General features: G+C 41.1%; 3 protein-coding genes across 5 annotated transcripts; 1 reads left to right on the top strand and 2 right to left on the bottom strand.

Moving 5' to 3' along the window:
• Positions 1-33,304: 33,304 nt before the first annotated feature.
• Positions 33,305-42,045, bottom strand: C1H3orf38 (chromosome 1 C3orf38 homolog). Its single transcript, XM_074597648.1, has 3 exons — positions 41,842-42,045; positions 39,185-39,399; positions 33,305-35,350 (listed from the first exon to the last, which is right to left on the bottom strand). Exons 1-3 carry the CDS (start codon positions 41,972-41,974, stop codon positions 34,775-34,777), a joined length of 924 nt encoding a protein of 307 aa, XP_074453749.1. The 5' UTR covers positions 41,975-42,045; the 3' UTR covers positions 33,305-34,774.
• Positions 42,046-48,171: 6,126 nt separating this feature from the next.
• Positions 48,172-85,046, bottom strand: ZNF654 (zinc finger protein 654). 2 transcript variants are annotated; one of them, XM_074597630.1, is made up of 9 exons: positions 84,816-85,046; positions 72,968-73,113; positions 68,350-68,431; positions 66,257-66,392; positions 61,925-62,127; positions 61,012-61,151; positions 56,063-56,204; positions 51,991-54,304; positions 48,172-51,604 (listed from the first exon to the last, which is right to left on the bottom strand). In XM_074597630.1, the coding sequence occupies exons 1-9, from the start codon at positions 84,945-84,947 to the stop codon at positions 51,597-51,599; spliced, it is 3,303 nt and encodes a 1,100-aa protein (XP_074453731.1). In that variant the 5' UTR covers positions 84,948-85,046; the 3' UTR covers positions 48,172-51,596. The 2 variants fall into 2 exon arrangements, with proteins under 2 accessions (XP_074453731.1, XP_074453740.1); XM_074597639.1 differs by lacking the exons at positions 61,925-62,127; positions 66,257-66,392; positions 68,350-68,431; positions 72,968-73,113 and having other exon boundaries at positions 84,816-84,989.
• Positions 85,047-85,468: 422 nt separating this feature from the next.
• CGGBP1 (CGG triplet repeat binding protein 1) lies at positions 85,469-116,268 on the top strand. Of its 2 annotated transcripts, XM_074597607.1 has the most exons (9): positions 85,469-85,638; positions 88,135-89,116; positions 94,237-94,291; positions 98,633-98,981; positions 111,172-111,480; positions 112,569-112,604; positions 113,286-113,423; positions 114,335-114,381; positions 114,944-116,268. In XM_074597607.1, exons 4-9 carry the CDS (start codon positions 98,894-98,896, stop codon positions 115,283-115,285), a joined length of 960 nt encoding a protein of 319 aa, XP_074453708.1. In that variant the 5' UTR covers positions 85,469-85,638; positions 88,135-89,116; positions 94,237-94,291; positions 98,633-98,893; the 3' UTR covers positions 115,286-116,268. The 2 variants fall into 2 exon arrangements, with proteins under 2 accessions (XP_074453708.1, XP_074453718.1); XM_074597617.1 differs by lacking the exons at positions 94,237-94,291; positions 98,633-98,981; positions 111,172-111,480; ... (2 more) ...; positions 114,335-114,381; positions 114,944-116,268 and having other exon boundaries at positions 85,493-85,638; positions 88,135-92,862.
• The last annotated feature ends 27,911 nt before the right edge of the window (positions 116,269-144,179 follow it).

Raw genomic sequence — 144,179 nt, 5'->3', positions numbered from 1 at the left:
TGAGCCTCCTAATGAAAAATGCTCTATTTAACAAAGTGAACATCAACATCCTGAAGAGGTTCCTCTGCTATCTGTCTTCTACCTTTAATTTTAATTAAGAAAACAAATGGACAGTAAATTCGAAGCAAAGAATCAACATTAATCTCTAAATCAAAAGGATTTATATTGAGATTACAATTAATCACATGCATGAAATATCTTATTTAATAGGGTGATGCCCTCAGTTACTTTGTTTAATCACTAAAACAATTCAATTTCCAAAATTAGAATTTGGAACCATTCCAAACATATCCCATTAAGATTATCAATCCAGCGAGAACAGTGACACTAAGCCTCTGAAAAATAAACTCTTCATAACTTTTTTATTCCTGCACTGAAGAATGTAAAGTGTGCCCAGACAGAGCGACCCTCGATTAAAATAGGGAGGGATAATGCAACATCTAATCAAGGAGGCAACCCCAGGACATTTGCACTGAAACTTATTGGTGACATTACTCAGTCCCCATTTAAATAAAGGCCATTAGGCCAGATTTTAGCCTCGAGTAAGCAGATAAACTCCACCATATTCCTGCATTTTCCTCCAGTTACACTGGATGTGATTTTGGCTAATTATTATAGAAAGGATTTTGCCATCGTCCTTAACAAAGAGCAGAGAGGACACCATCTTAGATTTGCGCTCAGAACAACCAGCTGTCATGTGGGATACTGCAGAGAGATCAGGTCTTGGCTGTCATCAAAAGTAGGCCACTGGGTACGCCAGTGACAGCTTCCACAGCTGGGTAAGCCTTTTATTCGGGTTAACTTCAAACCTGTTTCCTCAGCCACCTTATTCAAACAGAATTGCCATAATCATTTTCCATGCCCTTCTGTTGTCAAAAAGGGACAATCAAATATCCCTAAGCAGCAGCTCCCATTGTCCTCAAAAACATGCGGAGGTGGGTGGTGGGATTTTAGAAGGCAAACCAATGCAGTCAGTATGGATTTAACCATAATGTTTTAACCAGCACATCAAAACATGGCTAGAACAATACACTGAAACATGAATTTGCACGCACATGTCTCACCTCAAGCCAAACGCCATAAGTCTTCAGACATTGCCTCAGCAAGATTAATGCAACACCGTTCGTTACATGATCAATAAGCCTGTTCTCTTACAGGCTCTTTTTCTCTCGCCCCACTTAGCTTCCACTCTGTGGCAGGGTGGATTTATCTAAAGGTATGGTATATATTAGCTGAAGACTGACCAATAGTTTCTGTTCTCCTCTTGTGCTTTAGCACTACGTCTCACCCCTTTAAAAGGCGCGAGGGGTGGGGCGGGGCTGAAATCGAGAAGAAACTGGGTTGTGGTGCTCTGGACACCCCAAATGGCATTCGTAGGATAATGCCTGTGTCGTATACTAATAGAGAGGAGCAGTCACATACTGCTTTCCTACTTAAATGACACTTCTCATCTAAAAAGTCATTTTTCAAGTGGATTTTCCTCGCTCTACGTGCTCAGAGTCACACTGCCAGCAGAGGAGAACAAGCCCTTCTGGCTCCCTGCCTTGTTCCATGTGCCAAACCTTCTTCAGTAGCACCTCAACCACCTTCTTTTCCTCTTTCACATGGCTTCAGTCACCTACCACGCTGCAAACCTACTGTCAGACCCAGAAGAGCAAAAAGCACCCCCAGTGAGGAGCTCCAAAACCAGACCTGCCACCAAGAGCACCCCCCCCGCCCCACCCCCAGAAAGTCCCGACCTTCAAACCTGGCTGCAGAGACCCCCACACACCTCTGCCAGGGGACAACCCCAACCACAAGCGACAACAAAATTTACTGTTACCCCTCAAACCATTGGCCTGTCTTGCTGCCCAGAATGGGTCAGCGACTTCGCTCCTTCCTCTCACCCTCTGGGAAATACAGGTTTACTCATTAAAGCACGGAGCCCAAAGGTGCTCTGGGACTAGCATCAGACAAAAGCAGACATCAGCATCGTGCAGCAACACTCCAGGCATTTTCCTCAAGCACACACTCAAATGCACAATAAAACCAATGGAGATGGCTACTCATGGAGACACAGTGACAAATTGAAGTCCAGACACACCACGGACCATGACAGGTCAGGATGTCCCCTGCACACCAGCAGAAAGGGAGGCGGGATTGCGCAGAACTCCCTGCACTCTCCTCCCGGGCCCTGCTGTGCCCAGCAGCTGCAGCTGGAGGTAGGGGTTAGAGCACAAATACTCCGAGCAGTTCAGCAGCCTTTTTAATACAAGCCCTACGGGGAAAGAGATAAGCCATGGTTACCCAGGGCAGGAGCTGAAGGGCTGTGCAGATTACAAGTCTGAGATCTCACTGTGTGCGTATTGGGTGAATATTAACAAAATGCAAATTGCACAAACTAGATAAACTTGCAGGACAGTAACCACAACCTAGTGAAAACCTAACAAAGACATGCTGGGTAGTTGCCACGCTCAACATTTTAGTGCTGCATTGTGTTACAGGATTTTTATGAAGCTTCACTTTATGCTTCTTCCTCCTAAAAGCTTCTTTAGGTAAAAAGTTACTTTTACACGACCGAATTCTCTTTGCCAGTTCTTTTTGAAAAGATGACACACGCCACATATAAGGGATCAGAGTTAGGACTGTTCCCTAACCAGGCTTCCCATCTGCTGAGAAACGTTGTCATTTTGTTACTTCCAGGGACACTATAGGCTTGAATTTCCCTGGGTTTCTGATGCACATGGAGGAAGTGCCAGCAGTCAATGCAAAAGTGGGACTAGGTACTGGAGGGGGCACTATTTTACAAAAAAGAAAAAAAAAATATCTCAGCTCTGCAGCTTGTCTTCTTGATGTGTCAGCTATCATGTCGCCTTTAGGCAAGAAATAAAGAATATTAACCAACAAATCATGTAAACACATCTTTTTCTGTGCTTTTGGATCACATAAGGATAATGGCTTCCTAAATAATTATTGATTTTGCTGGTGCAAAACTATTAGAAGAATATATGCAGAAGCAACCCACCTTACCTCTTCTGAGCACCCACAGCGATTTAAAGGGGGTGAAGAGCAAAGCACTGGGCTTCTCTGTTCCATAAAACCAACTGCAATAAATTCAGCAAGAAGATGTAAACACCTGAAACTAAAGGTGGTGACAAGGCGGCAATCCACCCCATGACCCTGGGCACCTACTCCAGCCGCACCACTTGTCCTTCCCACCTCAAAGCCCTGCCAGGTACAGGCTCCCGTGGGCAAGGACGAGGCACTGCCACCGGGCCCGTCTGGCTTCACAGCGGCCTTGCTCAGCTGGGGGAGACTCAGCCAGCCATTGCCACCCCGCACAGCTTCCTCGTGCCCGTAGAGCTGGGGAGGGTTGATTGATCGCATTAATGGGGGAAACGGGACACCTCACTTTGGGGAAACCGATCCTTCCCGGTGGCAGTAGAAGCCCTGCCTGGAGCAACACTGACGCTAAGGAAAGCGGAGTGATTAATGGAGAAGAATTGATCCACCCAGTCCTTGTCAGGCGGCCAACTACTGCCTTAAACAAAGACGCCTATGTGTAATGCTACCAGGCAGTCACTCAAATCATGCCACAGCTTATAATGCCTCCCCATACATTCCCCTGCTTAAGTCCGCCCTTCCTTTTTAACAGCTACTTATGCACTAAACAACCTCCCTTTCTACACACTTTGAAGACTGACACTGGAAAAACATCCCCAAGGTACAGCAGCCTTATCCACCCAAATCCCTCCAGGTCACGTCCACTTTCTCTCAGAAACAGAGCCATAAAGTGTTTTCAGAAAAATCAGGGGAGTCCAGGAGAAAGAAACCCCTCCAAAGAACAAGAGTAAGATGGAGGAAGGTCTTGTGAAGCTTCCCTGTCTGAGATAAAGTTAGTCAACAGGTAACAAAGGAGATAGGAGGGAGGATACACATAGCTTTCAAGGCTGAAGCATACTGTGCCAAAACCCAGCTTGGACTAGACACAACAAAGTATTATTGTTGCCTGTTGCCTTTTGGCAGTACATGTCACATCTACAATTTTTTATATTTTTTTTAACGTGATACATTTTCCTGAATTAACAAAACCTCTTTATTTAATTCTTTGGCATGGTTGGGCAAGAGACTCGCATCAATCCCTCCACCAAGGGCAGTAGCACACCTCTCCTTCAGATTTGACCCTCAAATCTCATTAATTGCAACACCATCCTTAGGGCCCAATGTTTGCACATGATGCCCCCGCACAGGGAAGGGAGGGAGAAGAGACGAGCGCATCCCCAAAGAACAGACGGCTGACTGCTCCATCCAGCTCCCCGCCACCCCCACCATAAAAGTCCCCAGGGCAGAGCTCTGCTAACAAAAAGGGGCTTTGCAAATACCACGCTAGATACGCACAGTTGCATATGCGGCTTTTGGCATCTGTTTATCATTAAAGATAACCTCACCTGAACGGCTGGGGAAACGGCCCACCTGTTTTTAAAAATAGGTTTCATCTCTTTCTCACAGCAATCTGCCAGTGCTGAGTGATGCTTTAAAAATATACCAAGACATAGTGCTAACACTGAAGCATTTCCTTACCCAGCCGGGCAGGGATAAGATCTGCATCTCACAAAAGGCCAACATATGGTGCTGATAGCTCCCTGATTATGTCAACATTTATTAGTTAAGTAAAAATCACCAGTCTTCTTTAAAGGAAGGAGCCCAGATGCCTGCAATTAATATTTCTCCACCCCACCGAAGAAACTGTAACGTAATTCCTAATGTCTCTACTTGAAAAGGCTCAAAACTCACAAATTATGTCATTAGAAACAGCAACGGGTAACAAGAGGTTCAGTATAATGTATTTTCATTAGCCGAGGCTAATTGGAGCCAAATGAGTAAAACAATGCTGTAAGGGCAAGCAGCAGAAATCCTTGGGTCTTTAGGAGCCGAAATAAATGAGGGTAATCAGCGGCGTATGCAGAATACGGCATGTTCAATTAATATAAATAGGATAGCAGTCAACTGCAGCACTCTGCCGGGGCGCAGATGAGTGCTGGTGGGCAGCAGATGTCTTATTATATCGTACAAACACAAGCGGTATGGCAGGCTAAACCAGCGAAAACACTCGGGGGGTTTGAGGGACACCCAAGAAAGAGGACTGGGGGGGTTTAAGAAACCCACAAATTGCCACAGGAGGAAACTCTGCTGCGCCGAGCGAGTGGGGGCGTTCGGAGAACCCAGCAGGGACCTGGGGAGGAGATGGAGGAAGGGGAGGAGGCAGCTGCCTGTCACGTTAGAGGAGAGACAGTCGTGGCAGCTCTAACCTTGGCAGCTCTCACACTTGCCACCTGCACACACAGATATTTTGTGGGGGTGGATTATCTGATCCATCCTCCTCCTCCTCCATCTTTTCATCACGTCAATTTAATTGTTACAGTAACGATAGTAAATTGATTTTGCAATTTCAGCTTTCAGACCCTTCTGAAGTGAGAACAACCAACCTTGTCTTTCACTTCAATCTTCTTCTCAATAAGATCAAGGCTGCTGTCCCTCAATTTTCTCTTCTTTTAGAAGAGAGAATAATGATGAGATCCCCCTTCAGTATTTGCCTCTGATCTAATCTGTGGCAGAGCATGGGGGGTTTTGTTTTGGGTTTTTTTTTTTTGTCCCCATTAGGCAAGCCCTCTTTTTTTAATATTATGTTTTAAGACTAAAAGCCTTAGAGAATATGTTGTTTTATAGCTCAAAAGTCACAAAACACATGTGCTTTTTCAAGTTACTGGCATTTTTATGCAATTCCTGATATATTTTTTTTGCAATACCTGAATAGGAATTGTCAGTAATTCTTTTATTGTTCTTCCAGTACAAAGCTCAGAGGTTCATATCCCTGTGCAGCCAACACTGAAGTCTACTGTACAAAACCTATCAAATATAACCAAATTATATGAAAGCTTAGTGAACTATCACTCACATCCACAGAAATCCTGCCTACTTTTCATATTCTGCAAAACAGTAATAACATTCTGCAACCATTTATAAAATTACAATATCATGATCAAGTCTGCGCTGACTAATCTTGGCTTTCATCATTTAGCATCACTGGATGATGCTCTGGTGACTTAAGCAGTATACGACACACATGTTTTCAGTCAAAGACTGATTTTACCTTTTACAATTCATTAATTTTTGTTTTATCGTTTGATACACGCAGATTTTTGCTGTATTTTTATTTATTTATTGTAATTCCAAGATCTCACTTCCCTCCTTATTCTCCCCTACAAGAAAATAGCTTTCACATGAAAGAAACCTGGGGAAAGAGACAGATGTTAAGTACTAGGAAGGTCAAAAAGTCATTTCATTATGAAACGGAAGGTGAGTTAGCTTTTTTCTTTTGTGCTGTATTGCATGGCTGCTGTCTGAAGACAGTAAATTACATAGGAGCTATCTATGCAACATGGCCACAAGGGGAAAAAAATAGTCAAACATACAAGATGGCATATCAGGAATGGTTTAGGAAAGAGTCACACACAGGAGCAAAGAGCTGGAAATAAATATGTGTATTAAGTCATGCAAAATTCCTGATGAGCAGCTGAACATTCATATCCATGAGCTGTTAAAATACGTTCCAAGTTCCTGAAGTTTGCCTAGACATTTGTCTCTTAGCTCTATTTGTTTGTCCCAGAAATCTATCTATATCGAATAAAAAAAAAATTTACTAGTACGAAATCAAAAAGCCTCAATCCTGCAACAACTTTTTGGAAAAGGCTTGAGGCTGTCACCCAAACATTATGCTTTAAAACACTGAGTAGAGGCCAACACATAGACCCTGCAACTGCTGAATAAGTACATGAAATCCAGAGCAAAAAGTTAAGCTGAAAGAATGAATCCAAGTAATCCGCTAAACGCTTCACAAGCGGCAATTGCTGGCGTGCTCGCTTGCTCTCTCCTCATGCTATTGTATTTGTTCTGCACCACTCAAACGGTGCAGAAGACATCAGCTGTGCTAAAAGACATTAACTTTTTTGCTGTCCTGTGTGGAGAAATAGAATGAGTCATATGCAGATCACCCGAAATAAGTGAAAGTGCATGTCTGAGCTGACCAAGGTTGTTGGCAGCACAGACAGACAAAAAAATCAGCTCCTTGGATCGCTTACATACACCACAGAAGAAGCTTGACTTAGGTTTAAATTATTTTTTCAGAGACAAATGTGTTCCAGGGGTAATTCCCAGTGAAATATTGGAGAAAAAGAAGCAGCTGACACTGACATTCATGAACTTTTTTTGGTCCTGAAATTGTTAGATTTCTAAAAACAAAAGAATTCTTCTCCCTTCTTCCCTCAGTGGCTTATGGCAAGGAGAAGCTTGAAGGAAGAATCCATACACCCAAGAGGAAATTCAATAACTTTTTTTTAAAGCTAGAGAAGAACCTGTGAAGATAGGAGGAAAGCCACGACACTTACTTAAGCTGAAATCCTGGTCCCAATTAAGACAGCGGTAAAACTCTCAAGAAGTCTATAGATTTGTCCCTTCTGCTTTCTTGTACTCCTTCCCCCATTTTTAATTAACTGAGCAGAAAAAGGGTCAAAAGGAAAAATATGAAGTATTTCTGTAAAACAAAAGCCACCTAAAACCAAAACCACAAACCCACACTCATTTTAAATGATACTTCCTCAAAAAGTGAAGCAATGGTTAAAAACATGCACATGCATACTTTCAGTGGACAAACTCTGGTGATATTTCCATTTTAGAAACTGATCAGGATGGGTATTTCTATTAATAAATGTATTTTTTGAGATAGAGATGAGAACAGTTTTCTAGAAGACTGCAGAAAAAACATAAGCCAAAAGCTGTTATTCCCGAGCACAGTTATCTCCAAACCACCTTCAAAGTCACATCTTGGAGATTTTGCTATTACCTTGGTATTTCACTTTTGTTTGAAACAGTGGGAGAAGAGGCAGGAGGATGGTCAGAGGGAATAAGTTGCGCATTTTTCGGCACATAGCTGACATCTTCCTTCGTAAACACAGTATCTTAAAACAACTCAGTTAAGTCCCTGCTAGGAGAGGCTTGAAGGAGCTGCTTAAGGTCAGAAGTCAGCCAGACTTCAGCTCCAGAAACTGATACAAGCACCCTGCAAGACCTCAGCACGTCCTGCCCTGAGACTTACAGCAAAGCTCTGCCTGGCACCGGTGTCCCCAGGAAGGAATATCAGCCAGAGCTTTGGAGGTAAGAGCTAGGAAGAGAGGAGAGAAGACGAAGTAAAAGGAATTGAAGCCTTATGAATAGGAACAGACTGCGTCTTGCTTAAATCTGATCTTATATCAGTCTGTTTACTGTAACAGGAAATGCAATCTGAACTCTTACTTTTTGGTTTCTAAGTCGCTCCTCTAAGAAAAGCAAGATCTTCTCCCTTCCCCAAAATAATCCCAAAATAATCTTAGTAAAACAGAGATACTTCAGGTTTTCCAGACAAACAGAACTTGTTGAAGAACCTGGTTTTCCACGTTACATTACAAGTGCGTATAATTACCTTGGCTTAGCTTTTACTATATAGGTCATATTATGTAGGGCAAGTAACTTGCGAGCCAGATCACCATGACACCAGAGGTACTACTAGGCGGTCTACCTGCAGCAATTTATTTTTCCAACAGCGAGCCCATCCCAAAGGTTTATCTGATAGATTGCCTAGGTTAAACTCCTGTACTCCACCGCACGTTGATGTACATGTTTGAGCATCAGTGTAGAAAGGCTCCCTATGTCCCTCCAGCCCTGCCTCCTTGGCTTCCTCAATGCCCTATATTGTCTTTGCTACGGAGGCAGAATAAAATAGTATATTTCAAATACAATAATAGTGATTTTCAATTAGTGGGCCCTCTTCCATCTTGGGCTTGGATAGCAGCCGTAGAAACTACAAGTGCCGACCTAGTGACCTTCAGCAGCCTTCCCATCAATACCACATAGAACAGGGACCTTGTAAAATTTTCTCCTAGAACTTAAAGCCCAAAATACTACTACTAAACCCACAGAGCCTTGTATCACCATATAATAGAAGAATAGTACAGGCACATTGTGTTTGCATTTTTTATCGCCACTTCAATGGGGAAAAGCCATCGGTGACCATTTCACTGTCATACCACAGTCAGAGAAATCCAAGCCACTGGACACTTACCAACTAAGTTTCATGGCCAAAGGAGATGAAGATACTTAGTTCAGCTGATGTTTATTCAACAGACTCACAGCTGAGGGTTCACCTCGGCAGTGCCTAACTAGACAGATTAGCAAAAGACCAGAATGTTTTTCCGCAGATGCTCCTTATTTGCTGAGCAGGAACGGCAGCAGGGTACGGCTTTCTGGCGTGACAGGCTGTCTCAGGCTTTCGCTTTGACTCCTCACATGCCCTTCTTTGCCAGCAAACACAGAGACCCGAGGAGGCTGTGGGAAGAGCTCTCTTCCCCAGCGAGGAGGCTCCAAGTGTCCTTGCTCTGGTTGTCATTCAGGAGTCCTGAGCCTGATATTTCCAAAGAGGAACATTTCATTCTCCATCTCCTCTCCCTGGAAATTACGTCAATCATCCACCTTTTCCCCCCAAAGGAAAAACAGCTCTGCCAGTTCCCTTCAGCACTGCAAGTCTGAAAACTATGTTATCCACAGTTCATTGCTTTGCTTTGACACATTTAGGATTTTCCCCCAGAGAAGTAAGTTTTCTTTAGGGGCAGGGGGAGAACCTCAGTCACCATGATATCCAAAACACGCAGCTTTCCTTTCACGGCTCCTTGGAAACATGCAAGGAAATGGTGCTGCTAGCATCACAGGCACTTACAAGCATGAAGAAAACCTTAATAGAAAGTTACAGACAGTAGCAAGGGTTGCTGTGCTTTGTTTTCTTTATCTCACCTCGTTACCGGTGAACCACTGATGAAGCTGTGTGTCATTACCACCTTCCTCTACACTGACTCAGCTACTGTAGTACCTCTTCAAACTCAGGTGTTCCAGTTGCACCCTTACAATAGAACCTGCGTAAATGGCTTTGTTTAAATAGGTGTTTGCTACAAACACAAGACAGTTTTCCTTTTACCACTTGTAAGCCACCCTTGTCCTGTTTTTTACCTTGCGCTACTAAATTCACCTTTCCAGGCTACTAACATGGTGTTAGATCAGTAAAGCCACCCAGAACCTGTCTAAGACAGAAGGCCCCAAAACTCTTATGACCAACTTTACTCTGAGGAACGTTTTACAGATTTCGGGCACGAATATAAAGAGTTATAGTTCATCCATTGTAAAGATATGTATGTTTCAGTCACTGTTTTCACAGATCGTTCTTTAAACACAAAAGCAATAGCTCAGGGTCAGCATGGTTTGTAACTATCCTGTTCACATGCAAGTTTCAACTCTGATTTCTCTCAGCTTTCTCTTACATCAAGAAGTAATCCTCAGTCCTTTTTCTGCTTAAAAAGGAGATTGTTTTGATCTTGGGCAACACCACTCATAATTAAAGTTACAAAGAGAGGAGAGAAGTTAAGGGATGGGAGCAGGAGAAGGAAAGAGTGTGCCAAGACCCTACAAAGGAACTTATCATAGATGGGACGTAAGAGGCATTAAGGTTTTTCAGAGAGGTCAGCAGCTGTGAAACGAACGAACACAAACAGAGTCTATATTCATTTCCAAACAAAGCACGTAATCAAAACCACCTCATACTCAGCAACACTATGACAATAGTGGAAAACTCAGCAGCCGCTAGCTAACAAACATGGAACTTTGTTGCATTCAAAAGCACCACAGCAGCCTTTACTGTCACGTTACTCCCAGACAGGTATTTCTCGCAGCATGTCCTCAGACCTCTCAAATTCAGAGCACTTTAAACACCATATTTTGTGTTTAGAATACACCAGAACTAAGACTTCAAGACTAAGTTTCATTTATGAATAATTTCAGAGTACCTCAGCTCAGTGCCGTTAGCCACTGTTGAGTTCCCCTTTTTCTGCAGATAGATGGAGAAAAAAAAGCTACCACAGCTGCTGATCATCAGGTCTCTTCCCTTCAGGAAGAACCTGAACTATGACAATGAAGACCAGGTCAGCAAGGAGTAAGTTCATCGCTACATCCAATACAGTCTCCAGCTTGTTGAGCTACGCTTACAAGTTTTATTCAGACACCTCACCACAAACAAGCTCTAATTGGACTTTCTTTCTACCTCTAAAAGTGACCAAACAGTCTCTCTCTAGCAATAATCTCTTTCCCTGGCCATTATTACTATCACTATGTCAATGCTGGTAACCAGACCCACCAGACACCTGAAAGACCAATGGTCAGGAAGATGCACAGGGTGGCAGCCAGCTCACACAGTCCATGCTGGTGGCTACACGGGGCACACAGAAATGTTCTTACCAACCCCTACTTTTTCTCCAGCCTATGTTCGCTTCATACAAACCACGCAAGGTGAGATTTTATACCATCTGAAATGAGACATGTGCCATGGGACAGGGTTGTTTGAAAGTTCAGGCAGTGGTGGTTCTTTATTCTATTTTCCTCTGTGCCATCAAACACTGCTACAGAACATTACAGGAATAACCCTTACACCACTCTTCATAAGTGGGTCTCATCCGCATTCACCAACCTTTTCTGTGCCGGGGCAGGGGACATGTCAGGGGGTTCTTCTGCTGGGAGAAGAGCTCACTCCACTCAAACAGGACATCTTCTAAAAAATTCAAAGTAAGCCTCAAGAGAATCCCCTTTTGCTCTGGAAAAGAGAAAGAGCTTGACCTTAATTGCTGCTTAATTTTTGTATTACACTCCCATCATTCATTGCTATTGACAAGTCAGCTGCAATTAATCATACATGATTGCATAAACCACAATACTCCACAAAATAGTAATTAGTAGATTAACATATACATATAACTTTGCACTCTCAGAAACACTTTACAAACATTAACTAATCAGCAATTCTTAAACTCCTTTCACCTGTCTCTCACCTAGCTCCCTCCTTTCCATTTCCCTCCTCGCTTGCTGAGCTCTTGCTTCCTTGCAGGGAAGCTCCTTGCTCTCCCAGCTGTAAGAAGTCTGTATTTTGCCCTTTCAAACCACACCTTTCTCCCCCACTCGCTCCCTCATCTTCTCTTTTCTTCTTTTCACCCTCAGGCATCCTTGTTCCAATTAAAAAACCCAGCTGGAGCAGCTGGAAGAAGCCTAAATACCCTAATGAACAGTGAGACGTAGCAAAAGAGATATTTACGGCTTTATGATGAGGTGAGCAACACAGAGGAAAGGAAATATGAATGACTGAAAATAAGGTAAGGCACGTTTGCCTAAAAGTGAGGACAGCAGAGATCTATTGAAAAGGAAGAATTAGGAGAAAAGAGGAAAAAGACTGTGCCCATTAACATTTGCCTTTTCTTATCAAGAAGGTTTCAGGTGTGGAGAGCTCTCTTGTTGCAAGCTGCCCGCGGAGACGCAGCACCATGCGAGCCCATAGCAAAGACCAGGAGCTGATGCTGACAGACATTTAAAATGCACACAAATTCAATAGCTCAGGTTTCATTCTCTACCAATTTCCAGACATCCACAGAATTGAAATGAGATGCGGATGAAATTCACTTTGTGTTCAAGAAGGAAGAAAAGGAAATTGTAAAATAAATACTGAAGATTCAAAATAAGTCGTCTTTTTTTTTTCTGTTCAGTATGACTTTTTTAAAAAATTATAAGAACAGAAATTTCTAGGAGAGATAAGAATCATTTAATTTGAAGGCATTATATGCACAAAATCAGATTGTTATAACTTATTCATGAATAAATTTTAAAGCAACCATTTTAAAGTTTCTAAGAATCAGAAAAACGAAGTTCTCAAAAGGTCTGTCAAGCAAGATGACAAGGAACCTCTGCTGCACCAGCTCAAGTTCGATAACTCAATGGAAGTGATTGCACAACAAAATAGAGGGATCCACAGAGAAAGAAAGTTCAGCTGGTGATACCAGACCCCCCACAATATCTCCAAGGAGGTTCAGAATAAGTGGATCACTCTTAGTTTCTGCCTTGTTTGGGCTGCAGTGGTTCCATACTTCCAGGTGCACTGTGGTCATACACAGGGTCCAGCACGTATTTCTTCCCTTGGTACATAAGCTGGCTTTTTCAAGAAAATTTCAGGGTTTCTGTGAGGTGTTGAAGACTGACCAGACACCTAAGGTGGGAATTTGCTTGTACTCATGTAACTTGCCTTTTATACTCAGTGCCAGATTGTCAGGTTTGAGGTAAGGAGCCTTCCCGAAGGTGAGACTGAGTGGGGCCGTTTTGTTTTTACCTTTCTTCCACAAGATACAGCATGATTTGGTTTCCTAGGACTACCTGGGAATTTGACATAGGAAACCTCCCTTTTTACCAGGGACCCACAATAACAGGTGGTGACATCCCCCTCCTCTGCTCTCATCCTGTGGCAACAGGCAGCTGTAGTCCTTGGTCCTTCCTATGAGGCTTTGCATGCACTACAGCATTGTGGAAAACACCTTGGAACTCGTGGAGAGGACGTTCTGCAGGCACAGACAGAACAGGAAAAAGAAAAAAAAAAAAAAGGAAAAAATAGAAGAGCTAATATTTATAAAGGGAAAAAAGAAACTTTGGAAATTCATTGCCATCCATTATCCATTCTTCCCAGGCAGCAGGGCGACATGCTTTGAGCTTCCAGCGTACTCAACTCTTCGTTCAAATCCCACTCACTTTTTGCCTTTTTGAAGAGCTCCACTGGTGCCACTGGAAATCCTCAGCTCACTACGCTGTTTCCCCTGCCCTCCCGGGTGTCTCCTGCGACAGCACTCGCAGCAGCTGGCTGGTTCTGCTGCCACCACGCAGCTCCCATCCAGCCACCCAGACGTCTACAGCCAGGGTTCAACAAGGAGGTAACCTGCTGCCTCCATAGCCAGGGTTCCACAAGGAGGTAATCTGCTGCTTCCTGGCATCAGGGCAGCGCACCCGAGACCTTCCTGCTCAGGTCTTCTGGCTGGGGAAAACCTCCAAAGACACCCATGGTGCAGGCAGGGACTGTACCACAGAGCAGTATCGGCCTTGTCTGCACAGTGTAACGCTGATTAAAAACCAACGGGTGGATGTTCACGCTAGGAACGACTTCTGTTTTGCTGGTGATGGGAAACAAAAAAAAAAAAAGTATTGCGGTGAAACTGGTTCAATAAATTACGTGCAGCAGAGTTAACACAGGTGTGCTTTCTTGGCTGGGGCTTTTGGCGGAGCAGGCAAGGGACTCAAGTAGTGACTCTGAGGCAGGGAAATTTGAGATTAGTGGTTCTGCCTTCAGCTGAAAACTGATTATTTGGAATTAATGTTAATAAATCTAGCTTTCTTTTCCTATATTTCCTCCCCTCTTCTCCCACCCCTTCCACAAAGACTCCCTGCACGCTGCTGGCTGATTACAGTAGCCAGCACAAAACAAACCTCTTTCCTTTTCTTTGTGTCACGTATATCCAATGATACAAAACCTTTGTGTCTCTTCCATGGCTGACATGCCAGCCAGAGCCAGCAATCTTCACTTGGCAGGAATTTCCATGTGAAAGGAATCTTTTGAAGAAAGTCTGTGGGCCGGAGCCAAGGTAAAAGCTCCTCACTCCCTCTAGCAAATGCTGCTTTTCCAGTGTGAAAGCATGAGCCGCTGCCCTCCAAACCGCTGTTCCCATGGATTTGGCCCAGGTTGGAGCCTGTCATCTTCACAGCAGGAGCAGGATGAGGGGTTTATAGCGGGATGGGGATCCCCAACAGCACGAACATTGTTTCTTCATGAAGGAAAACAAACTCGGGTCCGAGGTTTCAGCCAGCAACTTCTCTGTAATGCAAACAGTCCTCAGTCACTTTACTCTACAGTATATAAAGAGCCTTCAAGGGGCGGAAATGACAGGTAGCGAAGGGTGACTCGGCCTAGCAGGGAGAGATATAATCACAGGCAGTGGCTGGAAGCTAAATCCAGGTGATTTAAAATGAGAAGCAGGGTACACAATTGTAACAGTTACCTATTGAAATGAACTGCCAGGGGGTGAAGCTGGGTGTTTTTTGTTTTGCTTAAATTTCTGAGATCAAGACTAGATGCCCTTCCCTGCGTCATCAGAAGTTATGATGCTTGGAAGAAAAGCAGACTCAAGCGAGACTTGTTGAGCTGCAAATATCCTTGCATGGGGTGAGCACCGCAAAAGAATGAAGCTTTGTGGAGCCAGGGTTTTAGCAGCAATATTAGAAATGATCAGCGTTGGTACCGATACTCTTTTAACTTGAGCCATTAGTCAGATTTGGAGTCTTGCCAACAGTGTCCCGCTGGAGGGGAACCAGGTGATGGAGTCAGGAAAGTCTTCACACAGCTTGTCCCCGAGCGCAGGAGGAATTTCGCGAGAGCAGGCAGTGACTTTTACTGATGAGCCAAAGCTCGTCCCAGTCACCACAGCAATCAAAAAAAACCTCTCTTGGCTTTCGCTACGGCCATGCCACAAGCATCACCATCAGCTTTTCTGCCACCTCTTCAGTGCATCTGATACCTGTTGCTCAAATAATCACTCAGCTCTACCCCAGGCAACTCTCATCCCTACATTTGCCTCCAGACTCTAGGGCAAAACTGCCCGTGTTTTTTTGGTGAGTAATTCTTGCTGTTTCAGCCATCCATTCCTTGAAGGATCGCAGTGGCTTCCTACTTTCCCGTGGAGTGAGGAAGGGGAAGAGGGAATTGCACTCATCAGCTCCCGCAGGCTTCACCCACCGCAGCCAAGCTGTGCACACCGCGCTGATTGACAAGCTCAGGCGATGACAGGCAGCAGTAGGTGGACAGTTGCTAAAAAAGCCCAGCGCGTTGGCTGAACTATGTGGGCAGGAGCAAACGCCGCTGGGTACCACTTTGCCAAACAGCTCTCTGCTAACATCCCCAGAGCTGAGCCGTGCACACCTTGGCATCGACACACGGAAGATGCCCTGTCCTGTGGATGAGATCCCGTGACAGGATCCATGCTGGGCAGGAGGACGCCGGCATGCTGCTCCATGTACTGTTGCTGTCACTCCCTGGCACATGTTGTCTGGGAAACTTGTTCCCTCTTGCTGGAAGTTGTCTTGACACAGGTGGAAAAGCACGGGGGCTGGGGTGGGCTCCACCGATGGTGCTGCCGTGGGGGCAGGAGGAGATGCCGCCGCACACTCCTTCCAGCGCTTTCTGCCATAACTGGGTCAAGCAACACAGCCAGAAGAGGCTTTAAGAGCAACTGCCCGCACACGGGGATTTAAAACACACATTATCATTTCTTGCCCTTCTTATTTATGGCATCCAAGCTGGTTTCAATCAATAAGCATAGGTGGCAGATGCTGTTAATTGTACTGCAGGCGAGATTTATCGTTCCGTAGGCTAATTGCAATAAACGCCCCTTTTTTTTCCCCCCGCAGGACCCGGCGGGGGGTGACATCGCTGCCAGCCGCCCGCGTCCCTCCGCAGCTCCACCGCACCCCTTCCGCCTCCACCTCCGGGCTCGGCTCTGCCCGGTTCGTCGCTGCGGGGCTGCCAGGGTACCGGGGATCCGGGGCCACCTTCCCGCGGCAGGGAAGGGAAGCGCCGGGGCGCCCGCTGCCCGCCCGATGCCGCCACCGCGGGGCAACAGCGCCGCGCCGCGCCCGCCGCCCGCACTGCGCCGGCAAGCACGGACCGGGCAGCGGCGAGGGGGGGGACGGCTGGGGTACAGCCCTCTCCTCCTAAAAAAGCCATCCTCGCCCGGCCTTTGGGACACGGCTGCGGGCACTGAAGAGGGAGGGGAAGCCGGCTGAGAGGTCGCGGCGGGGTGCAGCGGCTTTGGGACGAGGCGGGGGAAACGCGAGCGGGGCTGGGGTGCGCCGGCTGCGGGTCCCGCTGGCCCTTCTCGGCCCCGCTCCTTTTTCTTCCCCACTTTCTCTAGTTCTCACTTCTTCGCTGGTTGTGGAAATGCCGAAGATCGGGTTTGTCAAGGGTTCGCAGCTCCGACTGCAGCTAAACTGCTGCAGCTGCCGGTTTTACACTAAACTTCAATAAATCTCGAATAGCGATCAGCAAGTAGGAGTGAACTTTCCTTTTTCTAACTCACACCCTGTTGGAAATGAGTCTCTGACTTACCCCTTGCCGCAATGGGCGTTTCTTTTCCTAAGTTTAATGTTTCCATTGTAGTTTTATAATCCCACTTGTTTTACTGCAAATTACAGGTGAAAGGTTCTTTTCTGGAAAAAAGATTCCTTCCTGTAAAGGCAATTTGGTTATTGCAAGCTTTCTGCGGGCCATTAACTTGGCCCATCCTCAAAGTGAACTTCTGCTGGGTGGGGTGACGTCGTTCTGTACTGCTGGTTATGAAGTAGGGATGTTAGTTCTCTGGCCCCAAAAGAGATTATAGATTACCTTTAGTATGTATAATCATTTGAATCAAGACTTTCAGGCTGTCTCCTACCACTTATGCTAAGGGACTCCTGCTTGTAGGGCTTTTTCTTACTTACAAGCTAGCACAGGTGAAACGTCCCATACAGAAAAACTGCTTGTACATCACACATATCGTGGTTTTTGTCTTCGTGAAAGTTGCCAGACAGAAGGCAACTGCGTACAAATATACACCCCTCACTGGGGTATAACACGTTACACATACGAAGGCAAATTTCCCCGCTGCAACCCCTAGAAGCCCATGCCCTGTGCCTATTTATGCCAGCATCCAGCCCAGCTCGGCATGGTACTACTTCCACGTTCCTCCCGCATTAGCAGATAATCATATACTCCTCTGGTTCCTCTGCACCCTGTTCCCTTCACCCTATCAGCCAGGTGTAATCACCAGAGGGCTCCTTATCTCTGCGATGACCTCTTGAATTGCCTTTTGTCTCCAACAGCTAATCGCCCTGCCCCTCACCTGCTGAGATCAGCTGCTCTCCTCTGGGGAAAAAGAATAAAAAATGAACTCTGGGAATAATAAAGAGTTCAGAAAGCTTTCAAGTTCAAAAATAAATAAATAAAGTGAAGGAGAATTGCATGCTTCTTTTGATTAATTCCCTTTCTTCCCACCCCCAAAGACCACGCGGTAAATAAAATGAAGTACAGCCCTGACAGACACAAACCTTGACTGTCTGTTTATAGACGGCATGAGTGCCAATATTCCAGCGGGACTGTGCAAAACGAATCTGTCAGTGAATCAGAGCACATGTTACAGAGTGTGAAGGTACATGCTTCACATTAAAAACAAATCCTTCAGAATGTGCAGAATACCCTAAATCTACATCTGCCACACTAGTTATTTCTATTACGTTCTTAAAATTCATCCTGAATTTTATTTTCCACATCTTGGAAGTGTTAGATCTGCAAAGCAGTATTATAACTGCAGCTGTTGTGAAGTTCAGCTCTGAATAAGTATGTAGCTGAATGTTGGCAGGAATTCTGATTTTTACCTCTGAATATTTTTCCAACCATCTTTTGGAAGCTGCCCAGTTTGAGAAAACCATCACTTCTGCCCACCACCCCCATGATCGCTGACACATACTGCATTTCGGGATGATTGGAAAATGCCATTTTTTCACACCTGACTCTCCCCAGCTCCATCATCATCTTTTCCTACTCTCTTCCTTCCAGTCCCTCAATACCACCCCCCTGTGCTGCTACTGCTTCTACACCTCCACTACTTTGGCCCAGAGAGCCACAGTCAGTGCCACTGACGCCACAGGCATTAAAATGAATTTCAAGGAGCAGAAAGAAGCCTAACATTGCCAGGCAAATGACTAAATTTTTTTTTTTTTTTTTTTTATATCCTTTGTCACCATTACCACCTCCTGACAAAGGAAGGAGACTTGAGGAGCCTTTATGCTGTACAGCAATTTACAGTGTAGATTTTGAGTAAGATCTTTGATCATACCAGAATGCAGTCATCTGCATTACCAGGCAAATACAACACAAATGTGCCCAATTATGAGATAGGGTTTAGTATCAGCTGATAACCCTATGGACTGATTTTTTTTTCAAAATTATTTACAGCTAGATTCTATACAGTCACTTGCACTGGATCGCAGTTTGATTTTCAAAGTGTCATTTTTCAGACATGTGAGATTTGTATAAAAGCTTTCCTCACAACAAAAGCCACAGATTTTCTACCGTCCTAATAGGATAGTGTCGCAAGTTTGTATCTACAATCCAACGACAAATTAAAACATTTTATTTTTTTTTTTATTTGCACAAACATAAACGCAGGTTGGAGCACAGCAAAAGCCAAACCCTTTTGCTGTTAAGAGCTACAGAACAAACCAGTTTTGTTCCTTCTGATCCCATTTTTACTTGGAGGTGGAGGAGAAGACAGCATTTCTTCTCTGCTCCTACACTTCAACAGAGCTGGTAGCTAGCACCTTCCTCTGGTTGGACTTTGCCAACTGAAATAGAACAAAACATTTTAGCTCAGCACTCCTACTCCAGCACAGCACTCCTAACTCACATCTCTTCCTACAGGACTTTGTCTGAAAAATATGTTTCCTCGGAGAACAGTTCAACCCTTTCCCACCTTCCAGCTGGAGCTAACGGAACCCACCAAAGGCATCAGCACAACTTCGCCAGGTTTGAGCTGTGTCTCTGTAGAGTGTTCAAAGTCCTGACATGAAACAAAGCCTAAATGAAGTGGGGCGGGGCAGGGGAGAAGGAAAAAAAAAAAACACCTTACCCATGCAACTTGTTGCTATGGATTCCAAATCTTGACTCACATATTAACTAGAAAGGATGAAAAAAGCCACACAGAAGGAAGTACTGGAAAATATTCTTTTCCCTGACTTCTCAAAATCAAGGTCCCTAGTGCTTACTGAAGTTTTATATATTATGTTTTTATATCATTGCATTTTCCCCTCAGGTGCGTGTCACAAGCAGACAGACCTCCCTGGCCCCTATTGCATCCCCAGAGCTCAGAGAAGCGGGGACCATCCCCTCACCCTCAGGCCCAGGGTGGGTCACGGTCCCCTCGCAATTACACTGCCACTCTGCTTCCTTCAAGACATTTAGAGTGAGCGACACCTTGACCAAGCAGCCTGCTTCCAGGCAAAGCCTTGCCTTCCTTTGTACGCCAGCATCACCGGGAAAGCACACATGGACTGCTCTTACGCACGTGCCTTCTCCTGCTACAGCAGCTGGGGAAGACAGACTCCCTGCAGCAGCTATCGGCAGCATTAGCGTGCTGTTGGATGTGTCAAAGCCTGTTGGCTATACTTTTGGGACAGCCATTAGCACTTCTCTGCCACACACCCACATCAGGGACTTGAAGGAAAGCCACCTAGTTCATGCAAAAAAGTTGCTTTCCTGACCTTGTCTCCCTGCATTAAGGCATTATCTGCACACACAGTAATAGCGTTAGATGAATATTACAATTACAGGCATATAAAACTTCTCCTGTGCTGCCCAGGTCACAAAGTCAGGTTCACTCCAGCATTCAAGCTGGTGTTTTGCAGATCAACAGACATCCTCCACAAAGCAGCTTCACCTTAGCGAGAAAGACCTTGCAGGATCGTTAGAAGCACTGCGAGAGTGTTTCCTGCCCTGGGTGCATGCAGAAGACATACCTAGTTCTCGTGCTGCTGAAGGACAGGAACGGAGGGGTTTGTTTGCTCTCAAACCCGCCCATCAAGGAAATGCAGAGGTAACAGTGCTGTCAGAGATGTATCACCAACCCTGAGAAAAAGGTCATGCAAGGAGTTGTGTGAATAACTCTTCAGGGATAGCACGAAATTAGAAAAAGAAAGTGACTTGATCAATGTGAAATGTTATTTCGGTTGAGAAGAAAAAGGGTCACTTCTGTCTGTATGTTAAATATGAGAACAAATGCATTCAGACACAACATTTGACTTAGCAGCCAAGACACCAATCCCCAGTGCCATTGCAAGAGACAACTTACTTTCCTTTCACCTCAGGTTTTGTGATACACCTCTGGATTTAAAAAGAAAAGAAGAAAAAAAATAATAAAAAAAACCCTAATGAGCTTGCAATATTCAATCTGGCACTGTTCCTTGAGGACACTGCCTGGTGTGCACTCAGCAGCTGAGATATTCCACAGAGAACCAAGGCCAGGGGTAAAAGAGTGGGCAATATGCAAGTCAATAAGAAAAACAGAGAGCAGGTCACATATCCATATACAAAGAAAAGAATGAATGCAAGAAAACGAGAATTTGAAAGTAAAACATAGTAAATATCACACATCCAGGAACACAAAGCTCATCTGGTAACTTCCACCTGCAGAGATCAAACTACGCCATGAAAAAGTAGTTACAAATAGAAGTCCAAGTTAGCAGCAGCCCTTTTGGCCTGGGATCCGAAGCTGTACTTTTCTGGCCCAATTTTACTTCTGTTCAAAACCTGTAATGCTGTAATGCTACAAAAAACACCTCTCTATAGACAGTAGGCATACAGTACTCACTTTTGTACCTGGCAAGTCTACCTAATCTAGTTAAGATTTGCCAGGTCAAAAATAGACATTGAAGATTTGAAGTGCGGCAGGTGACTCGAGCAACCACTGTCTCCCACACAAAAGAATATTCCCTTTAGGTGACAGATTTTTTTTTTTTTCAAATGAATCAGATATGCAAGCCATTTCCTTACTGGACTGAACTACAGTCTATAGTGCAGAGGACTCTCCATGTAAACGATGCTGCACTAAGCACCCTGTGCGTGGCAGGAGGAAGTGCAGAGCCATGTTCCCTCTTAAGGGAACAGAAAATTAGCTCAGAGAAGCAGAAACTTTCTTTAAACAACCACTGGGGCTGGGAAAAGGGGAACAACCCGTCCAGGACTACCATTTCCCTTTTGCACACGGAAAATGTGAGGGATTTGTCAATATGAAGTTACTAGCTTGTAGGGACAATGGGAGCAGAAGGAGTCTGTAAGTGACGCAAAGAGCTCAGAATTTCAAGGTGAAAGGGTTAATCTGTCCTCCTTTTGTAGTTAAATCTTTCTCTTGTGTTGAGGAGAAAAAAGAAAAAAAAACCAAAACACCCATAGTAATGGAAACAACCTGGAAATGTATCCCATATGCAAGTTAAAGGGGCGAGAACTAGACGATAATGGAAGTAAAAATAATTTTCTTTTAAGCCTGTCACCTAATTTTTAAAGCTTTAGTTATTGTAAACAGATAGGAAAATATAAGGCCGCTAATTTTCTCCGGCCCTCCATAGGGGGCCTGAGGCCAGGGGCAGCACATGGTGGGATACAACATGTTGGGCTTTCTGACACAAAGCCCAACACAACTGGGCACAACTGAATTAGACCCACGTAGCTGTCCCAAAACACCGCCTCGGTAACTGCACCACCTCCATGCAATTGCAACATGGCATAGTTACTAATTAAACTCCCAAATGTATAAAAAGCTTTCGCCTTCCAGGACATGAGAAATCACAGCTTATTTCTTTGTGCAGAAGGAACCGGTACATTACAAGTGAGCTGCAGGACACTTCTGCTTAGCAACTTTCTGCATATGGAGTCACACATCCAAGAAACACGTCTCAGGACAACCAGACACTCTTACCTCTCTCTGCCTGGGGCTGTTGGAGGACAGTGGTCTCTTCAAAGGAGCTGCAGAGGTGTCTCTTGGGTCCCGGGGCCACCTAAAGGAGTCACCTGCAGACCACTTTCTCCCTGTGAAGCCTTTGATTACTTGGAGCCCGCAGACAGATATTTTCCACGACACAGTTTACAAAAACATTATATACATGATACTTAGCAGTGTCAGATGGTTGCCAAAGTTTGTCAGTTATAGCTTGCGAGCATCCAGCTTTCTTTAGGCTTGAATCAAAGCCCTCTGTTATGTACGTAAAAGCATTAGGGCAAACATGGTGTTCGCACTCCCAGCGCAAAATTGCTTGTGGTAGGTTTTCCCTGTTGCAAAAACCTCTACTGTGTTTTAATTAGGATGCTTTAACACAATATTTTTATGATCTACTTGTTTTATTGTCACCGCTGAGAATACCAGTAACACCGCTTATGTGTACAGGTCCTCGTTTACCAGCCAGCTGTAAATGGGCAGCATGCTGGGCTGAAGCGAGTGCCGTCTTGTCAGTCATTTTCTCCTCACTTGTGCTGCAGCCCCCAGCGAGCTCCCAAGCCAGGCGTCCTGGGCTCCGACGATAAAACCTGACAGACTCGTAAGAAAATCCCAGTTTGGGCCAATAATATGGAAGACAGACTAGCACTGAAGTTCAGCTCACCTGGAGAAGAATTTGCCCTTCTGTTCCTTCAAAAGCTCTTGTCCTCACTATTAACCCTTCACTGACATCAAAGTAAATTGTATATTATTCTCCTGCTGCCAGCAGAGTCCTTTCCCTTTATGTCTGGGGAAAGCAGTTGTTGAAGACAGCTGGAAAGAGACTTTTATGATTATTATAGTAGCTGCAAAGTCATATGCCCCATGGTAGCACTCAGATATCTATCAGTTTCTTCACAGGCTCAGCAGCACCAACACCAGGTTTAATGCAGAAGTAGGTCCGCAGGCAGCCAGGGGAAGCCAGGGCACCCCAGCTCAGAGGGTGGCAGCTGCAAGGGGCTGGCAACACCCTGGAAGATGCAGGAGACCCATAGAAGCAGACATTGTTGGGGACACAGCTGGAGACACGCCTGGAAGGAGGTGCTCCATGACAAAGAGGGGCACAGCTGAGGGACCTTCGTTGGGGCAGGGACAACCCTGAGGAATCACAGCCAGCCCACACTGGGGTGGAGACATCCTTGAGGACCCCACACCAGGGCAGGGGTGGGGTCCCCTGCCCTCACCTTGCCTTACCTTAGAATACAAGGTAGTTTGCCCTTACCTTAGAAGGCTTCCAGCTTATTTTTTTCCTATTGTATACAAATCTTTTACAGAGGTGCAAGTCTAACACAAAGTACTAAACAACAACATCAGGCATCAAGAAGGCAGGTGTGTAAAGTATTTCAGCTTGACGTTCCTTTACATTACCTCAGTAGTCAGTGGCTAAGGTGCAACAGGTAAATCCAGTCCTTCTAACCCCTCTAGCTGAGGCATAAAGGGTCCATACATTTTGCGGTCTTTGCCAAAACCGTAGCTGATGAGGACACAATACACCACTATCTCCCTTTGCAACAGGCCAATACAGAGACCTCATAGTTTGGTCACTGTCAGTCTGTCCCAGATGTGATAGTGCATGCCACAGACAAAATTGAAAATGGAATTGTAAACTGAAAATATTGAGATCCTTTTAGCGCCATAACAACTATTCCTAATGGCGGTGTTTAAAGTGCTTGCATCTCATAAGCTGAAGTTTCTAATTTCAGAAAAAAATGGCTATTCATCTGAGCGTTTCAGATGCATGTCAGCTAGCAAGTAATTGAAGACAAAGTGTTTTTCTGTAATGAACCTCCATAATGAAAACACCACAGTAAAATCCTAAAGTTCAACTCAATACATCACACTAATCTTCAGAATGGGATTTTCTCGCCACTAATCTTGTTAGAGCTAGGGCACAGTGCAAATATATCTAAACCCATAATTACTGAAGAGATATTAAAAGGATCAATTTATTTCAATAAAAAATGCAAGCTTTGAGAAGAATTCATTAATACCCAAAATCCAGCCACGCAATAAATAATACTAATGAACTGAGAAAAAGGAATAGATGAACAAGTACTGACACGATGTCTTATGCTTACTGCTGTTAAAGAGGAACAATTACTCCATTTGAAATGTAATTCTAGTAAGAGAAGTGCTAGAAAGTGAGAGAAAGTCTCGCTAAAAATATGTATATACATATACACACACATTTAAAAAAAATGTATTATGATGAAAACTGATTTAATTTAGTCCTAAAGAGGCTATAACACCATTTTCAACACCCTTAAGCTGTGTTTACATTAGCAAACAGTGCTGTGCAACAGGAGCATGAAACAGCTGTTGCTGAGATGCTGCCAGCACACAAACTATACATATGTTTGCGGGGGGTGGTTACTGCCAGCCAGCTCCAGGCTGGTCCTGCGGACTGACTGCCCCGCAGTGAGCAGGGTACCTTAGATGCTGGGCTGGAGGATCTCTCTGGTTTGGTTTTGTCCGAAGGGCGCTCGAGAGTGCACGCTCCAAGGGTGCTCTGTAACCTGAATCAAAACACATTGATTGCATGCGTGGCAGCAAACATGACATTTTTTTCAAAGACAGCCTCCTGACCTGCACCAAAACGCTTCCTACAGAGGAAGCGCTCAGAACACCGTAGATGGTTCACTCTAGGACACAAACAACTAGAGCCAGCAGAAATCTAAGCGCAACGCTCACCCACATTACTTAGCTGATCCAATGACAATGAGAGGCACCTAAAATAGCATTTTCAGTACTACTGGGCTGTGATAGCTGTCAAGACAGAATGTAAAAACATGGTTTTCCATATGCTTGTGAGCTTCTGCAATTTGCTAAGAGGAAAAATCAAACGTTTGGTTTAGTTTTTTGGAATTGTAATATAGCCATTCAAATAGTGCATTTGGAGTTAGCCAGGCTGCTTCACTGGACACTTGCAATAGTTTTCCTGTAGGCTTCCAATGCAGGCTGAGAGAAATTCCACCAATTCACTGCTCCTTAATTTCACTGGCATTTCACTGAAGGGAATTCCTGGTGCCTCAGTTGTGACACAAAGAGCAGATTCATGTCATGACGGGATCTGCACTGGCCACAAGCCGTGCTTATTCACAGGAAATTAAAGCTTTGTACATTACAAAAGACATGGTCACACCTTATTATCTTTGAGGAGCAACTTCAGAGAGAGGAAGAAGCTGGAAATGCCAGTGTGCAAAAGACAGCTGGCATAAATAGGCCAGTTATCTGTTATTATTTTTACCACAGGAGCTGCTTCCCCCACACCCCCCCATTTGTTTGTGTCGTTGGAAGGATGAAGAGTACCTAGGTCCCCTCAAACAAGTCACCATATCTGAAGACTGAAAACACCTGTCCAGAGAGCTGAGACACTGCAATCTGACTAGATATAAGAGGCAAAGAAAACAAGTGGCAAAAGTGTAGACACATGAAGGGAAAAGGAAAAATACAAAGACTGAAAACTCTTCCCTGACACCTAGTTAAGTGGAAAGAAGCATCTTTTCATTGCTTGCTACCTGCCACCTGCAAGTTTTACTCAGTTCCCCAATTCTTACAGTGGAGGAGTTACTATTCCCTGCTGCCATCTCTCCTGGTGGAGGAGCCCTAGTCTATTCACTCATTCCTTGTTTGAAAGCTGCTCCTGACCATTATTAGGGAGAGTAACTACCCTTTTTCTCCTTTTAAGGTTCTCAAACACAAGCCACCAGGCTTCTGGCAGACTTCAGCAGCTCAGGAGGGAGCAAGATCTGAGATAAAAGATGAGCTTTTCTTTTGTTTTGTTAAATCACTGTCAAGTTATTAAAAATCGCCATTTCCTTTCTCTCAGTAGTCTCATGTGGGAAAATGCTGGCAAGGCACCGAAACCTCATCTAGATGAGAAGCTTTGGCTTTTACTGGTTTTGAAATGAGTGATTTATGGCAGCATGTACACCATGATGTTATTCCCCGTGCAAGTATGCTCTCAGAGCACAGAGAAGAGGCGGGTGGGCACAAATTACATGTCCCTTGCTCCTTCCAGCAGATGTCTGCCTCTTCCAGAGTGGGGCCAACCAGACCAAAGAGCAGAATGGGGGAACTGGCAGGCTGCATGTCATTCCCCCTCTCCTTTCTAACTGCATAAACCTGCCTGGCAAGCTCCGCAGCTACCTATATGAAAAACAGCTACAGCTGCTTTACAGCTAATGACTGTTAGTGGCTTTCTGGATGCTTTTTACTGCAATGTTACAACTGAAGCCAGTACAGCTTGAACCACTGCCTCTCTGCACAAATAAGACTATCACAAAAGCCTCTGCTTTGTTCTGATCCATGTCTCTAAAGAGCCCCCGTAAGGGCAATTACCACTGGCAACAAACTAAGTAAATTTCACATTTTTGTCCGCTGTATAAGGTTATCAAAGCAAGATAGGAAGTTTCTTACTTCTCATTCTACTTGCTGCAAACGTGATGGGCTGGCCATTTCTAGCTTCTCTGCTCAAATATAATTTCCCATATATTTAATCTGGCTGTTTCCTTGGCATTTTCAAGAAGGACTGGAGAATCTGAAAAAGAAAATACAAAAAACCCCAGAAGGAACACTGTTTGAACTCAGCATGATGCAGAGGGCTAAGGACTACCTCTGAATGAGGGTCACCCTCCTCCTGTCGGACCTGAGAGGTGGTTAAGATTTGCAGTTACTAACAACATTGAGAAACAGCAACTGTGCTGCCTTAAGGATCCCAGCCACTCAAGCAAGGCATTCTGGAAAAAAACAGGGAAGCAGACACCAAAAGAAATGCATTTGTTAACAAGTCAGCTGAAATTTTATTGCCAGGAAGCTGCCTTATCACCATAACATTTCCCTCCTCTACAGCCCTAGAACAACAGGTTTCCTGAATATCACAGCCTGACATCACTGATGGGCTGAAATCTTTAAAACATCCTTCAGAACCTTATCAAGGGCTGATGCATTGCCTTCGAGCCTTCCTTTTGATCGAGGCAAAGGAGCCACTGGCAGTGTCAGGCCGTTTCATGGCCAACGACGAAAAGGATAAAGCAGGCACTTCCTCCCCTGTCTCCAGAGCAAGCCTCCAGTGCAGGACTGAATCAAGTGTATGACTAGAGACAAGCCATGAATCTGCCACCAGATGTCACCAAAAGGCCATTATGCCTGCTGAGACTAAACCCAACCTCTGGATTTTCTGCAGACCGGACAGGGATGATTATAGCACTGTTATTACTCCTACAGTTAGACGAGGTCGTTCCTTTCTATTACTAACAGCCGAAAGAGAGTTTAAAAAAGAGCATTCCTTGCAACCAACTGGCATCACTGCACATTCCAGGTTTACTTACATGGCATACAGGCTAATTACCCTTTCCGAAGAGAAGTGTAACTTAACTGAAACTCAAAATCTCAGATTAAGGATTTTAACACTGGTGGAAACGTCTGTAATACATAAAATTCTGCTCTTTAACATCTTCCCCTCCCGGTTAACAAGGCACTCCAACAACCACTGCTGTGGTCACAGCTATCGGTTCCAGCTGCTTGTCCTCCAACCTTCCTGCACATGGGACCACAAAAATTGCCTTACTTACCCATTTTTTTATCAGTCTTTACTGATGGGCAGACTAAATGAGTCTATCTCTTTCCAAATTTTGCTACTGTATGTCGCTGCTAGTACTAGTGTTTGAATTGCCAAGTGCACTGTAAGTATGTCAGCACTGTACAGAAGGCAGGAGAGCCCTATGTTTTGTGTTGGTGAATATGTCAGACTCTAAACCAGAGCCTGAGGGTTTATAATAAAATACATCTGGAAAAATAATTGTTGACACCAGTTCCTGTTAATTTCAAGCTGTGGGAGAAACACTCCATTTAATTTAGGGTTTCTACTTTGTTTCCTGAAAAAATAAACTTTCAATCTGCAGTAAGTCTTCAAAACCATAATCCTTTTAACACTGAAATACATTGCATGAGCTAAAGGCCAAATCCTATGATTTTTGCTCTCTTTACTGAAGGCCTGTATTTCTCTTTTTACAGAATTTGATCACCTTGCAGAATTTACCCTTCTCAAACACTTGGGGAAAATGAACAAGCTATCAAGATAGATAAGAGATTGCAAGAAACAGCAAGCAATGCAAAAAGAAGCAAAAGCGTCTCATGACAAGGGAGCACGGAAAATTTCCTGCCATAATGAAGACAATTAGAACAGGAAAAAAATAAAAGCAGAACAATAACGAAATGCTGAAGTTCATCACCTAGAACGCCTTATTTAGCTGTTTATGTCATTAATGGTCTTGGAAGTGCCTCAACACTGAATTTCAAATATGAGCATGCATTACAGTAAACAACTAACAAGAATGTGACATTACTTATACACATTTAGACTCTACTCTAATAAGTATTGTGACTCTTTAAAACCAACTTGTCAAAAATATGTGACATTTATCCAAAATAACTGGGAATTAGAGAAAAATCAATATTTCAAGCAAACATTTTTCTCCAGTTCTTCGTACATAACAGTTAAATCTGTTAAGTTCTCTTGGTTTAGTTCGAAGAGATCAAGAAATCAGTCACAAGCTAAAAAAAATATTATTGCAGCAGGTGGTGCTTGAAGACTGATAGAAGAAAACACTGCAGTTCCTAGTAATGTCATGCTGGCAAAGTAGCTGCATTTGCACATTTTATGTAATATTCGATCTTCACATTTAATAAAATATATACAGACGGTAAAGATACAGTACTCTGCAACAATACAGTCTTGCTGCTGCAATCATCTTTCACATTTTCTAACAATAGGATTTCTTCTGCCACCAGTCACTGCACAGTATCACTATAGGATGAACTTACTCTACGCATTCCATCTTTAGATCTATTGCTCGCTTTAAACAATTATATAATTCATAATAGAATCTTAGAATGGTTTAGGTTGGAAGGGACCTTAGAAGATCATCTAGTTCCACCTCCCCTGCCATGGGCAGGGACACCTCCCACTAGACCAGGCTGCTCAAAGCCCCATCCAGCCTGGTCTTGAACACTTCCAGAGATGGAGCATCCACAGCTTCTCTGGGCAACCCGTTCCAGTGCCTCACCACCTTCACAGTAAAGAATTTCTTCCTAATATATAATCTAAATCTCCCCTCTTTTAGTTTAAAACCATTACTCCTCGTCCTATTGCTACATTCCCTGACAAAGAGTCCCTCCCCATCCTTCCTGTAGGCCCCCTTTAGGTACTGGAAGGCTGCTGTAAGGTCTCCCCGGAGCCTTCTCTTCTCCAGGCTGAACAACCCCAACTCTCTCAGCCTGTCCTCATAGGAGAGGTGCTCCACCCCTCTGATCACCTTCATGGCCCTCCTCTGGACTTGCTCCAACAGGTCCATGCCCTTCTTATGTTGGGGACCCCAGAGCTGGACACGGTACTCCAGGTGGGGTCTCACGAGAGCAGAGTAGAGGGTCAGAATCCTCTCCCTCGACCTGCTGGCCACACTTCTTTTGATGCGGCTGGCTTTGTAGGGGATACAGTTGGCTTTCTGGAAATAAATCAGTTTTCAGCTACAGGCCACAAAAAGCATTTGACTTATGCAAATTACTTCAACTGCCAAAAAAAGTTAGTAAAAATTTTACAAATAAAGGCAAATTGATCCTATTTGAAAAGCGTATAAAATCCACACCTACGAGGTATACTGCATTAAGACAGTTTCCTACAGCCTGTTCTGAGAAAAACACAGCACAAGCATCTGTTCAAACAGCAGAGCAGAAGATGGGTTAGCACAGCTGAGGCTCCTGCAGACATCTGCCTGCCCCCACCTCCTACCGCAGGCTTTACTTCTGATCTGTAATGCCAATATGACCCTCATCTTGAAGAGGTGTCCTTAGCGGCATTTAGTGTCAAATGTAGCTTCCCATTTCAAAATAACAACTACTAATTAGAAGATCTACATGCTTCTGAAGGCACCCAGACCCCCCTACAGTCTGCACTTTCATAGAGTGCTTAGCAGGCAAACTTTGTCATTTCTATTCTGCCTAATGTCTATTAAGATACATGAAGAGGACTGTAGGTACTCTGCAGCCAGTGAGAGAAACACTATTGCTTGTAAATATTTCAGGTGAGAAAACTGTCACAATTGCAAACAAATTGTTTTCCTCAATCCAAGGGTTTAACAGCTGAACTGCAGCCACCACTGGAGTATATTACAATTAATTTGTGAACTCATAAACTAGAGCTAATCTGAGATGTGAAGTAGTACCCGAAATAAGCTTTGGGGTTTTTAAGTTCAGGGAACTGGATATAGAAAACAGAGTCAAACTGACAGTTTGCTTAATGGTACACGCATTATGAAACACTAAGAAAAAGAGACTGCAAAGGCAAAGTTCATCTACCTTTGCAATTTATGATGAAGTCAAGTCATCAACCTTAAGATCTCCTCCTCACATTATTAAGTAAGCAAGACATATATAAAGAATATTAGACACCTTTTACAAATTCCTATGTATTCTTAAAAAGCATCCAAAGGAAAACACACTTCTTTCGTTACTAGTACAAGCTTGATAAAATAACATGCAATTGAGCACTGCCGGATACTTAGGCCACAAACACAAGTCAGAACTCGTTTAATGCTCTGTGAAAGGTCTCCTTGTGATTACTTTTCTTCTTCTGCATAGGGCAGGTAAGCACAGTCAAAGCAATACAGCATAACCCGCAGTAAGGTAGCTGGCCTGCATGATCACAGAGGTTCTGCTCATATTGCTTTAAGATACTCAAGCCTCCTACTTCAGAGACAAAAGCATTAAAAATGTCTGGTGTGGCTGATGAGAACAGAGGGTCACGATTTCCACTGTTTAACATTTATACAATTCAGCAGGTTCCAGCCGCTTTGTTGCAAGTCAGCATTTTGCTTACTACAAAATTACTTTACAGAGACAGATCTAGAAAGTATAAATTTAGCATTTCAGCTTAAGTAGTAGCGATACACATGAGAAATTGTTAGTCAAAGCTCAGGACAAATATTTTCAGTAAACAGTGCTATAAAAGAAAATTGATGAAAAAAGCTTTAAAGATGTTTCATTTAATTTTTCCTAATCTCCTAAATAAAACTAAAATGGCCATTGTTTCCAAAGGTAAACCAACTAGAAGTTACTTCATCTCTGAACACCAGCATCTAGAGGAAGTGATGAAATCACTATCATAAATATTTCAAGTAAGGTGTTTTGGCTGTACTCCATTTAAACAAGTCCTAACTTTTTCCTTAAAGTCAAACTTAAAGTACCTTCTCAAATTTACCCTGTAGTTAGTGGTTTTTTTACTCGTAAATAAAAAAATAAAAAAAATCTGAACGTGACAATGATTTGAAAATTGAATTATGAACTCCCAGTAAGGATACATATTATAAACAATAATCAGAACACCAGAAAAGTACCTGTGACGTCTTGTGGTGTAGTACTACAAATATGACCTCACAACTCCTGCGTGGCACAAACCAAGCACACTTCTACATACATGAAATGTCAAAGAGCAGAGGCATCATCGCCTCTTGTCTCCCTCACAACTGACTGCAAACAGGCAGCAGCTTTCAAAACCCAGTTCTGCCTCCTTGCAAGATGAGGAGCCGGAAGAACAATTATAAAGCTGGAATCCTTTTTTCTAAGCGGAGATAAAATGCATTTAGAAGGGATAAGTATGCTTTTGAAAGAGGGAATGCCTGCCTGGGAGAAAAAGGTGTATCACAGGGTAAAAAGTCATACCAGTTAGTAACTGCAAAACCACAATAGCATTACTCAGCATTCGCTGGCTGTCAGTGCCTACCAAATATTTGGGTGGTGAGATTGTAAAGAGCAGATACTATACCGTTTCCTGCATTTTGCAGCAACAGCCTGGGATGACTGCGGCTCATCAGCAGCCATCAACTGCTCATCAACTGCTGATACCAGCTGCTCTTTGGTAACTACAATTTGAAATAACCCATAAGCACACATCAAAATTAGCTGCTGCAAAAAAATCACTTATCATTCAGCAGCTAATGAGCATAGACTAACGTATGCAGATTCTTTACAGGCTCATCAACAATGCAAGAACAGCAACTGCACCAACAGGTCATCAGTAAATCACACAGCACGTACTCCACTCTGCAACCCAACAGGGATTAACACGGAGGCCACAAGGCTGTTATAATTTAACATTTTCTTACATGCTTTGTGTAGGAGAACTAAGGAGTTAGAACAAGCTCACTAGCTACCAGCCTTAATAAAAAAGCTGATTTACCACAATGCTCCTTGCATTTACTATTTTGAAGTTATCAAGCATAAACATTTGAATGTAAGAATTGACCACTCGCTTGATCCCACAGAAATTCAGGTTGTCGCCAAACAAAGCAAAGTCTCACCTCTGTTCCTCAAGCTGACGCTAGCACTTGTGTGGCCAGCCTTCTTACAGAGCTGATCAGCCTGAAGGGTTTCTGGCAAGGAGTTAGTTTACACTGGGATCAGTCCCCCCTCCCTCTTATTCAGACTTAGCACAAGCCAACACAAGAGGGAGGCAAGAACAGGTACCCGAGTGGAGGAAGGTGACCGCCTCCACCACATCAGCTTGAAGCAGCAATGAAAACTATACCATTAGTCATGTTTATATTTAACACACTAAAGTAATAGCTGCCAGTTTAAAGTATAGTTCAGCCAACTACAAAACATTTAGTTCAATTACAGACTGTCATACCGAATGTTGAAAAGGTACCCATTAAGCCTTTAGGTAGGCTTTTGTCCTCACCTGAAGAGGAATGCAATTCTCAACACACATGAGGAAACTGCTTCTTCCAAATTTTAAATTCAGGTTGATTTTTATTTAGTATACATCAGTACCTGAAGAAGCCACAACTGTTTACTGGGAAAGATCATTCCAACACAGTGTTTGACTTTTTCCTTAAAAGAAATTATTTTAGAAATTTTGAAGAAGTGAACTTGAGATTCAGACTGTTCATAAAAATCGGTTCTGTCCATACCTGAATCTTCTTGTTTGCCCTCACCCACCCATAATTTCACGATTTTATTGTCTTCAACAAACATATCAAAACCAGAAGAACTGCTCCCATGCCATGGGGAACGCTTCCATTTTCACAACTTGTATTGTTGAAGCTATAAAATTAAAACAAAACTTGCAAACAATCCAAGCAAGCTGCAGAAAAAGAAGTTTCCATCTCGTTTCACCTCTAATCACTTATAAATTAAAAAAAAAAGTAAAAAAAATGAATCAAGTTCTACAGTGGCAATAATTTCAGTTAAGTAGTAATTAAATTATTTATTTAATATCATTTGTCATTTTAACTGCCCAGTGTTAACAAACTGACTTCTAGTCAACATAATAAAGGAGCTCAGAGTAAACAAAATTCTTATTTTGAGAAAACATACAAAAATCACAACTTTTATATTAAAAACTCTGTTGTAAGTATATACAAAATAATTATCAAAGCATTTGGTTCATACAGCGCTGCTGTAAGTCATGAAATCAACCACTCGATCAAAGGGTCAGTGCTAGAAATGGATGCCCGGGCAACCATCTCAAATTTTTCTGCCTGGGGACACAGAACAACAGAGAGTTTGTCTGTATTGATTACAAAGTTGGAACCATAAGGTAAAGGTAAAAGGAAAGGAAGCTATTAACCCAAAGAGAGAGAGACTTACACGATGCTAAGTTCCCTGCATTGTCCCGTTAAACTACTACTATTGTTCAGTGACAGAATGTAATTTAGAGTATAAATGGCAGCAGTCTCCATTCACATTATTTTGTCTCTTCTCTCCAAAAACTCTTGAAGCGGCAGATAGTTTTCTTGTGACTTAGATGTCCATTTAGATACTCACCAATCCCAATTTCAAAAAGCCAGAACCGGTGACTTCCTGTTACAACTCAGAGAAGAGTCTAAACTGGTGACCTGAAGAGAAGTAACCTGCAGTTTGTGAACCTCAAGTCATCTAGCTCATTATATACTGCTGCCAACCTATATTTAAATGTAACCGTGTTTTGTAACCAAGAATAACCAAACTAACTCCGTTCCTAACTACAGTACAAAATCTGAAGTAATACTGTCAAATATTTGTTAGCTCTTGGAAAGGTGCTCAGAAGCATCACCTTGATTAATACTTTAGACTCTCTATTTCAGTTTGTCATCCAGCAAACCCGACTCAAAAGAGAGACATCACATGGCTGCAACCATTTCAATATTCAGCTATGCACTACAAGTGGTGTATGTTCCCCCCCTCACCCAGTTGCTCAGTTGTGAAAGAACTGCTCAGAATTTCTGAGGGTCAAACACAGTCAGTTCTTTCCCATCATACAACTCTTGCAGTTGGTTTGACTCATATTTTAGGGAGGGTTTTTCAATTTGCATCCCAGGCTCCAGAGCATTCTGTCCAACTATTTTAAGATTCACAGCTTTTATTTTCCAGGTGTTTTCCCGAACAGGACAGCTGATGAGTCCAAAAATTTGTTCAAAGATGCCCAGACAAGCGCTGTCTCTATGTACCGTGCCAGCCACTGCTACCAGTACTAACCCATGTCGAGACATGGCACATTTCAGTCCACTGGCATGCAAATTAGGGTTGAATAGAAGATATTCTTCTTTAACCAAGGAGAGCAGACGAAGGCTCACCATTTCTGCACCAACGTATTCTTCCACGTTTTTTTCTAATGTGTTGTAAGAGAACTTCATTTTAGCATTCTCCCAAAAATGCTGTGGTCCCCAACTTTCTTCAGATTTTACTCCCAAGGGATGTTGCGAATTCAGGAGTTCAAAGAACCACTGGCAGAATTCTTCTCCTAGATCATGAATGGCATCTTGTGGTGACTTCTGACTCTCTCCATGACTCTGCAATCAAGCACATTCTTTTCTTAGAACTATTTAGCCTTAACATGTGAGATCACCACTTAGAAGAACATAAAATCATGTAAATACTTATTTTAAGCATTCTAAGTCTTCTTCAAGTGTTCTGAGACAGAGTGCCTGAAGAAAAACAACAAAGTAAAATCTCGTTTATTTTTGAAATCATTATTATCTTACCTAGAGAATCAGAGTAGGTTATTTGAATTACAGTTAGAATAGTCCTTCAGTTTTGTCTTGGTCTACAATTTATAAACAAAGAGGAAAATCCTGGTTCTACTGAAAAAGGGCAGGGAAGGATTTTTGAACAACTTCCATGAGATCATAATTCTCACACTGAGAGACAAAATTTTGCTAAGTAAAAAGTACCTGGGTTAGTAACTTTTCACTGGCCTTTACATTTCCAAAAGAAGATTACAGAAAAGCAAGAAGGATACAGACCCAACCTGAAAAGCTAATCTCATATTAAGGCGTATCAATTTACTAAAAAGCGCTTATAAATAAGCAATTATATTGACATGTTTTCCTGTTTCATGTTGCCTTCTGTCTCTTCTTTTTGGTACCTTTTAATTTGGTGAATTGTGTCAGTCTCTGCATCTTCGTATGATAAGAACAATTAGGACTTATTGGGAAGCCACCTTCTGAATATGCACGTCCTAATACATGGCACTGACAGAATACTTCTGATTTATGAGGGTATGTCAGTGGAATACACTAATAAAATGCACAACTAATCCAGGAAGAACTGAAACTCAAAGAATTAATGTGTTCCAGAACTTTTTCTCCACTAGATCACGTGCCTGAACTTAGCCCTGTTTGGCAGTAAGACTGCCAAAAATCATCCAAAAGATGCTTGGTGACTTTCATGAGGGATGTTTGTAGTCTTCACCATATTTCTAATAGGAAAAGAGCACAAATCAAAGAAAACCATAACTTATGTTACCTTTGCTCCTCCAAAACTAGAAAAAAGTCATGAGGAATTTCAGTTACTTTTCTAGTTGTACAACTTACCACTTAAAACAGACTAAGACAATATGACATTGGGATAGGAGGGCTGCAGGGATTTTCACATAGCAGCATAGGCTTGCTCTAGGAATAAAGGCAACTCCATTCGGCCTGTCATGAAATCCTGCCTTCAGACTGTCATAAATCCTTTGTTCAACACTGAATCTGCTGAGAAAGTATTTTTAAGTAGTGAGACAAAGTAAACATTATTAGCAGACGGCTAGCCTTCAAAGAATAATTTGAGCAACCTGGTCTAGTGGGAGGTGTCCTTGCCTATGGCAGAGGGGTTGGAACATGATGATCTTTAAGGTCCCTTCCGACCTAAACCGTTCTACGATTCTAATCTGAAAAGGCTCAGTCAAAGATTCTTGTCTTGTCTAGAAGCCTTGGAGAAAAATGGGTCAGTGAAAGAAAGCATGAAACTACTCAAAACACATCTTCCACAACTTCCTCATAGGTTATGGACAAGTCACTTGTACCCTTTTCTTCCTTGTTTTACAGAAAATTACACACACACACTCCTAAAATACATCTAAGATAAAAAATACTTCAAAAATATTAACGTTTAATGATGGGTTGCTGAGACTGACAACAGAGTGGTGGGTATAAAGTTTTGAAGACAAATTCACAGTAAGTAGTAAAAGCAAGCACCAGTGAGGAATCAAGGGTCACGTTATTAAAACCATATCAGAAGAGGGTGACAAACCACTCCATGTGTTGTATCACTAACTATGTACTGCAACAAAGTAAGCAATAAAAGCAATAAGAATTTTTTTTTTTTTTTTAGAGACTATTATGGGTCAAGCTAAGAAAAAAAAAAATCTATTCCTTGCAGTTGAATTCTTGGTATGTCTACAACTACGTGTAAAAGAATAGTAGAATTTAAGCACAAACATTGAGGAAACAAGTTGCTTAGCAATTAGATATTTAAGACACTTTTTTCAGTTGATTATAAAAGAAAAACATTTGGTCTAGAGGACGCTTCTTTCTAAAGGAAAGAACTCACTTGTAAAGTTGTAAAAGGCAACAACTGGATGCTCAACTAACAGTCCTGTGAGCCTATTTAGTTTGAACATACATAGCTTGTTTACCTTCTACTTTCTCTTACAATAGTAAGTTTTTTTACTTATGAAAAATCATCCAAACTTCCCAACGTAAAGATACATGACCTCCAACTGTAAGGTGACGCGTTCTTTGAACAAGAACTAAATGTACAGTAGGGCTTCTCAGTATTTGCAATTTGACAGCAAGACTTCTAGAAGTAAATCAAACGTCAAGTTTGCAAACATAGAAGTCTCGTAAGTGTTAAATTAAGTATGTTTTAAGTAATTATTAAGTAATTAAGTATGAAAAGTTTGGAGATTCCTATATAGAAATGCTGCGTTTGTTTCACAATAAACTGTAATTAATTTCTAATTCTGTTATGTAGGTGCATGTTACCTATTTCTTCAAAAAGGTGAGGGTCACAAGAATTAAGAGAAAACAAAGGCAAAGAAAGATGTATGTAATAAATAAACCAGTTGAATTTCTCATTTTTTGTGAATGTGTTTTAAGTACTTTGGAGAATTTAATTTATTTACCTTCAGTCATAAAACTTCGCTATGGGGTAACACTTGGGAAGTGATCTTGCAAAAGCAACTTTTTTTTTTTTTTCCAAAGTATGCACGCACAAAACTTTTCAAAACAATTCTCAGATAAATCATAATTCTCACCAGTTAATCCCTGACCGAAAGCTCAACGCAATAGGTTATCAACAGCTACAGAGCTCTAACAGTCCAGCTGGTGGGGCTGTTGCCCATTAGGTCTCAGAAGTACAAGACTTGAAGGAGCAAGGTGGCTACTTAGAACTACACGGTAAAGATCCAAGCCAAATAAAACGCTGAAAGTTCATTACACCATGAGGATTTGCTAAATATCAAAACTTTAAACTTCAAAATAACATGTAATTGACAAAACACATTTAGTTACACTGTGTTAAGTGTTACTGATAATATCAAGGGGAAATAGGACATGGACCTGGCACTGCTACAAACTTCACAATTCAACAATACAAAAATTTGCTAAAATCCATTATGTGCTCTAACTGCAAGAGGTAAGAAGGAAAACAGTTTACAGACAGTGCTAATTTGACTGCACTGCCTCTATGGGTAGATCAAGGCCACTTACAAAAAGGCAGTTTTCTCTCCATTTCCCCCCTCGACCGCAAGATTTTTAGACCACAGTCTGACAGACATTTTTGCCCTATGATCTACTATCAACAGCATCTCTTTGCTCTGCTCTGGGATGTGCCCTACCAATGGTATCATTAGTGCCTGGTGTGGCTGGAGAATGACGGAAATCCCAGATCTATACCAAAAGTTTAAGAAGATCTACCACATTAAAAAAATCTGACGGGACTATGCAGGGTTTCTGTATCATTAACACTGGTTTTAGTTGTCCTTGAATCCACAGACTTATTTGTGAATACCCTTTATCTTACAGTACAACTTAAAAATCAAAAGCATGGCAAAGACCCCACACAGAGCTCAAATGTACTAATATACTTTACAAGACAGAGCAGAAGACTGTGCTCTGCAAGTGGTATGTTGTCACAGACACATTTAAATGATGTAATTTAAAAAAACAAAAACAAAACCACAACCAACACAAAAGCAAAACACCCAACCAAAACCAAACAAACCAAGAGTTAAAGAGATTTGGTACCTTCCTAAATACAGGTGAAAAGCTACATTTTGGATGTACATTCAAATATTTACACTCGTTGTCCTGCAAAAGCAATGCTAAGCATCCTCAGGTCTTTCAGAAAGCAGCACTCACCTCCGTGTGTTGTTTTCTTTCCCCTAAGGCATGTGTTGTGAGCTGCCCGCTCCAGTACTGTTTTACACGATCAATAAGTAGTTGTTTCTCAGAGGAAGGAGGCACTGGAATTCCTTGTGCTGCCAAATACTTAAAAATTATTTCTCGATAGACTTTTCTGCGTTTCAGAAGTTCTTCTACACTCTGGCTGTAAACCAAAATGGCATGAATGGCTTCTGCAAGTAAAGAAATTTCAGTTATCAGTTGCTTCTCTCATAATTAAAATCCAAACTTATGCCATTCTTAGACTCCAAACACAGTACAAGACAAGCCTAAATGAAATGCAGAGACTTAAAAGTTTGTTTGCAAACTGAAATCTGAACTAATCATATTAGACACAGAAGATACCCAAAGACTTGGGCACATGTTTAAAAAATGGTGCTGTTTTTACTGAAAATCTTGCTACCTTGTAATCCCTACTTCCAGTATAGATGACTGCTTGGAACTTATTATGTATTATTTGAGCTTGATGAAAAGGATGCAACTTTTTCTTCCAAATGAAATTACTAACATTCTTTGAGCATTTTCAAGCTGTTTAGAAACTTCAAGTGCTTCAACAAGTATAAAGATTCTTGTACAGAATGCATTTCACCTATACTTCCCGAAACGCAGCTAGCCTTAACTTCAAAATAAGTTAATTTAACATAAAATCATTTAGGACTTCCTGCTTCGTGTCACCATACAGCACCTTCACTTAGCATAGGCTGAGCTTGGCTTCATTCTCCATTTGAAAAGCTCTGGGATACTTCAAAATAAGCCACCTGTCTTAGTGGAAGCAAGATTACACAAAGAAAGAAGAACTAGACAAATCTTTTATGGTTCTTCCGAATATGGAATGTGAATCTTAATTTTTGTGTCAAACGGATAGTTCACATGATCTCTGAATGTGTCAGAGAACACACTGTTATTTTGAAGCATATGCAAGTTTTCAAATGTTTCCTGTGAACAGAAAATTGACAGAAATGCAGACAGAGAGATAACTAAGGTAATCTCTAATTCTTTATATGCTGAACAAGAATTCTAGTACCAGAAGTTGTTTGTGGTTTTTCAGACAACACACAGTAGTTTGTGAAAGTAAATTTCCATCTAGGTTCGTGAAGACTGATGGAAATGGAGTTATATCTCTTATTTTCATGCTAATAGAATTACTATTCCCAGGTTCATAAGAAAACGCCATGCACCGTAGCACAATGATAGTGCACTGAAACGTAACGTTCAAAAACCTCAGCTACAAGGCTCTGTGGCAAAATTAGGAAACATGACAAAGTGAAATTCACTTTTAAAGTAGTTGTGGTGGCCAGTTCTCACCTGAACTGAGGCTGGGTACTTAAAACGTTACCTATAAAAACTGTAAGATTAAACTAGAAGAGCCTAATAGCTGAAGTTAAAAAAAATAATAACATAGAAGTGTCTAGGTTGGAGGGACCTTTAGCATCTTTTAATTTAACCGACAACCATTGCAAAAGGTAAATAAAGAGAGCAAGAAGAAATACTACAGGCATAGGACCTTTTTAAGAAACGTGTTCGGCAAATCTTATAGGTCTGAGTTACATCACATGAAACATGTCCAAGGTTTTTGGATACGTATATTTCAGGGTAATACACTAACTGTACTCAGGCAACTCACATACAAAATTAAGTTTTACAAAACAAATCTCAACATCTACAAAGTGATGGAGGATGGTCACACCTCAAAGTACTCCATTCTTCAAAGAAGGAATAGGACAAGTAACGGTTTTAAACTCGAAGAGAGGAGATTTAGATTAGATATTAGGAAGAAATTCTTTACCATAAGGGTGGTGAGGCACTGGAACAGGTTGCGCAGAGAAGCTGTGGATGCCCCATCCCTGGAGGTGTTCAAGGCCAGGCTGGATGGGGCTTTGAGCAGCCTGGTCTAGTGGGAGGTGTCCCTGCCCATGGCAGGGGGGTTGGAACGAGATAATCTTTAAGGTCCCTTCCAACCCACACCATTCTATGATTCTATGAAATAACTTCAATATTCGATTTCTGCTTTACCCTTTCAAAACCTGAAAGCAAATGTCATTAACACAAACAGCAAGAGCTACTTGACTTTTAAACGCGTTTTTAAACACTACCAGGGCATAGCAGCGGCACAGCAGCGCACGAAGCCCACCGTGGGGGGCGGGGGATGGCCTAAGAGAGCAAAAGAAGTGCTCCAGATCTGAAAACCTGCTACAAGCCACGAACAGCTGCAAGTTCCTTGCCCAGAGCAACCCCCGAGCTCCCGGCAGCCCAACCCCGGCGCCGCTGGATGTATGCCAGCCCACGGGAGGAGGCAGCTCCCAACAGCTACAACCGCTCACATGGAGCCCAGCCCCGCACCGGGCAGGACGCTGACAAACCCCCCAGGCAGCTCCAGCACACCGGCCCGGCCCGCCTCCCCCTCAGGCCCGGCTCGGCCCCAGCAGGGACGCCCCCGCAGCCCCCGGCCTCCCCTCCACGTCCGGCCCAGCTGCCTCCGGCGCTGCCGCCGGGCCCGCGGCCGGCCGGGGAAGCGCCGCACAGGGTCCGGCCGGCCGGCCGGGTAAGGGAAGGCCGGGGGCCAGCTCCAGCATCCCCACCGCGGGGCCGCGAAGGCGGCTGCAGCCTCCGCGCACCTTGGCGGTTCTCCGGGTGCACCAGGCGGTTCGTGACGGTGTCCGTCAGCGCCATCAGCTCCTCGGTCTCCAGAAACTCCAGCAGCTGGCGACACCCGGCCTGCTCCCGCTCGCTCAGGCCCAAAGACGCCATCGCCCGGCCGGACGGAGCTGGAGCTAGAAGCGCCACCGCTTCCCGCAGCGCAGCCCCTAGCAACGGCAGCTTCCCGTACGGCGCTCAAAGCGGTCCCCGCTGCAACCGCCTACTGCCGCCGGCTGGAAACAGCGTCCGGCACTGAGGTTCCGCCGGGGAGCCGGCGCCACCTGCGGAAGGAGCGGGGAGGCCGGGCCGCCGGCTTCCCCTCGGCAGCGAGAGGGACCACCTCCGCGTTGTGGGCCCCGGACCCGGCCGGCTACTGTCCAAGGACAGCAAGGGCCAGGGAGGGGGGGACCTGATGGCTGCAGCCCGGGCCACGGGTGGAGGAAAGCCACAAGAAAGCGAACTCAAATGTACATATTACGTATATGAGGCGTTTATAATTAAGTATCACCCTGCGCTTCCATCAGATGGGGAATGTGTCATGCTAATTTTCTTCCCCCGCCCCCTAAGCCAGTGCAGTATCGATACACTGAGCCCCGACCCCGCCTGCCCTGCACGGCCACCCCGGCAGCCTGGTGGCTTCCCCTCCTCACCCACAGGCCCAGCCGAGGACCAGAACAGAAGTGACCCTCCCCCAACCTTTAACGATGGTTTCTCATGGTGGACGCAGGGGCAAGGCGTCCTGTCTCGGTATTCCTGAGCAGCTCTCCTGGATCAGGGCCTGCCTGGAGAGGGAGGCCCGGCACAACCAAGGCTCCCGGCAGCACAGCAGCCACTCTGGAATCCTCGGGAAGGGCTCAGGGCGCTGCTGAGGTCGGGCAGATGCACTCGGTCTTAACAGCCTTTGGATGTCTACTGATGGGCCTCAAGCTGTAGTAAGGTCTACAGTGGTCACTTCAGCTGGACTGACACATCTGTGGATACCTGAGATGCAGCCAGCGTGGAATCTTCCATTAGCGCCTGAGGGAGCTGTCGGACAGCTCGGGAACTAACACCACGCCAATTACACGTGTCCGCACGAGTAGGAAATGAAGTTCTATAAGCTGAAGATGCTTTTCTAGTACACGCGAGTCTTGAACCTTGTGCTGCTCCTCCACTTGGCAGTGTTTTCTCAGTCAAAGGTGGGGAAAAAACAATGATGGTCAGTTTGTGGGTTAGGGAGAGAAAAGAAAAAGGAGGAAAGATGAGCAAAAAAAAAAAAAAAAGGCAAAAGATGACAGCAGAAGCTTCAATCAATTGAGCTAAGGACCATAAGCTACATGAAGGCTGGTGATGAGAAAAATGCTGGTGCAACGAGTCCTGGACCTCACTGTGGCAGAAAAAGCAGGCACGCTCATCAAACCCTGATGCTTTAATACAGGCAGCATAAGGAGGCCACCTTTTGGTGCTAAAGCTGCCTGTGGTTTCAAAAACAGGAAGACCTAGATTCTGTAGGGATCCGCAGACCATCGCTTGAAGACAGGAATTGCTGGTGATGCTTTTGTGCCAAGAGGTGACAAAACAACTGAACGCTTCTTTATGGTAGGCTCCGTTCTGAGCTGTAGTAACAAATGCCTCCCCTCAAGATCTCATAAACCTCAGACAGAACATCTACATGAACGCAGAACACATCCTTACCCCCCATGTTACACATACATTTATTTTAGATGATTGTTTCCTTTTTGAGGAAAAAAACCTCTCCATGCAGATCTTCCTGGTTCATCAGAAGGGAAACCAACACACATTCACAGCTACCGTAATAGCTATTCTCTCGGGCTATAGCAATGAACACAAAATAAAACAGAAAGAGCTGAACCAATTTTGCTCATGAATTTTAAGTCTAACTTTCAGATAAAAATTCATTCCTATAGCATCTGGAAAGATTCAACACAATAATCCTTACTGTCTGCTGTGCCAAATTTCCCCTCACATGTACATTGATTTAATATTCTTTACGCAGTTAGAGCAGCATGTAACAGCTTCTATTGACAAGATCAGCTTCATGTATAAGATACGTGCTCTTGCCATACAGCTATTACACTCCATTCTGTACTTGCGTGCTCTTCATGTAAAAGAAAGACCTCCCACCACAACATGCAGTGCAGAATTCTGTGTATCCATATTAGTAGAGTTTACAAAACAAAACTGGTTCATGAGAAATGGGACAACCTACATGCCACCAAGGTAATTTTGCTGCTGAAATCTTGAATTTCTTAAAATTAATCCTACAAGCTTAAAATACATCTGAGAACTATAAATGACCTTTCACTTCATTTTGCTTATGTTTAAATAAGCCTATTTAGATTTTCAGCCTTCAGGGGAATAATAGCTAACCGAATATTCCAGAACTCAGGGAAAAAAATAATCAAGATGCCATTTTAAAAATTGGATTATTTTGACATGTTTGCTGTGTTTTCAGGGAATAACTTTTTATTTTTTTATTGGCAGGTTGTCTTAGAATAGTCACATTCCCATTGATATTGAGAGAAGAAAAGTGCATTGTCATTACAGAGATTGGAAAGCTTCTTTAATGTTTAGAAGAACTGACTTTGTTTTTTTCTTCTTTGTTTACCCTTTCTTATTTTAAATGAAGGCCAGCACTTTAGTGGGTTTATTCCTGTACCTTGTGTGTGCTTCCCCCCTTGGGAGGTGGTGGGAGGAAAGGGGAAAAATCTCAGAAATAGATTTTATTTTATTGTCTTTCCCATAACTCAGAATTCCCTATAGACTTTTTATTCCAACTTTCAAAATTGACTTTGATCATTGACAAGGAATGTAAACTGGCATTCCCAAAGGAGAAGAAACAGGAAAATTATTGGCCTATTTAAACAAAAGCTGAATAGAACTCTTGTAATGTCAAACTGCAGTCATAATTCAAGAAGACACTACAAGTGAACCTCTTCCCCATCCTGTCCCTCCTGTCCTATTCAGAATTTTATTTACTGCAAATTATAGCCCTAAAAAGTCAACCATCCTCTTATTTCTATGAGCACAGTGCAGAAGTCAGGCACTGAGACAGAAAATGCTGGATTTAATGATACTGATACATAGGAATATAGCTTCAGGCAGTGCTAGATACTGCTCTAAATCACATAGGCACTGCTCTGACACCAGCAAGACAGCACAAAATATATCTGAGATTATTTGGATTAAGAAGAACTGAATTTAACTGAAATACCAGTTACAGACTTTTTTTTCCCCTTCCTTTGAAAGCTAAGGAAATTACTGAACACAGCAAAAGAAAACAAATATAAAGTTTACAGTCATCTGTAGAAGTAGCTGTTTTATAGGTGGGCAGTCATAAACTATAAAAACTTAAGGATATTTACACACATACTCAAATGACGCTGGCAATTGCATTAACTCATTTTACCACTGGTATCCTACACCAAATTTTCCAACAAGTTAGCTTATATAGTATTGATTATGCCGATAGCGAAGATGACATGCACGACCTGAATGAATATATCATAAAAATGGCTAGTTACCATATGAAACCTGTTCAATTTAACTGTACCTCTCATTCAATTTCACTTCGTAACCTTGAATTAATGTTTTATTCCTCCTGCCATCATTGATAGTTACTTTTTTTTCTTGCATAATTCTAAGAATCAGAAAAAAGAGTGTTCCCAGTATGACCTTTTCAACTTTCAACATACAAAATTCAAGTACTTAAAGTCATTTATATACCAAGCAATGCCAAAGTTGGCATTTGTTTTAAACCTATGTAGACTATTTCAAGCCCACTTGGGCACCTCTTTGCTTTATCCAGCCGCTTCTAATTGTTAGCTGCTCCATTCATCCAGGCACCCCAACCTCCCCTTGGGCTCAATGCTCAATATTTAGTCCTCACAATCCAGGTGTTTAACACTGGACACCAAACTTTTCCTGTGCTGTTTACCAGCCACAATAACCTGTTGTGAAGCCACTGGGGAGAAAACTTACAACACTGCATTTGCCTACCAACTTTGGGTACAGTTCTACTGAGGAATCGTTACTTCTGCCTGACATGTTAGCACGTCAAAGGAATTAAAACAATATCCAGGGCATAAAAGTTTATATTTGGTATGTTAATGTATTTTGCAATGAATTTATCAAATGGCTTATGTATACACTACCCTTTTGATAAATATTTTGCCTGCAAAACAGGTACTATGCCATAGAACCAGAAATTTGAGAGCCCTTACTCTTATGTACAACCTTTTTAACTTTCTTAGGCAAGGACTTTGTCAAAATTGTACAAAGTAGAAAACAGAGGTAAGTTTGAAGTCAAAAGTTACACAAAAAAAAAAAATCACCATTCAAAATTTTGCAGAAGTCAGTCAAAATCTGTGATCAAAGAACATTAAGAATTTACAGGACTGTGAATAATAAATCTAAATAATCCAGCATTTTCAGGTGACAGTATTGAACTTTTTGAAGCAAAAAAAAAAATTAATTACACTGTCTTTATCTCTGGACTACAGCAATCAATCAAGGGGACTAAACAAAGCAATGGAGACAAGTGTATCACACTAGAGGTTACTATCTCTCTTAGCAGCACGATCAGAAACAAACATAAGCTCATACAGTGCAACAGTGGAGGCTCAGCTCTAGGTATTAGTGCCAAGCAATCTTCCTCAGAGGTTTAGCCCAGCATTTGGTACTTGTAACGCAGGGCCGCTGGAGAACTTTCACAATTTTATGCTGTAGAAAGACAGACAAGTAGAAGCAGAAGTATCTTACAACTGCTGCATCCAGACCTGTTTGTGGTGCCAAGTTTGGCTTTCAAGCCCGACACAATAGCTTCAGAGTGGTTAACATCCACCATGTTTTCAAGTCATTGTCCCCCAGGGGTAAACACCATACAAGCCATTAAAATGAACATGGGTCTGCAGGTTTCTCTGAACACCATATACAACTTTCCCTGCCGCGCTTTAATATAGTCCTTCCAACCACCACCACATCCATCTCTGCCCTGCCAGCCTTATGCCATTCTCCACGTGCATGTTAAACACCACTACACGAGCCCTCCATTACTGGGGCGGAAACTTCACAGGTCCGTTCCGGCCCCCAGAGCTGGGCTGATCACTGAGCAGATTCCCATTTCCCCTGCTGTCCGGATCGATTCCTTCTATGGGATTCCCTTTATGGGGGAGTCTATCATCTGAACAATACACAATGCTTGTCAGTTACACAGGTATATGCACTAATTACAAAGTCTGGTTCCCAGTGCACACAGCTGCTGACTAGTTAAATAAACGATCTTTAAGCTGCCAGTGTTTTGAAGATGGTTAGAGGATTGCTGGGTGTCTCGGTTCAAATGCTGACGGAAGCTTTTTCTGCAGTAGGTGTGCTCTTCGTGTGTCTCAGACTGATCACCAAAAAAGCTATTCCTCTCCCTCGCACATAGACAACGCTTCTCTTTTCAGCAGTTACCTATTTGCAAAGAATCTGTAATAATACTATGACTTTTTAAGGACTTAGTTAACTAAGAGGTCCCAAATTTACCAGAGCAGGTAGTTAATGAGCTAAAAGGAAGGAAAGGGCTGGGGTGGGGAAGAGACAGTTCTGTTTTAATGTCCCTGGTAATCCTGGGTATTCTTGGATATACTTGAACAGACTTTGTCTAATCAAATCCAAATATCCAACACACCAGGAACATCAAGACCCAGCAGCTTTTACACAGGTGCTGTGCAATAGCCACATACGAAACGTAACATGGTAACTATTAAACATTACAGCAGTATTTTCAGAGTGATTCCCCAAAAGACAAGATCAATTTCTATCAACAACAAAGACAATGTTTTATTGAACAAATCTATGTACAGTACAAAAAAGTTTTTAAAATGAAACACTACTGTTGATTTATTGCAGTTTGATGGCTCAGTTTTAATTTGTACTCTCATATAAAATGCAAAGTAAAATAATTTAACATTCAACAAGGAAGCACAAATTTCCTTTCTTGCTGAACCTGTAACAGCTTTTACAAATTAACAGAGTCCCAAAATGCATACACTGCATTTAATCAGAAAGGTGTTATACAGTACCAAATAAATTAAGAAAATAGTAACACTACCACCCCCTTTGAGTCTTTTGTCCATACCACTGGTGTTAAACAATAAAAGAAATGAGTACAGCTGAACCTTCAATGTGATATTAAAATCACAAAGTTTAATGTTATAAATTATCCAAACTATACAATTTATATAGTTTTAATGAATATGGCTAAATAACCAAAGTACCAGTGACCTTTCCCCACAGATATGACCACTTTCAACCTACTTTCAGTATTTCTTTTTTTTTTTTTTTTTTTTTTTTTTTTTTTTTGTGAAAGGTGCCTACCAAGCAGCACCTCTTTGAAAATTAGAACTTACATGACCTTTACAGTGAACTGTGATCGGGTTAGAGTAGACAGTCTTAACAGGAAAGTCTAAATCCAAGTTATAGCCACCTGAAGGACCGTTATTAAAATACGATTACCAGCAATGAAGTGAACAAACTTTGATCCAACAAAGCTCCTAAGCTCATGTATAACTTTAGGCAGCTTTAAGATATTTGCATGCTTACATTACACATGTACTTCAGTATTTATTGAATCAAAGCGATACATCTTGAAGAAGTATTTCAAATTATAAGCATACAATGCTTAATGCCTGGGGAAACAAAAAACACTTTCAATTCTAGATTTGGAACCTCTTCCGCCCTAGAAGCTGCAGGCTTAGTATAGGGTAATACTCAACATACTAAAAAAATCCTTAAAAAGCATGTAGAATTATCCCCCATATGTTACAAGTATCTTTTTGCTCCTAATTGAAGTTGCTTAATGCTGCAACTATCTGAGAATACCAACAGGTATCAGACTGTAGTTTAAAGAAAACGCAATGTCTTTTGAAGTAAAAATCATTACTGAAAACAAAACTGTTACCACCCACTTGCCACTTCAAGTCAATTTAGCATATTTCTGATACATGTTAGGTAATGCTGCTGTTCACCTACGTAAGAATTCATTTTCCAATTCTCCAAAGCGTATATACTGAACACATGGTATAAACAAAATGGTGGTGTCCGAGAAAAGCATCTTTCAACAAAAATGAGTTTAATGAAGGTACAAAAAATTATGGTCACAGTTTATGCATGTACATAGATGCATATATCTACACACTTAAACCAAAGAAAATACAAGTCTCAATCATGTTTTTAAAGCATCTTCAAACACATGGAGCTCCAGGAAAAGGCATAAAAGCACCAAAGATTAAAGGTACATTTAAAAGACTTTACACAAACATTTTTGTCATATCTACTGACTGAGTTTTCAGATTTTAAAAACTGTAATACTTTAAAATTAACCTTTTTTTCCCCAATATAATTAAGCAAATTTAACTAGATTAACAACGTTAAGCAAAGAAAGGGGAGCCTGGGAACATTCAAGATGATAAATGGGTCCTTAAAAATTAGTTGGTAACTTGAAAGCAAAAAATGTGAAAGTGCATTTGGCTGATAAGGTCCCCATTAAATTTACTTTTAAAAACTTTTAATGTATTTATATATGTAAATATATATATAGTGTGTATATATGTATATATAAGGAATGATGCATTTAAATCAGTTTCTTTGCAACTGCAAAAAAAAAATTCTTTGGTGCCTCAAATGTCATACAAAGCTCTGAAAGTGGGCCAGTCATCGGTAAAGTAATGCACACATACCTGTGATCATAATTTTATAACCTTTTACATTAATCCAACTCAAAGTTAAGGCAAAAATTTTCTAGAATTCAAAAGAGTATGATTTTGAATTTGCAGGGTTTTTTTACCTCCCAGGAGGGCAAAAGGAAGCAGAATTAATACAGGTATCTGTTTAATTTCACAGAGGATTATTAGCAGAGGCATTACTGAACTATTAAGTTTAAGTTCCAGAACTACTTAACAGCCTATTTTACAATGAAACCCTTAGGTTTCCAAGTGTGAGCCATTGCTACAATGAATAGATCTTTTATGTACCTCTTGATTTTTTTTTACTCTTTAGTTTTTGCATATCTCTTGATTTAAGCAAGTTGATCATCTTATGCCATACACGCATTGTGATGAACTAAGCAAACTAGCTGAGCAGGAACAGTTGGTCTTTGCTGTCCTACATTTCTCTGATGACTCCATCTGTAAACACCAGTTTTCACCACTACATACCTTCTGTGCCTACAATCACATTAAATTTTTCAGCTACTCGCACAGAACAGGATCCCAAAGAAAACATTTTTAGGTGGCAAGACAGTATAAGATAAATTAAGAGGATAAATTAGCACAGTAATTAGACAATGTGCATGTTTGCCATACTTCTCTTTGGGGTGGGAAGACCAAAAACTACAACGGCATCTTTTTGGTTTCTGAATGGCCTGTATTTCGATGTTCCATACAGATCTGAATGAGTCGGATTTCCTGTCTTCACGTTTTGATTGTTTCTATGAACAGTGAATTTTGGATAAAGTGCTTAACATTTAAGTCTTAACTCCTTCACTAATTTCTGGGAAAGGCTATCAAGAGATGCTACTAGACAGGGCTGTAATGTGTCTTAAGGCTGAGTCAACAGATATTTTCTCCCTGCCTCTAGACAGTAAATAAGTAGTTACAGTACTGAGTTGTGATCTACCACCATTAAGCAATATTTCCTATGTGAAACAGGCTCTTCCTGATTTTTTTTTCCCAACTTAACACGTGCTCTGCTTTTGTCTGCCTTTTTTTTTTTTTTAAACAGGAAGCCATCTCAAGTTCTTTTCAGTCCTACCAACAGCTGATGGATCTCTGTATTGCCAGAAAATTAGTTTAGCTCTGCCCTGTAATGCAAGCTTAACCCCCTTCACATTCTGTATTTGTTTCAATTTGCTTCAGTCTGTATATGTACTGCTTGTATTAGTCTTCCCACAGCTACAACAGATGTTTTAGAGGACACTCTTAAAATACGGGTTTACTGTAACCCTGAAAAGGGCTTCTCTTGCATGCCTCTGATTTTCACTGTGCATAACTTTCACACTTAGTATCACATCAACTCGCTTTTCCTTGCATGCTCTGTAGTTCAAGTTTTTGGCTATTTGAGCATTCCATCCAGCTTAGATTTCTTTCTACATTCCTCTTTTTGCGTTCTAAGTTTATTAAATGAGCTCCATGCTTTTGAGCAGATAACGGAATCGGATACTCAAACTTTGGAAAAAGAATGCATGTTCCTCTACACATTTCTTATCCATATTATAACAACATAATACCTTCTTAAATGACTCCTTCACAGCTGTATGGATGGATACCCTTTAACCCCACGTTTATCAACTAAAGCAGCATTCAGAATTGGCTGTTTTTATTTCCGTAAGGCAATTAACACCTCTGCTTTCTCCGCCTGCTCAACTGTACGCCTTATTTTCCTTAAACCTTCATGCTAGAAAGACTGTGCCGCTAAGCTTCAATCACACATTTGGAATGAATGTGGCTTTTTGGATAACTGGTACTTTGGGGATTTTGTAGCAACCTTTCTGGACTCAAGACCTGCAGAGCTCCTATTATTCCTCTGTGAGTTTTGTCTAGAAAATGTGCTTTGTCTTTATCAAGGTCATGTTTTCCTTTAGTAATTTGAGACTGCTTTATGATTAAGGCCAACTGGGAAACAAACTGATGCTTCTTCATGTAGTGTTTTCTTACACCACTCCTCCTTTGATACATTTTCCCACAACATTGAATCAGGCACCTGGAAAAGAGAATGCACTGGGATCAAAATGAAGACTAACCAACATCAATCATTCTTTAATCTAGAATACTGCTCATGTTTTTCAACATGTATGCATGTTCAAACATGCAAGGAAAGACAGATTGAATTACCCCTTCTGTTCTAAGAGAAGTCTTTTCTATTAGAGTTGCTTACCAATTCCGACAACCTCTTTCGTATTCTAAACAGGATGTCCAATTTGAACTTCCAGTTTAGCACATTATTGTGATTTAAGGTCTGGCATACTACTTCTTGCTTAGAAGTTGTGTCTGTCTTATCTATTACATCAGGTTGCCCGATTTCAAAGACCATTTTCTGGTTGGTATTTACCTCCAAACAAATGAACCCAGAAGGACTGCAAGACTTACTTTCATCATCTGAATCGAATCCAAAGAGCGTCTGACACTTCTTTTGTGCAAGGTGAGCCTCAAGTGCTTCTGAATTACAGTAGATGGTCAAGCAGTTGCCACATCTAAATCTTTCTGTTGATTTGCTACAAAATTTATCTTGTTCAGAATGAGCATCTACTTCATCAGTCAAAAGTTTTCTACGTTTTGGCATGCTAATGTATCGTTCATCAAGATAACTTGGAGGCAATGGTCTAACATATGGTTTTGTTAAGATGACACCATATGAAGTATTCTCTGTTGTCTGATTTGGTTTAGAAGGTAATTGCGAGGCAGCAGCATTATTTTGTGGTATATCATGACAATTCTGTAAAACTGGTAACACTGACCCATTTTCTGTCCTTGTTTCATCTGCCACTCTGTCCAAAGGTATTTCGGATGACTTTGATGATGTCTGATCTAGGTCACTGTGCCCATTGACTAGTTGGTCACTAACATTACAGTTTTCAGAATTTGGCTGTAACACAGGTGTCTTTTGGTCTATCGAACTTAAAACTGTAGCGTTACCCTCAGATGAACTTTCATTTCCGTTGTGAATTACGTTATTTGCTTTCTTCTCAACACTTTGAATATATGTCTTTGGTTCTGTAGAATCCTTCCTTGACTTCCAAGTTGGAATTGGTAAATCTACAGTTTCTTTTTCATTAATAGATTCATCATCATCTTGGTAACTACAAAGTTCTGAAGGATCATCTGAAGAGTCTTTTTCACTTGCATCTTCTGAACATTCTGGTGTTTTATTTAAATAATGCTGAGCCTCATGTTCATACAGCAAAGGGAGCTCCTCAAATAGCTCACAGCACTCTGCAAAATTGCATCGAGCTTTAAAAACACTATGACTTTTTGTATGTTCTGCAAGCTCAGTTGACAGTTTAAATCTCTGATTACAATTGAAGTGTAAACAAAAGTAAACATTTGGATACACATGCCTCTTCAGGTGATCTATAAAATGTTGGGAATCAGCAAATTTTCTCTGGCAGAACCGACATTTTCCTTTATTCCATTTCATTATATGCTGCTGCACCTTCAAATCAGTTGGATGAGCTTTTCTCGCATGTTTATTGAGGAATCGTATCTTTTTAAACACTCTAGCACAACCATTAGCAGGGCACTTAAAGCTTCCCTCCTCATCCATCGCATCAATGTCTTTTTGAGGGCAAAAAGCTCCATTCATTTTATGCAGAATAGGTGACTCTTTACTGGAGCTCTCATCATCTTCAGGCAAACTTTCTGTACTTAAAGCATCAGGAACATTATTAAAACAGCTGTCACTACTATTCTCAGTAGCATCATCCTGGTCACTTAGATGGTTTTCCACGGCATCAAATACCTGTTCTGCATTCTCCTCCTCCACTTGGACCACCTGGTCAGCACTTGGAACTATTGCAGTCTCTGGTTCGTTATCTTTGGAACCATCAGAATTCCCATTTTCAAGAGACAGAGAAACATCAGAACATTCTAATTCATTAACAGCAGGAGCCTGCTGACCAGCCTCAAGAACTGCAGCAAGATGTTGTCTTTCTATCTTCCTGACATGATTCTTCAAGTGCTTCAGCATAAGTCCTTTTTGCCTGAACTTTCTGGTGCAAAGTACACAGGAAAAACTGCCCTTTTTTTGGTGAGCTTGTGCATGTTTCACAATATGACCACCAAGAAATTCCTTGTTGCATATCACACAGCGGTGCCTTGGTACAGTTTGATCTAACATTTTAGATGCCTCAAGAGCTTCATGGTTCTTTTTGGCATTACCTTTGGAGTGGGCTTCAGAGAGGTCTTCAGGGTCAAGCTCCCCATTGCTTACATCTGTTAAACAGACACGTTCCTCACTCAGAGCCCTATACTCTGCTATCTTCTCTGTATTTGCAGTAGAGTTTTCCAGTGTACTTTCACTTAAGCCAACGAAGGCTTTATCCCCCAGTAATGCTAAACAATTCTGCTTGATCATCAAAAAATTCCAAAACTCAGGATCAAAAAACAAACCTTTTTTCAAAATCGGAAGCAACTCAAAACGTACACGGTTTTGAACAGAACTAGTGCACTCATTGTATTCTTCATCTGCACATTTATATAAGTGTTCAACAGTGTAGTAGGATTCCAAGGTGCGCTCAAGAAAAAACACTGAAAGAGCACAAATTCTGAGGATCTCCAAGTCATTTGGCAGAAAATGAGCAATTGCTTTATAAATAAGACTCTTCATGTTGGGATCTTCACGGAGGTCCAACTGTAGGGCACATCCACATATCTCAACACATATCTGAAGACCATCTTCACCAACCTGCAGAAAAGAAATTACAGTGTACATAATTATAGAGTACACATAATGGTATTATCCTTACGGGCGTACAGAAATCTACAGCTTGAAAGTAAAATAAAAGAACATCAGACCCACAGAAAAAAATAAAATGGCATAAACAATGCCCAAGCATCAATATCCAATGTATTTATATTAATCTACTTGCAAAATAATAATTAGGAGTTCAGAAAGCATCCTTCTAGTAAACTTCATCTAAAGGCATGGACATTTTTAAAATAATGCTCATACAAGACTTTAAAATACAGATACAAAAATGCTCAAAAATAACACCTGGTTTGTGTTGAAAGCTATACAGCTACTGTCAACAAAGCTTCAGATACTTTTGCCACGTGCAGTTCTATGGTTAAAAACAATTATTTGGGGATATAAAACAGGACTGCAGCAAATCATTTGTGATCTAGCAGTATCTTCTGTTTGCATCTTCATTACCTAGGCTGTTTCATACTATAATTGGATAGTTACTCTATTTTGTCCCTGTTCTAAGTAATTTAACTTGCACCGCATAAAAATATAAGCTATGAAATATTGCTCTCAGTTTTGAACAATGACCACCAGGGAAACCATAACAACCCATGGCCAAGTATTCTAGAAGTCAAGCCTTTTAGAATAGACAAGTGATCCTTCCAATAAACAGAATTCCTATTCCACACTTGAGGCTGGGAGCCCTGCCATGAACATGTAATTCTGAGAGATGATCAGAAACATACAGCCCAACATGTAGCAGATTAGTGTAAAAAGAATTTCAGGAAGCTTAGAAATAATTAATACCTACCTATATTTAAATGTGTGTTAGCAAATACATACAACGCTCCATATGTAGTGGGTTAATAAAAAATAAGATCATTCAGATGCAAATACAAATAGAAGTTATTCATGTCACCACAAGCATTTTAGAACACATACTGAGATTAAAGTCTTGAACAGCAGCAAATCATTGCATGTAGAACTGTACAGCGGTACCCATGACAAAATAATTTATAATTCATTTAGGGCATAGAATATGAAGGAAGTCTGTTCAGTTAGGTTAAAGATAAAAAACAACATTTGTTGGGAAACAACTCGCACTTCTGTATGCAAAGCATTGCACGTTACCATCTTTTGCAGATGTTTGTATGGAATGGTGTAAGACTAACAACTGAGGCATGAAACAGAACACATTTCTGAAGCAAAATTATGTCTTCTCCTATCTTAGTCTAGCTCTTCCTTCATGCTACATTAAGCACTTCATCATATTTGATTAGAACTGGTGAAAGGATTCAGAACCTAACAAGGATTAAAGGTGGATACAACAACATTATACAAGTCCTATTTCCTTAAGGAACCAGACTAAAAAAAAAACCAAACAAAAAAACCAAACAAAAAACCACACAACCAATCAACCAATTAATCTTTCACATTTACTCCATGTATTTATAATTAATTTTCCCATTTAATTCTAGAGGATGACATTCCTCAAACTTACTGCAGACAGAAAGAAAAACTCAGGATTCAGTCAAAAAAAGAAAATCTTAAACACACATAACAGATCAGGGGCAATCATAATATTGAAGCACATTCTGGAACTCGACAAAATTTTTTATGTTAATATTGTGTCCTTCCCTACCCCTTCTTAAGTTTCCACAAGAAGTAGCCATTACACAATATAAACATCACTTCTCTTTACTTTAACTACTTACAAAAAGAATGGGAGGTGGGGTAAAACAAACAAATCAAACTTACTTCATCCTTAATGACTTTCATGAAAGGGAAAATTACTCTGACATTTGTAGCAATTCTTAAAAGCTGGTAGCACTGGTCAACAAATATTTGTTTTGATGGGTTAGATTTAAGCTGCAGTTTGCTCCAAATGAAGATCAGGTCCCTATAAGAACAGAAAAAAATATTTCAGTTACATTGAGTTTTAGAACTCTATCATGCAAGCATGATGCATTACTGAGAACAACTATTTGCATATTCTGTAACTAAAATCGTATTTGAGGGCGTAATACCAATCTAATTAACACCACAACTGTACACAATGTGCACAATGGAAACTGCAACTTAATTACTTTGTTAAAGCATTCACGGTATCTCCTATCACCGAACCAATTAAATATTCAACAAAATATTAATGTATTCATCTTAGTATCAGAGAATGCATAATAAAATCAGATGCTACAGCACCTAGCCCTTAACACCACAGGCAATAAACATCAGGCTGAACAGCAAGCTCTGTGTGCTCTTGGGATTGTAACTTTCAGTGCGAGGATGAGGAGTCCTTCAGGAAAAGTAGTGTTTGAATGCAGAAAATGTTGTAGAAAGCTAGCTTCTGATATGGTCCATTGACAAGAAACATTGATGTTCTCCAGTTGTGCATATTACAACACAGTTTTCTGGTTTTACTGCTGTCACCACTGGTCTTTCTAGCCAATATGCAGTTACATCAAAGTATCGGGCTCTACGGCTATTCATACATCTCTATGATCTTCAGTCAAATAATATTTCTGACTGATACAAGGAAACCTAAGAACGGTTTGCTAGACTCTGCAGCAGAGCTCCTACACAGGTAATGTGTTTAGCCTATATAATATAGCTAATTGAAATTAACAGCCCATAAGTTCTATGCACTTTTAATTCAGAGAGTGGGAAAGGCAACTGGACTTAACTTTTAGTTATAAGAAAATTTGCCAGCACAAAGATTTTACACAGGAGTAGATATAGTTAGGACTAGGCAGATGTCCCACCATAACATTACAACGAAAAAGGGGACCAATCGACTTCCATTTTCTGAAGGAAGACGCTTTTCTATTCCACTAAGCCTCCTCCCTCAGAAAAAACAAACCCAGTTAACAGCAAAATATTTAGCTGATCTTCCAGAGTCTCTAGTCTGTGCCAGACACAAATCAGACAAACCTTTTGAGATTAAGCTTGTCGATTGAGGTCAGTGCCTGCATGAAGGGAAGCGACAGAACTGCCTATGACAAAACACCAGCTTCACTTTTAAATTTAGGACAGCTCTACAATTCTGCTTGACACTTTCAGAGCTAGACAAGAGAGCTTGATTGTTTCCTTTCATTCAGAACCCAAGAAAACTGAAGTTGAAAGAAAGATGACGCTTACATGGGGGAAACTGTGAAAAGGGAGTTCTATTAAGCAGCTCTACCCACAAAAAAAAAAAAAAAAAAAATCAGTCTTACAGGTTTTCTAAAGATACAAGCTGTTCACCTCTGCCTTTACCAGGCTAGAAATCTAAATTCTTGAAGTCTTTGCAAACTTCATGTACAAGTTTGAAACTACTGTCTTCGTGCACCAAACCATTCACAAAAATTCAGTAAAAATCTCAACCTGAAGTAGAAGAGAAAGAACTGAACTTTTTTGCTGTTAAATGTTACAGTAGTTAAATAACACAACTTATTCTCTGCTTTATTTCATACTGTTTCAGAACAAGCCATTTCAACACTAATCCCAGAGAATTTGAGAAAAGTTAAATTATTCTTCTGAGAGATTAAAGTGACTTGCCACGTGTTCAGACAAGTGGGATGGCTGGCACAAGGAAAGAGCTGAAAAAGGAATGGAGAAAAATGAAAGTAAAAGGAACAGCTCCATAGGTGGAAAGGAAGCTGTTAAATCAGTTTAACCACCGTTTGACTAGACCCTGATGGGAATAGTATTTCAGTCTTATTCCACGTAGACATGGAGGTTTGTCCTCAAGCACATTTCTGACTTCGATAATCATTAAAGATTAAAGCATTCTTGAAGAGCTGATTGGACTCTATTCCAACCACTTAAATGCTTTGGATACCAACTTTAATGCTGAAGTTAGCAGCACTTGAGATCCTTCTGTGTCACTGACCACAACACAGATGAAAAACTTGAGATAATGTAGGCAGGGGTAGTTTTCTGTTTGCTCAATTATTATGGCATAGCAGTATAGTACTTAATGACGCTTACTTCTTGGATAGTTTAGTTCACACTGAGGCCTGTGTTCAAACAATTATGAACATGTGCTGGGGCAATTTAAATTGTTTCCGTGAGATCACAGAACTCAGCACCTCTTTACCAGTAAAGAGGTATTTCAGTTTGCTAACGTCCCTCAAAATACCAAAACCATTGCATGCCTCCATCAGCAACATAAAAGAATGGTTAAGCCCACCCTACCTTAGCTAGATATAAAGCCTTTGCTATTGTTGATATGTAGAAAGTCTATCTTTCCTTGGGTATAGATAGCACACTTTACCAAAATGTTATCCAATTCACTAAAATTATCTAAAGGCCAAAGACTGATAAACATGCAGGAAAAAATCCTTGACTTACTGAATTTACTGCATAGGAACCACTTGAAAACAGCCACAACAGCATTTAAAAATTGCCTGGCAGAGAAGGCAAGCCATTCTGCTACGGCTGTTCCATCAAAATTTTGTCTGTCTTCCTGAAGAGAGATCACTTTTTGCTACTATAAAGTCATTAATCACATCATTATGGACTGATCTCTTACCAATACCTTGTACGCAAATATTTCTAGTAAGACCAAACACACTTTGCTTTGAGATTAATTTGTAAGTGCACTTTCACTTCAGAAAAATAATTCAGATCATCTGAATCTAGAATTTATTCTTAACATCAGTGAAAACATTAAGTTTTGTGACAGAGCTGCTTAAAGTCCATCTTCCTCTGAGATAACATAAGAGCTAGTGATTTCAGCTTGAGGATTTTATGTAGGTTGCTTCACAACCATAGCAAATATCTGCTATTTACAGCTTTCTAATCTATTTTGATATCTTTGCTAGCGGTGTTTGCTGCTAGGTCCCTGATAGATCTGCATGGTCCTCAATTCCAAACAAGGCAAGATGATTTATGTCATGCTGAAGACTTTAAAACCTTCTCTAGGGAAAAAGACACGATATGGGTTAATTTAACCCGGCTCCTACTTCTTCAATAATTTGAATTACAGTATAGTCATGCCTTCACAAGCTTTGTTCCAGTTTATGTTATCTATTAAGCATTATGCAGATTTCTCTTGTTGGGTACACAATTGTTAAGGCTCAGCATCTGCAAAGAATGAAACAGCTATTCTAGCTGCACAGATATAGCTGCTCTGAACTCTTTCAAAAATCCTCAAGTTCTATATTCCAGACAAAAGATTAAAATACTAAGAAATGCCAAAATGTTTTCATTGATAAACAGATATCAAGCAGTACTTTAGTCTCTTCTAGAATTTCATTTTTGACACCCACTTTGCCAGAACATATGGACAGACATCTTTTGAATAGCAATTTTCAAAATGGATGATGCAAAGTTTAATGATCAAGAGCAAGGTCAACATGTTACTACAGCAAAAGGCATAAAAAGTAGGTTTAATTCTAATATTTAAAATGCATTTCTTAAAAGACTGAAGCCCTGAAACAGCACTAACCACGTAACTGATACGTGTAGGTTACATCTGCAAATTTCCTGATAAGTAAGAAGTCAGGAGATGCAGCATCTAGGCAGGAATCAGCAAAGTTGGATTCCATTGCAAAGCTGGGCAGTGGGCTCACACAAAGTGTGTACCTTTTTTGTCGAATTTCTTCATCATTCCTATGGGGACAGTCATGCCCACCTTCTTCTGGACAGACTGAATGAAAAATGCCACTAGGTATTGCCAATACATTGCATTATAAATGTACATCATAATTCCATAATTTCAGAGGTTTTGATTCAACGCAAGCAATTCTCATCCAATAGTTAAGGAAAAATTTAATAAACAAACTAAGCATTATCACGTCTGCCCTTCATTACTTCCTCAAAAAAAAAGAAGAGACATCTTACACTTCAATTCCCTGAAATCTGAGAACAGGGAAATCCTATATATGTTCTGAACTCCATATTAAAATTAGTTATAGATCTCTATTGATTGAACAAAAAACCCCACCAAAATCAATCAAATTCTTGCTGACCAAGCCTTTTTGCTTCAACTACATAATCAAACAAATAAAGCATACTTTGTCAAGGAATGCGGATGTTACTTTAAGTACAGAAATTATACAGGCTAAACAGAACAATTATCTTCCTTAACCATCTTTCAGTCCTCTGAATGATAAAATTTGTTTTGACAACTCTTTAGAAAATGCTTCTTAGCCATAAAAACGTCCAACTATCAAGCTGATTCAGTGCGTATGAAAACATTCCTTCTTATATGTTTTCTAGAGGACCACCATTTATGTTGTGGCTCCATTTACGAAGTAAAAGTTTGTAGAACTAATAGCACATTTTCACAATGATATATTCTCTTTCTAGACACACTGGTGACATCCTACAGTTCTTATAAGCAGTGTAATTTAACTAGCAGGACAGCAGAATATCTGCATTGCCAGAGAGTCTACAGACTGCATATTGTTACAGACTACACATTGCTAATAATAAATGCCATATTTATAGGTATTTACAGCCTTAAGTACATAAAGGCTCACCCTTCTGTTACTTTGAAACAGTTAATAAGTGTTATGTACTATGAAGGCTACCACTTTACATGATTGTGTGTAAAAAGGCAACAGGCATAACAGATGTACTAGGAATGTTTAAAAATCATATTAGAATGCTTTTTATGTGGTATTTTACACTTGAGCTACATCTCAAAGTTAGATGAGTTTCATTTTGGCAATAAGCATTTATTATCTGCTAAGCTGCTTCACCAGAAATAAAGTATTTACCATATACAATACATGTCCCCATTTTGAAGCTGTGGGACTAGGAACGATTCACATAGCTGTAAGGCTAAGGTAGTCTTCCCTTCTTTTTCAGTGTTGCAGATGATCTCAATTCCACTCTTGCAATCAGTCCTCAACAAGTGCTATACAATTAAAATAAAATCCATTTAGATAAATTTGCTAACATGAAATAAAAACCTATCAGACCTTGCTATATTAAAGAAGCTACTGAAAACTTCAGGAATTGCTATTAACAAAGGATTTCTTTGGAACAGCTTTTGTGTAGGTCTATAAATAGAAATTTTGGAGATATTTAGAACTCATTCATCTTTCTTAGAGTAATAACAAATCAGGATAATTCTGAGAAATTAAAAGACTACACAAACCCACTTTTTTGCACAATGGTACCTTGTTCTTAAAACAAGGTTAAGAAAAGCATTCTTATCTAGCAAGTACTATCAGTGGTAAAAAGTAGGGCCACATGCAGCTAGAGTGTCATTTTACATACTGGGGCATCATTCAAAAAACTTTAAGGCTAATAAAACTATATCATGTACAAAACATTGGGCTGACATCAATTAGGCTCAAGTGCTTTTGTTAAAATAAAAGTCAATAGTAAAACAGTCAATACACTGAAGTTACAACATATTAATGACTCAACTTATTTAGGGAATATATCTACAAGTAAATTTGACCAAAAAATTGCATTTGGGTCAAGAAGATTTGTAGGCACTTAACATTTAATTTTTCAAAGCTTAAGCCAGCACTAAGTTAAGCAACACCAGTGTAGTTGCCCGATTTTATGACATTTGGTTCTACAAAAACAGAGTTCCATATGCTCCTCTTGACAACTTGCATACAGTAAGTATAATGTACCACTTCATTAAAAAAAAAAAAGTATACTGACAAACAATACCTCCTGGAATAGCTGATCTTCTAATGGTGACATATAAAGACAGGTGAAAAGAGCTTGATGGAAATACAGATCTTTACTGATATCTGGATGATTTATGCAAGATTTGATAAGAGCCATTGCCTCAGGGATGCGTTCACAGGCAATAAGGTATCTGGCACGTAGTTCAAAGAACAGTGGATTTTCAGAGCTTAAATATTTGTTAACTGTACAGAAAAGAAAGATTTAAAGGCAATTAGAATATGAAGTCCAAACAGCAAATATATTTAAATGTAATGTTGTTTTTACTAGTGCAAGGACAACAAATAATATAAAAAAAGACTCTGCTAAAGAAGCTATCGAATATGAATTTAAACACCATTAAGAATCTGTCCTTCTGCTTGGAAACAGAAATTGTTATTTTTCTTATACCAGTAATCTAATTCAGTATTTTATTTCTAACAGATCAACACACAGTGCTGCAAAGGGTTAGTAAAATACACACTATATAAAAGCAGATACGAACATTTTCGAGAAAGAAAAATTACTCCTTTCTCAGCACTGGAATCTGGGTGATTGTCAGAAGTATAGGATCAACATCACTTCCAATGCTATAATTGTTAATATTTAACACAACTCAGGACACTCATTACCCATTAAAATGGAAGAACATAGAGTGGTGAGTTAACTAAAGTTCACTAAAATTCACATGCTGTTGCGTTAAATCGCTTTGAACACCTTGATTTCGCTTAGATGCGCGGAAAATATACTTTTTCTTCCTCTAAAAGTGCTACTGGGCACAATTCTTACATCTAAATCCCTAAATACCTTTAAATTCTAGCCCCGATTTCTGAAAATCTGTTTTTCAGATCTGAAAGCTAATCTTAAAGCTAAGATTTGAATGAAATAATTTCGAGATACTCAAAATACTTAACATTTAAGTAATTGGGAAATTCTGAAATGCATAGAAGACATGCTTTAGACCTGTATTATGAAAGATCATACAGATTCTAGTGTCTCTTAGGAATAAAAGTTAAAATACCACTCAAGGCGACAAAATACAATACTGCTGCTTTTATTTTGAGAACTGTTTGCATCTTGTCAAGTAAGTGCACACTCTGAGGTGTTAATAGTGTGTTAACATTTAGGTAATGTATTGGACAATCTGGCCTGATCTTCCTCTTATATTCTCAACAGCTACCTTAACAGAAAAGAGTAAAAACCCCACAATTTCTAGTGCTTACTTTGCAGTACTGTACAGTGTTTCATATTTAAAGAAAAAAGAAAAGAGGCTGCCAATTTAAAATCAATGAAGGTTAGAAGTGAGCATGGAACTTTATACTTTAGAAGAAACCTGTATTGAGAAAGTTACAAGCAACTTAAAGTGACTCTTAAAAGGATTAAAAAGACCAAACAGAAGTGGTTACTGAAAACCACAATCTGAACAGCCAAGAGAAATTTTTTTTCCCAAACCAAAAAAATTACTTGTATAACATGCTTTCACTTAAACTTTTTTTTTAAAAAAAGAACGCCTGGTTTTGAAACACATTTCTTATGCCAAGAAACAGGATTACTCTAGCATCTTTATTTTTATGCAAGCTAATGGTATTATGTGCTAATGAACACTTAAGGAATATTATTCAAGGTGATGTAAGGTTTAACGGTCCACCATAACAGAAGATCTCATTCCCACTGTCCATTAGCACTTCTGGGTACAAACTTAGTAAAGGAGACAACTGAAAGAAAAGCCAGTGTCTAACAGTGGTCATTAAGTGCAAGAAAAAGCGATCATACTGCAAGAACAATCCTTAAAAGTAAAGGCCTCTCCTTTTTGGAATTAACAGACTTAGGATAATAAACCCCATCATCAGTTTCACATACAAACATTACCCAATAGATTACTGAATATTCACATTGAAAAATTAGGCCAGAGATACTTAGCTTTTGTTTTGTGCTAACGTTAAGAAAATGCTGCATGGCTAACAACTGCCTGTAACATCCTTTTCCCTCAATGGAGGGAAGACTGCAGCCCGCAATACAGGTTAACTTGTTATCATTCCCACTTTCTGTGTGGGGAACTCTTAGGTCAGTATGCCCTTCTGCTCCATAAATGAGAATCCCACTTCTGACAGCATGAACTCCCAGGGAAGAGGGGGGTCTCCTACACCCTCCAACACTGTTTTTAAACAGACTGCGAGTTCCAGCTACACCACCGGCAGGACTGTGCCCCCTCCCCGTAGAGGAACGCCCTCCTTTCCCAAGGCAGCATTTACAGCTCTTCTAACCCCTCAAGCAAAAGACAACTACGAACTACAGTAGCATTTAGCCAAGTCTGTGATACATTAAAAAAGGCTTGGGGAAAACAACATCTATTCTTGTCCAGGCAGCATGTGCAGTGCTTTGCTTTAGAGCGATAGATGCCAACCATCAGCTTAGAAACTAATTAACTGCTTACATCTGAGTGTACCTCTGCCTACAATATCGTCTTCTAGATCTTCACAGTGGGCCACCTTATTCTCCCTAATCTATTAGAAGTTTATTGCTCCTGTGTTTCAACCCTGCTATTGTCTTTAAACCCAAAGAACTGCCTTCCTTTTCAGTCATCTCAAAACAGACTGCAGTATCTCAAATTATAGTACAATTCATGTAAAGACAGACACAGTGAGGTTTGTCTTGGCCTAAACTTCTCCGTGTAATTAATGACTCCAAGACAGGATTATGTAGTTCACACAGTACGTATGTATCAAACTGACTTTTGCAAGTAATAGTTGGTGAATCAGCAATAACAGTCAGTTTTCCCCATTTAAAACAGTGATCCCTGAGGGAACTATATGGCCAAGTTTCAAAATATACACCAAATACTGCCAGCCTATAAAGCAGCACAGAATGTTTGCTTTGTGTAAGACCCCACAAGAATCAGATTTTTAGAGGAAGTGAGACAAGAAAGAAAAAGCTTCCAGAAGATATTAGCTACAATAAAATGTTTGTCATCACAAATGAGATATGTCAAGGGGGTGTGGGGGATATCAGAAGGAGGAAGAATACCTCAACAGAGGGGAAGCAGATGTGGCCTGCAACAAAGGGAAACAAAACGATCATCTAGTGACAACAGGCAACCCTCATTCCTACTCTGCGAGGTTAGAAGTAAGTAAAGATCTTTAAACTGTTACCCATCATATAGAGGCTTCATGATGATCAAGGGAATCATTAAGGCATAATCACTAAACTAATTCTTTACTGGGGAGATGGAGATTGAGACCTAACTTCAGATCATGACCATCAAAACTTCTAGAGTTCGTCATGTGAATGCAGAACAAAACAAGGATAATCCTTTGTTTTCATTTTGTTTCTGTAGGTATTTCACTAGAGTTTTATCAGATATTTAACAAAAATCATGGGTAAGCTATGTTGCTCAAGTGCTTGCTTGTAAAGAGACAAAACAACTAAGACTACCCACTTAGTCATGTTAATTTGCTATCAGAATACTTTCTCTGGTTAAGGAGGCAGCTCACTGAGCTGTTCTGGATTTATAGTCCTCTTCCTCTCTCTACAGAACAAACACATTGTCCTAAACACACTAATGAATTTGGATCATGCACTACACCATAGTAACTAGAGAAGAACTAGTATTTTCTATCACTATCAAACAGAAACAACTTTTAAGAGGTCCTCTGTGAACACTGCTAGCAAATATGTCACGTAAGATATTAGTAAAGACTTTACTGTAGATTGGATATTCTCCTCCCCTTTTGAACTTTTGTAACCATTCTGGTAACGCTTGTTTCCACGCACTGTAAAAAATGCCGTTTTACTTTGCAGCCTGAAGAGAAATCTTTCTCCTACTCCCAAGTCTAGGAATTACATATACGTAAACAGAAAGCAGCTATCAGTAGTCATCACAGGCCTCATTCTAAACAAAGCCAATAAGCCTGGCAAGCCCAAGTATTTACAATTTAAAAGAAAAATTAAAGGAGTCAGAGCACCATGAGACAGAAATATACATCAGATCCTCCCCTGATCATGTTACTTTAGTAGCCCAACTGAAGTCAAGTCACCCTTCGTGCTCTTTCAGGGGTTGAACACCTGGATTTGGCAAATTCATTTTATAAGTACCTGCTCAGTAGCCTCTTGTATCTAAGTAATCTGATCTCTACACTATAAAAGTAGACTTAAAACTACTAGCAAAGAAATTTAGTTTTCTTTCCGATAAAAAAAGGGACCAGAGCACTTTACTACAGAAATATAGTTAAATCGTGTGCAACACCAGCTGACACCACCTGACCCCAATATCAAAAAAAGCATATAAATTAACACATTTTTCATTACTCTAAAAAATTAACGTGGTAAATGAAGTACCCAAGTCCTGTGATACAGGCTTTGCTTTAAGAATTGCTTGTAATACTGGATCCTCCCATGGTCCACCATCTCGAATGATGCGAGTCACTAGTTCCAGGTTCATATTTCTGTATCTATTTAGAAGGTTCTGACATTCCTACACATAAAAAGAAAAACAATTAGAAAGAAGAAAAAATCTTGTCTAAAAATAAAGTTAGGCCATACAAAAATACGAATCAAGAAAACCCACGCACATTTAAAGATCTCCTCAGTCAACAATTCAAGCTACAAATTCTTCTATTGATCAGGACTACACAAAGCCCTAAAGCAACAACTTATTTTCTCTAAAAACAGTAATACACAACTGGGAAGCCAGAATGCTCCAGTCTTCTATAGGCATGCAGCAAGAGCCTGTCATTTGCATAACAATGCAAAAACACCTTTCCTTGAATTAGAGATATTACTGGCATATGCTGTAGGAGAAGTCTTCACCTCATGTTACTCTGCACAGATTTAGACATGTTGATGCTGGATTTGTGATCCAGTCATGGTGCCTGAATTCTAAGAGGGAAAAACTGAATTAAGCTATGTGAGTCACCAGCCCTCAAGCAACCATTTTTCGCCAGATCTCTACATAACAGAAATTACACTTGCCTAAAATAATCTGGAGTGTTTTAGCCACCCATGATTTTCACATATGCCAGGTTTCATCCCCCGACTTGTTACTTGCTGGCAAAAGTGTCAACAGTAATATTCATCAACAGTAGAATTTTAATCCCAAGAAAAAGGTATCTAATTTTGAAACAAAAAAAATGCAATGGAAGAATGGCTTCTATGCACATACAATCAACTTCTTCATATATGTTTTTTTGCTGTAAATTCTTTTAGTTTTAACTCATTTTTTTCTTTTATATTCAGATTAATATGTTTGATGGTAAAAACTGTTTAAGTAACTGAAACAATGGTTTTCACTACCAGTTTGATTACGCAACTGATTTTATCTAGAAAATTATGTAAAAAAATTATGTATTAAAAATATTTTAATACATTCATTGTTTAAAAGTCAAGGCAATTGAGAATTGTAATACAAAAGCACAGAGAAAGTATTATACATCAAATTTTTTCCTAATTTCTTTCACATTCATGGACTGTTTTGGAGAAGTCCTTATTGCAGGACTGCCAAAGCGTTCTGTTACTTTTATACAAGAGACCATACCCATGCCTGAAGCTGCTAATGCGCTCCTTGAGCCCCTTCTTCCACCAATTCTAATCAGGCATGTAATTGCTGCCGATTTAATAATTAAGGTAAGTAGTGCTGACACATTACTTTGTAGCAGCAGTAACAAAACAGGTATCAACATAAAAATAACCAAGGGATAGCTATTTCTCAAACTGCAGTTCCACGATCAGTATTAACAGAAGAAACCAGCCCGTTTTTCATGCTTTCTTTCCCTTCAAAGTTTCCTCTCGTGGTGGCACAAGTGCTTGCATTCTCATGCAGTGAACTCAACTCTCAAAATCAATTCAGGTCAAAAAGACTTATCTAGCAAAAAAAGGCAAGTTTTTAAATCCAGGATCATTCATCTTACGCAGTTGTATACAGCCATACAAAACTTTGCCCCAGTCTAGCCAACAGTACAACAGTTTTAAACAGTTCAAGTTTACACTGACCTGAAGAGTTCATTGACATAGAGCTTCAATTTCAAATTTACTGTTTAAAACCGCAGAGGGAAACTTGGGGTTTCATGTCATGAACTGGTACACAACACTGGATGCCATTAAGTTCTAGTTAGATATAAACAAGCAAAGCTTCTCTCTTTTATACAGGAAATGCGCAGAGTATGTCTTTAAGACGACTGGTATTACAAACTAAGAAAAGTACATTTCACTTAGTCCAAGCAGATTCAAATAGCAATACTGATGATGAATGTACGGATAAATGGCTTTCCCTTCAAATACATTTCTACCAAAAAGAAAAAACAAGAAAGGGTAAGCAAAGCAGCTACCTCCTTTCACTATAATGGCATGTTTCCTCCAGGTTATATATCCACAAAAACTGTCTTTATATGTACTAAAATAATATTAAAGGTTTATATGAAAGTAGGCAACACTACCTGGATTGAACCTAAAATATCTTTCAAAGGATCTTCATAGAACTCATCCTTTCCAAAGAACAGCAGCAATTCAAAAAAACTCCTAAAAAACAGAAGTAATGACAAGTCAACCAAACTAAAAATGTTCATTCAAAAAATGAAACTACTTTAAGTCTATTACTTTTCACAGTACTAAAACCAAAAGTAGGACTTTAATAAGTTCTAGACCCGTGCCCACACCAGACTCACTCTAAAAAGTTTGGCTAATGCCCACACTCTCTAAACGCAACTCATATTTCAAAAACTTTATGTCGTATATTTTGTGCTGGATTTTTGCAGTTAGATGTCCCCACACCCCCCCCAAACACATTTTTCATCAGGCATCAAGTCGCAAATACAATACAGCTATAGATAAGCTAACAAGACCAAATCAGCAATATACCAGGTTATACATAAACACAACTTAAAATCCCTTCTGCCACAGCTTTTTTGTACATTCAGGACATTCACAGTACACGCCTGTCTTCTCCCTCAAGAACTCTTATGTCCTCAATACCTGCTGCTCCCCATTCACCATTACAAAAGTGAATCTTCCTCAAAGGCCAAAGCATTTGTCAGACATACAGCAATTTTGAGGAAGAAAGGGGACAACTGTAAAATTACTATAGCATACGCAGAGTGACATTCAAGAAATAGTAACTTCACACGAATGCAGATTCGCAACAATTCCTATTTTTCAAGTATGATAAGCACTTTCTACTACTAACACATTTTATTTTATTCCATTTCATTCTGTCTTGCCACAACACCCACTGAAGTCTCTCTATAAAGCTGCAGGTTTAAAGGTAATATTAATTTCATATTTCCAAAAAAGACTTTGAATATTATTTTCAGAGAGCGCTTTTGCGCAAATATGCAAATGGAACTACATTTACCTTCTGCGTGGCATTCAAATGAATTCATTAAACTTCAAATTTACCACCAACAGGTTTTTAAGCAAATCAGGCCTATGTGCAGCAACATGAATTCACAAGTGTTACCTCAAAAGAGGCAGCAGATACGGGAAAAGGCAGGACTAATCCTTTCAACAGCAGCCTAGATTCAAAATTACACATGGCATACATATTTTCCATCATCTTAAAATACTTGTCTAACATTTTATTTATTTTTAATACAGTGACTGAGACAGACAATCCTGACAGCAGAGTCAGAGAGGCTGGTAAAAAGTAGCTTTCCAGAGCTCAAGTCAATTTAGGTCTTTGCCTACAGAAGCACACTTCCAGATAATACCTGCAACCCAGTCAATTCAATCAAAAACTAGGTAGTTCGATCTCATCGATCTGCAGATAGTTCCAGTGCACCTGCTATTCCTCTGCCTTAAGATTCAGAGAAATTTAATTGCTATTTGGGAAAGGTAACTACCAAATACTGCACTACTATAATCTGCAATTTCTGTTTGAGGAAGTCACGAGCAGCAGGCAATAACTGAGCGACTCTCAGAGGGAAAGACAGTACTGAAAGAACTGTGCATGTAGGGCGTCTTAGAAACAGGACTGAACAGCAAAGGCTTTGGTTTCGTAGCAGAAGAAAACATGAATAATTTTCTTTAAGATTATTCTAGGTGCTTTTCCCAAATGAACAGGGAGAACAGGGAGACAGAAAGCGAGAACGTGGAAAACGGCTCCTGGAAGAGGTTCCAGCACTCTTCCAACCTACAGGTTTTTGACTCTTGCTGATGGCAATTTCTTTCCTGAATACAGCATTTAGTCTTTTGTTACTACAGCTCTTAAAACAAAAGGCATATTCTCATGAACAGCTGGACAAGGAACTCTTTTGCAGAACAATTAATTCATGTTTTGCAGAACAAATTAAATTCACTGCAGTTATCCCCAAATTTAAAGTCAATCTTAAATACATTTGCAGTTAACACCCAAAGTATTCCTATAAAGTGTTTCGGTTTTGATAAAGCTAATTCAAAAGAAGTTAAAGAATAGAATTAAGGCATTTTTCCCTCTCAATAACACTTTCAGAAATACTATGCATTAAAAGATCCTAATATTCACATAAACTAAATCAAGTTTTGTAGGGGAATAATGCAAAAGTATCACAAAATTAGCTTTCCTTTGGATTATGCCACAGCAATTTTTTTTCTAACCAATGATAAACTATGCCAAAAGCAGACCTAGAAAATCCAAGATACACATTCACTATGTTCAATGACATATATTTTTCTCCAGATTAGGTCTTTGATTCTCAACTCAAATAAGGAATGAAAAAACAACCAGTACGCATATAAGTACTTAGTTCTGAAAAACATTATCTCATTTCATGCTGATAAACAAAATTTTGCAGCATACTTGACTCTCAGGAAAGGTCAGGCATGAGTCATGTCATGATCTGGAAAGCAGCCAAACTGGAACTTAAATAAGACAAAACTAGTTATAGTAAATGATGCACGCATCTGTTTTTATTTGCTTTGATTGATTTAAAGAAAATAGGATCTTGAAAAAAATTTAATACTGGACAAGCATAAACTACAGTTTTCTTCCCTATCAATGCACCTCCTCCACACTCTTATCAGACTAATAAAGGAAGCTATCAAAATATTTATGTTTCCTCATCACCAGTCTCCATTCAGTTAAAATTACTATAGTCAATTAGAGCTTGGCCCTGTTGTCTTAAAACAGTCTGTAGCATTGCGCATCCACATTTACATCCAGCTTATAATAACGGTGCTTCTAGATTTATCACATCACTACTTTAAAATTACTGGCATCAGAAGATTGCCAAACACTAGTATGCTGGTACCATCATTAAAACTCCCTGATCTAAATGGTAGTACAGATGCTGCTTCATTTTTGATGAATAACAACACTAGTAAGGATAGGAAATGCCAACAGTCACTACTGTTCATAGTTTGTCGTCTGGTTACCAAGGAAATCTTACTCGAGTTATGACAAGACAGTCAGGCAGATTTTTTGCTCTCCAAGAACTAAGACTTAATATACACCAAATTTTTAAAAAAGAGATTCAAGCAAGGTTTCCCAGGTAACCGCAACTACTACATCCCAGGATCCCTTTATGACATCATGTGCAAAACTATGCCAGTCAAGCAGAGTCAAAGAAGAAAATAAGGTGGAATTCTAGAATGGAAGAAACTCTCTATGACTAAACCCAGCTCCAAAACCCAAGATAGACAAGAGTGACAGGAACTCAGCGATCAATTCACTTTTAGCCTGTCAGGAAGTGACCACCCTACATACAACAAATACCTGAATTTCTACCTTTTTTCCTCCCAAGCTTTAAAAATATCAAAAATTTAACAAGTGTGGTTTGAACTTTATGAGATCTTTTTTCTAAAAACTAGTGCGAAGAAAAGGTCACCATGTTTTCATGTAACTGCCCGTCATTCTCCCATACCTGAGTATTCCAGTTTTAAAAATTGTGATCTTCTGATTACACAAATAGTCACACGTCAAACAGTTTCACACACACACAAAACAGTAAGTCTCTTTGGTGAGATTTCAGCAACACTTCAAGATAACATACTCCGTAATCATACACATAAAGCCTTGACTCCTACGTAATTAGTACTAATAGCTCAAGAACAATATAAAGGATAAACAACTCAGTCCTCCTGACCAAGTAAACTAAGAGAGGAAGACTAAGAGAGTATTCACTTCAGATGACCAGATGAGACAGGAGCAAGACATTTCCACACAGAATTCTGAACTGAGAAATTGAGTCGTATTTAAAAGTACTGTTCAACAAGAAAGCAGTTCAACCAGCTGGACAAATAAATCTGATTTATTCAAACCAAACTTGCAATAAAGCCACCATTTAGGTTTTTGTCTTATCTGCTGAGAGGAGATCAAGTACACTGCAACTCAGCTAAGTATATCTGACTCAAAGATTTTTATTTTTTTTTTTTACTTCCATTCAACATTGAGGTTTTGAAACCTGAAAAGTAGGTTTTCAGAGCAAGAAAAAAAAAAGGGGACTTATCTATCTTTCAGCCTTCATGTGGGAAAACCACCAATGCATCAAAAAAAACCGATCAAGATTACAGCAAGACTTATGACTTAACATTCTGCAGTTCTTTGTTAAGTTGAATATAACTTTTGGTCAGTTATCTGTATAACAAGTCATTCCCATATGCGTTTTGATGACTCAAACATAAAAATACATTTTTAAATGGACTCATTTATTAAACATTACATGAAATTTATCTTAATGAATACTTAGCTTATTACTTTACTAGAGATAGAACAGTAAAGACTAACTTCTATTTACAATTATGGTGCCGTCATAGGTTGGTCTTCAAATACTCCAAAATAAGATTTTCCAAACCCAAATCTGTATGGTGATCACTTATTGCTTTAGATTATTCATTTTGCCAGAAAACCCTTATGACACAACATTATAATATCTGACTTGACTATCCAACAAGGACACAAAAAGACTAAACTAAATTCTTATTTTTGTATCCTTGGTTATCAATTCTTGGTTCCATGTAGCTTAATCACCTGGTAAAACCACTCTTAAAAGCTCTGAGGATCTCCGAGACCCTACTGCAATTATAAAAGTAACACAGACTCTACATTGTAAAGGAAGTAATAAAAAAATAAGATGTACTTACAAAGCTAGGCTACTCAATACATATTGTACGTGCTCACATTCAGCTGGGAATGATACACAGGCAGATGTGAAACAACAGAGTGCTGTCTGAAGCACCTGAAGCTGAGGCAAAGGAACCTGCCATCTTCCAGCATAGTCTTCAACAACCTAGTGACAAAAACATTGAAATACATATTACAATAGAAAACCTTCTCTTTAGTCAGAAATAAGTAGTTAATACTGTACCTGCTTTATCTCCCCTCCTTCTCCCTCAGAATTAGGGCTTATAACCGAGAAACCTGACCATTTTGTGTCATCAACCCCAAAAAATAAATAGAAACTTTACATCCTACATTACAAAAGATATACCACAAAGGACCTTCAACTATTATTTTCATAGGGTAAGGCAGGAAATACTTCCTTCTTATATAGTATTACAGAAGATATTACACCCTTCATTTAAACAGAAGTCCTTGTATTGCAAGAGGATACACATTAAAGTCTATAATGATATCCAGACATTTCATTCTAAAACTTTCCAAGAGAGGAATGACTATCCTGTGGTCTTCTAGTCTTTATGTCAGCAGAGAAAGGCACAAACATGCAGTCACCCTTTCTCATCTGATCAAATAAGTAAATTTGGCCCTTTTTATCTATATGATGGAACTAAGGCCAGTTATGCCCTGATCTACAGTTACAAAACTGTATCACTATTTATAGAGAAACATGAAGGTGAAATATAGGCGTTTTAATGGAAATAATGGAGAAAAATCCTTGCCTGGTCATCTAGCCAATCTTATTTGTATTAATAAACGCAGATTTCTGGCACTGCCTTTACCCACATTGGGAGGCTCAGTAACCCAGCACCATCTGGTATTTCTACATGGGTATACCTACACTGAAGTCCTCTGAAAGGTCCAGTCCATTTAGATCACCCTATGAATAGAATACACGGCACTGAGTTCAGCACAAAGCAGAGCAATAAAACAGATGTCTGTAAGGGCATCCACCAATTCTGTGACAGACTAGTCACTATGTTGCAGCCCCTCAGCAAGAGAAGGCCCAGGGCGCTTTGGGTCATCTCTCCTCCTTTAATCAACAGCTAAGGCATGACTCATGGGCAGTATTCTCAGCAGAGACTGAAAACCATATTTCTTCCACACCCTGGCACATATCTTACCTCATTGCACTACAGTCAGGCTCCCTTTGCTCACTTACTCTCGCCTTATTTATTCCATCATAACGGCACAGCTTCAACACAGGCAGAAGAGGCCTAGGGCACTCTTCTACAGCTGAGGAAACCTAACTGAGATCTCCTACATCCTGAGAAAGTGAGAAGCTGGTGGGGAAACACAGTGCCATCAGCCATGCAGTAAAGAGAAACATAAACCACTCCCAGCATACAGAAGGAACATGTAACTGCCTTCAAGAAAGCTATGAAGTGCCAATCCTGGTTACACCTGGGCACCTATCTCAACAGCCAGGCTGGCCAAAAAAGCATAGTTAAACCAAAATATCACATATATCCCTCTTCAGGATTTATTTTTGACTTAAAAGTCTGAATCCCACTTAGATTTGTCTAATTCCCCATGACCTAAATAAAGGACTTAAAAGTCAGGTTAAGTGGCCTACATTTTTAGTTCCAAAGCTGCATGCCTAACTTTGTTTAAGGCTCTACAACGCAAACAGGCCAGTGTCCCATTTCTGACGGTTTGGTTATAGCTGCTCCAGAGCAAAGCACTTAGTGATAATGGGACTGACAATTATTTTTCTCCTCATCAACAAAAGCTGAGACTGATTTATATTTTGGAAGTAGATTTTGCCTTCCCACCAAATTTATTTTAATAAATCTTGTTTGAAAATCTGTTAGCTTAATGCAGCAAATGTCTAGGTCAACTGGAAGAGAATTAGAAGATTTGCAGGTAAATACTCTTCCTCTTACAACGAAGAATAAACAGTTTATAAAACAGTACTGCCTCACACACCTATTGCAAGTTCTCTGAAATATCTTTAACAAGGTCTCCAGCATCATAAATCACAAAGCCTTAAGAGAAGCAAAGCAGACAGAGAACCACCCTTCAATGGTTTTAGCCTCCAAATGGCCCAAAAGTAAAACAAAAACCTCAGTTCCCACCATGGTGTTTCACAACACGTTGACCTGAGAGGCACAGTATAGATACGTTCATAAATAATTTCAAGCACTGAGACAACAACATTTTGTTATGATACTGATATTTTTTTCCTTGGTGGCATAAAGTGCTAACTGTCGAGAATTGTAGAAAGGATTTATGACAGTGAGTGATGAAATTCAGCACAGACAATTGTGCAGGGGTACTGAGGAACAAAACAATCCAAACATTTAATATGATGGCCTTCAAACTGACAATTACCACCCAAGAGCAAGCCTGTGTTATTATGGTAAATGAAAAAAATCACCTCAATGCTCAACACAATGGCCAAGAAAGTAAATCAAATATTAGGAGAGTAATAAGATAAAACAAAGCAGAGTGTTAACTGCTCATATCCCCACACCTATAAAATTGCATGCTGTTTTGCTACCTATCCATTCCTATCTCAAAAGAGAATACAGAAGAAAGCTTCAAAGGAAGGCAAGAAATGCTAAGTAGCAAAATAAATTTCACATAAGGATCAATGCAGCTAACTAGGACATCCTAACTTGAGGATGTAAAGAAACGACAACTGCGGGGGGGAACCAAACAAGGTTGGCAATCAGGATCAAAATAAATTACAGAAGGTAGTTCTTCACACAGTGTGCAATTAAGCTATGGAGCCCCTTACTAAAGGGATGCTACGGATGCTGAATGGCTACTTGAGTTGAAAGAGGTAGCATGAGCTGAAACAGATATCCACAAAAGGTTACTGACTACAATAAGTTAGCTGAACTGAAAATAGGGGAAAGTTACTGTATTTGCTCGTCTCATTTTTTGGTTAGGCATACATGAACTTTTGATAAGATTCTAGTCCTAATGTCAGTGTACTGGTTCTGCAAATAATCAGCATTCAAAAGACATATAATAAAGGCTCATGCTGAGGATAATAGACATTGTAATCTCAGAAAGGTGCAGTCCTACTGCCCACACCTTATAAAGGCCTATACAGTCCTACTAGTCACCCTTGCTGCATGTACAGAACTCACCTGAACCCAAAGCCCAGCCAGTTCAGGAACTAACTGGCAGAGAACAGCCTTTTCTACCAAAAAAAGGCCATCAGTCACTGTCTGCATCAGCTCTCTGAACTGGCCCACCACCCTGCCATAGAAGTATCAGAGGTGGCACAGAAAAGAAGACACCACAAAAGCAACACTGCTTTAGTTAGGCAGTTAGTCTGCAGCTCAAAGGTATCCACAAAAGATTTACAGCAACAGCCCATCCTGTCCCCCACAACTGGTCAGGAAGAATACCCTTTTTCTGAGTATGGATATGTGAAACCATGCATTTGTCAATCCCAGGAAAAAAAAAAATAGCCTAAAATTGGTCCGTTCTCAGCAGACTTAAAACAATCACCAAGGAGAGTAAGGGCTAAACTAAGTATGAAATAAATTCTGAACTATATTGCACGTACATTCTATACAGAAGGGGAAATGTTTGTTTTACAACTCTATGTATACTTCAATGTCTGGTTTTAAGTGTTCTCATGGAATAGCTTTTTCTATAATAGAAACTAACACCTTTTTCTGTTCAAAATACTCAACATGACATGCTTTGAAACAGGACTGTAAACCAGAACATAGCTAAAGACTTATACTAAAAAGTATCCCCAAAACTTCACAACTTCTGATATTTTACAACAAAAACAAAAGTCAAAGGGACATGCGTACGTTCACCCTCGTGTTGCCAAGTTGTGTCATCAGAACACTTCAGAAAAATCAAATTGATTATGCTGCTAGAGTCCTAAATGCTTTATTTAAAGATTATCAGCACATTTTTAACAAGCACATTAATTTCAATATAATGAAGCCAGCCAAACAAGTAGCACATAACATTGTCAAAATAAAGCGCCCTGTTTCTTGTCCACTACACAGTGCAGAAAACCAGAAGGGAAGTGTCATTTTTATGTGACTTTCTGTAGTGATTTCCCTTCAAGGATTCTGTTAGGGTACAATTTTTATATACTTAGAAGACTCTCCATGCATCATTCCCCTGTCTTTCTTTACATTTTAATTTACTACCACCCAGGAGGAGATTGTGGGTCCTTTTGTCTTCCCTTTCTCATTCAGTACAGATACCTAAAGGGATACTGAGGCATCTTTCTGACACCCCCGCTCCCACTTTACTTCACCTTTCTCCCACAGCAATACACTACTTCCCCTTCTTTAATATGTTTGAGTAACTCAGAGGAAAATCCATGATTCAGATATGTCCTGTTGACTGCAAAATCAAGACCAGACTTATCGGTCTCCTATAATAAGTTTTGAAGCACACGGCTAAAGCAGCTAACCCCCAAAATAACAAGGTAGCAATTAAAGACCTGAGCCTATGTAAAAACTAATTATCCATGAAATATTATGTTTTAAGTGATTAAATATACATATATAAAGTGATTTGACTATATTCCAAACACTCAAGAGAAATAACATTGCAAATAACTAGATTTGCAAATATGTAGGACACAAGAAACAAATGTCTTATGCAGTGCCAGACCTGAAGTTGCCACAGCTTTTCCTGTCCCACCTCACAACAAAAAAGAACAAATGCCATCAATTTTAAAGTTTGGTCATGACTAGGATTTTAAATGAAGTTCTAACAGTAAAGGAAGTCACCACAGGATTAAAACCACAACAGTTTTGTGAGCACTGCTGTTGATAGTTTTCAGAAAAAGAAAGCTACTTGGCAAATACAGTGGTTGTCATTTGTTATAATAAGCAAATATAGTGGTTGTCACAGAAGAGACTGAAGCAAAAAGGATTTAAAATGTCAAGCAAAAAAAGGGCTTCTTTAAAAAAAGTTTCCTAAAAATTAAAAACCATAATTAAAAACAACACCCATTACAGTCGCTTGTTCGCCAGAAGTATCGGATCAGCTTGGATACCAAAGTTCAGTTCTAGAAGAAAACTTGAGTACAAATAAATTTACTCTACTTGGAAATATCAGAAGAAATAACAATACCTTTTTTATTGTCTTTTAAACCTATTTAGTTGATGACGAGCAATTTCATCTGTTTCTGCATACAATCAAGGTATCTGTGTCCTCACAAAAAAGGATTCCATTATCCAATTAGAAAGTAGAAGAGGCCTTAAGATTTTAAGATAACTTAAGACATTATTTAACAGATACAAGTTTAAAATGGTTTCATAGTGTGTAACTAAGAAAAAAGGATGTAAGCAATGGTTTGACTGCAATTCACATGTGAATATTACATAAGGAGTAAACCAAACATAATCACACTTCTGGCAAAAGAAAAAACATCACCCAGCAACAGCATGACACATCCTATGAGACAAGTTTCTGCCAAAGCTCTACTCTTAAAGCTAAATGCTTCCCCCCCACCCTTAATCATTGAAATCTCATCCATTTCCTCAGCCTGCTTGAGGCAAGAAAAATAGCTAAGGCTGGGTTCCATATACTCATTACTTTCAGCTACCCAAAGAGCCAGTTTCCATACATATTTACAGTCTGTCACTTGCACAACAGTGAAAACTATATATTAATCCTAGAAAAGCAGTTTTGCCTGCTTGTAGCACTGTAGTAAGTGTACCTGTTTAAGATTTTATGACCGAAAGATATCTATATTGAAAAGAAGTAATACTCCTCCTCACCTTTTGATTAGCCCCCCCTAGAGTGCAAGTCAACTAATTTAAGGAATTGTTTTGATTATATATGGGAGAAATTGCAATCTGGTGAATACATACATGAATGCATGTGTCCAGATCACCAGTGACATTAATAAAACACAACTTAAGATGTGTTTCAAGTAAAAAGTACAATAAATTCTTTCCCTCATGTGAACAACTGCTACTCAAAACGACTTTTTGATTTTTGCATTACCTACTACAATAAGTGTGCTTTTTCTAACTTGAAAAAGCTCGTGTAGCAAGGCTATCAGACTATGCTACAGAAGCATCATTCAATGAGGATCCTTCTTTCCAAGGTATAAAAACCTGCGACTCCTTTACAAGTGACAATCTTGATGTATTTTTTCCAAGCAAAACTCAAAAAGTTATTTTCATACAAAAACTAAACCTTGAGACAATGTGTTAAAAATGGGAGAAGTAGCAATACCAGTAAGTGTGAGAGTGTGAAACAGAAAAGTTACAAAGGAGAAAAACATTACAAAGATGAAAAAAAGTATACAATGTATTCATACACGTGTGTAATGCTTTCTTTTTTTAAGCACTAACTCTTTAATTCCATTTTTAAAACAGGGAGGTAATTCCTCAGGGTAGAGTTAAAGGGACAACAGGCACAAAAGCTGAGGAGAATCCAGTACAAGGAAAGAACTGAGTATTTGAATAAGAAAGACTTTATAATGTTAATGACAAGAGCACTGAAGACTGACTCCTTCAGCCTACCCATCTGCAAATAAAGAGGATGCAATTCAGCTACTATTGTGAATTCTCCCAAGCAGCTGACTGAAAATAGCCAAATGCACTACATGTACCACAACCTAGTCTTGCATGATAGTGGCTTATCAGGTTTCCCATCATGGGTCAAAGGAAAGAAGAGTGCCAACGCCTAAGCAGGACACCCTTCTTTGCAGACAGGTAAACCCTCATCAGAGCTGAATGCTCACACTTGGCATTCAGCTTGGGAGTAAACACGACCTGGCGCTTGCCACGGCTATTTTCTAAGGATTTCCTTTTAAACCTGAACTTCACTTGAATCTCAAACAGCACAATAGTAAACTCCTAACTGCATGTGCTTGTTTTCACCAGCCAAGCATGGAAAAAAGACCCAATAAATACAGAACACAACGACAAGTCAATATTTAAATTTAAAGTGTTTCAATTGTTGTGGTATTCTTTGATACACAGGTATATTTAGTTACTGTAATGTATGATTTGTCCTTTACAAGCTTTCACATGACTAGCAATGTTATACATTTAAAACCATGCAAAATGTCAGTCAAATAAGTAAAAAAATGTGGCTTTCAACAGTGCTCTCAAAATTTGAGCCATCAACGAGTATAAAGCATATTTATTCAGGAAGCTACAAAACAAAACAAAAAAACCCAAAACAAAACCACCCCCCCCCCCAAAAAAAAACCCACAACCCCTAGACCACCACAAATCATTACAAGAGAAAATGGGGTGTTAAAAATGTCAAATTATACCTTCTCAGAGAAGGACTATACATAACATATATACATATATTAATATATATTATAGCTTCTCAGAAAACTTTAAAGAAATTGAAGATACCACTTTCCACTACTAATACTCATGTGAGCAAGATTTCTGTAGCTAAACTTTAAAATGGTATATGGAGATCAAATATGGATCCCAAAGGTCCAAAAAGTAGTAAAATAAAAGTCTGGCATAACCTAAATGGCTAGAAAATTTTTTTGGTATAAAATATAAAAGCAACTTAACAACTACTGACTTGAAGTTCAAAGTAAGAGTCAAAATGAAGTACTTTCAAATTAAAGCACATCACAAAAGCTGTGAAAAAGTATTAATGCCAAAAATCAGAAGAATAAACATTAGAGACGTATATTTTTCTACCTTCATCCCCACAAAGCAAGACAGAGAACAGTTGAGTCATACACCCCTGTATTATTTTGTCCACTAAACCAAATCCAGGAAATACTATCTTCTCCAGTGTGTTACTAAATTTTACTTCTTAGCTTTCAAGTTAGTAAACCCAAGAATTATTTTTCTAGCAGTGACTCAAGATACCACCAACTACTGTAAGCAAACCAGGCAATCTTTATTTCAGGATGTCAGATCATACTGGAAGGCAGAAAGCTGATGCCACAGTAAGAGCAGATCAAGTAGTGTTTCACCCTCATGGTAGTACCTTCTTACTTTAGATCAGGCTCACCTTGTGTGTATTTCAGTCAGTACCGAACAATGTAAAACAACATCTAGTGCAGTTATGCAGCCCTGTGGACAACTACAGAAATGCTGGGAGTAACTTTTAACAGTTTGATAGTACTTAAAGTTACAAGAAATATTCTGAAGAGAAAATGCGATTTCGAGCTCCTTGATAAAACTATACCCACTTCAAGTGCAATGAAGCTATATCCATTTTTCCAGCTCACTCTTAAGGTCTGTTTTCAAATCAAGTAAATTTGGAAATTCATCCTTCTAATTATAGAAGTACTCCCTCCACCTTCATACCAAAAAGCAACTATCTATGCTATTTTCTCTGCCCTTCATTACTTGCATTTCACTCACACAGCAACCTCTCAATGGCTCTGGTCTCTGAGAAATCTCATGAAAGAATTTCAAATTTTGCATATAACGCAAGTTGAAATTCGTGAAGCTCTTCCAAATGTTTAGACTGAGGGGGTTTCTGCTAGGTCCCACTTTTCAAATTTGTACCTCCAAAGTAGTTGCAGATGCCTTGTTCTTTTGCTTGTCAAAGTTGTGAACCATGGACTTGCTTTTCCCAGAGTGTGAGTGGTTTCAATACACGGCAAACTTCACAAACAGGAAGACATGCCAGATCAGCAATTTTTAGAAAGTAACATAGAAACAACTGGTGAGATGCGTAAGCTGGGCACTTATCTCATCTTTCAACTGTCTCTTCCCATTCCTAATCACAGAAATCTTGATCTTCGTTTTCCCCATGTCATCAGACTCAAATAACAATTTAAGAAGACGTATTATCCACTTTGCCTTGGAAGATTCAGGCTGTAAGTGTACGACCATACACACCTACAATACAAAAATAGTTCCTAGAAACTACACATTTGAGTTTAGAGACTCCACATTCTGACTTCATCTTGTATTATTAAATTGTGATTACACATATATTTAAGGAAAATACTCTGATAATCCAGCCATCTTTTGTAACTGTTACTTAATCTACTATCTGAAAGTGAAGTTCAGCTGCAGGACTCCAGGCCTCAAGAGTACTGAACCTGGCTGTTTACAGCCATGTTTTAGTTTCTAACATATTTCAAGGACGAAAGACATGTACATGCCAATGCTTTTCAAGCTCTAAGTCTAAGCCACTCTCTTACTCTTTGACATCAGTCAAGAGGTCTTTGCTTCTGTCGACAGAAAATGGCTCTACAGAACAAAAAAGCTGTATACCTTGTTTCTATTTCCCCTGTAGCTCTTACTGAGAGACATGGATGTGCCCAAACTTCGCACAGTAGCATAACTATAAGCAACCCAAACAATATTCTTTTCAGCTGACACCAAGCTTCATCACTATGATCAAAGCACAGACATATATTTTAACAGGTTGTTATTCTGAAAATAAGGAGAAATGTTTCCTTTGGGTATTTTAAACTCATGGTATTATCACTAAACAACTATTTCTACAACTGCTGTTCAACTTTTGACACAAAACCAGGAACATAAGAGGCAAACTAGGACCGAATAACCATTATGACCAGTAAAATTGTGTTATCAGTGCAGAGTGGAATGAGGTGGACAGGCCTGATCTGCACAACAGCCAAACGTGACCTTCAGAAGATCTGGATAGAAAAGTATAAAGCAACAGGCTATGACAAAAGCTAGAGCCAAAGGGAAAAACTGCAATAAAAAAGAGACATATTTGGGGGGTGGGGCGGCAGAACTACATCTAATAAAGCAACACAGTATTTAAGAGAGAAGTTTTGTTTTGCAAGAAACTTATGAGAAAGAGGTGACCTAAACTTCATAATACTTTCTGAAGAAGAAATATAAATACGCTTCACCACTTATTAAATAGGCTGAGGGCCTATCAGCCCTCTGTATGTACAGGTATATATAGACCACTATAATTACACCACTGTCAATTTCACGAGGGTAAGCGAGCTAGCTAATGTGCAGCACATACAACTTCATTTGTTGCCAAACCACACGTGTTACACAGCTACTAGCTTTTCATACCAGTACACTACACCAGGTAAGATCTTGTGTTTACAGAGTTAAATGAGTAGAAGAATCCATTACTAAAAACCATGCTTAAACAAAACATGAAAGATTATATTTTGTGCAAGCACATGACTGCTGATCACACCAGACCAAATTTAAACACAAAAAAAACCCAAATCCCTGGAGACAAAGTGTTAATATATTAACTCACTTTCATCAGGTTTATTCCAACTATACATTGTTAAAAAGAAAATTTAAGATAAAAGGAACAGAGCCCTTTACATACTCAGAATGTTAGCTGCCCGTGTGAGAGTTCATAAACTCAAAACAAAACAAAGTAGGAGAGAGGGCTTGGCAATCTTTCTACACAAAAGAAACTGCAGGAGAAGTCAAGGTCAAATGCTTTAGATCTCTACTCTATCGTTAATAACTGTGATATAGCTATTTTATAGGAATATTCCTTCCCCGTTCTTGTCCTCTTCTGTTCCCTACCAATTCCTAGCTTTGTCTGGGAAACAGGACTGGCCTTAGTACATGGAGCTATCACCCTGCCTGCACTTCCTCTTTAACACAATGAATTCAAGACACGGTAAGTGTAGTTAGAAAAATTTATGATAAAACTCTCAGTGTTTCGCATAAGACAATGTCTTTCCAACCTGACAACTTAATCAAATGTGGTTACGACTTCTTACAATTGTAGTTTACACTGTACTTCTAAAAACATTCACTTCTCCTTTTACTGGATTCACCATTTTTTTCCACACATACTAAGCTTAGAGAAATCACTAAAGAGAAGAAAATATAAAAGGATCGATAAAACCAATAGGCAACCTGTGGACTTACTTAGCAGTATGCTACCCGTGATGACTTAAAACACAGCCTACAGTAAATAATATTTCACATAGATATTTTATTGAACATTAAAACAGAAAGAACAAATTAAGAACACAGAAACACATTTATTTAAATGGAAGGTAACAATCATAGTGGTGAGGTAAGCAGCCCAAGAAGTCGATGAAATGAAGTAATTCCATACAAAAAATCCTCCAGACTGTGTTTCTGAAAACAGCAAGCAGTTTAGCTGAAATACCCAGCATAACTAATGTTTCATCAACACCTGCTGATGAAAGCAACTAGGAAAAGCAACCTGTTGTTGCTTGTTACTTTACAAAGCACACAGAAAGAGGTGGCAAAGCGCATAAGAATTCCGGGCCCGCATGAAGAAACGCCGCTTTCCAAACAACAACAACAAAAAAAATTATCCTGGTCTAATTTAGCTACCGTTATGGGAACCGTTTCCGAGGCGCTTCTCCCCTCCCTCGCTCTGCCACCCGCCCAACTCCCCAGCCCAGGCAAAGCCACCCGGAATTGTTTTGCCCGCAGCACCGCCGCCAGCACCGCACGTGTCCCAGGTCGCCAGGCCCAGAAGAGGCGACAGCTTCCAGCAGCGCCGGGGCCCCGCCGCCCTCCATCGCCCCCGGCTCTCTCCCGCCCGCTCCCCCACACCACCACCAGCCAAGAGGCGCCGGCCCTCCCCTCCCCTCCCCCACGCCAGCCTCCCCGCCGGCCCCAGCCCGGCCTACACCCACCCCCCGAGTCAGGGGCACTCAGCCCCCCGCGGCCCAGAGAAAGAGCAGGCATCGCCTCCACTCCGCCTCAAGACCCGTGAGCGGGCCAGGCCCCCTTCCCCGCTAACCCCCGGCCCGGCCCTACCCCGCAACTGACCCCAGGCCGCCGGCGAGCGGCCCGACCCCCCACCCCGCGACGGGCTGAGGGGGCAGCGGCCCCGTCCCTGCGGCGTCCCCCTTCCCCACACCCCGAGGAGGTGGCGGGCCCCACCGGTGGGGGAAGGGGGGCGGGGGGGGAAGGCAGCGCTCACCTGGCAGAAGCGGCGGCAGTAATACTGGCTGTTGAGGAGGGCCGGGAGGCCGGCGGGGGGACCGGGCGTCACCAGCGCCTCCAGCTCTTCGCTGAGCCGCTCCGACTCCTGATCGCTCTCGTCTTCCGCCATGCTGCTCCAGCCGCCCTGCGCGTAACCGAACACGGCGCACCCCCCCACCTTGCCCCCGCCCCGCCACGCCGGAAGGGGCGAGCCCCTCCCCGCTGCCTCACGTCCGGCCACGCCCACCCGCCGCCCTCCGATTGGCTAAAACGCCCTGCCGATCAACCGGCCGACGGCGAGAGGACTCCCGGGGTGACCTCTGACCTCTGGCTCCTCCCTGCCACCCGGCCGCGCCCAGGCGCCTTTCGATTGGAGCAAAAGTATCTTCGTTACTTTGTCCCCGCCTTGCCATTGGCTGCTCGCCCCGTCCGTTACACCCTCCTCCGCAGCCTCCTGCCGACGACTGGCCAAAGCCGCCGTCCGCTAGACGCCACCGTCGCCCTCCCGCGCTCTGACTGGTCCGGGGGCGTCTCCATCACGGTTCTTCAACCCGCCTCCCACCTCTAATTGGGCGAAAGCCCCGCCCGTCTCCGCGCGCCCGGGCCGGGGGGGAACCAATCGCTGAAGGGCTTCTCCCGCTCGGCCGCTCTGCGGTGGCGGGGCGGGCGCGGCGGTTGCTAGGCGGGTTGCTAGGTCCCGCCTACCGCGGGCGCCAGGGTGGGTCGGTCCGTCTGGCTGCGGCGCTGGCTGCACGGCGGCCCTCGGCACAGCAGCGGCGGCTAGAAGGAACGGGGGCGGCCAGGCCGAGCGGCCGGAGCGGGTAACAGCGCCTGGCAGGGGGCGGGCGGTGCTGCTGCTGCTTCCTCGGCGGGGCCCGCCCGGGGCCGCGCTCAGCCGCCAGTGGGGGTCGGGCGGTGAGGGGAGAGGAGGGAGCGGCGGCGCCTCCCGGCTCGGCCGTGGAGACACCCGCCGTGGCGGGCGGGGGAAGGAGCGGGGCGGCGCGGGGGGACCAAGGGGGCCGCACCTGTCTGCCATCGCCCAGGCCTGGGGGCCGGGCCGGGCCCTCAGTCCCCCGAGGCTGGGGTGAGGGGGAGGCGGGCGGTGGGCCTCGCCGGTCCTGGGAGGCCTTCACGGGTTAAATGGCGCCGTCAATCCGGTGACCAAACCCCCGGGAATAAACGCGCGGAGTCCTGGCTCCTGGTGCCGGCGAAACCTGTTTGGCGGTCGGCGATCCAGACCTATGTTTCCTCCCCGCCCGAAGGGCTGCCGGGGCTCGGCCGCGGGGTCCCCCTCCCAGCGCGGTGGGTCTGTCCCCGGGGATGCCGTTTTTAGCCGAGGCGTCCTCACCCGCCTTCCCCGGGGCACCCACCGCCCCGGCTGTCTGTCCTGCCTGCCCCATCGGCACCGCCACCCTCCCCGGCAGCCCCCAGGAGTTCAGGCATTAGTAGGCATCAAAGAATCCATGCCACAACTTGAGACAAAAAAGCCCAAAAAAACACAACACCAAAAATCCCGTGTTTCAGTAGTTGTGCTGCTGACAGAATTCCTGCGGATTTTGTCAAAGCATAAGGGCAAACGCCGAGTTTGGTAGGGGATTTGTTTTGATGTCTCAGAAGCCCGAGCGACAAGTTTATGTTGGGTTAAGGTTTTCCGCTTGATTTCAGGAAACGGTTGCTGAGGAAACTCATGGGGATAAATTGCATGAAGCAAAAAAAAGAAAGAAAAATAGATTGTTTATCTTAGTGTGTAGTGTTGTGCAGTATCAGTCAAGACTTACCATTCTGGAAAGTAGTAGCAGATAGTGCAAAAAATTAACTAGGAAATTTGCTAACAGCAAGATCATTGTCTCCTTTTTTTTTTTTTCCCAAAAGGTTGTCATCTCTTACTGTAGCAATGTTTTAAGAAAAAAGGCAATTGTGAAGACTGAATTCTCCATTCCTTTACTCTCTTTCCAGAGCAAGCAAAAGGCATTCTGAACAGCAGAAACTCCATTCAGTCCTTAGAGCTGGACAAGCTCAACTTATAGTTAGTTTGGAAATTCTGGTCTTTTAAAGTGTTGCAACAGCAAACTCTGTATGTCTAACAAAATAAGTACAGGGAATAATACGTCTAGAGGTATTCTGATCTCTCAGTCTACCCTATAAGCACTGGCAATATAAAATTCTTCCAAGTCATTCATACCCATAACTTAAGGCTCAGGCAACCTATTATATTTCCTCTAAGTATTTGCCAAAATATATTTTTAATAAACAGCTGTTGCCATTTTTCTTGATAAGGAAGTGGGTAGTTAATGTAATGAACGGTCATTTTGCTCAAAGAACCTCAGCGCTTTTTCTTGACTTCAACTTTACTTTGAAAAGGACTTAAATTATCTTGGCTGAGATTTACACCAGCTACTCTATTTCTCAACAACAAAAAAAGAAGTAGGTCCTATTTGATTTTAGTACACTCAACTAGGTTATTGCCTGCTTTGGTAACATGCTGTAATTTAGAGTGATGTTAAAAAGTGTCCAGCTCTTGGTTAACAGTTACCTTCCTCAGAGAAGTTGTCTTTGAAAAGGCAGGTTCTTATTTTACATTGAAATGTATGCGATTTTCTGTTCACGTTAGGATGGTTCACCAGTCTCTAGTTGCAATGACAAAATGATTTGCTGATTTGCTTTTGACTCTTAGTTAAGGTTCAATCTAATAGTTGTAGTTTGAGCTGGGGCAAAAGCGAGGGATGTTCCCAAATGAGTGCTGACAAAGCTCAGGTTTGGTTTTCTTGGTTTGGTTTTGTTTGTTGGGTTGTTTGTTGGGGTTTTTTTTTTTGCTGGCTTTTGTAAGTGACAGTAGAAGTCTTCTAGCCTGATATTTGGACAACTGAGTTTTTGCTAACAGAGATAATAGGTATTTTCAGGAAGTAAACAGAGAAACTCAACAGAACTAAGAAACTGTAAAGTATGTTGAAAATACTAGGAAGAAAGCACCCTTTACCTTAAAGAGTAAAGGACAAAAACTCTTCAAGAAAAAACAAAAAGCCTTTCTATTTGACTTTTCAGTAATGAACAGACTGAGTTTTGAAGGTTCTGTTGAGCTTTGTAGTTGTAGAAGCTAAAAAGTATTTTACTCTGACCCATCAGGAACTTCAGTCTCCTAAGTTCTTTGGACTTAAAGATGAAGAACCTTTCAATAACAGTTTCACACATGTATCTTACATGTAATTATCTTTTAGATGTCAATAAGCGCTGTATTGGATATTGAATAGATTGCATCCAGAACTATTTGGTTGAAATCAGGAGCAGACTTTAACAGTATTTTTTTTTCCATCTTTCAGGTAAAGTTTATTGAAGGCAACAATGGAACGATTTGGAGTGAAGTCCGCTCCGTCACGTAACCGCTCGAAGACTGCTTTGTACGTAACTCCTCAGGATCGTGTAACTGAATTTGGAAGTGAGCTGCACGAAGATGGAGGAAAACTCTTCTGTACTTCCTGCAATGTGGTTCTGAATCACGTTCGCAAGTCCGCGATCAATGACCACCTCAAGTCTAAAACACACACAAAGCGAAAGGCGGAGTTTGAAGAACAGAACGTCAGGAAGAAGCAAAGGACTCTGACTGCCTCCCTTCAGTGCAACAGTACTGCCCAGACAGAGAAAACTAGTGTCATCCAGGACTTTGTGAAAATGTGCCTGGAAGCTAATATTCCACTTGAGAAGGCTGATCATCCGTCTGTGCGAGCCTTCCTGTCCCGCTATGTCAAGAATGGCAGTTCAATACCTAAGTCAGACCAGCTAAGGAAAGCATACCTGCCTGATGGGTATGACAATGAGAACCAACTCATCAATACTGAAGACCGTTGAGAAGAAAACTGTTTTCATCATCGTTGTGAAGTTTTACATATTGATGGTGTGGTTTATTTTTATATTCATGCATATATACAGTGTTACATATTGGTTTTACAAGCTATTTTGTATTATTGTAGAAATGACAATCTATTTGTGAACTTAGTGGTATGCCACAGGCTCTTGCTAACCCTGCTGTAGACTTTGGAGCTACATTGATGTAGAACTCATGATGAATGTGGGGAATGTACCTGGCATACACTTTATCTATGTTCAGTCCAGCTGTAACTGACGCTAAGAAAAAGGCACTTGGGATGGAGGACCTCACCTGCCTAAACTGTGCATCTAAATATACGAGGAAGATGACATGATAGGGACTGTTAATCATGTCAGTGGATTGCTTTGTCCAGTGTCCTGACCATGAGTGACCAAGAAGAAGTGCTGCACATTTGAAATGCAAGAAGCTGTAGAATGGTTAGTTAAACTATAACTGCTCTGTTGGGGGAGGATTATTGCAAATTCCTAATCAAGTCTGATTTATGTTCTAAAATGGGAAATGTTTTTCTTCTAGAATACTCCCTTATCCTATTTGATGCAACTGTGTATGTATTCCATTATCTAGCTTAATTAACCAGTCTCTTGTATTGACCTCTGAACTCCACTATTCTCACAAAGCTAGGAGTTCTGCAGGTTTACCATGCCCGCCTTTTTAAAATTGCTATTTCATTGTCTTGGTTTAACATGTCCCCTTCAGTTTCAGTGCCAATCTTTGAAAGTGGAGTAGACAAACCAGTAACTGAGCGTGGTTTGCAGTGCAGCTGCTGGCAAGTAAAACTTATACTGGGCCAAAATCTTAGTAGAGAGGATTAATGCCTTTTTCTTACTAGCAGGACAAAGGATGCTAAATCTAAATTGGGGGTGGGGGAGGCGCTAAATTGCAGAGTTGAGAAAGTTTTTTTTACAATGCACAGAAGAAGAGGCTCCTCCATCTTTCCCTGAAGGTCCTCTACATCTCTGGCCTTGTCCTCAGCCTTTTATTCAAAGGAGGTAAAGTGATTAAAATAGTTTTCAAAATAGTTACTGCAAAGGTTATTCAATACCTGTAAGTGCAAGTAGGAAAGTGCGTATACTTTGAAGCTATACTGGAATTACAGACCTGGGCTGTATTTCTTTCTTCTGAGCCAAGGCCACATCTACTGGTCTGGCAAAAAGTGAAATGGGAAACTGCAGAATTTCAATAATGTTACCCTCTCCGAAATCTAGTAAACGATTACTGATCTATTCTAAATTATTATGCCAAATAGTCCTCTTGATGTAAATGCTCTATAAAGTTTTTGAATGGAATGAGGGAGCATTGTGCAGAGTGCTGGAATACAGCCAAGTTTTGCTTGCTCTAGATTTCTTTGAGATGCTCTGGGTTCAGGGATGTGCCAAGCATCTTCAAGCAGCACAGAAACCCTCCACTCCGTGGATACAATGGTGTAAGCATGCTTGAACTCCCTCAGGTGGAGCCGGTTGTTCTGTTCAACACCTTTTCCCCAGTAGAGTTTCACAGTATCTGTTTCTCAATATTTCTTTTATTCCATATATTTTCAGCAATGCTAAGTAATTGCTAAAATGAGACAAATAACTTGCATATTTTGTTTCTGTAGCTATTTTCCCTAGCTATTTCTAGAGTAGTCTCTTTTGCTGGATTGAGAGAGACTTACATAATTAGTAACAACTGGTTTTTGTGCAATTAGCTTCTACCGAAATGCACTTGGGTTACATTATAACCTTGTCATGTAGCCTTCTGCTATGAGACCTGTTTGAATAAACAGACGAAACTAAAAAGTAGAAAGCTGCCTATCCATCTGTACCAGTACACGGGTATGTGGTACACTGCTGCACCTTTGGCCTCCGTTGAAGCTAGCAGGGCTCCATGCAGTCATAGCAATCCTGTCAATGATATTGGTTGCTGGTTTAGAACTTCAGACAGAAATAACAGTAGTAATTTTTTTTTTTCCTCTAATCCTAGATATCAAAATATGCCTTCCAAAATATTGTTTGCTGTTGCACAAGCTTGGGTTTAGCTTAAGATCATGAACTGCCTTGGACTAGAACTGTTTTATAAATCTTCTTAAGCCAAGTGAAAGGTACACTGCCAATAGCTTTTTCTGTCCTGGTAATAACTGAAAGCGTTCTTTTACAGCTGCCGTTTCATTACAGTGAAACGATGTCCTTGCTTTAATTTTTTTTATTTTTCTTTTTTTTTTTACCTTGTAAATGCAATCTTAGAATTGAAGCAAACAAAAAACAACGGAGTATCGAGAAAACAGGCTTCCATTAGACAAAAGCATCTAGAGAAGATGCTATGATTATATGGCATGAATTTGGGCTAGGTAGCTCAGTTCTTCCTATCATGGGATTTCACAAGCTGCGCCCCATAACCATTTTATATAGGATTCAATGCTGTATGTTTTTCCCTTGACTGGCAAACTGACAGACATTTTTAAGAGCTTAATGGTTACATTAAATACGCTCTTGCACAACTGAAAAAAAAATCAAGTTATTTTCATTTATACGGTTTTACATAAAAATAAAAGTTAGCAATGTCAACAGCTTTCGTTAAAAAAAGAAAACCAGCCATTTTCAATGAGGCAAAGCGATATTAGAACACTTAGGTTCTCAAAAGCTTACTCTACTTATAGAGCAGTTCGTGTACAGAGCCTCAATTCACAGAATTAATACAATTCTGTACGTATTTTCAATAATTATTCTAATACCAATTTATTTTTTAAGCAGAATTACTGCAGAGGGTACGAGCCTGGTGAGGAACCTTATCAGTGCAGCCATAGGCTACCAACTCACAACAACTTGGAAGCAAAAATTGGTCATCATGATTTTGAATGGAACTGACTTAATTCCAATGCACAACAGTTTGTAGGACTCTGGTGTCTTAATAAAGGGAAATTTTTGTTTAAAAAAAAAGCCACAACTTTTTTCAAGCTTTTTGAAAAATCAAGATACTGATCCACCATTGCAACAAATGTTCATAATGGAGTAAAGCAATGAAAAATAAAGCACTTCCAGGTACTCTAGAAAGAATAATGAATAAGTAAGTTTATATTCATGGACATAACCCAGCTCATCAACAAGACACTTACACGTATTTTCTTTAAAAGTAAAAATGGCTCCACTCAGTCTTGGAATAGAGTCCTGCAAAAACTCAAGTTCAGAGTATAATTTTTGCCAGTGTGGCTATAGTTGGATAAAGCATAAATTGCTGTTGATCTTAGGGAAGATTTACAGCGGAAGTTTTCTGGTATACCTAAACCTAAGTAATAACTAATCCCTGAGGCTGTGGCTAGGTTGTTTAACAGTCGCCGTGGGGTTTTCCTTTATTTTCTGCATTATTTTTCGATGTATTTCCTGTAAAGAGTACTCTCAGAAGTAAAGGAAGGATGGTAACGACGTCTGCTTTTCATTTTACATACGTAAGTAGGGACAGGCTATACGGGATACTTTTTGTTAGGTGGTTTTATTAATATATTCTAAGCTCTAAGTGTAATATAAAAAAAAAAAAAAGGAGAAAAAGAAGAAATATTTTCTTCTATGACCGTGTACTTGTATTAATTTAGCCAACTCAACAGCTAAAATTACTCCAAAGTGCTTTTCTTGGAACAACACTTTCAAAGAGTAAAATACAAACAGGAACATTCTTGGTTTTCTGACTACTTACATGTATGCACCATGTTAGTTTCAGCTTGCATGTTCTTGAAAATGAAAAAACATGAGTGAATTCTAATATTTTTTAAGCATTTTGAAGCCTGCAATTTGGCAGGTCCCTAGAGGAGGTGAAATACTCATCATAATGAAAGGGAAAGCTGTTTTTCAATTGAGAGAGAAACTTGGTTCTGCAAAGTATGGGATATTCTCATGATAGAAGGACTATTTTTAGCCAGAGCCCCTTTTAACAATTCTGCTGAACTGAACAGTGAAATGCTCCCTGCTAGGTTTTGCAGCATAATGAGCTGGTTTTCAGGGGAAAAAAAAAAAAAAAAGCTGGAAGTTTGGCAAGGATAATCTCTATTTATATTTACATATAAAGAGGGGCAAGACTCACTGTTGTTGTGTTCACATTGTACTCACTGCTAACTCTTTGTGTAATTTGAGTGCTTGTTGTCTTTGTACAATTTTAAGGTTGTGTCTAACTTTCAAAATAAATTTTTTTTAACAAAGCTGCTCATTGTAATAATGCTATTAGAGTTTAGTCTCTTTTGGGCTAGTGAAGATGCTTTATATTTGGTTTGCTGGTAAGGGTGTTTTGCTGATGGTAAGTGGCCAAAGAAATGGCTTTATTTAAACAAGTGATGAACTTATAATTAGATAGTGGAGTGAGGCTGAAAGTACCTGGGTCCTGCAGTGCCACAAGACTTCCTGTTAGAACAGTAAGATCAGAATAAGTGATTTAAGTTTTTATATTGAAATATTATTGGAAAAGAAATACTTTACTTTGTAAAGTTTTCACTCCATAATGGAAAAATGGTCCTTTTTTAAAAAAAATAAAGGAATTCCTTTTTCATAGAATTTATGCATGATCTCTTATTTTGCCAAGGAAGTGGATAAAGAACATGTGGTAGGTCACGTATAATGCTAATGTAAGATAGTAGAAATGGATGGTGACAGGAAAAATTAAAGAATGTACATGCTAGCTTAAGATAATATCAAGCTATGTGTTGAAGCAGTTTGTTGATGTATCTGTACAATCGCATTGAAGTCTGTTTCAGGACTGCTTGTACAGAACCCCTGTTTCCGGTCAAGTGCATGAATTTCTTCATGGTGGCAGAAATTCCCTAATTATGCCTTCTGTTGCAATTGAACACCAAGTGAAATAATTGTTATGCATTTTGACATTGCAGCAAATGATTTATAGGTATAGGATCTTGCAGCTGCCTAATGCTTCAGGTCTTTTCAGGAAGGGCTTCTGCAATGTGGAAGAATCGGGTCGTTCCAAACTATCTGCAAAAAGGTCATAGTTTGATTTCTGTCTCCCTTAGGGACTTCGTGAAAATTGCAAACATAACATCAGCCCATCAGATTATCAACTGTAGGTTTGATTGTTTGCATGTTCCTTTTCCTGAATTCTTATCTGGCTTGACATCTCACGATGGATCAGTGGTAAACTTGTGCAACCTCTTGACTCATCAGCTTTTTAATCATTACTTTCTCATTTTCAGGTCACAGCACATTAAGATCAAGTTGCTTTTTGTTGCCTTTATACCAAATGGAAAAGCAGAATAGAAATAGAAATAAACACACCTTTTTGTAAAGTTTTCTTGTGTGGACAATTCCTCTTTGTAACAGCATCTGTATACTTGCAAAATCAACGTATCAGTAAGGATTTGTGTGGAAGCTGATGCAGAATCAGGTGAAGTATATATATATAAAGTTCAGTAATTAGGCCGTGCTGAATTCCTTTGATGACATTTTACTTTCCTAAGTGAATCATACTGTTTAACCCGTATTGAGGATACGTTAGGATGAAGTATACGTAACTGCTTTTACGCCACATCTATGCTGATAATTAGGTTTGACATTTGTCATTTACATAGGCTGGACAGCAGAGACTGAAGGACAGACAATCTGTGGTGGTTCTGCTTAAGTCAGGTAAGGATTTATTTTTTTTTCCCCCATCCCACTGCTTTTCTCTTTCTGCAAGTGGTTTGGAATTTGTGGGTCTTGTGGTAGAGGCCACCTCTTTCACATTCAAAAGCAGAGAGCATATCTCACAAGTAGAAGCACAAGGTGCAGGCTCTGAAACAGGATACAGAGAGCTACCGCAACTGTCAGTCAGGCTTGACGGAGGGCAGCCTCAAGACCAGAGTTGCCCCTGAAGCTAATTGTTATCTATTAAGTATGTTTAATACAGTTCTATTCTATAAAATAGAAAATTAAGTATAAAATAGAAAATTAAGTATAAAATAGAAAATTAAGTATAAAATATAAATGATAACCAATTGCTGAATAGTTTCAGCAGTCCCTATTTCAAGTCCCTTTGAGTTTAGCTTTTGAGTTTCCCAACTCCACGCTCACTTAAGGTTTCAGAAGCCAAAAACATTTGAAGATTTATTCTTGCAAAAGAACATTATTTTGCTAGATTTCTGCTAGACCTGGAGGAGGACACGAGGAAGATTACCGGTTTCAGTTGGTATGCAAAGCCTGCGTTCAGCCGAGCTAAACAAGCACAAGCGATTTAAATGTATTCATGCTTTAGATGTATTTAAGCACTTAGATCTCTCTATGTGTTGTCTCCTGTCTAATTGTGCACAGGAAGGGGAAAAAAAAGCAGAGGACTACTATAGTGCAGTGGAGTGGCCAGTACTCATGTTGTACATGCTCTGAGAACACACTAAAATACAAGTACACATTCAGTAGAAGTTTCTTCTGTCCTTCAGTGGATACTTTTACTATTTCCTCCTATCTGATACTTCTGTTCAGTAAGAACTATTGTGTCCCTGAGGAAAATAAGGAAATCTTCCATTTTCTCCTAACCAATAGAGTAGGTTATAGCAATGCGGTGGAAAGAGGCTATCATTCAGCAGTTCTGTTCAAAGCTGGAAGAAAAATAACTGGGCCCTTTAGAGGTTCTTAGGTGGGTTTTGTATATTGGTTTGCCTCAAGTGTTTGGTTTTTTGTGTTTTTGTTGTGGTTTTTTTGGTTTGGTTTTTTTTTTATCTGTCCTTCAGTGTACAGAATAGCTCCCAAATTCAGTATTAGATTTCACTGCAGTAAATGAGACCTCCTTACTTTAATTCTTTCGTAATTAGCTGTAAATTGCTTCCTCCCTCCCCGTATTTCTGAAGCCTGTCATTACCGTAAGAGGCATCCTATAATTTGAATACCCATGCTTACACTTAGGGAAGCTTTTTATGTATATCAAACCCCTGAGTAGATTCTTAACCAACTCTGTATTGAATGAACTGACACCCCTTGTGAGAACGTCCGGGCCATGCTCCATCTGTATTTTAGAAGCTGGTGCAAGATGTGTTTGTTGACTTAACAAAGCTTAGCTCATCTTATTAAACAGAAATTGCTGAGGAAAAAGCAGGGAGATGCAGAGAATCCCATTTTATGGAAAAAGGAAATAACTTGCATAGAAACGAAGTAACTAATCCCTCCTTTAGCAAGGATCTGGGGTGGTAAGACATCAGAACAGGCTGCAGGGGCGACCCATAACTCATGTGGCACCACGTACTACTGCAAGCTGCCTGATCAGTAGTGACAGGCAAGGAACTGAAAGGTAGACTAAATTGTTGTTCCTTGCAAATACTAAAGCTTCTTCATGTAGTGTAGTGAAGATAATTTTCATCAGACTTACTGAAGCCTGCTATCTAAATGCCGTATCTCTCTATGTGGTTGGAGGCCAATGTCTAACCACCCACAAACAGGTAAAATGCAACCCCAAAATACAACATCATCTTGTCAGAAGAAAAACTGAGGTGGGACAGAAGAAACATTACACAGTTGGGGTTTTTTTTCCACTTGCTTTCAGTAAAGCAGCAGCAGACATGTCAAAGTGGACTGAATCAAGCGAAGAAAGTTTCTATTGATAGAAATCCTCATGTGTTTAAGACTCTCTGAATTTTACTCCATATTTTTTGAGCCTCTTCCTGAAAATAGTATTCAACACACACAGAACTGTGCTAATCATTATGTATGAATTGCATTGAATTCTCTTAATTCTTGAAATACTTTTTATCTGTTAGGATTCAGCTGAGGCCTGATTTGCATATAGCAAAGAAGTTACTGAGTTACTGCAGATAGTGGAAATAGGTGCCATCTAGTGACGTCTTCTTCTGCCATCTTCAAATGATATCTCACCTTGAATTCAATGCATATGCTACTCCCTCTCCTAGTTATGCAGTTTTACATTAGGAATCTCATTTCTTTATTTGGTAAATAGTTATTTTGTATTTACTAAGTATTTACTATTCTTTGAAACATGCTTTTAAAGCAAAACTAGACTATTTTAGTGTCTCAAATTCAGGGACTGATCTTCTCAAAAAATTAGAATATAAGTTACTGTTTGGAGATCTGAAAGATCTCATTTATAACTTAATAATATCACAAAACTAAAAAAGCTCCCAGGCACATCTCAAGGAGGTAATAAAATCTTAACAAGAAAACGTGAGAAATTCAGATTCTTTGCCATGTTCCAGCAGATTCTCAAAATACTCCGCTATAAAAACCCACAACCCTACTTTTAAGCTGAAAGGAGATAAAGGAAATATAAATAATAAATAATTTATAAATAATAAAGTGTCAGCATTACAAGTCACATTTGCCAAAGCCTTTTTCAGAAAACGGCTCCAAAACCCACAAATGAGCGCCTAAGAGATTTACTATTGAAAATACAAAGTAAAGAATCCTCACAAGCCACGTACAGTATGCGGTACAGGAAATACTTACTCCTTCCTGCCACTCTGACTCACCTCACTTCTCCCGAAATGCTAACATATGACAGTACCTGTCTTACAGTTCAGAGTACTTCCACAAAGTTACCAAAAGGAATTATCCACCCAGAAGACCAATCTCAAAACACCGTAGAGAAGAGACAAAACCTTGTCTTATTAAAAAGCTTCAGTCAGTTAGCAAAGGACTCAGCCCAAAACAGTCTTCTAACAAGAATACAGAAATTAAGTACCAACTACTAATATTACGTTCCTAGTGTAAACTTCAGAGAACTCTACATCAACACAAGCAGAAATTACACTGCCAGGAAACATACCCCTTAGGGACTAACTTTGCTAAGGTAGATATGGATTCAACCACTAGATGTCTTCACTATACAGAAATGCAATCCGTGGTTCTAGTATTTTGTCTGAAGTGGAAGTATGCTGTGTGTGCAGTTATACTCAAGGAGTTTTCTTTCATAAATGTTTTCCATTCAGGCTGAATTGTAATTTTTGTAAGGCTATTTCAGTTTCTCACAAACATGAGTATGATTCTCCTGATCATCATGTACTTAGCCAGACGCTTCCAACCATGAAATTTTGGAAAGCCATTAAATTATTTTCTCCAAAATATTACTTTGAAAAAATCCTGATAATTTAGATTTTTGTTCGCACATAACATGCATATGTTCTGTCTAGAAAGCTTGAAATATTTAAAATAGAATAGTTCAGTTGGAAGGCACCCACAATGATCATCTGGTCCAACTGTCTGACCACAAGTTAGAGCATGTTTTTAACAGCATTGTCCAAATGCCTTTTAAACACTGACAGGCTTGGGGCATTGACACTTCTTTAGGAAGCCTGTTCCAGCGTTTGACTACCCTCTTGGTAAAGAGTGTTTCCTAACATCAAGTCTAAACCTACCTATTTTAACATAGGATTTCATAACTGCATCAATTTCTTCCCTGGTTTCTATTTGTGGTTATATTTGCATTAGAAGGAGAAGTGATAATTGCTATGTACAAAGTTCCTGTTCAACCTTATTTTGCTTCTAAATTTATGAAGAAACGCTGCATTGACAGAATTTTTTGGGAAGGTTCAGCTAAATGGTTCAGCGTTTTAGAAATATTTAGGGGAAAAAAAAAAGTGTCGAAGACATGCTGAAAAAGAGCCCACAAAATCCAAATACTTGGCCTTGTGTTATGAGGATGCTAAGACTAAATAGTAGAAGCAATCATCTTTTACAGTGCAGATTATTGTAAATTAATCTAATGCAAATTAAGACCATTCAGACACATGTTTCTGACATCTACTAGCTTGTGAAAGTGAATTTGTTCGGCTTCTTAATTTGCTAATGTTGGATTAGAGTAATACACAAGGACTGAACAAGTTTAAAATACTGTTGTGCATCCCTTCTCTCTGCTATATCGCTGCTTGTAAAACCAAAACCTCAATTGCCGGAGCATCTTTCAAAAAAAATAAAACCTGCAGCTGTGCTTGTTACACTGTAAGGGGAGCCAGAGAAGGGTGAAATATGTTTTGCCTTGAATTGCAGAGAAGTTCTGAGATGATGTGAAATGATCAAGCAGTTCATGTTTCAACCACACACACAAAAAAAAGAAGACAACTGCGTAACTCATGAGATTTCTGCAGATACGTTGCTTCCCCACCCCTTTCTGCACTGTCTTGACAGAAGAACTAGAGAAGGGAATCAGCTCAGACATATACCCCGGGTAAACCTAACAGGATGCAAGAGGCCATCTGAACTGCGCTTTTTAAACCCACGGGAACCTCTTCTCTCTACCATGCCCAGAGCATGAAGGCTCCTCTAGTCATGATGATAAAAACGATATTACTGTACATCCTTCTAGTAACGCTGGCTCAGAGCAACTATCAAGTTTACGGTAAGACGTGGTCTTATAATTTAACCTGTCTGTAGTTATTAAACATTGAGGGGGGAGAACAGAAACCAAAGCGGTGCTTAGTGAACCTTGGCTATACTCTGTGTCTTATTTTATTACCATATCAGAGACTTCTAATTTGATTAAAGACAATGATGATGACAATAATTAGGAAATATTAGGTCTAGACCAGAACTCTAGCACGTGGGGACAAAATACATCTTGCTTGGTGGCCAAAGGCTCTGCCTTCAAGTGGTTTGGCAGCATTCACGCCTCTGCTTGAAATCCAGGAATCCTACTACCTCTGAGCTGGATCAGCAAATTGTCCTTACCAGATGAGTAAGTGTACCTTCAATTATTTAGCTTAACTCCATCTAATTTTCATCCTGCTTTCAAATTTGAACATCTACAGTTTTTAAACAGAGAGGTTCTCCTAATTTGGACTGATGTGAGAACTGAACTCTGCCCAGTATACTCCTGATATTTTTACCAGAGTTTATTTTGTTTCAGATTGTTCCCTGCTCATATAATACAGGAGACAAGTTTTAGTATTGAAAGAAAGGCAGTCATACGGAAAGGATAATAGCTACTGTAATGGATGTGCTCAGTTGCTGTTGATACACCTTCAGATATATCAACTGATAAATTGATCAAAATAACATTTGTTATAAGGCACTGCTAAAATTACACAAACAAATTGAATCGGCTATGTGAAGCCTAGTTGATATGCATGACTAACTCTGTAAATCTACAGCATCTTTCAACACTCCTTGTTTTTATGAATAAAACACATTATTAATACTAGTAGGGAAGGTTAAACAAGCATTCAGACCATCTGCCTGGGAAGGGAAACCCAAATATTTAGCTTAAAAGACATGAATTACCAGGTCAGTTAGATGCAACTATTTCTTAATCAGGGTGTGATCTGAGCTCAGGGAGGCTACTGAACTGCTTTACATTTGATTTTCAAATGAATAAACCAACATACTTCTGAAGGGTGTATATCTAGACCTTATAACCTCCTTCGTAGCCTAAATGGAAGTATCTTCTTGTAAGCGTGAACTACTGTTTCTGTTCACTTCATTGAGTCTCCCTGTGTTATTAGTCCCTCACACAATCATCTCTCTGCGTTGTCCTGTACAGTTCATTAATACGCAGGCGAACCCACCATACTCATCTGCCAGGTTCCTAGACACTGTTTTTAAAACAGAATGTGATTTCTGTATGCTGCTTATAGCATGTATCTTGTTTACACAAAATTAATTTTACTAGGTTTTATTTTTTTGATCTACATCAAAACTCCTCGAGCTCCCTGGAGAACAATACTATCTCCTTCTATACACCTTGATTACTACCAATAGCAGATTCATGTTTATAGAAGCATTACAGAGAGAAAGGTTTTGCAAGTCAGTCTCTACAGCACCATGATGTAAATGTGTTTTTAATGTATTTACGTTTTTGCCATAAGTTTTCCAAGCTTGTTTGCTTTATATTTGGGTTTGAAGTAAGCTGAAAATTGAAGCCAACTTATTTAAGCTTTGTATGTTACAAATCTATCCACAGTTTCCTTACTCCTAACACAGCTTGACCACTCAGATTTCATACACAAAGTCAATAACCAGCAAATCTTTTCTGCATTAGGGAAGGAGAATTAAGCTTATTTCTGCTAAGTCACAACCAGAAGGACCTTCTCCCCCCTCAACCCAGTAATTTCAGTCCTGTTACACCTTGTCTTCTTTCTAACACCAAAGAGCAGGTTGTTCCCACCCAGTCTCACAAAGAGTGGTTGTTGCTGTCTGGACAGGATACACAAAGTAAAGCATTTCATCGCAAAGAAAAGAAAACCCAGCAAATGTTCCCTTGCTCCAAGAAGCCCCAGCCAGTACCTAAGTACACACACACGTGCCCACTGATGGTGGACACAGTTCTCTGCTCAAATAACACCTTCCTCTTAGACCTTCTTGTGGGATACCCCGCACGGTGCTAACGCTCAGCTAACCAGAAATGTTCCATTTTCAAGTTTCAGTCATCCAAATATAAAGGCGTGTTTCCTGCACTTACACAGCTTTCATCAAAGAATAGTTAAAAAATGATGCAATTCTCCATCAGCTACCTCAGCAAGCAGGTCAGCTTTAGAAATACTACCATTGCCAGAAAAAAAAAAACAAAAAAAAAAAAACAGAAAAATAAGAAACCCAGGAAATCCTTCATTGTACACCAAGTAAACAGAAAAAGTACATTACTGTATCTTTAAGATGACATGGGAAAAATTAAATGAAAAAGACTAAAATTAAGTTTCTATTACCAAAATGACATGCTTTGAAAAATCCGAATTGTGATATAAATATGTAAAATGACTAAAATAAAGTTTTACATCTTTCCTTGAAAAGACTTCTCTGAAGCTGGGAGAATTCTGAAAAAGGCCTATCCAGGTAGCACTTCGTATGTCTTCTGAAGTGCTTCTCTTTCTAAATACACCTTACCTAAATCTCAGAAGGCAGCATATTTTTCCATGTGTTCTCCTCACAGTCCGTTTCCTTTTTTGTTGTTAAAATTAACAAAGTCATGAAGATCTCAGTGTTAAACATGATACCCCAACAAATCAATATACTTTCTGGTGTAGTTTTTGTGCTATGACCCTAATCAGAAACTTTCTGGAGCATTGGACCCAAGTTAAAACCATTACTAATGCTTCCCTGTGTTCACAGACTGACCCAAACTTAGGATTCAAAACTGTGAGGAGAGGGGGAAAAACAAAGTAAAGATAAATCCTTTTGAAAACAAATGTCTCAGAATTTTCAATCAGTAAGCCCTAGTTTACTGGAGTTGTTCTGAGTTCTTACATGACCAGGTGTGAATGATACCATTGATAATTCAAAGATTAGAAGGCTGAATTTTTAGCTCTTATTTTTCTACTACTGGGTTGAATTAGGTAAATGGAAAACCATCTCCATTAAACCTCTTATGTTTACTTAATGAGTCATGTCATGACTATGTTTTCTAGAACATAAGAATGAGAAAAAAAATAAAATTGCTTTTCATAAAAGAAAGTAGTGTCATAGGTATTTCCCTATTTACTGTGAGGGTGGTGAGGCACTGGAACAGGCTGCCCAGGGAAGTTGTGGATGCCCCATCCCTGGAAGTGTTCAAGGCCAGGCTGGATGGGGCTTTGAGCAACCTGGTCTAGTGGGAGGTGTCCCTGCCCAGGGCAGGGGGTTGGAACTAGGTGATCTTTAAGGTCCCTTCCAACCCGAACCATTCTGTGATTCTATTGTACAAGTTATGTAACACATGCTTTCATTTGAAATCCTTATTCTGGCAGTACAGTGTACGGAAGATTTTCCTTACCTGTGCAAATTAATTCTTGATGCAATAGAGCCTGGCTCACCACAGCCTCTTCAGGAACACACTCAAGTGATCTAAAATGAAATGTGGTTTTGGTCAATCTGAATCTTACCAAGGAGTGTATGTTTGAAGCTGATATATAAAGATTCCATATGTTATAGATTCTTTTACCCTCTTGAAAGCTGCACATTCAGATATTCATCATGACCACCCTTATATGTGACATTAAAAACTTAAGACTCGGTATAAGACTTTGTAACTGGTTTCAGGTCTCAGCTCATAACAGCATTAAAGAAAGGGTAATTAAATTTATTTCAGAAAGCACTTGCACTGGTAGAATATAGTTGCCAGACAGTGTCTTTGCCATTGACTACTCATAAGCCACAGGAGACAGCAGATAGAGAAAAGTTAAGATACTCTGTCACAGGAAAAGCATGTCAAGCCATGTAAGTGCTTATTCATTAATTGAAGTTTATTTCATGTTTGTCTTTCTAATGGCAACCGATGAACAGAAAGGGTTCTCTCTCATTATCAGGTGTGTTGGGTTCCCCCCCCGCCCCGTTTAAAATGAAGACATCCCTCATTCTCTAGGATGTTATGGTTTATATTGTTATTTAATCCCAAATCTTCACTGACACCTATTCCTGCCAAATGGCCTTTACAGGAAATCTGTGATAGATATATTAAAATTTTGCTTTAAATATTTTATCCTATATAAAAAGTGTCCCAAATATTTTTGTTTTTAAAAGGATTTTCTCCACAGGTTTTTGCCCACTTAAAGTTTCTTGCCAAATGAGGTGTGATTTGGGAAAGAGGAAAGGTTAACTAGAGATTTCAAGGCATGTTTATTATGAATTCCCACACTTAATTACTAGAGAAAAAAAAAAAGGCTGGATTATAGGAAAAGGCTTTCTCTAGCCCACATATTTAGTTATTGAAGTACAAAATAATTCAAACTAAGAATTTCCCAAAGCCTGAGAATAATGTTTAACTCTTATTCATCTTTTCTGATGATACTCTTCTAGAAGGTCCACAAATTGATGACTAATAACATTTACCAAGGACTAGGTTTCTTCCTAGCAAACAGTTGAAAATCCAAAACCCAAGTCATTCAGCCATCAGTCATTAACAAGTCACAGAAACATACAAAAGCAACTATGATTGTTTTTCATGCTCCAAGCAATGTCTTGTAATAATTAAAAAAAATAAATTAAACATAGCCTAAAGTCCAATTGCTTTAAGCCTCTGAAAAGAACGCCCTTTTGGAGGCACTGAGCACAGTCTACAAATTCTCATACACACTGGAAGGCAAGCAGTAGCTTGTATAGCTCCTGGTTAGGAAGTTTAAAAGATTGCTCTGTTTCACTAAAAAGGGAAAAAAAAAATAAAAAAAAAATCAATGACTAAAATTGTGGTGTTTACCTAGCACCCACAAGCTTCTTCCAAGGGAATCCACAAATGTTAACTCAGAGAATCAAATTAATTTTCAGTAAGCTAAATTTCTACTACTAAGTCTATATTTCTACTACTAAGTCTATAGCTACACTAGAAAAAAACCCAACCAAACAAAAAAACCCAACACTATAAACTAGAGGAAATGGAAAACTAAATGAAACCAAATAGCCTCAACCCTCCTTTCCCCCCCCCCTTATTTTAAGGGAAAAGAGGAAGAGGATTTATATGCTAGGGTTAATTAACAGCAGGCTGCCTAACAATTTCACCTGCATCAGCAGCTAGAAATGGAGGCTAAGAGCCAACAGGTGTGTGTAGACCGGTGTCATGCAAACTTTATCTGAAAGCACTTCTGAGGGTCAGTGGGGCAGAAGAGCTCTACTGCTTAGAAATCACGGACAGGCGGTGACATTAGTGGGCTGGGTAGCAAGTGCAGTACCAGTTTTCCCACGTGCAGTTCCCAAAGCTCAGTGGCATATTTCATAGGTAACCCTTTGGAGAAAGTAAGGGTGTTGGAGTCAGGCCCGCTTGATGGCAGGAAATGTTGCTCTGGAAACAATTTAGCCAGGCCCGATTATATAGGAATTATACTAGTATAAGTGAATGATCACCACCAGAAGATGAAGGAGCAAAACTGTGGCACACGTTGGCATAGGGCCTTGGGAAAAAAGCAGAAACAGTATTGCAGCTCACCAGGCTGAGAGACGTACGAGCACGTTTTATTTGAACTCTCTTAAAAATATACTATATGAGCAAAAGTGATAGAAGTAATGTTAATGCCAGTGGAACTGGTTTTTTTAAAAAACAAATTGTAATTGAGTGTTAGCAGTGGAATAGCTCCTTATGACTTAATTGGTAGCAGTGCAGGAAGTTGTATGGAGGGAAGTTTCTTGCTGTGATATCAGTGCAAACATATAACACTTGAACTGCTTATACCTTTCACCTACAGAGCAAGGGCTGCACAACAACTGCTCTCGAAGTGTATCCAGACATCAGTAAGGCTTCTGCTTAGGAGATGTCTATATTCCCACTCAGGATGTGGCTGGAGGATAATTCAAAACTTTCTGTGCACCCAGTGTCACCTCTGTTCCTCCCTCCGGGAGGTTCTGCCACTGAGTGTTTCTCTAGGTTACACTGACCAGTGCAAGATAATAATTTCTTTAGAGCAGTATTTAACATTGATAAGATGTTTTCCTTTCCATCTGCCTACACAACTAATGTGCATCTGAATTCACGAGGATTAGTAACCCTGTCCCAAGTGAATGCTGTTGGATGTGCAAAGTTTCCTCAATGCTGATCAGGTGATTCTTCTGAAAGTGATAGTGGGCAGTGGTGTATACTTTGTTGTAAAAGCACCAGATGATTCAAAATCAAGGAAAATATGGCATCCCTGCACTGCAAAAAGATGAGAATGAAAGAGGGACAACAATTCCTGCCCCTCTCCCTGCTTAATAATGATGCTGAATGAGACAGTGTCACTGAAATCTATTTTAAAACTTTGAGAGAAAGTGGACTTTTTGGACCTTCTAGAAAAGTTTTGGGTTTTGTTTTGGGGTTTTTGTTGTTGTTGTTATTTTGGTTTTGGTTTTGTTTTTTTTCTAAAAGAGAATTTTGAAAAAGATAAAACTATATGATAAAACAATTAGATGAAGGACGTCAGAAAATATCTGTTCTGCAGGGACCTGCATATCCTTCTGGAAATACCTGTTACATAGGATTATATTAGAAAGAAGGCTGCTATCAGGAAAAAATCTGAGCTTTATAGATACATCCTGAAGTGTTATCTTCAGCATTATCGTTTGGCAATCATTGCTCAAATAATTGAAACCGCTACATTCTAATTTGAGCTTTTAGTTTCCCTTTTCAGACTACTGATAACCATGTGCTGCTACTGTGGTATGACCATAGAGATATGACCTACTTGCCTGAAACCAAATCATGCTTTCTTTAAATTGGAGACGGAAGAGGCTAAGTGAAAGATAAGTGATCCCACTTCATAACTAAAATACATCTTTCAGAATGATTCCATTCTGAATCCCTTTCAGGGACTGGAAAAGGGCCTGGATGACTGGCCAGGTCATGTTGACCTAACACCTAAATTCTACCTTGTGAACATGGCCAGACTCTACACGTTAGAGCTGTTTCTTTTGCAATATATTTGCCATGTCATATACATGGCAATAAAAAAAAATATACAATGTATATTTAATATCATAATACTACATTTAATTATTTTATTCACATTAAATATTATAGAATGATAAATGTTATATTAAATATATTGCTATTCTACCATATCCGGATGGATGGTCCCTGGGAGAATATCTCTTCCTGTACACCATATATTTATTTATAATCAGGAGCTACTATTGAGGCAATGCTGTGGCAGAAAGTGGATCATGAGTGTATCTCGTGCATCGGTGGAGACCCCCTAAGAAATGCCATACTGCCCAAGATCACTGCTCTTTCTCTGTCAGCAGCAAGAAGAAAAGCTGTTCAGGGAGAGCACATGAGCATGGCCACTTTCTGTGTCCGTTGCCCTCCTGGCCCCGCAGCAATGGAACAGTTGCACTGGGGACGCCAGCATGTACATCTTTCCCAAGTCCTTTCAGTATCCATTTATGGACCCGATGTCCATGAACTTGTCTACATGACTACATACACCGACAGGTTAGAAGGTAAATTCAGGTACACTATCCCGACAGACGTCAGTGTAGGGTAGTCCTCAGAGCTGCCAGTGATTCGAACTCCAAGCTTCCGCAGAAACCAGTTCCAGTATACTGGTTTCAGTTAGGAAGTTTTTCAAACTATGTAATCAACCTTCCTTACTTCTCTTTTAGCCCGTTATTTCTCCCCATACCTCACAGAAACACGAAAAAACAGATTATTTCATTCTTCTTTTATGTCTTTACATGGGTTTTTTATGTCCTTTCCTCTCATTGCTTTTCTTTAAGTGAAACAACCCCAAGAGTTTTAAGCTTTCCTTTATGGCCTTATCATGTTCATCATATTTTCTGTCTTCTTTACAACTTGGAGAGACTGCAACCATTGCCCCCCTTCGTTCCTGAAAAGCAGTGCAAAACACTGGACAAGACCTAGGTACACTTACCAGTCCGTAGCAGAACATGAAGATTATCACGTGTCTCCTGTATATCTTCGTGAACTGAGCTTGCCTTTTTACAAATCATTTCTCTAATTTATCTGGTAAATCTAATTTACTGCTGGAAATCTATTGATAGCTTTCTCTCTCCCCTAACTATTGAATTAATATTTTCTTAGTTTTACAATCAAGGTACTTACACTTGATGTGTTTTCCTAAGTGCATCTTATTCTCTGGCATGATTTTTCCAATGTTGCTCAGTTCTTTTATGTCCCTCCTTAACAACCTGACCTTCTGTATCTTTTTGGAGGCTTCCTTCTTGTCTCTGTGAAAGGCTCGCTCATGATTTAGCCAGGACAGTCTTTTACTGCACTGCTATAGTGTAGATGCTTAGTGCTTGTACTCGATCATTTATTGGATGGACTACCAGCTCTGTTTACGTCCTTTTCCTTTGTATTTACATGAGTTCTTACCTCCAAGGTCTTCAAACTCCCTAAAGCTTTCTTTGCCAACCCAAACTATTTTTATTCTGCTGCTCTCCTTCCTTCTCTTCTTAGGGATATTGAAGGAATTTAGGCTTTTAATTCCTCTTGGGTTTTATCCAGACTTTTTTCATTAGTAAAAAGACATTTTTTGTTCCCAGAGCTATTGTTCTCCTGGTTCATTTTCTCATCTCCATCCAAATTATCTGAATTTCCTCTATTCGCCCCTTCCGCAAGGACCAATTTTAAAGTCCTTGTCCAAGTTTCTTACCTGTGTGCTTTTGCCACTCTACTCACCCCACTTCAATCCTTATTTAAAGCCATCCTGACTAATGTAAAATTGGTGTACAAGAATGATTTCAGATTTGGACCCCTCAAAGCAGAAACTTACCAGGATGCCAAGTCCTGTGAGCAGATGTGTTTCTCTATGGCACATGGCAGAGACCACAATTTCTTTGCAGCAGCTGCAAATAACAGCCTTACAGTGAATAGCCTCTTCCTCAACTTCATAGAATCATAGAATCATAGAACTGCCTAGGTTGGAAGGGACCTTTCAGATCATCTAGTCCAACCATCAACCCAACTCTGACAAAAAACATCCCTAAACTATATCTCTAAGTGCTATGTCTACCCGTCTTTTAAAAACCTCCAGGATGGTGACTCACCCACTTTCCTGGGCAGCCTGTTCCAATGCTTAATAACCCTTTCAGTGTAAAAATTTTTCCTAATATACAATCTAAACCTACCCTGGTGCAACTTGAGGCCATTTCCTCTTGTCCTATTGCCTGTTACTTGGGAGAAGAGACCAACCCCCACCTCACCACAACCTCCTTCCAGGGAGTTGTAGAGAGCGATAAGGTCTTTCCTGAACCTCCCTTTCTCCAGGCTAAACAATCCCAGCTCCCTCAGCTGCTTCTCATAAGACTTATTTTCCAGACCCTTCACCAGCTTTGTTGCCCTTCTCTGGACCCGCTCCAGCACCTCAATGGTGCTGGACCTCCAGCACCACAATCTTTTTTGTGATGAAGGGCCCAAAACTGAACACAGTACACGAGGTGGGGCCTCACCAGTGCTGAGCACAGGAGGACGATCACATCCCCGGTCCTACTCACCACACTGTTCCTGATACAGGCCAGGATGCTGTTGACTGCCTTGGCCACCTGGGCACACTGCTGGCTCATATTCAGCCGGCTGTCAACCAACACCCCCAGGTCCTTTTCTGCCAGGCAGCTCTCCAGCCACTCTTCCCCAAGCCCCTAGCACTACATGGGGTTGTTGTGACCCAAGTGCAGGACCCAGCACTTGGCCTTGTTGAACCTCATACCACTGGCCTCGGATCATCAATCCAGCCCGTTCAGATCCCTCCACAAAGCCTTTCTAGCCTCAAGCAGATCAACACTCCCATCTAACTTGGTGTCATCTGCAAACTTACTGAGGGTGCACTCAATCCCCTCGTTCAGATCATTGATAAAGATATTAAACAGAACTGTCCCCAGTACCAAGCCCCGGGGAACACCACTCATGACCAGCTGTCAACTGGATTTAACTCCATTCACCACCACTCTCTGGGCCCAGCCCTCCAGCCGTTTTTTAGCCCAGCATAGACTACTCCTGTCCAAACCATGGGCAGCCAGTTTCTCCAGGAGGATGCTGTGGGATGCTGTATCAAAGGCCTTACTAAAGTCCAGGTAAACAACGTCCACAGCCCTTCCCTCATCCACCAAACGGGTCACTTTGTCACAGAAGGAGATCAGGTTTGTCAAGCAGGACCTGCTTTTCATAAACCCAGGCCGACTGGGCCTGATCGCCTGGTTGTCCTTCATGTGCCGCATAGTGGCACTCGGGATGATCTGTTCTGTGACCTTCCCAGGCACCGAGGTCAGACTGACTGGCCTGTAGTTCTCCCGATCATCCTTCTGGCCCTTCTTTTGGATGGACGTCACATTTGCTAGCCTCCAGTCAGCTGGGACCTCCCTGTTTTGCCAGGACTGCTGGTAAATGAAGGAAAGTGGCTCGGTGAACACTGCTGCCAGCTCCCTCAGTACCCTCGGGTGGATCCCATCCCATTGTGTACATCCAGGTGTTGGAGCAGGTCCCTCACCATCTCCCTGTGGATTACGGGGGCTTCATTCTGCTCCCTGCCCCTGTCTACTAGCTCAGGACTCTGGGTACTCAGGGAACAACCGACTCTACTACTAAAGAAATAGGCAAAGAAGGCATTAAGTACCTCACCTTCTCCTCATCCTTTGTTACTCTGTTACCACCTGCACCCCATAGAGGATGGAGATTCTCCCGAGTCCTCCTTTTGTTACTAATGTATTTACAGAAACTTTTTTTATTGTTCTTAACATACAAAGCCAGGTTAAGTTCTAGTTGGGCTTTGGCCTTCCTAATTTTCTCCCTACATAGCCTTACAACATCTTTGTAGCCTTCCTGAGAGGCCTGCCCATTTTGCCAATGGCTATAAACTCTCGTTTTTTCCTTTCCCTTCAAGCAAGATAAGGCACATTTGATAGGGCAAAATGAGAACAATATTAAAGATTTAGATTTAGATGGGTGCCACCTAATTTTTAGACACCCATTCCCAAAGTCACCTTAAAGAGAGTAAACCGAAAAATCAACAGCAGCAAAATGTTATCTATCTCTGCTATAATGAGGGCAACAAACACACTTATGCTCAAAACTCCATATTACTGAGTGCTCTACAATTTATTTATGGTGTGGAGTAGTCTGAGATTTGTAGAGAAAAGGCTTGCAAACTAGAGGACATAAATGAAAACCCTTAATCTGGCCATCCCAAGTTCTTGTATATACTATCCAGGTTTTCACAAGGATTGCTATACCACATGCATAAGAAATCCTGGCTGACGGTGGAGGGGAGGCATTTGGTGTTGCAGTTACTGGCTGCCCGGGGACCCAGAGGCTCCAACCCTTGAGAGAGCACTGGCTGCTGACCCACAGACCCCGCTGCTCCCCACCCTGCTTTTTCCTCCCCTACACATTTCTCCTCCCTACAAAACTTGCCTTCAACATACTTCATTTTTTTCACTCCCCTCTATCAACCAGAAGATAGAGACATATTTAAGATTTCTTTCTCTGGACTTGCAAGAAATCACTCTCTTCAGTGCACAAGCACTGTACCATAAGACAAGGTAGGGAATTAGGGAGCAGATGGGTACCACATAGTTTTTGTTACTTTGACTTAGTCAGAAAAATAAAGCACTACGAGAAACATGAATCTTTTATAAAAGGTCAGGACATTCAATACCAAGACTCAGAGTTATGGAGACGTACCATAGCTTGAACACCGACTTTAACAAAACATAAAAAAAATTAAAAAATAAGGATAAGGATTATTTGCATTAAATAGAATTCTTTTCAATATTACAATTATTAAAAACTCTACCAAAGAAAAGCCTTTACTTCTGTGTTAACAAGAATTGTGAAGTAAACAATAATCTGAAGTAAACATAAAAGTAACAGGAAAGGTCTGTGAAAAGGACAACACAGGAAAATGCGCTATGCATATTTTAAGTGCATATTTCTTTCTACACTATTAAATTTCTAACATGACTGAGATATAGAAAAAAGGGGAAAATTCATATCACAGGGAGAAAGTGCATTTTAACTAAAAATGAAAGAAAAAATAGCCTTGATGTTATCTGCTATCCCTGTCCCATATAGAGATCACATCTGCTGCGAGTAGACAAAGGAAGTCTTGAGTAATGAGAGGGAAAAGAAGCCGTGATTAGTGTTATGGGGAGTATATATCAGACTTTACCATGATTTTTGTTATGTTTTCCTTCTCTTCCAGGATTTAATGCCACCAATTGTCTAGTTGAAATTCAAGTTAACAGACACTCCCAGTACAAAATTAATGTCGGGAACTCTTTGATTATACGTTGTCCAGTTCGTTACTGCAAGAAAAAGCCAGTCATGCAGTGGTGCAAGGTGGAGGTGGATACATGTGTGCCGCTGAAGGAGGGCAAAGCACAATGGGAGTCCAACATGTTTACTTTGGAGGTTTTCTCAGCTCATCAGAACGACAGTGGATGTTATCGTTGTCAAGCAATAGAGGACAATCTTTCCACTGTGAGCCATGGAATAGAGGTTATTGTTGAAGGTGAGGCCTCTATATTATGAAAGTACCCTTTTAAACAGAAGGATGCCATGTACAGAAAAGCTCATGCATGCTGGATGATGGCTTCTCCCAACATGTTTGACTGGTAGCACAATTGTGCTGGCACCTACCACCTTCTTCATGCTTCTATCCTGCCTCTTGGTAGGACAGAAACAAAAGGAAAGAACAAAATAAATAAATAACAGGAGGATCTGGAAGAGGAAAACAAAGCTGCCAACACCAAACAGCCATTAGTGGACCATTTGATAATTAAAAAACATTTATTGGAACAAAAAAAGATTGTTCGAGGACAGCCTGGTTATACATCACATGGACTAGACAGGTTGCAAATGGTCATGTAATAGCAGTTGATGAGGCCACATAACAGTAAAGAGGACGAAGCAATTCAAGCATCTTGTTGAGAATGATCTCTCTTGCAACAAACAGAGAGAAAGTATAATTTTGTACCCCAAGAAGTTCAAGAGCAAGAAAGGTTACATTAGCTTGAAATGATCTTAAGGGTGAGTGAGGCCTTCAAATGGACTTAGGCAGTTGACATGCCAAAGTCTAGATTATGACGAGCTACGTCTGCGCTCCTCAATGTTGCTCTGCAGCTAGAAAGTGAGCTGTGTGGCCGTAGTGTTCTACTGACTCCAGGCAGCTGAGTTGGTAAGGTTGTTCTGTTGTCAGTTCCTCTCCTGGTAAGTAAATGAACTTCAAAACCTTGCTTATTGCCACACGAAATGCTGCAACAGAAGGAGCAACATCCAAATTTATGTCTGTACTAGCAGACATGGTATATGCCCAGCTCATGATGCAAGTTTCCTTTGAAATATGTTCTGCTGATCTACTTACTTGAATGCCAAAGAGGTCTGAAAGATAGAATTACTCTGCTGGCAGTGGGAGACCAGCACGTCATTCCCCCTCCCCCCAAAACACTCTACCATTTGCTTGTTGCATTTTGTTCCCTCTTCCATCAGCAGGTTGAAGTGGGGCCTTCTCAAGACTTCAGTATGCAGGGTAGAGAACACAACAGCAGTACAAAATGTCAGGTTGCTCTTTCATTTCCCTGTTTTGCTTTTCTCTTTCAGAAAAGTCTGCGAACGTTATCACAATTTCACCAGAAAGTAAGTTCTGATTCTTATTTCCTCTTTAAGAGAAAGGAACTAATCAGTATTGCTATGAATCTCTGGTTAGAGTGTTTTGTGCAGTCAAGGCAAATTTAAACTCATTGCTAAACAACAATTGCTTCCTTCCCACCTGAACAAGATACACTCTCTCAAGGGTCACAGTTTTCAAGGCTGGAACTGCCCAGCATTCAGCATAAAAGGGACAAAGCTGATCAAGTTACCTCCTGGTGGTACACGCTATGCTTCTGACACGCTCTTTAATTGCCCAGTGGTATATGGCTTATACTTACAAAAGTGTTAGGAATCATGCTATACCACCACTTTAACACAGCCTGAAGTACGGGTTTTACTCACAGTTGGTTATTATTCACAATTACAGTTGCAGAAATGTATTGGAAGTTCAGGGCAGTGCTCTAATTCCAACCCTTTTTTTGCCTCTGCCAGCCTTCTGTCATGCAGCATGCATCAATTACTCTTTCCTGCGCACTTTGCCTTCCAGTATCTTCATACTTTGTAGAATGCCCATGGAGATAAGGTTATCTCATGACATGCTGTACCAAAGTTACAGAATGTTTAAGTACATCAAGAAGCCAGTTGCATCAGAAACACCTAATGCTAAAAAAAAAAAAAAGCCAGTCAAATATTTCTCCATGCTGATATATGCTAATGCAATTTTAGATACCACTAGCATCTCAGAAGAGCCCAAAGAATCTGGAAAATACAAGATATTGCACATTATTTATGCTTCAGCATCCGTGGGTCTATGTTGTCCATTCATCGTCGTGTGCATGTTTTGGTGTCTAAGGAGGGACCATGGTAAGTAGCTTTACCATCTAACCGTTGCCTAGTATGCATTTTTACTCCATTGCTTTTCACAGCTTCACAAAAGTTGCATCCAAAGCTCTGTGAAAATCCCGTAGTAATTACCACAATTTACTGCTGAGACGTACTTGTCGAGTGTGCCAGTTAGGATAACGGATCTTTAAGATTTTAATTTGCCCCGTGTATTGTTCCCTTTCAGAGAGAGAAGAATGGAAGTAAAGTAAGAACAAATAAAAGCTTCAGACTTTATAACAGTTGGAAATTTTCTCCTGTTTTGCAAATAATCAATTTAGAAATAAATAGGAGTTTTAGCCATGCAAATGCAGTCAAACTCTATCCAGTTACATTTTCTATTCCTAGTTTGCCCTCCATATTATCAAATAATTACAGTATTAATCACTCCTCCTTTACAGGAACTCTAACATAGCTGCCATGCCCTAAATGAAGCATGGAACCATATCTTAATTTAAGCGATCTCACATTTGCCTATTATAATCCCATGGATTTTTGTTTTTAAATTTTAGGAAAATTAAATTATTTCATCTTCCAATAAAAGTTAACATGTTTGCTCATAGGATGGCTTTGGGATTTTCCGTGCCTTTTTCTCCCCACCCATTTCACTGAACACAAAGAAAACTGGCCACAAACATACTAGGATTTTTTCTGCTCCTGCTCAGAGGAGCTCCATGGAACACAGAAACTTATTCTATAAATATATCATTCTGTGTTCGTTATCTTTTGTCAGAATAATTATTCCCAAATCCAGTTTGCGAATAGCTTTTTATTCTTTGAGGTCCGCTCAACAAGGCAAGGACTCCTATAGTAATTAATACTACCTCCATAAGCAGAAAGGCGCCTTCTCAATGCTGATTTATTGAAACATCTTTCTTTTTTCTTTTACCCAGCAGATCAAAAGAGAACTCCATTAACCCAAGAGAGACAAGAGAGCCTGGTATGTTTAAATTTTTCCATCACCAAAACCTGACCACATCCTGCATAGCCACGTACCGAGAACAAAACTGTGTATTAGAAAACATATTAATAGAGGAATTTGCAGATTTTGGAGAAGAAAAAAGATTTATTTGGAAAATAGTTAGACAAAGAGGATAAGAAGCAAGAGATCAGGAAAAGGGGCAATGAGGGAAAGGTAGTCTGGGGTTTGGAGGTGAAAAAAAGAAAGATTTCGTAAACTGAGAAGGGAAAGCCTTGAATGAGTGGCACAGAAGAGCTCTCAAAATAATAAATCAGTTTTGCCTTAAGTCGGTATCTTACAACAAAAGACATGAGGGTTTGGAAAGGAAAATGGAGAAAGACAGGAGATACAAGAAAGACAGGAGACACAAGAATGATTTCTGACTTTATTTCAAAGATCAATAGGAAATCCGGTGACCAGGTGAATCCAATTCACCTGTGCTCATAAGCAGTTTTAAGGGGATAAAGCAACTTGAACAAAATCTTGCACACCTCTTATTTAGCAGGAGCACAGGAGCTGTACCCTGTTCTCTTTTCTGCAGGTCAGAAGTCCAGCAGCTGCTCCATCCCACGCTGCTGGGACAACTCAAGCTTCAGAAGAAAGCTCTTCACTTTACTATTGCTCCATGGCTAGCCCACTGCAGGTCTTGCATGACAATGCAATTTATGACAATGATGTCCCTCCCTGGAACCCTCAGAGGACAGCACCTCATGCACTTCGCAATGATCCTGTTATTCCTTCCACCCCAGTTTTGCTTGAAAGCCCAGATGTCCTCACATATGCTGCACTAAATCATTCAGCTTCTGCGGAAAGATGCCAGAGAAGGGAACTAACTGTAGAAAATGAATTTACAGAATATGCCTCCATTAATGTAAATAGATAAATAAATGTGGCAAGGACTTGTCCAGGCAACCATTTTGCATGCAGTCCCAGTTCTAGCTTCCTTCCAGGATGTTGTCCCTCTCTCTTCTGGGAAAACTTCCCTTTTGTCAAGAAGAACCTGCGGATGCTCCCGTGTAATGACAGAATTCAAAACACAGCCTGTGCCGATGGGTGGGTATTTGCACTGTGTGTTTGTCTCTTAAGTGGGGGAATAAAAACAAACAGTCAGCTTTCTTATTTTTCCTTTTTACAGGATTCTGCTTCTAGTCTGACTTTGATTTCATTACGATTTGAATATAGACAAAGAGGAGAAGGGGAAGTTTTTCCTAGGATAGAAACATTTAAAATGAATCTGTGAGGAATTTGAGTCAGGTTAATTTCTCCCAAGTAAAAGCTAAGAATGTTTGTGGGAGAATTTTTCTCTAAGCTTCTAAGAACATCCTTCCAAGGATTTAGTTTGTCATTCCAGTTTACTTGATCTCCTTTCAAAGTTCTTTGAGCACCATGAATGTCTAAAGCTATTATTAACCAAAATCAAGTGAATACTTGCGTGTGTGTATGTTTGTTTTTTGTGGAAGACAAGGAAGGAGGAGATGGTTGTTTTCCTTTTACAAAGAATTCTCACAAATAACATGTGAGCAAATATTGAAATATAGCACACACTGTTTTTCTAAGTTAGCTAAATTATTGCGTATTGCTTTTGTCCATGATGAATCAGTGGAAGTAACAAATGAACAGCAATGACTGATCCCGGTCAAAATAAAAAATATTTGTTCACAAATAACTGTGTATAACTATCACTCTAAGCTCCCAACACTGGCACAAAAAAAGTGATTATGCTTCATGCTGAGGTTTACAGGAAAGAAGATAAAAAGGAAGTAAAGACCAAGGTGCCATTTGAAGTTTGAAAAGAATGCTCACACCCTTCTTCTGCACCTCTTATTCAACTCTAGGTGGATACCATGCATCTGCTTTTGCAAAATAATGCTCTTCAAAATTAGTCTTAGCGATATTTGCACCAGAGCTTTACAGCAGCACGCAGAGAGTCTTTAACTTGGCTAAAAAATTGCACCACAGTTGAAAAGGAAGGATGTACTAGGTCTTAGCTTAGGCTGCACGTAACACACCGGATGATTTGCACTCAAGTTAATGGAAGAAAGCGACGCTCTTCTATCTTCATATTTCATCTTGGTATCATTCCAGCTAACACCAAAGCTGTTAAGAACATATGCATTCGTCCTGCTATTTTGGTAAGCTAGGTGGTTTATTACGTTTATGTGTGCTCTGCCACTCCTCAACCTTTGAACTCAGTCACAGTATCTGTGTGGATAAAAATCCATGGTAATTGTTTCTGCACCAAGTTGTTGGTTCAGGCCATTAGATATGTTGATATTTGGATTTCTTTTTAAATATATAAATTATCAATCCAGTAAAACATTGATAATCCTCATTAAAAAAAGTAGTAGAAAACTGTCTTCTAGAAAAATTCAGTTTGGTCTTTTTGTTTTAGTGAGCCAGTCTTTGTATGACTAAAGACTAATGGTTTTAGGTGAAGGACTGGGAAACTTGGATTAAGTTAGGTATGAATAGGTCCAGAAATAAACCCTTAATTGCATTTATTGCTCAACTGATGAAGGTACAGTTATTTTCATAGACTACAAGTAGCTTTCAGAATAAGTAAAAAAATGTTTCTCTGAAATAGATTCTACCTCAATTCTACCTCTTAAACTGAAAAACAAGGACAGCCATTCAATGGAGAGCCTAAATGGATTTGAACAAAAGGCATGAAACTTCTCTTTTGGCTTTCCACGACCTAGATACAGGCCTTGCAGGCAGAAGGGAAAGAATAAAAAGGCCATCCTTCCAGAGAACAAGTACACAGGAAACCATATGGTTCTCAAAGATGCTTTGCAATACTCTGCCTGTACCATAGAACATACAGGAAAGAGTCCAAAGACCCTCAGGAAGGAGAGGAGGGATGCTGGGGTCAGGCAGGTTACCTGTTTGAGTTTCCAACCAGCTCTGCACTGCATTCATCTGGGCATGTACAGCTTTCCCTCTGTCACCTCAGTGAGCTGAAAGCACCGGCAGGTCTGTTCAGGACAGCCCCAGAATGATGACTGGCAACTGGGACTTAGAACTAGACCAAACACATGTGGAAGTATTGCACCATCAAGAGATGCAAAGGTTAGCGAAATCTTAAGGTGGTTTGCTTCACCTGTATGGCAAGGCTGAACCTTGGCTTAACGAGATCCCCAGAGAGCCCAGTTTGATTTGGAAGATGAGATTTTTGTAGATAAACAGGAAGTACCTCACCACCTTACCGTCAAACACGCTAGTGTAGAAAAGCGAAGCACAGGAGCCTGCAGTAGGTTCATTTTTTTCTTTAAGCAAACAAATTGAAAGACTGTGCCTTTTGAAGCAGGGAAACAAAAGGTGCACACTGAAACCATCTGCCTTTTAAGGTGCAGATAATCCATTCAGATGAAGTACAGCATTGCTCAGTTTTTACAGCCTTTTGAAGGAAAAGAAAAAAGTTATTTCTACCATCAATTGGCTGTAAAACTGGCTAGTGAACAGAAGGACTGCACTGTGTCACTTAAGGTGCTACATGTCCACCTCAATCATCTAGTGCACCTCTCAATAACATCATGTCACGTTTGAGACACCGCACCCAACAACAGTTGTGTTTAGGCTCCGTGGATGGTCTCCAGACTTCAGAGTATCATCCTATCGGAGGGGCAGGACAGCAGTGGGAGCAGAGCAGTCTCATGATTCACCATACGTGCTCAGTGCGTGACCGAAAGGAGCCAGTACTGGGTTAAACCTTGCAGTGAAACCACACAATCACGGCAGTGCGCTGAAGGGAACAGATAGGCCCATTCTGTGGGAGATGTACAGCACCTGTGCAGCCTCCCTAAGACATGGTCCAAGGGCCAACTGCATTACATATTTTCCTACATCTTGTCTTTCTTTTGCTATTTTTGCACCAAACATGCTGTACAGGTATAGTCACACAGGAAGCCCAAAGAACAGAAACAAAGCTGTACAGCTCTCAGTTACGCCCACAAACCCACATGGAAGGAAAAGAGTGAAGTCTGTGGAGCTGAAGGTCTGTTAATGCCAGCAAAGCACGTTATTGCTCTTCATTGCAATCTCTTCTTGCAAAGGAGGGACGTGTAACTGGTTACTCCCTCCCGAGCAACCCACACAGCACACAAGCCTCTTACAAGATTAGATGGGATGAGTGCACTCTTAGACAGTAGAACACATCAACCATCCTAGTTTCACTTTATCCACGTACTCCTCCCCTGCCCCCCCCAATTGTGCTCCCTTATAAAGACATAAAAAAAATTAGAATAGCGTGAGGCTTATTCATTTGCCAACTCCTGGGCCCCAAATGTCTATCAGATGGGGGACTGCTTCTGGGAAAACCGCAAACTTTCACAGTGCTAGATCAAGAAACAGCTTGCTGAGCCTTGCTTCTCTACCTACCTGTTTTGCAATACTTTCCCCCATGTCCCCGCAATAGCCCGAGACTTATTTCAGCTCTTAAGGCTCACAGACAGTGAGGAGAGGGCAGAAGGGAGTGCTATAGCTAAAAGTATATGAGAAGTGGAGCTTGCACTTCCATGAAAAAGACATCGTCTTACATTGCTAAGTTTCCTGCTGCTTTCCCCCCAGGAGAGTGGCCAGGGCTGTGAATTATAGGCATGCCCCCAAAACACAAAGAAATAGAGAGTACAGACAATATTTGTTCCTCAGTTTGCCTGAGCTGCTCCACGTAGGTCCCGCTGTACCTCCATTACCTGCACCGTTAAGACACTGGACTCAGGAAGAAAAAGGGGCAGCACAAACAGATGGAAGCAGGATGGTTTGGGACTCAGCAGCCAAGCTCCACACCAAAGCCTTGCTCCCTGCACCCCAGCCATTCCCCGTGCTGCCAGCTCAGATCTTTCCAAACTCCAGGTGAGCAGTACCATTTCCTGGGTCTCCTGACATCCCATGTCCTCACCAAGGGACAGAGGATGCAAGCCCGGAGCTGAGTCCTGGGACCAGACCACAGCACCAGCCTGGGTGCACAGGCAGGTTGAGGGAAGAGGCAAACATCCATGTCCCTGACTGGGCTGTTCCCCATCCTGCTCCTTGCACAGGGTTCCTCATCCTGTGGTCTCCAAGGCTCTGCTTCCCTATCCCATTTCATATCAACAAACGTCAGCCCAGGTAAATGGGAAACAGAGACAGGAACAGATACACAGATGGTGGCCAGGGAAGAGAGAGGAGCAGATTTCAGGCAGGCATAGAGAGCAGGAGAGGGAGACCTGAACGAGCACCCAGAAAAGGATCTCCAAGGAAGGTGACCAGAGCCTAAAGGACAGCAGCGTTAACCATGAAGCTTGAGATGAAAACAACCCCATGTCCCTCAATACAATCTAATTTTTCTGTGAGTTTTAAGTGGCAACCACTGTTTTCCGTTAAAAAAGGCTACACTGGGCCAGGACTGCTCATGCGCAATTCCTGCTCACCTAATGAAAAGGAAAATGCCTATGAACCATGTAAGCCCATGTTTCCATCCACACCGGTCAGTGGCATAAGTCAGACACAGGAATCAACTGCACTCATACTTTCTCAGTTTCACACAGGTGATCTTCCCATGCTCTTTACATTCCTAACTACCGCAGTTACCCATCTAGCTTGAACTCAAGCTTCAAACTCCTGTTCTCCTTTCTGCCTTCTCCTACGTACATACACAACCCTGGGAACCCATGGATGGAACACTAGTGCCATAGATACTGTAATATAATGAAAGCAACAGGGGGTAATCCGTACTGGAAACACTGTTAAGAGGCTGAGCTTCTAACTGTTATGAATCTTGGCCTGTGAGACAGAGGACTTCATGTTATAACGGATTTTATATATATATAGATATATCTCATAAATTATGCATCTTGTATAATTTATTTTAGTCAGGAGACATACTTGATCAACAGAAGTTTGGAGTAAAGAATACACTTGGCATGAGATGTAACCAGACTTAACTGAGAACGTGGGAGTGATCACTTTGCACAATTGAGGAGTAAAACTTTGCTGGCTTTAAGCTAGTGGTACGACAGCTGAGTTTTCATCCAAGTGGCGTTTATTCCCGGGTAAACCAACTCGAATTCTCTTTTCAGATGAGAATTTTGAGATGATCTAGTGCATATGCATTACTTTCTAGTCATCACACGCCTGCACGTGGCATTACTGAGACTCCACTCAACAGCAGCGTTGTGGTGTTTGCTGCAGCTCAGCCACCTCTGCGGCTGACACGCAAAGCTGTCATCTGGCAGTGAATCACACACACTCAGTTTTCACACCGTAGCTTTGGAAAAGGGAAAGGCATTCAGAGGCAGGCATATTCAACAAGCACACTACTGGTGTACAAAAAGGAACTTTATGATATCACGGTTAGAAACCAACAGTAACTGACAGGCAATCTCTCCAGTCCATTCCAGCAAGACACATGCACCGGGACTCGACACTTCCTAAAATGAAGCTGCCTTGGCTAATAAAGATCTCTTAAACTTATTAATAACCCTCTGTCTATGTCTTTCCATCTGACATTGTGGCTAATAATATTTTCTGTGGATGACTTGCCCCTCAGCTGGGGTAGGGTGTACAAAAAGGCACACCTACTGCCTACGCAGCATTTCTGCATGTAGCCAGATGCGTCGGTGTCTGTTGACCCAGACCTGGAACTGAGACCATGTCTCTTCAGGTCTCGGCACTGTTCGCTTTGTGGTCACAAAAAGCCAGCTTTTCACCTAACACAAAGGTGAAAAGCACCATCAAAATCTACGGAGCTACTTCACCTCACACCAGCTGGTGTGCAGGTGTTTGAATTTCATGGAAAATAGTTCTTCAAACAGAGCTCAAGGTAATCCTTAAAGTCACTATTCACAGATTTCTGGCTGCACTCGCAGACGCTACATTTATTTTCGCTTGTGCAAGCCGTTCTAAAACAATGTCTGTCTCAGTGAAAGAGAGGGGATTGTGGACTTTTAGTGTGCACTAAGAAACTTGCCTACTTTGTAGTGTTTCTGGATTATGGGAAGGATGGTGAAACAAGAGTGGCTTCTGCTAAATTTCTTTCTTCCTTTTTAAAGTAGTTAACGCCCAGAAGTCTACTACCTGAACTTTACATCAGGGATTTAGCCTCATTTTGCTGCATTTTCACAAATTCTGCAGAGGCCCAGAACCTTTGGGAAATGCCATTTCAATTGCATTTAATAATAATAATAATAAAATAATTAAATAACTTGCAGCTCCCTTTGTCTATGCCTTAGTCATTGACAGTCGTGGTTTTCTGGAAGAAGCGGTAGCTTCAGCAGATGCTCCATTTTCTCAAGAAAGCCATATTTAAAAGGTTAACTACAGTAGCAACCTCTGCCACAGTAAGCAAGCAAGACACAAAACCTCACCTTATGCAATTTGTGGTCATAGTATCACTACCAGCTCCCCAGCTGGGGACCTCACAGATGCACACGATGGTTGACTACCTCACTCAGAGGCTGAAAACCTCTGTGATCTACCAGCTTCCTCTTCTCTGCAGTCTGGGAACAGACTTCACTAAAACAGTGCTGGGAAGTAATAAGCACGCTTTGATTTTGGACACGGACTCGTCACGATGAAACAAAGTTTGAACGGAAATGGCTTTCAAGACCCATGCAAGGCTCTCACCTTCCAGTGTAGTTTCTTTTCTTTCTTGAAGAGACTTCAGAGCTCTAAGCCTACAAAAAAAGAAATGAAAGACAAACCAGAGACAAATCAGAAGTGTTAAAGTACTCTGGCCTCAAATTAGGGGAGTGGGTGCCAGGAAACAAACTCCAAGTATAACTGAACAAAACAAGAGCAGAATCTCCCCCTGGGATCCTGGAGAACCCCACGTTTCTTTGCAACAGTTCTCCTGAAGGGGTGTAGCCCCTGCTGAAGTGCAGACTTCCACTGAGGTGTGCAAGCTGACAAATGCTCAGAGAGGGATTCTAACTAGGTCAGGTGGATGTGCAAGGCTTCACTTTCTCATCTTCTGAAGGTTTGCAGCCCCTGCCTGTTGACAAGAGGATGTCTGGTGTCAGAATTAGCACCGCATCATCTGTCACCAGCACAGAAGGCCCTGGAAACTTTTTTCCCTAGTGAAAAAGAGACGAAATGCAAGCCATCCCTGAAGTAGCCTTTGTAACACATTTCTCAACGTGTTTTGTAAAAATCATCCATTTCACATCTAGGAAATGTGAGTGCTAACTGCTTAGAAATCGGACAATTTCTGGCTATCATGTCCAATACTGAAATGGAACTGCCTTCCTGAAAGCCATATGCACACGCTTTTGGCTAAATATGATGCATCTGCTTTTGGTATAGCCACCTAGGGCTATGCTTAAGATCACAGAAGATCTCACTTGGATGGGGCACTTTGGCTACCCCTTTGTCCAGTCTGACCCTACTTTAACTAGGGCTGACTCTGAAAGTTACACTAGGGTTGCTCAGGGCTGGGTGCTTTTCAACACTCCATCTTTCCTATCTGTACAATGGAGGAAATGACTTTACAATTGCAGAGCAAAAGGCAAGAGAAGGAAGGCTGGGAAGGAAACATCATCCAGGACAAGTTCACAATACTGAAGCTATTACAAACTTGTTTCTAAAGACCTTTAGTGACGATCTTGGTTACTCAAGACCAGCTATTCCAGCATTTTATAGTTACTCAAATAGAGATTTTTCCTAATGTTTAGGAAAACTTCTTATTCAATTTGAAGTAGACACAGAGAACATGTACTCTTATCCTCTTTACAGATTTGCATTTATGTATTTGAAGACATCACAGCTCACAGGAGACTAAATGACCCCAAGTCTTTCAGCCCTTCCACAGACTAACAGTCTTGCTGCTGTTCTCTCTGCTCTCTCGAATTGGTTGACACCTTTCTTGAAGGACAATGCCTAAAAACTGGACTCGCTACCTTCTAAGATCTTATTTCTCTGAATCAGCAAATACAGCTCTCAAATAATTCCTTAGTTGCTTTACAGGGGAGACCAATCCCCTGTGCTAGATAAAAGATTGTGAATTCATAGATCTGGATGCACCATTCTCGTTCCAGAAAACAGACAGGTATAGTGTAATAAGCTTTTACTCTAATATTATAACAACAATTTAAGGCCATAATGCCAAGGGAAGCACGGATTGTGAAAACTCTTTCTACAGCTAAAAATGAATTTTCAAATTACATGCACTTATTTGGCCAGGAGCTGTGACAATCCTGAGCCTGGACACACCTGCCAACACCTACTGCACAGAGTGTGGAAAGAGGAGCTAGCAGCATAACTTCTTCCTTCCTTCCCCTGCAGAGATGACATAATATCCTTTTACCTTAGAAACTAGAGAAATGCCTACTGGTTAGGCCAAAAATATAACTGACCTCTTTCGGTCGTGAGTTTGCATGCAAATAGCTCAGCTCATTGCTCTGTGGTTGGGGACCACAAAAATTCCTTGCAAACTTCATCCCAACCAAAGGTGATTGAGTTATGTGCTTTGACTTCTCACTTATGTGGGATGGGGCCTGAAGACAGACCAGAAAGAGAAGTTTGCTTAGATCATTCAAAAACTTAGCTAGAATCTGTAAAAGCTACCTGGGAAACATGCTCCTAGATATATGGGGTGAGCATCCCCACCGCAGAAGCATTGTTAGGAGAGGGTCACGCATGTTGGGGAGGCTGCACTGCCTGGATGGACACTGCAGCAGCCACCAGCCACCACGGCCATGTGGTAGGTGAGAGGGAGATGACTCTTGTTCCCTTGGTCCAAAATGACCACCGTCAGCATAAAGGTCAGCTCTCTGCAAAAAAAGGGTAAGAAAGAAGCATAACATCTAACCCATCAAGACTACCCGCTGCTGGGACCACAGCCAAGGAGCCCTCCTTCTGGCCACAATAATGCACGTCATCTCCATGTCCTGGAGAGTCAATCAATCACCTGTGGCTTGAACAGTTAGGTAGCAGACCCCACTTGAGGACTGATGTTCTATCCCGGTCCCTAGGGAGGTGCCCGATGCTCAGGACTGGGGCTGCCCCCAGTGTCCCCTGGCTGCCCTGCTCCTCGCTGGGGGGGTGGGACAGGTCCTGGCTGCCAGACCCTGCCCTGATGCTCCAGGGACCCCCTGGCCCTGCTGCACCCTGACACAGGCAGGGAAATCACCTGACATCCCACTCCACTGCTGTTAGATACGTTCTGATTTCTCTGGGGTGTGGGGTGTGAAAGGATATAAATAAAGAAAGACAAAGCAATCTCCTGTTTTTACTTTATCTCATTACCGCGAAGGGTAAGGTGGAAAGTACCAGACTTGTAAAGCACACTATTGTCTTTCATTTTCTACATGTGTGGAAATTTTGGACGAATGTGTCAAAGCATCCTACTTCCTCTGGGAACTGTTTTTACTAAACCCCCAATAGTCTGAACCTGCTTGCAAAAACAATACTCCGAACGTTAGATCTGGTCAGGATTACTTTCTGTATATAAAGCGTCTAGTGAGTCACAAGTGCAGGGCCACTGCCTGCATAAAAAGCTGACTGCAACTCAACGTTCTTCCAAGGAAAAGGTGATACACTTGAAATCTATTCAACATATCAAAAGTGTACACAGAGAACAACTTTTACAGTCCCCATGAGTAGGAGTGACGGAACTGTCAGACCGACACGCTCACCTGCATTTGCAAGACACATTTCCTCTTGTAATGGACATCGGCATCTGAGTTCACCATCCTAATTTAATAGTTATTCCCAAATAGTTAAGTGAGGGTAAAGTGTCACAAAAAGAGTGGAGACTCCTGAGGGAATACATGTCAAATACCAAGGAAGGCCTCAGGGATGTTTGCCTATAGCAGGGATTATTTTCCCAGTGTTTGCTAGTATTTTACCTGTCCGTTGCTATGAGGGAGTGGCTGGTAGCTTTGCTGGGAGCTCACGCGTGGCCAGGCTGACCACACCAGGGTGTTCAAACCTGGAGGACTCCAGGCTTCACCTAGCCCAGTAACAGCAAGGATCAAAAAAACTACGCTGCGATACCACCATCCTTCGCTTCAGTGCTGGCAAAACCCCACCTTAGTTCTTCATCAACCACCAACGGTAAAACTTTGAAGCCCTTTCCATCCTCGACGAGGTCCGAATGTGTGACCAAAACCTCTGGCACCTGGCCATCTTCTGAAGAGAGGAAAGAAGAGAGGGCCAGAGGGGCGCGGGTGGGAGGAGGCAGGAGCGCTGCGGTGGCTTGGCCGTGCGGGGGCAGGAGGCTTACCGCCCCCCGCTGTCCTCTGCGCTGAGCGCACGGCATCCTCCCGCCCTTCCCATCCCGTTCCAAGCGCCGTTCAGATGTTGGGCAGAAGCCTACTGTTTTGGTAGACCACTAGATGGCAGGAAAAGGCAGGGATTGAGCACCCCCAGCTGCGGCTTCCGTGCCAGCAGGACCCTTTATTTCCACCCCCGCCTGCGAGCCGAGCCTGCACAGCGGCCCTCCTAAATTCGATGGGTACGGCGGCGTACAAGCACAACCGCTCTACACCCAACAAACCTCAAGCTAATTTCCTCTTTTCTTTTTTTTTTTTTTTTTTTCCTCTTCTATTCTTTGGGGTGATATTTTGGGGGTTTTTTGGTTTTGCTTTGTCTTCTTACAGTGCCGAAAGAGGACATGGCAGCTGTTTTGAGCTCTCCACTGAACTGTGGCACGGTGGCGGTGCATGAACAGAACCTGTTCCTTTTAGGGAAGGGCAGGTGCTTTTCTGCCGTTCTTTGTAAGACAGGGTGACACGCCACCAGCCAAAAGTGGTTTTCATTGATTAAGAACAAAACAAAACCCTTACACCTTCAATTATGTCCTTAATTGCTCACCCTTTTGCTCCTTCTCCTGAAGTGTTATGTGTCCAGAGAGAAAATCCCAAAATACTGTTGAAATTTCAGGGCTAACCAGATTTACTCTGACCAGTTGTCAGCACTACCAGCTGGGGTATCATTTTTATTTGCATTTTTGGCCAGAATAACTCTTATTTGCTTAACCAAAGGACACCAAACCCATTTTACAATATTTATTCAGTTTCAAGCCTTTTCTCTAAGTCTCTGCTTTTTAATTACTCTGGTATCAGTGAAAGATCATATAATCCAGAGAGTTATATTCCAAACAGAAACAGAGCAAGCTTCTTTTTAACAATATTTCTGTCACCTCCTGTCTTTCTTGACCCAGAGGAATCCTCTACAAGGATGTAAGTTGCCCCCTGTTCCATCCCTGCCTTGAGCCCCAGCTGTGCCTGGCCACATGAAGCCAAGACAGGGAGGTGAACATCTTTCATTTCAGCAACTCTTCGACTGCCACTGGTCCCAATGCCCACCCCTGCCTGCTAACAGGCTGCCTTATCTCCAGGGCTTGCTTCTACTTGGCTGTCACAAATTAACTGCTAAAATAATTGGCTTCTTTTGATTTTCCTAAAATAACATGCTGCTTTTGAATTTAATTTCTCTACATTTTCTACTGCCATTCAGCTTTGTGTCTGATAGATACAGTATTTCAAGATGTGCTCATCTTTCCTTAGAGTTTCTCCTTCAGGGAGTAACTAATCCAAACATAAAATAAAACCTTATTTGCCACATGGGATATAATCAGTATCCCAAAGCTCACTTTGTCATCTTCCCCCTGGACATCCCCTCTGGTTTGGGATTGAACATTTTATCTGAGCTAACCACCACCAGGCTCCCTTAAGACTCATGGGAGAAAAAAGAATCATATCTCACAATTTGTGCATATCATAGTTAAGGGGGCATTGGATGAATCACCATAAAAAGATTGTGAAGAAAGCCTTCTCATCTACAGAGTGACCCAGTGACTTTGCTGTAAGCTGCACCGAGGAGAACACGACTTCCTTTGGTCTGCTGTCATACGCTTATTTTCCATCATCTGCAAGCTTCTGTTCCAACTGCAGTAATGTACCTCCACCTGGATCAATTAATGCAGGTCTAAGAATGAGATCTGCTCACCTGATGGTCTGTATGCTGGGTCTGAGTTTGATCTACTGGGTCTAGATCCAGGACTGAAGATCCTCAATCCGTGTTCATTTGTTGGCATCCTGATACAACAATGGATAAAAACTGAGCAGGAAGCAACGCTACCACGAACCATGGCAGAAAGTACCTATTTCAGCCCCTCAGATGCGAAGGAGTGGAAGCAACTGAAGCTACGGGGGTGCTCCCAGGAGCTCAGAGCAGTGAGCAAGATGGACAACATGAGGAAGGTCCCAGTGTGAGAGCTGGAGCAATGCAGGAGAATGGAGTTGCCTTCTTCCCCCCTAACATGAAGGTGGCAGCAAAGGGAAGTCAAAGATTTGTATGAGTAAAAAACTTCAGGCCTGCCCATAGGTTTCCTCTGATCCCTGTAGCATCTGAAGCGAGATTACAGATTTTTAGGTAGACAAGGAAAAGTAGGGCAGGTCTGACATTACAGTTTTCATATCAGATAAAGCACGCACAAAGGTCGTTGGTGGCAAGAGACTGAATCCCAGCTTTCTCTTCCGCCCTGTAGGAAAAGTAATTTGGTTACAGCTTGTCGCAACCATATTCTGGGCTCTTGGTAGATGAACCAGAAGGAAGAAAATTAATAATAAAATAAAATAATATTTTTATATTTTCATATTTGTCTAAGCAGAGAGCATTTGAGGGGAACAGACATACCACGCAAGTTTGTTGCAGCTACAGTTAACCTCTTTCCATCATGGAAGAGGACAAATCCTTTACAACATGTCGGGGCAGGGATGTTAAACTCCCTGGCGTGATTTACTGTAAGAGCAGCTCTATTGAAATCATTGAAAGATAACTGTTAGAAAAACATTCATCATGCGTCACTGAAGAGAGTAAAGGAAAACCAAAGACTAAATCCTGAACTACAGCTTCTCCCCTTCTTCCTTAGCCAAAGACAGGCCTGCTGGAAGAACCATCAGGGAGCGACATCCGTGAAATCAGAACACCAGGTCAGCCTTTTAGCATCACCCCTCTTTCATGAGTTACAGAAATGGGGAGGGGAAAGGGGAGGGTCCACTCAAGGTCCACCCAGCAGATCAGCGCAAGCACGGGAAGAGCAGCCAAGCCTGTGGATGACAGTGTGCGCTTGGGATCAGTAGCAGGGCTGCGGAGGACTCCAGCATGGAAACTTCCTCCCTGCGTTTACTAATTCCGATCCTTGTAAAATGCCTTACCCAAAGGACGGTCCCAGCGAGGCACACAAAGTACAGCTTGCCATAGACAGAAAATACAGTTACTGCGCTTAACTATCACTTGACTCCCGAAGAATAGAAAATAAACATAACTTATTACAGGGCCCCAGAGAACTGTAATTTTCCTAAATATGGGGGAGGGAGACTATTTGTTCAATCTTGAAAATTATAACAAGAGGTCTAAAATTAACCTCCCTAGCATTCTCACGGTTCTTTTTCGATAAATAAATATCCTTTTGCTAGCTACTGTTTTTCCAGAATAAGAGCCATATTACCAGCACATGTACCTTTGATTACTACTTGCATGGGATTAGATTATCTTTAAGTTTTAATCGTTCCTGCTTTGCTTTGACATTCTTAAGTGCTAGATATACACTCTCTAGTAGGTTAGTCTGTTACATAAACGCAGACAGGCTTGGCTTAAAAATCGTGTATTATCCGAGCCAGTGTTTTGAGACAGATCCTACTTTTGAAGTAGACAGAATGCAAATTCCTCCCGGTACTCCCACCATCGCTTCAACACCACTACTACAACAAAATTTCCATTTTAGGAACCATTTGATGCCATGGAGAAAACGACACATACTGAGAGGATACTGTGACCTTTGAGTATTTATCTTTCTCAAGCAACTTCAGTCATTGGTGAGGGCGACTGAGACATCTGCATCCCCAAAGAAAAAGGGTGGCAGGCAGTCAGAAAAAGTCATGTAGACATGACTTTTGCAATCAGCCAAGCTAAAAATACTCATCCCCCATCCACACATGCAAGATTTGGGCTGTGCTGGCTGAGGCCAGCGGGCCGTTAGGAAGCAAAAGCAGCAATGTTTTATATGGCAGTGCCCCTGGGGCTAAGGGCAGGTAAAGCTCACAGGAAGACCCAAGACCTCTCATTAGGTTATCTGATCCGGCACACAATGCTGGTGCAAATTTTGATTTCCTCCAAACTCACTCCAGGGTCACGGAACCCGCAGCAACAAGTGGAGCTGCCTGCATTGGCAATGCACAGCGGGCAGCGCCAGAGCAGACGGTGGGTGACGGGAGCAGTGGGGCCCCTGGCAGGTCTTCCAAGGAAAACAGATCTGAATGATGAAGTTCTGGTTTTTCTCTGACAAAGGGTGACTGCACTGTGGCCCTCCCCAGAGCGGAAAGACCACGATAAGGAGAAATAAACATCGTTAGTTTCTTCTGAGACAGTCCAGAGTTTGCAAAGTTCTTGGAATAATGATCAGGCACAGCACAGCTTTTCGGGTGCCAAAAAGAGGTTCTAATGTACTTCCCTTCTGAAAATTATTTGTTTCCTACCACCTCATCTTTGTTTTCCCTGAATTTATTGCAAATGTAATTTTGTTCCCAGCAGGAGGGTTATATGTGTAGCGGATGAAGGACTGTATTCCGGGTGTGGCGCGCACAGAGCGACACCCTACAATTTTCACAGACACATAGGTGTCTGTGTCACCTCGTAATTGCTTCACTATGTCTAAACCACAGGCTCGGTCTCTGTCAACAGTCTCAGAAAGAGAAGGGGGGTGCAGAAGGGCAACTGGCCCCGGCAAGGCAGGCAGGGGCCGAACTGGGCACAGCCTGGGCCACCCACTGGAATGAAACACTTCAGTTTGGGCTGACAACGTGCCAAACTGGGTCCAACTGCTTTAGGGGGGGAAAATAAATGGCGTTCAAAACATCTCCAGGAGGCGTATGAAAACAGCATTTTTGCCTAAACAAACACAAAAGGTATTTGGCAGCTCTGCCCAGAAAACCATGCCCTCTGGGATACCCCAGAGAAGGGGGATGTTTACACTGATGCTCAGGTCAGTGGTACATACCTGTAATGTTTAATGCAGTTGTCGTAAACGATCCCTTGACTTTTTCCCATGAGAAAGCTTTTCAGAGTTTACCTCCTCCTAAGTTCTCCTAAAAAGTTGACAGAAATGTTCAGAAAAAAAGATTTTCTGATGAAGAAGATAATTTTTTTCAGACAGATTATTTTGATGTAGCAAAGAATTAAAAGTTAATTCTGCGAGACTGTAAGATTTCATTACCTCTTTATCTGAATAGGTGTTTTATTATTTCATTTGAAAGTGCTATTTTAACTCAGGCACAGCTGTTGTCCCTCAACAGGGTTCGAGCCCAGTGCATAGCAGCCAATTACCAAACACAGAGCTGAGATTCCATGTTTGACACTTTTTACAGTTCTGTGCAGAAAGATACCTGGCTTAGGTTACTTTAGGTTGCTGGAGACAGGTAAATTTGACACTCGCTCCCTTCCAAACTATTGTCTATTCTTATAATCGATAGTTCTGTCTACTTTCTAGTCTTGTAGGTAAATACTCTGTCTGTTTTCTAGTATGGCTAATTGCTCTGTGACTCCACTTCCATCCATCATCCCCTGTACTCGTCCATGCATGGACACACTCACTCATCTATCCACCCATCCATCCACAGACTTATCCACCCATGCGACTACAAATTCCCCCCTTTGACAGTATGGGCCTTATCCAGAAATCCCACAGTTCTCACCTTTTTGGATTCTTGACAGCTCCATAAAATAATCCATATTGTCCCTATAACTGTTGTCTCTTCTGCTTATCATGATTGGCAGGCCTGGTAAAGATTGACTTACATAGTCCTGTTCAGGCTGGGAGAAGTCATATTACACAGCAACACACCATTGTAACAAGCCAGAGTATACCCATCATAAAGAGTTTTAGCCATTCAAAGTTTGGCAGTCATGAGGTTAATCACGAAAAATCAGCTCTGGTGTTTTGTTTTATTTCTTTGACTAATGTGTGTAACTGCCCAATCTTTTCTTCTACTCGTGAATTGTCTGACAGATTAAAACAACACATTCCTTTGAATTCCTCACATTTGTGATTATGTCTTAACAGAAGGTAATCTATGGCTGCTCTGTTTTCAAGGGTGGCTTCTCGTAGCGCGGCCATTTCTCCACCTAAGGTTGCTAGTGCTTGTGAGGTAAAGTTTATACCTTTTACTGTTGCCCAGATAAGGCGTTTGATCATATGATAATTCTTAGCTACACCTACTCCTGGTGTGATAAAGGCGGCAGCACTTATCTCTCCTGAACTGAGAAGAGTTACCTCAGAATTACAATCTGAAGGCAGCTGTTTGGCTTCTCTTTTCTGTCAGCTGCCTTTTCCTATGACTTCCTCAACTAGGTCTCCTTTAGAGGACATAAGTATAGTTAATTTTCCCATGGTGCAGGGACCCCCTGTACCATTAGCTGGGATATAGATGAAAGTTTCACGACCACATAACAAAAACCACCCCAGAGATAATTTAGTGTGTGCATTTCCATAAGGCATTTGGTCCATAAAGTTACACCTGATATGAGGGTAGGAATGAGTTAAGTTTTCACAGTTTTTCAGGCAGTCTGTAAATGCTACACACCTTTCTGCCGGGAACGTACATCTGGCTTTTAAGTGTATCATCTCTTTATCTTTTCTGAGAGTTATATTTCCCCAGCTACACATACTCTGATAGGTGTTAGTTAAATCAATGTGGGCTAGGTACGTGTAATTCTTTAGTACCTGTAAGGATGTAGGTATGCCTATGGTACAGGATGTAAATACATGTTCAACTGATTCTCCCCCCATTAAACAAAAGTCAGTAGATTTTGCCACACCTCTGGCTAAATTTTTCCAAATGTTTTCTCTCCTATCCCATTCATGATTCATGAGTGAGTACATGTTATTCTGATTGGTCATTATGAACAGTGAAATTAGCAGGAGGCAAAAATTCTTCATTTCTGCCTTTCGGACCACAACCGTAGATCACACAGTGGTTCAACTTGTCACAATTCCTTCATTGGACCTGCCTTTGGAGAGGTGCTCTGGTCATCTGCTTCAGGTGCAGCTTTTATCCACGTGTGATCAATCTAGGATTTAATTCCATCTACTTTAACTGCTGTCTGTGTGGTTAGAAGTACCTCCTGTGGTCCTTTCCACACCTCCTTTAATGGTTTGTCTTTCCAAGTTCGGATCAGCACTCAATCTCTGGGTCAGAAAGGGTGTATTGGAACATCCAGAGGCAGAGACAACCATTCTTGAACATACCTGTGGAGAGAAGATAACGCAGTGGCCAAAGACAAAAAATGCTCTCCTACTCAATTTTCACCTTTTACATGCATTTGGCTCCCTTCAGTCACCAGTTTGTTCACAGACTATGGCCTACCATGTAATAGTTGAAATGGGCTAACACCCTCCCTGGCCCTAGGGGCTATTCTAATCCTCAGGAGTGCTATTGGCAGTATCTCTGACCATTTTATGTGAGTTTCCTGACATATCTTAGCTAATTGTTTCATTAATGTTTGGTTCATCCTTTCCACCTAACCACTAGACTGCGGCCTCCAAGTTTTTTGTAGATCCCATTTAAAATTTAAGGCTTTTGCCACTCCTTGGACTATTTCTGACACAAAGCAAGGGCCATTGGCTGAGGAAAGTTCCTCTGGTATCCTAAATTGGGGGATTATCTCTTTCAAAAGGATCTTTACCACTTGCCTGGCTTTGTTGGTTTGACAAAGAAAGGCCTCTGGCCATCCGGTGAAAGTATCCTTTATCACCAATAGATATGGATGGAATCTTCTTCTGGGAAGTTCTTAAAAGTCTATTTGCCAGTATTGCCTGGGCTTCATTCCTCTCTTTGTTTCTCCCGGTGGAGGTTTCAGTTGGATTTTGGGGTTATTTGCACAGCACACAGGGCACCTTCGCACTATTCGATCCTGGCTTCCTGGACTAGTAATGCTGTTGCTGCTACATGCTCGTAGGCACACCAGCCATCCTTTACTGGTTTCGTCCCACTCTTTGGCTACTGGTCTTTTCCAGCTCCTTAACATCTGAGTCATTATCCCTACAGCCAACCCCCTTCGCTCATGCACGAAGAGTGGGAAGGGTTTTTCCGTATTTGGCAGTCCTAGAGCCAGGGCCAATATCAGGGCCTTTTTGATGTCATCAAATCCTTTATGACACTCAGCAGTCCATTAGAAAACATTCTCTGGCCCTTTTGTGGCTTCATAAAGGGGTTTTGCCAGTAGTCCAAAATTTGGAACCCAGATCTGGCAGAACACTGCCATTCCTAGGAATCCTCGCAGTTGTTTCTTTGTTCTGGGGACAGCTATTTGGCACATGGCTTCTTTCAGGTCAGGACCCGCACGCTTTGGACTTGGGAAATATCAAATCCCAAATACTGTACTTCCTGTTGGGCTATTTGAGCCTTCTGAGACACCCGGCATCCAGCCATTCCTAAATAATTTAACAGATCAATACTTAATTGGGTACACTTTTCTTTTGTTGGGGCCCCCAGCAATGAGTCATTGGCACATTGCAGAAAGGTTCCTTCATTTAAATTTGGCCAGTTATTTAAGTCTGTGGCTAGTGCATTTACAAATATCGTGGGACTGTTTTTAAATACTTGTGGTTAAGACCTTTCATTGCAAAAAGAGTTGCAGAGTTTGCTGGCCTGCAATTCCCTGGATCAGGGCATTAGTCTTAATAAGTGGTCCTTCGCAATTAGTTACCACTGAGCGTGTGATGCTGCTATCTAATAGAAAATCAATTGTCTCTTTTGCCAGCTTCATTGGAACCAGGGGATCAACTGAAGAGTTTGGAATAGCATCCCCAGGTCCCCATTGTTCTGAATCTGAGTTACCTAGCATAATCAAGTCATTATGTCCTCTTTTTCTCTCGTCACATTCCCTAATTTTCAATGGCCACTCATTTTTCCAGTCACGCATCCTCTCACATTTCGCACACCGGTTGGGCCTGAGGGGGTCTGTTTCTTTCCCCCCTCATCCCCTTCCCCTATTCTCTAAACTTCCATTCTTGCTTTGGCCTCTCTCTCTTTCCTCTGCTATTGCTGCTGCTAAAAGTGAGGCTTGCAGCTTCAACTTCCCTTGTTATTTTTCTCTTTTATTTCTTCACTGTTATTATAGACCTTATAAGCTTTTTCAATCAACTGGGAGATCGGCATCCCCCTAGTTCTCTCTGTTCTCTGCAATTTCTTCCTAACATCAGGGTATGACTGTCCTATAAACAACATACTGACCATCTTTCGGTTAGTCTCATCATCGGGATCCAGATCTGTAATTGGCCAAATCATTCACGGGAGATGATGAGATTCCTGAAACCCCTGAACTCAGGGAGACACTACAACTTTCCCCTGCAGGGGCACCGGGCCTAATTCCCTGTCCTGGTGACCGCTGGTTTACAAACAAACTATGCATGGATGGCTTATATAGTGGTGGGTCAGAGGGCACTAATAATTGAACATCCTTGAGGTCTGGGATAGGATAGGGCTTTGAAACATTGAACACCCTGCTTTTCTTTAGTTCTAATACACGGCATAACATGATCCTCTTTGATTTCACATTTCATCCCACTTCCCCAGTCATTTACAAAACAACACCAATTGTAAAATAGTATTAAAATTCAAAAGACCAGCTTTCTGGATGCTCTTCCTCATCATCCAATCTATATTGTGGCCACCACTGATTGCAGTATTGCTTCATTTTATCTTTTGTCATTGGATCGAATCCAAATTTAGACCAATTTTTAAGGATACAACCCAGAGAACAGGGTAGAATTTGGGACTGGTTACCCACCCCCCCAACCCCCATTATACCAGCAGCTGCTCACACTTGGCCTTGACCATACATGGGGCTGCTCATGGATGATCTTGTGGTTTCTTAAGGTGGCTTACAGGTATTTACCCCAGTCTTGCTGTACCAGAGCTTCCACGTGTGAGACTGACAATCCGCTCCTGACCAACCATGTGTGCAATTAAATGTTACTCACCCGTCCGTTTCGTCCCTCCCTGTACCCAGGTTTCAAACAGGAATTTCTCAGAGCGTTGCACTGTTGTGTCACTCGCTGACCTTGGACCACCAGGGGGTTGAAGGTGGACACCCCGTAAAATCAGTGGTGCACACTTGGGCTCAGGCATTCCATCTCCCCATCACTGATGCTGACGAGCTGGGCTGGGCAAGGCCTTTCACAGCAGTCCCGGCTGGGTCACCAAAATATGTTGTCCCTCAACAGGAACACACAGAGTCGAGATTTCACGTTCGAAACTTTATTCAGTTCTGCGCAGAAAAGGGTGCTAAGCAATCATTTGCAAAGCTAGCACAACTACACAAGGCACAACAGACTTTTATACATTTAGCTTATCAGGAAAAAGGTTCATTGATGAATTTGCTATTGTTCAAGACATTACAAACTACAGCACCTGTGCTAATTAATTCCAGCTCATTACATGAAGGCAGTCTAACATTAGCATATAAGATCTCCTCCCAGGGTTGCGATTTTTACCATGAAAATTAGCCTTAGGTTATTTTAGGTTGCCAGAGACAGGTAGAGTTGGCACTCGCTCCCTTACAAACTATCTTCTATTCTTATAATTTATTTTTCTGTCTACTTTCTAATCTTGTAGTTAAATGCTCTATCTGTTTCTGTTATGGTTAATTGCTCTGTGACCCTACATCCACCTATCTTCCCCTGGAGTCATCCATCCATGGACATACTCATTCATCCACAGACTTATCCACCCATGCAACTACACAGCTTTTTTTTATATGTACTAACTAATCAGCTAGCCTGTTACCATATCAGCTGCTGGTTTAGAAGTGGTTGCCTTGGTTAAGAAACGAATGGCACCTTGAAAGGATAGGGCAAATAGGTCTTTTATGGTAGGCAAATAAATCTTTTGCCATCTTTATCATGGTAAAATCATTGTCTTACTCCATGATGATTCACGTTCCTTAAAGAAAGAGAAGACAAAGGTAGGAAGCCCTTTCAACCTGATTGCACTTTACTAATTTCCTGAGCCCTCAACTTCCAACCCTCTGCCAATGCACAACACCGTCCGCCCCCAGAGACCCCTGCAGCTCCTGAGGGCTCTACACGCCCATGTCCTCTTCCTCAGGAGGTAGGAGGAGGAGGGGACAGGAAACTATGGGCCTCTGAAGCACTCAGAGCAGCGAAAAAATTACTGAAAACCACATCTTGAACAAACAAAATAGATGAGCGCTGTTTGTTCTAGTCAGCGAATACGGGAGAGTCCCATGGGGAAAATGTTGGTTGAGACTGTGCTCATTCACAAACCCCAGGAGGGCAAATTAAGATTACATACACAAGCCTTTCATTCTATCATTTTGTAACTTCCATTCACATAAGGGTATAATGCTGGTTTTCCTAGTATTCATCCTGTTATCTGGGTAAGGTACTTCTTTTAGGATCTCCTTTCCACTTTTTAATTTCAAGGGCAGACGGTGCTGTCTCTTGCCATGCCTTGCTCTTTTCCATTCTTCATGCAATTAGTTTCAAACACTCAACACACAAGAGCAATTCCCACACCCTTTTCCTGTGTATTACCTACCATCCATTCATCAGTGGGATCCTCGTTGCCCATTCCTGTTAGTCTTGCCAATAAGGTAACCGAAATCACGGTTCATTAATTTAGGACAAACACTGTCTTTCCTGTTGCCCCCTGTGAACTACTTTGCAACAGCACCCTGAGGGCAGCTCCCCAGACCATATTTTGGGCCTCACTGCATATTTTCTGGCACCACCAGACAAATTCTGGTCCAAGCAAGTCCAGGAAAGTAAGTTGCAGCCAAATGTGAATTGGCTTGGACATTTTGAGTACAGTTTTCAGAAAGTCCCTCCCCTTCCCAGGTAATCTAACTACTTACACAGTTTTAACAATAGAAGGGGGTTTTGCCTTTAAAACACCCACTACTTTCAATAGGGTATAGTAGAGGGGATCTCCTTGCTGATTTCACTCCAGATTAGGCCAGCCAGGAAATGCCACCCATATTACACATTTTTTTGTCCTTAAAATGATTCCAGCTGGCAAACTAGGAGGGGTTTTGCTGAAGATGTTAAAGTAAATAGAAATGAGCAATTTTTCCTGGACTCTAATAATTCATCCAGGAAAAGGACATGAAGTCTTGCAGGACAGTTCAGAAAGTGTTGATACATAAGTTAAATTTAGCTTTAGCGAGGCTTTTCTGTCTTCATGAAGAACATTGCAGCTTGGTTCTCACACACTTCACTGGTCATCTTAACTAGGGACATGACCTCTATAGGGTTGGATGGCCTCTTATCACGTCAATGTAGTAGGTTTCGCATGAGGCAGCCCAAGTATGCATTCCCATACAAAAAAGATGGGTTTTGTGGCCCTTTAAGACTGAACATATCACCAATCTCAACAGAACATCACTTGAATAAGTGCCTCAGGTGAATATATTTCTAGCAAGCAGACAAGAAAATTCTTCTCCTGGGTAGCTGAGTTGGAGCAAGGATGAAGAAAAGGGTCTTACATCTTCACATTTAAGTACAGAAAGAGCTTGTGCTCCACCTCAGTAGGCACACATGCATTTTTTCCCATGCAAGGTTCTTAAACATTTCCACGGTTTGCCAAGTGATTGTGTAATGGCTGTAAATGTTCTGTGCTGCTTGGGGCTTGTAACTTAAGTGTATGTTCAAATTTAGATTCATTTTAAACAGAAACCAAGATTATATATGAATCCCGTAACTTAAGATGAGTTATATATATGAATCCCATAACTTAAAATGAGTTAACCTTTTCACACTTTTCCCTCCCATGCATTAGATTAATTTCCCAACTTCCAGCTTCAGCAGTAAGTCAGTAGTACAGTAAACAAACTCCATGCAAGTAATTTTGAACAATTACTATTCCTGGAAACTGAAGGCTGCCGGTTTGCCAGCTATGTAAAAAGAAATAAGTTTATATTTTGTCTAAATAAATATTTGGTGACAATAATAAGTAAGAGAAAAACAGTTACCAGTTTTAGAGACAGGTGCAGTCCTGTAGCTAACTTTGGCAAAACACTGGGATTCATGGATCTGTCTCCTCTTTGGGACCTACTTAAATGCAGACTTTCTCTGGAGTTTCCTGTAATCCATCAATTTGACAGTCCTTCCTGGAATATCAGTTAAATAATATCAGCCTGATATTTATGCAGGCTGTCATTTTTACTGAAGGAGAATTGAATGCAACTGCCAAAATTAGATGTTCTCCTCCTTTGGGAATATGGATGTAGACTAACTTCCCGGCTAGAAAAGAATAGAATAGAACTGAATAGTTCAGTTGGAAGGGATCTACCTTCCTGACCATTTCAGGATTGACCAAAAGTTAAAGCATGTTATTAAAGGCATTGTCCAAATGCCTCTTAAACACTGACAGGGATGGGGCATCAACCACCTCTTTAAGGAAGCCTGTTCCAGTGTTTGACCACTCTCTTGGTAAAAAAATGCTTCCTAATGTCCAGTCTAAGCCTCTCCTGGGGCAGCTTTGAACCATTGCCACACATCCTATCACTGGATACTACTGAGAAGAGCTCAGCACCTCCCTCTCCACCTCCCCTCCTCAGGAAGCTGGAGAGAGCAATGAGGTCACCCCTCAGCCTCCTTTTCTCCAAACTGGACAAGTCCAAAGTCCTTAGCTGGTCCTCATAGGGCATTCCTTCTGGATCTTCCACCAGCTTTGTTGCCCTCCTCTGAATGTATTCAAGTACCTGAACAACCTTCTTAAATGGCAGGGCCCAGAACTGCACACAGTACTGCAGCACCAACACTATATACAGTGGGATAATTACCTCTTTCGATGGGCTGTGTTTGATGCACCCCAGGATGTGGTTTGCCCTCTTGGCTGGCAGGGCACATTGCTGACTCATATTGAGCCTGCTGTTGACCAACAGATCCCTTTCTGCAGTGCTGCTTTCCAGCCACTCCTCTCCTAATATACTTGTGTCCAGTGTTACTCCATCCCAGGTGCAGAATCTGGCATTTAGACTTGTTAATTTCATCCCATTAATCATTGCTCAATGCTCCAATCTACCTCGATCCCTCTGCAAGACCTCTCATGCCTTGAGAGAGTCAACAGCACCTCCCAGTTTGGTACCATCAGCAAACTCGCTAATTGTGCATTCAACTCCTGCATCTAGATCATTCATAAATATATTAAGCAGAACTGGCCCTAGAATTGAGCCCTGAGGACCACCACTGGTGACTGGTCACCAGCCAGATGTAGCCCGATTTGCTACAACCCTTTGAGCCCTGCTGTTCAGACAGATCTTCACCAAGTGCACCCTGTACCTGCTCATCTCACAGTTGAAGAGCTTGTCCGAAAGGGTGCTATGAGGGACAGTATCAAATTAGGACCTTACTAAAATCCAGAAAAAACTACATCCATTGCCTTCCCTTCAACCACTAGGCAGGTCACCTTATCATAGAAGGACATCAAATTAGTTCAGCAGGACTTTCCCCTTGTGAACCCATGTTGTCTGTGCCTGATGATTGCATTATTCTTAAAATGCCTTTCAGTAGTACCCAGTATGGTCTTCTCCATAATTTTTCCAGGTACTGAGGTTAGACCAACAGGTCTGTAGTTTCCTGGGTCTTCCTTCACTCCCTTCTTGTAAATTGGAATAATGCGGGGTAGCTTCCAATCAGCAGGGACCTTCCCAGATGCTCAAGACCTTTGGTAGATGATTGAGAGGGATCCTGCTGCAACATCTGCTAGCTCCTTCAGTACTGTGGGATGAATCCCATCAGGTCACATGGACTTATGAGCATTCAACTGATCTCTTACAATTTCGGTGTCCACAAATAGAAAGTCTCTGTTCCCGCAGTCAGGGTCTTCCGAATCAGAGGACTAGGCAACCCAAAGTCTAGCAGTATTATTAGAGACTGAGGCAAAAAAAGCATTGACTACCTCCACTTTTTCTTCATCCTTATTTGCCAGCTGACCACCTCCAACAAGTAGTGCTCTAACATTTTCCTTAGACCTCCTGTTTCTAGTAATGTACTTAAAAGAGCCCTTCTTGTTGTCTGATGCAACACTGGCCAGTTTCAACTCTAGTTCAGCTTTGGCTTTACATGTCTTGTCCCTACTTATGTGAACCACAGCTCTGTAATCTTCCTGTGAAGTCTGACCTTGCTTCCAGAGATTGTACAATTTCTTTTTCCTCTTGAGCTCCATGAGGAGTTCCCTCTTCAGCCCAGCTGCTCTCCTGCTCTGCTTGCTTGACTTACGACACAGTGGAATTGCCTGCTCCTGTGTTTCTAAAAGGTGGTTCTTAAAGACTGACCATCACTCATGGACCCCTAAGACCTCAAAAGCAGACGTGCTGTCAAACCTACCCTTCAAAGGGCTTTCCACAAGTCTAATAATATCTCAGCCTACGTCTGTGCAGGTATTTTATGTAAGGAGTGTACACTGCCTCACTGCTGCTTCAGGACTTCAGCATAGCTGCATTTACATAAGCAAAAGCAGAATGTGATACTATACTAGCTCTCTGAAAATATTTCCATTATTTTTCTGAAAATTAATTGGTTTTCTATAATTAAATATTTCCCAGAATGAACCTCAATGAGTACCGGCACAAAATGTTTCCTATGACAAAACACATACATGTAACAAAAAAAAAAAAAGCACTGGAAAAAATAACAAGGAAAGTTACAGTTTATGCCATTTAATCAGGGCTTCTCAGATCTGGAAGGAGAGTACTTTAAGATACTAACAGCGGAAAGAATAAGTAGTGCCATGTTTTTTTCTCTGATGGGGCGTGAGTCACTCAGATAAAAGTCACCAGTGAAATACCAGGACGTACACAGTCTGCTCTAGTTTCCTTTATAATTATCTTTTCATCATGTTTACCGTAGCAGGTTCTGGAAAAATGGGACTCTCGCACACTTTTGAACCTTTAAATTGTAAAAATATTTTTTGACCCTTTTAGGTTTTTTTCCAATAAATCCTCACCTAAAAGATGGACTGATAACTTAGCAAAATCGATGGGACATACTGGACTAACCACACCCTCACAGCGTGTTTTTCCATGGCTGAAAAGAAATGGTATCAGGCCTTCCTTTGACCTGTGTCTCTACATCCTTCTTCAGCCCAAAGCAAACCTTTCCATTCACAACCACACCAGTATGAAATCTGCCCATAAGGATCTATGGGCATCCCAGCAGTACTGCCAAAACGTATGCAGTCAACTGGGAGCCAAAATATCCATCATTCAGTTGTTTCCACTGCACTATGTATAACCTTTGGGCATGACAGGTTACGAAGGCAATGGCGAGTGAGCAGCCAAAAGGGCAAACAAAATATGAGCTGGAAAAAAAAAAAAAAAAGAACACGTGGGTAGTGAGAAAAGTTAAGACACAAGAACAGAGGAGGTACAAGATGGGGAAGACAGAGAAAACCTGTTCCTGAACCTGCACCATTAAGGTCACCATACACGTTCCTATCCTACCTATATCAGCAACTCGCTGTGGCTCTCACTCCCCTTCCCCTCCTAGTCACTGAGCTAAAACGCTCAGCTGCACATTCTGTTCCTCCCTGGCAATTTTCAGACACGCTCCCTGGCTTTAAGCAGTGAAGGCTAGAAAAATAAGAAAATAGCTCAGCAACCAACTGGCCCCCACACGTACATCTCTCATCCTCCCTTCCGCAGGCCTCTGCTTGTAGGAAGTTAGTGGTAGCCACCAGAAACCTTTAGGAAAAAACAGAGGATGGGAGTTAACCATTTAGAAAGTTTTGCTACAAGACTAGGAGAGTTCAGCCACCCTCCCCCTCCCCCTCTGGACTAGGTCATTAGATCAACAGCGTTGCTCACAGGCAGCAAGGCAAGCTGGCGGGTCTCACCTCTTCCTGTGCAACTGCTTGGGAAGGGAAAAAGACATGCTGTGAAGAAAGTAGTCTGAACTTTCCCAGGACGTGGGAAAGTCGAGGGGCTGCTGGCAGCTCGTTCTCTGGAGATTATGGAGCAGAAAGAAAATGCACACTCATAATTAGGCTTCAGTCACAAATTTTTATTCCTACCCCTGTGGGACAAAACAATTTTTCTTCCAAGTTAGGACAGAGAAGTGTCGTTCCTAGTAGTTTTTCTTTTCTGCACTACATTGATTTAATTATATATAGCACAAATACGATGAGAAAGATGAGCTAGATCTCCACATTGAAACCCAAAGTTTTTTTCTAGCCTAAACCCACTGGGTTTACACACCTGAGTTACGTCACGTCTTCCTCTTTTATAGGGAGACTGACAGTACTTCTGGTATTGCATCTTCTACATTAAATTTTTTTCCTCTCAGAAGAATCAGTGGACTGACGATTTCCCTGCCGCCTGCTAGGAAAGATTAAAATCTCTGATATGTATCAAAATCAGACATTTTCCTCCTGGAAGACAAGATATCCTGGGCAACCTGGACTCGCTGCACACTGAAAAAAAGAATGACTTTTAAACTAAAAATGTAGGTTTAGGTTAGCATCTAAACAAGGCGTCTTCACCTTCTAGAAAGAGAAAACTGAGGTGACAGACAGAAATAAAGGGCCTGCATACATCTTGTTCCCCCTTCATGGCGTCCTTGTAGGCAGGCCTGTGCTTCCAGGTTTGACTTCAGACAGCTCCATTTTTTTTGTGCACTGCATGAGATTTGCACAGTACCTTCTAGCAGCTCCTTGTCTCCTCTCAGTTCCTTGTAGTGCTTTCTTTAAGAGAGGCAGATCCTGGGCTTGTCACTGGAACTCTTCTTCTGCATAACAACTTTCAGGCTGGCGCTTTCTTTTTCTAGAACAGATGCAGTTACTTCCAAGCAAAAGAGGGCTTCCCTCCTTCTTCCCAAATGCTAACTTGAACCAGTCACTGCCTTTCTAAAGACACATGCTGCCCAAGTTGAAAAAAACAGAAGGCTCAAACCCCCAAAAGGCACATCTGGAACTTGACTTCTCTAAGCAGCCAAGTATTTGGACCCAGTTGAAGACACATCTGCATGACCTGGGACCATCTTAAAGGACCCCCAATAAGCAACTACTACAGTACAACTGCTCCTGTGCCACACAGCAGCGTGTGGAGGTTGTTCTCAGCTCTTTCTTTAAGACAATTCCTCTTCACGTAAGCTAAGAGAAACTGAAGCGATTCTATTTCCAAATAGTTACTGGTTTGGAAATGCCACTGAGAAAGGAGATTCATTCATTCTTAGCACAGGAAGGACATGGAGCTGTTGGAACGGGTCCAGAGGAGGGCCACAAAGATGATCAGAGAGCTAGAGCACCTCGCCTATTAGGACAGGCTGAGAGAGTTGGGGCTGTTCAGTCTGGAGAAGAGAAAACTCTTTATCAGGGGATGCAGTGATAGGACAAGAGGTAACGGTTTTAAACTGAAAGTGGGAAGAAATGCTTTACTGTGAGGGTGGTGAGGCACTGGAACAGGTTGCCCAGAGAAGCTGTGGATGCTCCATGCCTGGAAGTGTTCAAGGCCAGGCTGGATGAGGCTTTGAGCAGCCTCGTCTAGTGGGAGGTGTCCCTGCCCAGGGCAGGCAGGTTGGAACTAGATGATCTTTAAGGTCTCTTCCAACCTAAAGCATTCTATGGTTCTATGATTCATTCTATAAAGAAACCCCAACCTCCACCTAAAGCCTCAGCACAATTTATTTGATTTCTTGTACATCCTAATCACTGCTCTCTTTTTTCGCCTCTGCTGTAGGCGCTTACCTTCAACCAGAGCAGCAAATCAGAGTCAGAAGATGTAGAATTTTACATGATTTAATGTTGTTCACAAACCCTCTATTTCTTAACATAAAA

Source organism: Larus michahellis, chromosome 1 (assembly GCF_964199755.1).
Source record: "Larus michahellis chromosome 1, bLarMic1.1, whole genome shotgun sequence".
Classification (NCBI taxonomy): domain Eukaryota; kingdom Metazoa; phylum Chordata; class Aves; order Charadriiformes; family Laridae; genus Larus; species Larus michahellis.
The sequence above is the reverse complement of the archived record's forward strand: the minus strand, read 5'-3'. Positions and strand labels throughout refer to the sequence as shown.

Excerpts from the sequence above, each read along its gene's own strand:
- ZNF654 (XM_074597630.1), bottom strand. The coding sequence starts at position 84,947 with ATGGCGGAAGACGAGAGCGATCAGGAGTCGGAGCGGCTCAGCGAAGAG. Across the intron at positions 73,114-84,815 it reads ACTGCCGCCGCTTCTGCCAG|GTTGTTGAAGACTATGCTGG; the intron begins GTGAGCGCTGCC and ends TTTTGTCACTAG. Across the intron at positions 56,205-61,011 it reads GGGGACATGTATTGTATATG|GGACCTGATCTTCATTTGGA; the intron begins GTAAATACTTTA and ends CTGTTCTTATAG.
- CGGBP1 (XM_074597607.1), top strand. The coding sequence starts at position 98,894 with ATGAAGGCTCCTCTAGTCATGATGATAAAAACGATATTACTGTACATC. Across the intron at positions 112,605-113,285 it reads TATCACAATTTCACCAGAAA|ATACCACTAGCATCTCAGAA; the intron begins GTAAGTTCTGAT and ends ATGCAATTTTAG. Across the intron at positions 114,382-114,943 it reads AAGAGAGACAAGAGAGCCTG|GTCAGAAGTCCAGCAGCTGC; the intron begins GTATGTTTAAAT and ends TCTTTTCTGCAG.
- C1H3orf38 (XM_074597648.1), bottom strand. The coding sequence starts at position 41,974 with ATGGCGTCTTTGGGCCTGAGCGAGCGGGAGCAGGCCGGGTGTCGCCAG. Across the intron at positions 39,400-41,841 it reads GCACCCGGAGAACCGCCAAG|AAGCCATTCATGCCATTTTG; the intron begins GTGCGCGGAGGC and ends CTTTACTTGCAG. Across the intron at positions 35,351-39,184 it reads AAAGAAAACAACACACGGAG|AGTCATGGAGAGAGTCAGAA; the intron begins GTGAGTGCTGCT and ends GCTTGATTGCAG.